The following is a 143,093-nucleotide window of genomic DNA, read 5'->3' on the forward strand; positions in this document are numbered from 1 at the left end:
AATGTGGGTCAAATCCGATGGCCAGCAGTGGGGCGGGGCTGACCCTGGTTCACTGGAGCTGGTTAGACATGGACAGCTGTGCCCCTTTGCTCCTTCCTTCCCACTCCCCCTCCCCTGGGAAAAGAAGAGAACCCCAACATTCTATGGAGACTGTGGAAAGGCCTTCACAACAGGAAGCCTCTGGGTGACCTAGGGGCTGGAAGGGACACAGGCTGGGAGGAAGATGGCGGGAACTGAGAAGGCGGAGGTTCAGAAAAAGGGAGAGGGAAGTCCCCTGACAGGAAGCTGGGCTGGGGTGAGAAGGGGCTGAGAGGAGGAGGGTTCAGCATCCGGGAGGAAACAATACAACCACTTTTCTCTATTTTTCTTGAATGTATGCCCATCTTCTTTCTAAAACAATTTGGGGAAAACATCACTTATTGGGACTTCCCTGGTGGCGCAGCGGTTAAGAATCCGCCTGCCAATGCAGGGGACATGGGTTCGAGCCCTGGCCTGGGAAGATCCCGCATGCCGTGGAGCAACTAAGCCCGTGCGCCACAGCTACTGAGCCTGCCCTCTAGAGCCCGCGAGCCACAACTACTGAAGCCTGCGCGTCTAGAGCCCGTGCTCTGCAACAAGAGAAGCCACCGCAATGAGAAGCCTGCGCGCACCAACAAAGACCCAATGCAGCCAAAAATAAATTAATTTTAAAATTTTTAAAAAATTAAAACAACAACAAAACATCACTTATCACCCACCCCCAGACCAGTGCCATTAGCAAACTACTGGGGAAGGACCCCTCCCTGGGGACTGAGTCTGCCAGCGGAGAATCATGCAAGGTAGTTGGAGGGAGAATTAGGACACTGCTTACCTGCAATAAAATCTGAGATTTTTGTGGGCTAAATGTGTGTGAGGGCAGAGAGATTTATTTTAAATGGTTTTGGTGACACCTCTTTTTGGCCTGACGGGTGGGTGAGGCATGTAAGTTACCTGGTGGAAGTGGACTCGAATGGGGGAAAAGTGAGAACAGCAGGAAGGGACTTGGAAGACCTCTTCCAGTTCCTTCCCACCTGGCAGGCAGTAGGCATCTCACCTGACACCCAAGCATGGGACTCATTCTGAATCGCCCTGAGCACAGGCTGGGAGAGAGGCAAGAAGGCAGAGATTCGACCTCCGTGGGTAAATTTAAATGCTTTTATTAACAATCTCCTTACATTACAAGGATAATATGACAAAAGGAAAGTTTCTGCGTACATATTATGATAAACCAACATAGCTCTATTTGTATCCAGTGTTCTAGGTCCCGTCACACAGGTACTATAAAGCGTAGTCTGCAAAGTAATAACATCAAGAGTTGTTTTTTTTAAGAAAGAAAGTATTAACATATTAATATGTATGTGATAATAGACTCCTAGGTATTCCTCCCACCCCCACTGTGTTTTTCCTTTGTGATTGAAATGAAACGGTTCAGCAGCGTGGGGGGTGGAGAGAAGGAGAGAGACGGGGCTGAAAAAGACCGAATCAGACTGCTGGCTCTTCCGGAGAGACAAAAGTGAAGACTGAGGGTGCCCCGAGGGCAGCCTGGCCCTTGTCTTTTTGTGAGCAGTATTGTAACCGGCTGTCCTCCTCTGGAGGGAGGGCCCGGCGCCCTTGATGCCCCATGGTATGCTCTCTCTCTGAGGTACAGTGCATTGTGGGATTGCTACCCGGGGATGCCCATCCCCTGGCCACGGGTCTGGTCCACCGCAGAGGGAGGAAGGCTCGGGCCGGGCCTGGTCTCTCTTGAGCCAGGCACTGGAGGGTGTTTGGAGGCCCGGTTGGCAGCTAGCTGTGGCTCAAGGAGACCCAGGAGGACGTGGAGGGGAGAAGAGGTGGGCACTGTCAGAACAGACCCTCCCCGGACTGTAGGTATGGGGATGTCTGCTGGGGACTGAGGTACGTTGGTAAGATGGGAGGGAAGAGTAGGACAGAGGTCAGGGGAGGCTCGGAGATGGGAGATAAGCGCCTTTGAAGGCCAAAAGGCAGAGGCGGGTCTAGAGAACAGAGGATGCCGCCGCCCTCCGTCTCCCATCATCTGTAGCCCCTACCTCCCTACCTCCCGGGGAAAGAAACGATCGAGAGAAACCTGGAAGTGAAACGGGTTTCTGATTCTGTCAGGGCTGCACAAGCCCTTCGTCACGCTGCCAGGGGCACCAGTGACCCCTCAGTCCCCCAGACATCCCTGCCATCTAGGGGTGGGAGCAGGGAGAAATGAGGAAGGCGCCCTCCCCGGAGGAAGTGAATGAGCTTGGGGCATCCGGCTTAGCCTCTGCCTCGAGTCACAGAATCACAACAGTGTACGTGAACTAAACCTGCCTGTTACGGTGCCGGTGGGGTGAGGGGTCGCTGGGCCTCCGTGCAAGAGAGGGAAGTGCGTTGTCCTGAGTACAGCCAGCAGCAGCTGTGCAAAGTGGGCTGGGCCAAAGCCCTCCTTCTGAACTTGAGTTGCTACTGAATTTATGAGTGTGCGGATATGTCTCTCTCACCCTTCCCCGTTAGCTGATGCCCCCTGCCCTGGCCAGAAAGCCTCTGGATGGTGGGCAGCGCTGGCTGGCCATGCTGCCCTGGCAGACAGCGATGGAGTGGGTGAGGGAGGCCAGGACGGCTGTAGTTCAGAGGTTTGGCCTCTAGGGGGCAGCAAAAAGCATCTAAAGGGGGAGCGGGTGGCATCTTTCCTGGACCTCTCTTGGTCCAATTTGCACCTTTCCTACGGCCACAAATGCTGCTTATTCCTGTGAGGGGGAGGGTATTTGGGGAAACTGTGCAGTGGTCCCCCCACCAGGGGTCAGAGACCACGTCCTACTGCCAAGCAGCTGTGACCACCCAAGCGTAGGCTTGTGGGGGGCGGGGACTAAGGGGGCACTTCACGGGGAGCTCAGGGGCTGAGTATCTCCTTCCAACCTCAGACCAAGCCTGCGGGAAAGAAGAGAAAGTGCACGGAGAGGGTCTGGGCCCGGCTCCCCTCCTCTTCAACACTCCGGGTCTCGGAGGCCCCGTTCCCAGCAAACCCTGCCTGCTCAGCTTCCCCGGCCCCCCGCAAAGGCTCTGCCTCCTCCCTCTTCTCAAGCGACAGGCTTTCCCGCTGCTCTCCCAGCTCTCTATAGACTCTATTTTTATATCTATTTAAACATAGAAATGTATAAATATATAGGATATTATTCATAGATATATAGACGGGATTTAATCTCTTACTCTGTGTGTATACGTACTGCATATGTCCATATATACAATATATATGCTGTAGCATTTGTATCATACACTGCACATACCCCTGCTTCCATGCACTCTCCTAGGGAGACTGGATTGCATAGGTATTTCCAGGGCGATACCACTTGAAGGGATGGGGGGATAGGGAGAGCCAGACCGAAGAGGAGGGCCGTACCATTTTCCTCCCGAAAGGGCACTTTTCCTCCCTCTGGCTAACACACAAAGATCACCTCAAAGTCTTCTTAAAATATCACAGCTCCATCCACTCAACTAAAGCACCATGTCCACAGATAGTAGAGAGAGGCCTTCCTCCGAGCAGGAGAAGGGCCCTGTGTATCTCTGGACATAATCTTCCCTCCTCGAGGTTGGAGGAGGGAGCCAGCCTAGAACCCATGACCCAGCACCACGTTCCCCAGGAGGCCGGCATCTGCAATGGGACTGTCCCAAGCTCACCTGCCCTCTGAACATGCCTTTCTTGTCTAAGGAAAAGACACTCCCCACTTTGGCTGTCCCAGGCTGGCCTGGCTGGGCCTGCTGCTTGAAAGGGCAAGGGGATCCAGAACCTTCTACCCAAACTGGCTGTAGGGACCAAGACAGAACACAAATTCTACTTGGAAATCCACCCAGACCGGAAACCACAACCAGCTCTAGAAGAATTCCTGTTCCTACGGGGGGTGGGAGAACAAACAAAGCGGGGAGGAATCTAGAAGTTCTCTTTCAACCCCCAAGCCACTTCCTGGATCCCATGAGGCTCCAGGTGAGCGGCTAAAACGATGCCCGCCCCACAGCCCAAGCTGGGCCACGTCTGGTCCATTTCAGTCTCTCCACGATCATTTTCAGCACTCTACATGCTTTTGCCTGTTTTCTCCTTCTTGATAACACTTCTAAACAGCTGGAAAATATTTAAACATCATCTTAAATAATTACAAGGTCCTTTCTCCAAATCAAAGCGTCAACATAAGCAAGTCAAGGAGAGGGGCCTCAGCAAGGAAACAGGTAGCAGGGGTGGGGTGGAGACCTCCAGCTGCCCTAGATTAGGGCCCAGCACCGAACGCGGCCATCCAGGGATCCAGGACGTCGAGCCTGGTCTCATCCTCCAGTGAGGATGAGGAGAGGAGGGTCCGCGCAGTACCATAGGATGCTGCCCGCAGCCATCGAAGGAAAAAAAAAAAAAAAAAAAAAAGCTGGTGTTGTGGATGCCCAGATTCTCACATTCAACCAGGCAGGCGAAACTTGGAAATGGGGACATGGCAAGAGTTACAGACAGGGCTGGGCTGTCCTCGGGTCTCACAGATAGGTACAAAATGGCAATGGGTCTTTTTTTTCCTCCACTGAGGAAAAGCAGACCATTTTAATCACAAGGGCTTCTGGCTCCCGAGCTCTGCGATGTGTCTACTTGGCACAATTGGCCACGAACCTGATCTCACTTCCCGCCCCCTTCATGAACCGAAGAAAGTCACTAATCAGCCAACCCAATGAGGACAAGTTTCAATTCTAGAGACAAAGACCTTTCATTCTAAGCCAATGGTCGTCACTCCTAAGCCAGGGGCTGAGTTTATGGGCTCTGTCTCGTCCGAAGGGACGAGGATGCAAGGACCGCCTAGCCACAGCTTTCTGTACTTATCAAAGGGAGGTTAGACTGCCCAAGCATGCGGTTCCCTGGGCCAAACCCTGAGGGTCCCCACAGTCCAAGAGTCCTTCTCAAGGACGCAGAAGAGTGGAAACGCCAGGGATGGAAATCACGGGTAATTGCATGCAGCATTCACAGGATAGAAACACTGGAGCCTCCAAGGGGTAGAGACTCTGTGTCAACTGCAGTGGTGTCTCACCCAAATTGCTCCCTGTCCCAAGGCAAAGTGGCCTTCAGAGTGTCATGGGCATCTTGAGTTTTAGAGATGCCTTCCCCAACTTCAGGACCCGCCAGAGAGCTCATCCTCTCTGAGGTCCGGAGTCTAGCTGGGCAGGTGATGGCTAGCAGCCTCGTGCTTCTGGCCCAGAGGCAGGTGGCCAGCTCCCGCCCCTCTAAAAAGACAAGGCAGACACTGGCATTGGCCCAAAGGATTTTTTCCCCTCTGGATAAAAATTTGAGCTAATTTTGGCCACGGCCTCCTGAGAGGAAACAGTCGCAGCCCTGATGCGGTACTCAGGCAGCCATCAGCGATTCTCTCCTCCTGGTTTCCAAATGAGTGGTCTAGGGGAGGACTCTCTATCTCCTGACATGGTGGGTGGGGAGGTGCAGAGGGGGGCAGGAGGAGGCGTAAGGCAACTGTTGGCTAGAAGAAAGGATCCCGACTACTGTTTCTGACCCCTACGGAGGCCCACCTTGCCAGCCATCTCTGCCCTCAACGCATCTCAGTCTGTGCGATGTTCAAAGGAAGCTCCCACAGACACGGTGGTTTGGGTGTGTGGTGGAGAGGAAGTTGGGGAGGGAAAGGTGGACCCTTGTGCTTTGCACTTGACCACAGTTACTGACCCTGATGGGAGGAGGCAGATGGGGAGAGAAGACATCGGCCTAAAGTAGAGAAGCGGATGAAGCTGGGAACTTCAAAGCACGAGGAAGGGCTCTGGGTCTTTCCTTGCAAGTTCCTGCTAACTCTCTCCTTGTTCAGAGGAGGGTGGGAAAGTACGTGCGACTGGGGAGGGGGGTGAGGGGTGAATGTCACCAGGCAGGGGTGCATTGATTTGTTGAAGAAGGCAGCATATGAGGCCTGGCAGTGGGACAGTCGGAGAAAACCAGTTGGTTTTTGTTTTTTTAACATGCTACATCACTGTTGAAAACAAACAAAAAAGTTTCAAAAATAATATATAATATATATAATATATTTATATAATGAAAAGCTATCGACTAGCAGCAATGACTCTAAAGTTATCTTAGCACCAAGACCATGGGGTGGGGGGGAAGGGATCTGGAGGGGGTGAAGGTCTGGCAGGACAAGGAAGGAGGGGGTGACATGTTCAGTGTTGATGACAGTTCCACTCCGGTTCTCAACGGTGGCATGAGCCCTCGGAGACAAGATAAACCAAGAAGGAAGGAAGCCACCACAGTTTTCTAATGTCTGAGCCGAGCAGGTGGGGGACGCTGGAGCCATGCCTGTGGCCAGATCACACCGTCCTTTGCCCACCCTCTGCCAACTGAGAGGGATGGCTCCCGACAGACCACAGACAATGCAGCTCTTCCTCTCTCCCCCCAATATAACCTGCACCCACGATGTAGGATCTCTGCATATCAGATATGCATACATCAGATGTGGAAACACGGACAGAAGTTTTTAACAGCTCACGCACATTTTTTAAAAAACTCCCTTGCGAGGTATACTGGTAATTAAATGAACAAAAGAGCATTGATCAAGACTCCTCTAGATTAAACCACTACTTGCCTCAGGGAGTAGGCGAGTGGCTATTTCTAAAGCTTATATCTCGGTGTGTGTGTGTGTGTGTGTGTGCGCGCGCGCGCGCGTGTGCGTGTGCGTGTGTGTGTGTGTGTGTGTGTAGGCTGATGCCTTGAGAGTCCTGTCTTACCTCTTGTGTATTCCTTTCTTTTAGGACGTCTCTACCCTGTTCAAAAAAGGAAGCGTTCGCCGGCATAGATGCATTACCCACTTTCCCACTACCTTCCTGCCAGGCTGCAGGGCTTGTCATCAGCCTTACTGCAAAAGGACCCAATCTCTAGAGACTCTCATCGGAGTTATGCATAACCCAGGGCACAACTTGCATTGACATCTCCTGCCACCGGACTCTAGCAGGCATTTCTTGATTATTAAAGGGAAAATAAAATAACCCCAAACACATTATATGATTATAAAGACAGAGTATAAATAATTCATGTAAATTGATTACATACTTTTCATTTTACTTGTTTTTAGCCAAAAATTGCTGCCCTACTGGGGTAGAGACTTTTTGGCTCTTCATTTCCCCCATATTCCCTGGATCTGAATGGAATTATATTATGTTATCCCACACCAGGTCAAACAGGAATGCAGGAGCTCACGCCCCACCCCCACCCGTCCCCGGGATTTCAAGCTCGGTGTAAGGCGATTTTGCCTTCAGTATAACAGGTAAAATGTTTAGGATCCAGGGGTCTGGAAGGAGGGATTCAACAGACAAGGGACAGGACAAGCGACACGGGTAGGGAGTGGTGGGTGTCACAGTCTGACCGACACTTTTGTTTCGAGACAGTGAAGGAACGCTGGTCAGGAAATGAATGAAAATCTCTCAAGCTGAAGTTGGGTGGGAGAGGGAAAAGTCAAATACCCCGATCCAGATACACAGCCCACCCTATCCCAAATGAGAGATCTGATTCAGCTGGACCAGCTGGTCAATGAAGAGGCCAAGAAACCCCCCTCATAAAACCAAACAAGAAAAAAAAAAAAAAAAAAAGGCAAGAACACACACCCAAACCCAAACCCTTCAACCCCCAAACGAGAACAGAAACAAAATGAGCTACCTAAAGGTGATGACAGACCCGTCATTTTAGCTTATGCGGTTGGTTGACTGTGAGGTGGGAGCACGTGTGGCCCCAGCACATGCTTCTGTGAGTGAAAATGAGTTTCCACGTGTGTTGCAGCTGCCAAATTTTGTAGACGAGAGTCAGTTTCTGACATCATTCCTTTCCCAGTAGCTTCTGGTGGACGTGTCACCTTGGTTTTTAACATCTTTTCAGTGTGGGTTTATATATATATATATATATATATATATATATATATAAAATATAATATATATTTATATAATGTATCAAAGCTTATGAGTATAGGTTAAAAAAATATTCAACAGCTTAGTGAACTCTGCGATCCGGCTCCCTAAATATCCGGGTAAAACTCTGACCCGTGGTCCACGGTCTGAAGCACTGGCTTCTGTTCCAGCGCAGACATCCTGCTGAGGACCTCGGCCGACAGTGTGTAACTGTTGCCAGACTTCTCCTCGAACCAGCTGTCCAGGGCTCGCTTGGCATCAAAGTTGGCGATCGGAGGGCCGTTGACAGCGATGGTCAACAAGTCGCTGAGCTGCTCCAGGGTCAGGCGGGAGCGGTGGTTTTTGCGGACTCGCTGCAGGGCGTTTCGGCCTTTCTCGCAGCAAGCGGTGGAGGTCGGGAGGACTTTGATGACCTGGATGATCTTGTTCAAGAGTGGAAACCTCTGCTTGTATTTGCAAATGTGGCCGATCAGGTCCTTGAAGCCGTTTTTGGTGTAGTAGTCAGCCTTGAGTTCCCGCCACTCCATCAGCAGACTCCCCCGGGGGTCCAGCCCTTCCCTGCAGACATCCCGGGAAAAGGTGGGGATGGCCTCCAGGTGATCAAAGATCTGCACCATGTCCTCCTTGCCGTAGCTCATAAGCTCCTCGCTGTTCCTGGGCCAGGCGGCCAGGTCAAACACCTGGCAGGCCTTCACGAAGATCCGGCTGCGGGAATCGAACCGCTGAGCCAGGATCACTTGGGTCTTCTGGCAGATCTTCTCCCGGATGGACTGGAACTTGGCTTCGGCCACCCTGAGGTTCTTCACGGAGATCCCGTTGAAGCTCTCCCGGAAGTTCTCCTCGAACTCCTGCAGGTACTCCCCCGGAGAGTCGGCCAGCCGGCTGATCTCCTGGATGGCCTCCTCGAGCTTGTCGTCCACCTGGGACACCAGGAGGTACTCGCCCTGGAAGACGTAGGCCAGGCGTGACAGCACGGCGATCACGTCCAGGAGGAAGTAGACGAGCTTGATGGACTGGTAGTCCATGAGGAACTGCAGCAGGGCCAGCGCGATGGCCGAGGCGTCCGCCCTCTGGGTCTGGCTGCTGACATCCTTGAGGTGGGCCACCACCTCCAGGTAGTCCTTGATGAGGGCATTGAGGACGTTCTGCTCTCCGATGATCCACCTCACAGCCCGGACGTCCCCCAGGAACTCCGTCTCCTCGCAGAGGGTGGACGCCGTGGACCGCAGCTCGCACATGAGGCGTGGCGAGTAACGGTAGAAACTCAGCAGCTGTTTCAGGTTGTTCTCCAGCTCCTCCAGGCAGGGGAGCTCCTTCCCACTGATGGCATCCAGGATCTCCAGGTGGGGCCGGTGCACCATGAAGGGCAGGCACAGCAGCCAGGGCAGCGTCTTGCGGATCGTCATGAACATGCTGGCCCGCAGGCTGGCTGTGACGTTGGCCCCGTCTATGCCCAAGCCAACGGTGGGCTTCTCATCCTGCAGCCGAATGCCCAAGGCGGAAAAGGCCCGGTCAAGCGCCTGCAGGTAGCTCTCTGTGCTGGAGAACCCCAGTTCCTGCAGGGACAGGAACTCCGTGGCCGGGGGCCCGTCGCTGCTGGTGTATTGGACATAGACCGCCACCGTGTCAGCCAGCAGGTCGTCGCTCTGTCCATCCAGGATGATGCTGAGGCACGGTGACTGGCGGATGCGCTCCACCAGGTCTTCGCGCAGCGCCCGGGCGATGTGATGGATGAGGATCTGACAGTCTCCCTCGTTCATGTACTGGTCCACCACCTTGAGCTCGCACTTCCGCAGCAGCTCGGCCAGGGGCCGGAAGTCCAGGTAGGGCCTGCCCTCCAGGGCCAGGTGGTAGGCGGTGTTGAAGAGCAGGGTCATGTTGCGACACATCTCTTCCGTCTTCTCGGGGTGCATGCGGAGCTTGTAGAGCTGCAGGCACTTCTTGTGCAGGTTGCTCTGACTGTGCAGCTTGATGGTGTGAATCTTGAACTGCTTGGAGCCAATGATGAAGGCCGAGGTGCGGGAGGACTGCACCGTGTACTGGCGGCAGACGTGACACCACATCTCGTTGAGGGTCGGGGAGTACCGCAGGAACCAGAATTTCTTCAGCCACTCCTGCTTGAAGCGCCGGATTCGGCGCCCGGTGGCCGACGACATCTTGGAGGGCTCATCGGTGGCCGCCATCATATCGTTGGAGACGGATTCGTCTGCCGAATCGACCTCCTGGTCGTCGTCCTCCATGATGGCAGGGCCGGAGACCATGCTCTCTGAGGCTGGAAGACAAATGGGAAAGAAACAGTTACACCTGCTGGAAAAAACACGGACATTTCCAAAATGAAGGAAATGGGGCCCAAAAGGTAGGTGTCGCATTCTGTGAAACAGGAGCCGATCCCTATGACAGACTGAATCCCAACCTGGAATTCATTTATAAGCACTCCTGTCGTCCATGCATGTCTCACCCTCTCTGTGCATTAGCCCCGGGGGCCACCACGCTCCAGGCTGCCTGCCCTCACCTTCCACGAGTAGGTGCTCAAGGAACTTAAATGTTCTGTATCAACCGAACAGCACAACTAGGAGGGCAGAGCTGCTGGAGCAACAGAGCACATCAGAGGTTCCATAGTGGTACACAGCAAGGACAGGACGTGGGACGCGTCCCACCACCAAGGCGGTCAGGGGAAGGCGCGCTGCCCTCAAATGAAGGGAGTTCGGGCCCCAAGTGATTTCGGGATCAGAATGCAGTGTAGTTAAGATGCGTGCTTTGAAAATCTGAAACACCTCATTCTGAGCTAAGGGGTGCGGTTAAAATAGGAAGTGCTATGTAACTCTCTAACTCAGCTGCAGGTGCGTACTGAGAAAACCTCCTTGTGGTTGAGCATCCCTAAAAGATGCAGGCAGCCAACAGAAAGCAGCAAAGGCAACTAAATGCCCTGTATCCCCGTCGGTGAGGCCGGGGGCTCTCCCCCACGGGACAGCCTGCCTGAGACTGGGAGAGAGAAAGATTGGGTTTAGAAGTTGGGCTTTGGGGTAAGACACTGGAGAAAGGCAACGGATTAAGAACACAGCACACACCCCTCCTGCAGCAGAACTTCCTTTATTGACGAGGAGGATACAAGGGCAAGACCCAAAGCCCCCACCGGAGCTGTAAGGCAGCCTGTCGGAGGCACCCGAGGGCGTGCGCTGTGGCCGGTACCCATCTCCGAGCTCCACGCCCCAGGTCTCCCCAAAGTTGGCTCCCCTGGGGAGCACCAGGCCCCCCTCCACACTGCCCACCGCGTGCTCTTCCCTCTGACAACAGTCTCATCCACACCAACTTACCTGCGGGGTCTGAGAATTCAGGGAGCTCCAGTACCTGTGCTGGCAAGGTGGGGGGCTCAGGAAGCGTGCCAGACTTTAGCATGTCTAGTTCGGCCTGGAGTTCCCGGACCTTCTTCTTTAGGCGAATACAGTTAGGGCAAAAGGAGGTGGTGGGCAGCTCGTGAGGGTCGGATGCAAGGGAGGCCTCGGCGGGACTGTCGGCCTTGAACGACGAAGGCTCCTCCTCTTCATCCTCCAGTGGGCCTGCCTCCTTGGAAACCCCTTGGGGGATCTTCCAGTCTCCTTCTCCCTGGGTCCGGGTGACATTCTGCACTCCATGTGACACAGTCATTGCACACTGACTGTAGGCATCGTTCTGGTACTTGGGGACCTTCCTGATGACCAGCGAGGTGCTCAGTGCCAGCTGGTGGGCTTCTACCTTTGCAGATTCCAGTGAGGCCTCCAACACATCCTTGAAAATGAGGTCGATTTTCTTCTTCTTGGCCTGGGGGTGCACGTCCCCCTCGTCAAAGCCACGCTTGTAGGGACTTTTGCCCTGTCTCAACACGGGGAGCTGCAGGGGACCCCTCAGGTCTTCTGGGTTATCCAGAGCCTGCTCAGACTTCTCCCTCTGCAACTTCTTCTCTCCTAGGAAGGAAAACCAGGGTGTGAGGAAGTGGGGAAAAGCCCCAAAGAGGAGAAAACAACAGAAAATGAAGCGCTCCTCTCAGGAAGTCGCTTGACACATCCCTCTGGGTCTGGCCTAATGGAGCAGGTGTGGCAAAAAGGGAGGTGGATTACTCAATGGATCACGGGGTCTAGAGTCAAAGGACCCGAAAAAGTGGGAAGAACTCTTTTTAAAGAGTCTGTTTCCATGGAGCTTTATGTGTAGAAGCTCTATGTTTATAAGTTGAGCAAACGCTATAGGGGCAGGGAGTTGGAAGTTAAGGAACTTGCCATCCTGTCATCCTAGAAGATGATATCCCACGTGATTAGCCGGGTGGGTGGTACCATAGCTCAGCTAAGTGCATGTGGAGTCCCCACCCCTCCAGGCTGCTCCTCCAGTCCCAGCAATCGGAAGATGGCTGCTTCGACTTGGTAAAAGGTACACACGAAACACTGAGGCCCACTCCTTCCTCCTCCCTGACTCTTGGGAGACAGCCCTGTTAGGGCAAAGTCTGCCTTATAGCAACTGTCCTTTCTAATTCTCCCAGGAACCGGAAGCCTTGGATTATGTGAGGAAGCACGGCCTGAACCTCTGTGGCTCTCACAGATGATCGAGGCAGGAAGAAAAGGGAAGTCGGGCATACCAACAGCGGCTGTGAGCTCCAAGATGGCAGCCCCCCAGCACGATAAAGCGCAACACGCCCACGCGGACCCAACACACGCTCAAACTACAGTAGCTGTGTGTCCTTACCTGACAATTCTAAGGACATTTCCTTTTCTATTTCTATCATGTAAATGACGTCAAAGACCTTGGTGAACACCCCAGCAATATATTATGTTAGCCTGATTTTTCAAAATGGCCAACACAGTTGCATAAATTGCTATAGATGTATGGATGCTGCCTGGGGCGACAGATGCTAAGAGGGACCCTCAGAAGGTCCTGACAGCCGTCTATGGAGCTAGAGCTCTCAAAGGCTTCCTAGACCAGGGGCGGGGCCCTGGGAGATGTGACTCTGACCAACGTCTTGACCTGAATATATGTTGTAATTAGGCTTCTGAGAGCTGCGTTTGCTCAAGGCCTCCGAGTGAAGGCCAAGGGCTCTCCATGTGCAATCCAGACGTTCCATGCTGTGACCAAGCCTTGGCATCCCACAGCTGGCATGGGGTGATGTACCCTGGCCCGTGTATGACTCCAGGTTTCCCACAGGTCACAGCACAGAAGGGAGCAGCCTATTCAGGATGATCCTTTTCTGTCCTCACATGAACACCTAAGGAATGACCTTATCTCCTGAAGGCTCCAAGGCTCCTGAAACTCAGGCGGCTCCCCGCAGCCTTGTTTCTATAACATCTGAGGGTGGAGATGAAGAGAACTTTTCAAAAATGCAACTTGTTCGCCTTACAGATCAGACACTTGCCCATCAGAATCTCTGAAAGTCAAAGGCCACCCTTTCACTTTCTCATGGACCAATCAGGCAGCAAATAGCTGAGGATCTCAGGAGGTCCAGGATACGCATCACCGGGGATTCCTCATGCATCTCTACGCAAGGACAAGGTTATTCAAATTTCCTAGTATGAGCAGGCGATTTCTTTGGGCTCAAGGCTCCCGGAAAAATCTATGGGTCAAAAAAAATCTTTAAGCATTATGAAATTGATTCTAAAGCCTCCATAAAACATGAGGGAAACACCACAAAGAAAATCAATGACCCAAAGTAGACAAAAAACATAAACTCTTTGAATACATGTATTAGATGCATCCTATTCTTAAAAGATAACCACAGAGGAATAATTTATACTCTTCAGGAAGCAGTTCTGGGCTCCAACTAATGTCTCTACTTAATAAGAGCTAATAAGTCACGCTCTGGACTTCACCAAGGCTCCAGCCTCCAATTCCAAAGAAGCCTCCTCCCATGTAAGACCCTGAGTGGTTGAGCGTGGGGAATGCCCCCTACAGAGCAGAACTGGCACACAGATCTAAGACACCACTAACCGTATCAGAGTCTGCCAAAGCTACAGGCTACAGGGACACACGTCTAAAGGCCACTGAGCTCCACGGCTGCTTCCCAAGGGCTTTACGGCCAAGTCCACCCTCTGCTCTGGCCCTGCCCCATGGGTGGCTTCCAGTTTCCTTCGTGTTTCCTACTTCTCAGCCTGGCCAGGAATAGACACTCCTTCCTCCTGTATCTTCACACATCTTGGTTTATCTCATTTCAAGTCTGTCTGCCACGCTCCTTTGAACCACTCCTGAAAGCTGATGCCCTTCTCTGAGCGCTCCCCTTGGGTCTCAGGGCTCTCTGAGGATGAAGCAGCTTGAGGTGCTCTGGAGTAGACACGGGGAAAAAAGGACATTACAAATCCAGAAGAATTCAAGAAGATCATGGCCAAGGGATGGAACCCATGTCCTCGGGTATGACTTCTCTTGGTTTTCTCTTCTTCTGGTGATATGATTCTTTTGGAGATTTCTTGGTGGTCTTCATTCATTTCTTCTTCTATCCATTCAACCAAGATTTATGGAGGATGCATCAGACACTTTTTTACATGGCATCTCCAGAGGTCAAGTGGAAGCCACGGCAATCATGTCACAGAAACATGCCTTCCCAAGTATAATCGGCATGTATGCGCCTAACACCCAGCTCCAAAGAAAACAAGAGATGAGGGTATCTATTGGGTCTCCTTTCACTGCTCATCCGATCACCAGATACCTTTTACCAAGTCAGGCAGCAGTTGTGCACTCAATGTCCACAATTCGCTTTGCTCTGTTTTGGTTTTGAAGACAGCTTACTTCCAATGGGTCACTCTTACCCCCTTTTCATCTCTTCCCCTCATGCTCTAAATGAAGCTTTACTTCCAATAAGTAGATTGGTCAGAAACATGATATGGTGGGGCTTGGGTATAGGCTTGGTTCCCGGGACCAGATGGACTCTGGGTCTTTGGATATGTGGTTTTAGTGTAAGGAAGGTCCTGCTGGAAAAAGGACCTTGGGCTCACCCGTTTGCCCTGGCATGGCTGAGGATGGAGTAAAGAGGTAAAGGCCTAGGAGCTGGGGAGTATTTTAAACCACTTTCAAATGACTCATTTAAATGGAGCCTGGATGGATACCCACCCACCAGGCCACCACCCACCTCCCTCCAATCTTCTTCTCCTAACAGAGATTGTTCTTTCACAGCATATCATTAGGACTGCCAGGAATGAGACCAGGAGGAAGCAGGGAAGAAACTAGTTTTGTCTGGGAGGCCTTATAACACTGTAGGTTAGAGCTTAGACCCTGGACTCAGACAGATGTGGGTTAGGAACCTAGCTCCGCCCCTGCTTGCCATGGGATTCTGGGTGAGTCACTGTATTTATCTGATGCTCGGTTTCTACATCTGTAAGGTGGGGATAACAATCCACATGCTATCATTAGTATTAAAAGTTTACAACTGAGGGCTTACGATGGTCAAGACAGACATTGTTCTAAATGCGTTACGTATATTACCCATCTAACGCTCACTGGGCACTTATCGGGCCGGTGCTACTAGGATGATCACATGGGACACCATAGAAAACCTGCTTAGCACGTATGAAGTACTTAGTAAATGTCACCTATTATCGAGCCAGTGGCAGTTCACAACATCCTTCCATCAATTTGAGTCGGGGAAACAGAATCAATTTTGATTAAACTTATATGCTTGGCATTGGAGACTTGTCTCTCTCCCTGATCCTCTGAAACGTCTATAATAGGGCTTCTGACCACGTCTGAGGGAGGAGGACACACCGGATGGCCGCGGTCGGTGCCAGAGCGGCTGCTCCTACCTAGACCATCAGTTCCCCTGAGTCCCTCTGTGTCTCCCCATTGCTGGTGTACTGTATTTCCCATCGGTTTTCCTAGGAAGCTCCTAGAGAAGCATTTCTGGCCTCCCCTGGGGCTTGGCAGTGGGCGTGGCCCTCCCTTGGGTGTGGGCACTCACCTCTGGCCAGGTTGCGGTGGATGGTCTCTTGGGACATGCTGTGCAGGCGCTTCATGTAGTCTTCGCTGTACCAGACCCGCAGCCGCTCCCCGGGCCGGATGTCCCGGCACGTCCGGAAGTAGATGCACTCGCTGTGCTGGAACGCCAGCAGGTTCTGCTCCCTCTCCTCCCGGGAGATGACCACGTACCTGGGGGCGAGGGGGACAGGTAAGAACGCGCGGGCCACTCTTTGGCGAGTGCCTGCAGGTACCAGGCACGGTGCCGGGCAGGTGCCAGTGGCCAGCCGCCTATGAGCGTGTGGGTATCTGCAAAAGTCTACAGAGCAGCTTCCCTGCCGAGGAAAGGCACACCAGCTGGAGCCAGTCCCTTGTCTCACTGTTTTGTGGACTTCAAGCAAGCCTTTGAACCTCTAAGAATCTCTGTCTTCTGGGACTGGAAATGACACCTGCCCTTCCTACCTCCTAGGTTCTGGTAAATACAAGGTTCAATACCAGATATACAGGTGATTGGAAAACTATTCTTCCCTAACTTTTAACCGCAGGCATTCCCAGATACCCGCAGGCCTCTGATGGTGGTAAGGGCGAGATCCTTGAACTGTTCTCAGAATGTCACAAAGCCTAGCAGAAATGACCCATGTGAAAAGGGTGCCCACGAGATCAATTAATAAATGCTGAAGATCAAAATCTTTAAAAATAGAGGGTCCAGTGGGGACAGGGGAGGTAGGGAAAGGCAAGGAAATGTGAGAAACCACAGGTTAATCCAAGTCGTTTGAAGGTAAGGAAACTGAAGCTCAGAGAGGCTAAGTGACTTGCCTAAGGTCACGCAGCTAATAAATGGGAGATTGAGCATTGAGGTCCATGCTTTTCTCACTAGAACTCACGGCTCCTATGTGGGCATGTAAAGCACCAACTCAGCAATGCCCAGATAACCTTTAAAGTTCTGTCAGACCCTCAGAATCTATGGACCTCACCCATTCTCCCTGAAATGACATTTCCAATATCCAACCTGCCACCTCACTCGCCTCCAAAAGGTGAGATGATGCAATACCTGTAGAGAGGTGGAGATGCACAGATCAAACAGGCAAGAGGAAATTATTTGGAGTTTTAGGGTTCTGTGGTATCCAAGTGCCTAGGAAATTTGTAGTCAAAAACAAACTTCTTTTCCTTATGCTATGATTTGTCTCAAAAGCCAGGGAAGAAATCAAAGACTGTCCGACTGGCACAGCCCAAAGAACTGTACTTGGAGCAGTCCAAGGGAAACAATAATTCACAGAAATAAATCCAAATGGATAATGAACAAAAATGAAAGGATTCAGCATCACTAATAAGAAAAGAGGCACAAAGCAGCACATTGTCTTGTTGGCACAGAGAACTTTTTTACATTGTAAGCTCTGTATTGGTAAAGGTGGCAAGACTAGGGTCTCCCATACTAATGGTGGAGAATAAGCTGGCACGACACTTTGGGAAACGACTTGGCAACATGGACTCGAACAAGTATTTGTTCATTCACGTTCACAGCAGCATTATTCACAATAGTCAAAGGTGGAAGCAACCCAAGTGTCAACTGATGGATGAATGGATAAATAAGATGTGGTATATACACCCAATGGGATATTAGTCAGCCATAAATAGAAAGGAAACTCTGACCCACGCTACAACATGAATGATCCTTGACGACACATACTAAGTGAAATAAGCCAGTCATAAAACAACAAATACTACAGGATTCCACTTATATGAGTAGTCAAATTCACAGAGACAGAAAGTAGGATGGTGGTTGCCAGGGGATGGGGGAGGGGGAAATAGGGAGCTAGCGTTGAATGGGTACCGAGCTTCAGTTGGGGAAGATGGAAAGTTATGGAGAGGGATGATGGTGATGGTTGCCCAACAGTGTGAGTGTACTTAATACCACTGAACTTTACACTTAAAAATGGTTCAAATGGTAAATTTTATTTCATTTGGGTTTTCCCACAATATTTGTAGAATTTAAAAAAGAACACCAAAACGTTAAGGTGTGGAACAAGAATGCAAAATGCATACCGCCACGCTGACTGTTCCACTGTTTGTAATGGAGCAAAAGCTAGAACATCTAAACTTCTGATACTAGAGAAACAACTGAATAAACCATGGTATATTTGTACAATGGAATGTTACTCATCTACAGAAAAATGTTTTCATAGAATCTTTCATGACATGGAAAAATGGTCCTGATATAAGGCAGAGTGGGAACAATAGGACTCAAAGCTATTTATATTATGGTTCTAATCATGCTTTACAAACAAGCCTGGGTAAACTGCTTGAAGGAAATACACCACTGTTTTAACAGTGATTATCCATTATACACGGTTCTACTTCTTTGTAATTTTCTCTACTTTCCAAGTCTTCCTCAATAAGCAGTTATTACTGTTACTCCCTCTCCCCCACCTCCTAAAAAAAGGAAAAGACATACACCAACGCCAATTCCAGTACAGGGTGGCAGTGGTGACGGTCATGGTGGCCAGCAGCATTGGGAATCTACATTTGTGGTACCCCAGGCATAGCGCCCCTCACATACAATCTCAACTCTCCAACTGCAGAAGTCTGCCTTTTCTTCATACGTGAGATTTCTTCTGAATGTGCAAACTATTTTCTAGTCCCCAGTTTAGCAAGAGTCTGGGATTTGACCTAGTGGTGAGCACAGCATGGAACTGAGGTAGATCCAAACTTTCCTATTCCCAGACACAGAAGGCAAACCAACTATTCATGTTTTTTTCTAACAAGAATCACTTAAATCATAGAGCACAAGGAAAGAAGAATACAGTCTTTTCTTTTTTCAGTCTCTAAACAGCCGTCAGGCTCTAAAAGCTAGAATTATTTTCTCTGGCACTCAACTTAAAGAGAAAAAAGGTAGATGAGAAACACGTAACTATCAGGGATTTATTCCAAAGAGCAACTTGGTGAGGACGTCAGAAGGTTTAGAAAGATTCAAGTCAATTTCCCCTTCCAACTTCTGGTGTTTTTCTACCCAACAAGAATCAGTATTTAGGAATAGAGGTCCTCCTGTAGAGCACAGGGAACTATATTCAATAACCTGTGATAAACAGTAATGGAAAAGAATATGAAAAAGAATGTATATATGTATAACTGAATCACTTTTGCTGTACAGCAGAAATGAACACAACACTACAAATCAACTAGACTTCAATAAAATTTTTAAAAATACTTAGGAAGAGAGCTCCAGATCTTTGTATGGATCACGAAGTATCTTCAAAGATCAAAATTGGTTCAGCATCCAGTTGTATTTGGTTGTTCTGAAAGTTGGCATTTGAAATAAGATATATATGGCAACTCTCAGTGAATCGTAACAATCCATTCCCCCCGAGAAGATGTTTATGCTGTATCATTTTTGAGGTAAAGCTAAATGGAGCCAGCTAAGTCCCAACACCAATGACTTCTAGCCAGGTCTCCCCATTGTAAGTATTTTGCAGTAACACCCAATGGCTTGATCCACTCCCAGAATCCTGCCCCCACACAACAATCCCTGTATGAGGAGGCATGCCTGTCCCATTACACGGCTGCGGGTGAACAAGAGCCCTTCCTGGAACAGAAGGCTTCCAGGGAGTGAAAAATCTTTCTGTTTGAAGTAGTTTCCAGGTCACTACTTCATTGGAGGGAAGGCACAGAGTATGTCAGAAGGGGGATGGAAAATGCATAGCACGGGCTGATCTGTAAACACTAGTGCTTATTTGATAGCTTTTCAAATCAGACCCTTTGAAGCAATCAAGGGGGTGGGCGGGTAGTGGTGGTGGAGGGGTGGTTCTGGACTGAAACTTGCATGATGATAATGGATTGTTTTTATTCCAAACTCTGCTGACTTTGGGTATTGGCTAGATAAGCACGAAGACGACACTTTTCAGACCTCACCCACTGTGTCTTATCCAGTGCACCATATTTTCTAGCTGGGTCAGGAAATGACTACCAGTTCCAACTCAAGAGAGGAAAATAACCCAAGGGGCGTCCATGTTGTTGGAAGGGACAGACAAAGGCCGGGCTCAGACACTCACTCAGTGGCTATGCCTCCGATGGAAAGGAAGCTGCCCCAGTCACTGAGGCAGAGATGAGGAAAGACTGACCAAGAAGAGGCTGGGCTCTGTATTCTCACACGCATTGAGGTCTCTGGGCTGGGAAGGTCTTTGGGTCATGCATCCACCCACTAGATGGTCACCCGGACTCTAACAGAACACCACACAGCCAGCCCTTGGCATGGCTGGAAGCCTCAGACTCTTAGTGGGGGATGTCCCCATCTTAAGCTGAAATTGGCTGCCCATTCATTTCCATCCACCGGCTCCAGTTTCACCTTCCTGTTTGACGTGCTAGCCCCACAATCCCCACTGAAGCCAAGAAAAAGAAACTGAAATCTTTTCCACCGGAAGTTGACAAGTCTCTTCATCTCTCTGTCCCCTTTGCTTTCAACTTGGCCCCTTTCCCTCCCCAGGACCAGAGGGAGAGGCCAGCCAGTCACTGCTTAGTACCCTGACCTTGGTGGGAAAGACCCTAGGCCCGGTTTCACAGAACCTCTGTATCTCCTGGAGATCGGAAAATCTTGATTTCCATGACCATGCTTTTTGGTCAAGAATGGCAGAGGTTAAAGCAGGCTGGAATCTTCCAGAAAGCGGATGGATCCCTGGTCAGGACATGGGTATTTCCTGCCTGGGAGAACCTCTCCCTGTGACTGGAAGCAAGCCAGGGCAATGCACGGATCAGGGGGTCCCTTTCCCGCTGAGGAGACTCCCAAGGGGAGCCAGAGGAAGCCATTTCAATTACTTTGAGAAGCCTCAACTCTAGGTGGGCAGGGCCTTACCTGTGACAGTCAGATACCCAGATCAGTGGGGAGGTGACCAAAAAAAAAGTGAGTGCCTCAGGGTGGTCCCTGAAGTACCCTGGCAAGTGGATAGCCCCTGACCCTTCTGGAGTCTCCTGCCAGAAATGGTGGGGTTTTTCCCCAGGACCCCTGACATACCTTTAGGGAAAAAAAGGTAGAATTCATTGAGCAACATCTCACTGTCGATTTGCAGAGAAATTAAATACAGTGAAACGGTTTCATATGTGGATGCTTTGTCCACCTCGGCCCATCAATTCCTTTCCTTTCCTTTCCTCTAAGGGTGCTGAACACAGGGCATCTGAGAGCGGATGAGATCTGGGAAGTGCCAGGGGCACTTGAGTCTCCCTCACCAACACCCTTTTCCTCGGTCATCTAACCCCTGCTTTGGGGGCCTCGAGGTTTCCACAGGAAGCGAAGAAAGAGAATATACACCAAAGAAAGATCCTGGAGACCGGGTGTGTTCCAAGTGTGAGATCAATTTCTTTTTATTGCCATCTTAACAAAAATACTTGGGAAGGCAATCTTTGATTCCAGCATCGGAGGGCAGGGCAATGCCAGGCAATAGTCAAGCCATCGGGCTGTCGGACAGGGGGAGCAGGAACCCCCAGAGAACCACAGACTGGGAGAAGGAGCCCAGGACACAGGGACGTTGCAGTTGCCCTCCATTCTCCCGCCACGGGGCTAAGCTTGGGCTGGGGTGAGAAGCAGGACTCCAGGAATGGCGGCAGCAGGCCCTGGGCATAGCAGTCCTCCCAGCCCCCACCCAACTATGGCTCTAGGGGGCAGGTGTGGCAGGATGGAGGGTTGGGATATGAGTCAGCCTCAGGCCAGGGAGCAAAGAGGACACACAGCTGAGCTGCACCCACGTCAGAGCTGAGCTTGCATCCGCCACTCCCCGCCTCCCGCCCTAACTCTAAGAACCGGGCTCTCTCCCCACACTCCAAACCCAAACACGAAGCTTCGAGATGTGTGTAGCTAATGCATACGCAGCCCAAGCAAGCAGAGGCAAGGCATGCTGGGACCTGGAACGGGACAGGAGCCCTGCTGGGCTCGCGAGGGGCCAGAGGAGGGGTCGCCTTCTGGATCCCGAGACCTAGGCCCTACTTCTCCCCAGCCACTGGCTGCCAGCCTTCGTGCCGGGGCGGGGTGGGGTGGACTCGCACCCTGAACGCTGCTGTTGCCTCCCACTGAAACCCCGAAGAGCTTGGCAGGGGCAGGAGCAAGCCCCCTCCCAAGTCCCACGTCTGGTCTCTGACAGGGGAGCTGGAAAAGTCCACAGACCTGGCTTCCAGTCCTGGCCCCGCGACCGGCCGGCTGCTGTTTCATTTGTGCGCAACACAGATGCTAACGGCAGTACAGCTGGTCACAGCACCCACGTGGCTGCCTCTCCCACTGTGCCGACGACCCACTGAGATCACACGTCTGCGAGCGCAGCGAGAAACGTAAAGTGCTCTAAGAATGCCACGTAGTCTTCCCCTTCCTCCGACGTCACCCCGCTCCACAAAAGGCAAGCATGGCAGCTGAGCACACGAGCGAGGGCAAGCGGAAGGCCAAGGCTGGGGCGCCACCCACCGGGGCTCAGAGCCCTGGGGGAGGGGAGGACAGACCCCTCCCGGAAGGGCTGAGCTCTGCTTGCCCATTCTCGGGCCTCACCCTCCTCGAAAGCAGCAGCCTCAGGGCCGGGGAGGCTGATGCGGCAGCCCTGAGGACGGACAGCGGGATTCCGTTCAGATGCCCCCCACTCTCGCTCCCCCTTTCCCTGCCAGGCCTGCTGCTGTGGGGTGCAGACCAAGAGGAGGCCGACCCTCCAGGCCAAGCAAGCATCAGGCAGGTAGCTTCTCCTGCATCTTGAGCACCTGCCACAGATGAGGGAGGAGGGCTGAGCCCAGGGCAGCCAACCTGTGCGCAGCGAGGAGACGACAGTCCCCCCAACACCCTACAAGGGTCTTCGATCTTGGACACAAGAGACTGGCCCCTGTCTCAAGGCCAGACACCCCTCCTCCATCTCTCTTCCTCCCAGCGCAGACTGGCCAGCTTAGAAACTGTGCTTTCTCTTCCGAGACCTGGTAGTCCGTGCGTGGGCCGGCGCTGGGGGTGCCTCTGGGGGCTCCGCTGGGGGAGCCTCGGCCCGGGGGGTGGAGCCTGCGGGCGCTGCCCCGTCGGGCCCCTGCTGAGATGCCTGGACCCCATCCCGGATCTCTGTCAGCGTCTGGCACATCTGGCTGACACGGCTGGTCAGCTCGGCCATGGCCTGGCCGATGGCCTGCATGCCGCTTGCCATGTCCCGGTGCACGGTCACCAGCTCCTGGCAGAACTGCCGAAACACCTCAGTCTGCTGGGCGTGGGTGTGGAACAGCTGCCAGTCTAGGCCTGTGCTGGGTGGGCCGGGGTGCGGCCGAGGGGCCCTGCAGGCGGCCTGGGCCTGAGGCGAGGGCCGGGGCAGGGCCTCGGGCTTGGGGCCCACTGTCTCGGACTGGTCAGAGGAGGAAGAAGAGAGGAGCAGGGCGGGCCTGGCCAGGCAGGCCTCTTCTTCTGGCGACGGCTGCAGGGGCCCCCGGAGGGGCTGCCTCGAGGGCCCGGGCGTCTCCTCATCTTCATCATCTTGGGGGACAAAAAAACAAAGAAGGGCGATTGATTACAACTGCGAGAAAGAAGGCAGCCCTGGGCTCGGACGCACCCCCCAAAGTTACCTAGCCTCCCCCCACCCTGCTACCCTTCAGCTTCGTTCGGCACCTGCCTCCCCTCACTCGTAGAGAAGCACCTGCTCCCTAGATCCCTGAGGTGCTTGGGCCAGGCACGCCTGGGGAGACAGGTGAGCATGAACAGTGCCCAGGTCCCCAGGTCCCCTTCCTTGTACAGGAACAGCGACTTTCTAGTGGGACCCCAGCCCCAGGGATGGCACGTCGACCCAAGGGCTCACTTCCTCTCTCTGCGGCTCAGTTTCTGCAAAGCAAAGGTAACAACTGCTCTACCTACCTCCCCGACCACTTGCCCACCTAGCAGGTTGTTAAGACTACACAGGAGGACAGACAGAAAGACACTCTGCGAAGCTCGAAGAGCGACACCTGCCAAAAGGTACTATGATGCTCTTGGCCGCCCTGAGTTCCCGCCTCCATGCGGCCATTTCTGAGCTGCCTGGGGCCACCTTGTGGGCCTGCTGGAATCTGCAGCTTTAGGTCATAGAGGGGGAAGCTGACAGGCTGGAGAAGGGAGGGAAGGGATGGATGGCTCTGGGACAGACAAGCCCAGATGATGCAGAGCAGATCCACCTGGGCGACCAGCCCTGCCGTCCTCTCAGCGCCCCAAGGCAGGCTACCCGAGCAGACACACCCCTTCTACCTGGAGCACCTGACGGCACACAGGGACCATCAGACAGACTGCTACTTGTGACCAGTCGCAGGGAGGGGCCCAGCCCTGCACACGCGGGTCTCGGCGGCTCTCTCGTGAGCTGGTTCCCACAGCAAGAGCGAAAAATATACAGGCTGACCCTCCTGACAGGCACACCTCCCTGCCTGTACCTGGGGGGCTGAATTCAGAACCACCTCAGGGGAGGTGACAGGAAGACAGATTCCCGTTGCCCTGAGCCGCATGCCTCCGAAGGGTCCCGGCATCTCACTTGGGCCAGCACAGTAAGAGAGCCTAGTGCCTCATGACCCCCACTTGGCGGACACCCATTCTGGAAGGGCAGGGTTGAAAGAAGTGGGACGGGCTGCCGTGATGCTACTCCCTCCCTTTCAGGGCCTCATTCTACCCAGCCCCTAGCCAAGTGCCGTAGCAGCTAGGAAAAGGAGGCCTGGACCAGCCTGCGGTGGAGGGGTCCTGGGCCCCCTACCCAGTTCAGGTCACATTTGGTAACCTCATTACCTTTGGTCTCGGGGAGACGGAAGGATGAGCAAGACAGAATTTAAGGAACAGACTTCACTAGATGCTAGCCTTCTCCCTTTTCTCATAATTAGGTAGCATCATCCTGAAACTCCCGGATACACTGATTCAGCAGGAGCTGGCAGACCCAGGTTCAAGTCCTCATTCTGAATCAGGCTCTGAGACCACCTCTGTGTCTGGAGCTTAACTACCTCATCTGGACAACATGGAAGTCGGACCGGATGATCTCCTCCTTCTTTCCTAGTTCTCAGTGTCTGACTCCGAATGGCCACCTGTCAGGAGCCCCGGCCAGACAGGAAATTAGCAAGCTCCCTGCGGCAAGGGGCCTGGGGAGGGGAGGCTGGGTCTTTGTGAACCATCTTCCCGAGGGCTGGTGTTCCTGGAGCCCTGCTGCCCGACTGGTCTCTCACAAGCCAGACAGCCTCCAGCTGGGACCGCGGGCTGCGAGTGGGGGGCAGGTCCGTGCAGAAGCACAACTGAAGGGGATGCAGCCCCAGCAGGGAAGGGCCTCGAGTGCTCCCCCTTCTGGTGAGCCCCGATAAGCACTACAGCCCCAAAGGACGCCCCGTGTAGGCCAGGATATTCCACACCCCCCAACCCCTGGCATCCAAGTTCATTCTGAGACACAGGAAGCAGAGGGGAAAGAGGGAGACGAGTGCCGGGGAGCAGAGGGGTGGAGGGGGCCATGCGGAGGGGACCCAGAGCACAGAGAGAGGGGTCCTAGTGAGAGCCTTGGGGCGGGGGTTTGTGGGGGGGGCGGTGGGCAGAAAGAGGCAGGGTGCAGAGAGAAGAGAAGGCAGCATGGCACCGCGGAGGGGAGTGTGGAAATAACACAGAAATAAAGACACTCGGAATAGACAGACAGAAAGGACTGAGCTTTCGGGGCCTGGGACTTGGCTGGCTTCCTCTCGCGCCCCTCCCCCTCGCCTGCTACACGGGGCTTCCCTGGCTCCTCTCTGTTCCTGGAACGTGCCAAGCGCCTTCCTGATGCAGGGCCTCGGGGCCTCGTACATGCTGTTCTGCCTGCGAGGCCCTCCCCTCCCCTGCGCTGCGCCCCACGGCCCACGCGTACCGGCAGGCTTAACTCTTCCTCACCCTTGGTCTCAGTTCAACTGTCATTCCCGGGAGCCTTCCCCAGCCTCGGTGGATGGCCAGTCCACCACTCCTGTGCTCAGACGGGCCGCTACATAATTTGCAGGGTCGAATGCAACACGAAAATGCGGGCGCCTCGTTCAAAAACTAGTCTGAGTTTCAGGAAGGCAACCGAGGAGCAGTTAGCCCAGCTCCGGCCTTGAGAGCGACGGGTCGCACACCCAAGTAGTCAGCCCTGCTCTCAGGACCTCCTGTATTTGTCCTTCACGCCTTTTTTCAAATTTCCTTGCGCAATTATTTAATTAAAGTGTGTTTATTCTCACGAGTTTAAGGAGCGTCCCAAGAGCAGGGGCAGGGTAGGTTTGTTGTTGTTGTATTTTTTGTTTTTTTTTTTGCGGTACGCGGGCCTCTCACTGCTGTGGCCTCTCCCGTTGCGGAGCACAGGCTCCGGACACGCAGGCCCAGCGGCCATGGCTCACGGGCCCAGCCGCTCCGCGGCATGTGGGATCTTCCCGGACCAGGGCACGAACCCATGTCCCCTGCATCGGCAGGCAGACTCTCAACCACTGCGCCACCAGGGAAGCCCTAGGGTAGGTTTTATGCCCATCTCTGTCTTCCCAGCTCCCAGCGCAACTCCTGGCACGGTGTTCAGGAAATATTCTCGAATGAGTGAAGGGAAAGAAGTAGAGAGGACAGAAGTGGGGGAGGGAGGGAAGGACGGAAAGACTGGGCGAGGCAGAGGGACAGGAGAAAGAAGGCGGGTGCAGGGGACTCCGCCAGGAGTGGGTGGGGAACAGGCAGGGGGAGCCCAGGGAGGGGAAGCGGGCGGTACTCACAGCTGGTCGAAGGGCTGTCGGTGCCATCCAGTTCCACCCTGGGGAAGCCGTGCCCGGACCGGGCTGTGAGCAGCGCTGACTCGATGGCCCTCTCGTGGGCAGTGAGCACGATGGCGGGGGCCCGGCCCCCGGCCCCTGGGCCCGACAGGGACTTCTGCATGAAGGCCAGCTTGTCCTTGGTCCTCCGTTTCATGTCATCCCATCTGTGCTTAATGTCCTTGACGGAGCGGGGGACCTGGCTGACGGAGGTGATTTTCCGAGCTATGCCTTCCCAAATCTTGTCCCTGTCGGCATGGGACAGCCGCATGGTCTCCCTCCCAAAGAGAACCGCTTCGTGGTGGGTCACCTCCGTGACCAGAATGTCCAGCTCCTCCTTGGAGAACTTGGGCTTCCTCTTACGCTCAGCCAGGGGCACCACGTTCCTTGGGTTGAATATCCCACAAAGCACAATTGGGTAAATGACCGTCAGCGCGGCAGGGCCTCCTCCTTCCTAACTGCCGGCCCCCAGCCGGGGAGCCAGGAGGCGCCTGGGCGCCCGCGCCCGCTCACCACCACCACACCCTCTTCCTAGCGACAGGCCCCTTCCACTGCTCCTTGGAGGGCAGGAGGAGACGCGGCGTACTCGATGGGAGTGCTGGACGGAGCCGGACGCCTTCAGTTTCGGGCCCTGCCTCGCCTCTGACTAGCTGTGAGAGCCATGGCCGCTCAGCAGCCTCTCCTGGTCCCACTCACTCCATCCGGAACCCGAGTAACAACTGCACCAACCTAGGGGCTTGTCACTAAGGAGGCAAAAGCACAGCGATGTGAAAGAGCTTTAAAGCCCTGAACGGGAATAAAGGATCCTTATTGGGGTTAGGGTGAGGCCATCGCCTCTACAAAGCGATCTTTACCTAGGGCCATAGACCCCGGTGGCTTGGAGGAAGACCTTTACACAGTGACACTATTTACAGTGGGCTTCCATGGGGTGTGGCCTCGCTGGTGATGCCCATGATTAGGGCGTGGCCACAGAAAGCCTGTTCTGTCCTGCGGCTCTTCCCCTTCCCAGTCTCCCCAGTCCCCACCTCTGGGTGTGTACAGGCTCCCCTCCCACTGGAGTGCTGGCTGGCAGCAGCTCCTTTGGGGGCGGGCTGCTGTGCTTTTTAGCAGCTCATGGGTAGAATGTGAGGACCCCATGAGCACCCATCGGGAGACAGGTTCCACTTTGATGGAGACCAGGAATGACCTCGGCTTCCATCTGCACAGAGCAGCCAGGGGCCCCGGGCATGGGCACAGCGCAGCCCTGACCCCTCTGGCCTGGCACCTACTCTGGCTCTGCAGCTCCGTATCTCCACAGTGTGGTTCTGTCCACTCTTTAACTCATGCCCAAGGTCCCAAAGATCCATCCAAGAGAAGAACCTAGGATATGGAGGGAACCTGGTTCACTCCTCTGGCAGGTGCCGAAGCCACAGCAAGACACAAGGGCACAGAGATCCTTCAGCCTTCACCTCCCCCCAAGAATATCACAGCCCAGGAGGCAGGAGTAGGAGTCCGAGACTTTGTCACCTGGCCAAGACAGTGGCAGGGCCCGGGGCTGGGGCCTGGGCCTTGCACTCAGACAGACTTTGGATGAGAGGCTGAGTCTCCTGTGCAAACCCCATTTCCCCCAGTACCACCTCCAAGACCTGCCAGGAAGAGTTCATTCAGGGCTTCCTAATCTCACCATGTGGGATCAGGAAATGCTTTGTTGGTGGGGGAGGGGGCATCCTGGACAATGCAGGATCTTCATCGGCATCCTTGGCTTCTGCTCGACAGAAACCAGAAGCATCTACCTGCAGAGGCGTGACAACCAAAAATGTCTCAAGGCGCTGCCAAATGCCTCCCGGGGACAGAAGAGCCTGTGGCTGTTGGCCACTGATTTCATGAAGGCAGAGCACCCGCGCTCATCACGCGGGTGCCCGTTCTCCTCCTGGCCTACCGCTTCGGGTTTGAGGAGGTTAACCAGCTCCATTCGATCATCCCCAAGAGCCTGCGCGGTGACAGTGCTAGTGAAAGCGTCTGAAAATTAGGAGGAGCTGTACCGATGGAAGCCATACCTGAAGGGGGAAGGAGGGTTCCCAGGATGAACTGGCTCTCCCCTCACCCAACTACCACCAGAAGGCCATCTCCCCGGCAACAAAGCGCACACCCAAACCCAACCTACTCCCTGAATCTCTAATGAGATGAGGGCCCACCATCTGTGACAACCCTGGCGCCACCTTGGATCAGAATGGGTCTCGGAGCAGGAACAGGATCGATCCCAGGCCAGCAAGATAGCAGTAGCGGAACCCACCCCACACAAGGCCCAGGAAGCCATGCTGTGCCTGGTCCCTTGTGTACAAGCAGAAAGAACGCCGGCCTAGACGTTCAGAGATGTTCTGCCACTGACTGCATGATCTGCTCTGTTCTGCAAGACCCTGCCCTGCTCTGGGCCTCAGCTCAGCACTGTAGCACGGAGACCAGAACAGAGCAGCGGTTCTCAACACCAGCGGCGCGCCAGAATCACTCCGGAGAGCTTTACCAATTACCGACGTCCTGGGCTCAGCCCCAGCCCGATGAAGTCAGAATCGCTGGGTGCTAGATGTCCACTCAGTTCGTACAGATGACGAATCCCCTTCTTGGCGGTTACAGTAAAGCCTTGCCCCGGCCAAAGCTTCAGTGCAGGAAGGTCTGACCCAGACTTCACTCAAACACACTATCCTTTGCTTGCCTAGAGCCAGACCAGAGCTACAGCCAGGGGTCTGGGCCGCGCAGCCCATCTGACGACCTGCCGGACACCTGGCCCCCACTTCCCACTTCTGGGTCTTTGCTCACAATGTCCTCAAATGAAACCCCAGCCCCTCTGAAGGCCCAGCTCAAAGGCCCTCCCCACCCCTGCTTTCATCTGAGCCCTCCCAGCGCATTGTCCGTGCCTCCATCAAACAGCCTTATTAGAAAAAGCAATTTCCACGGCGGACGGTGTGAGTCCTGGGAGGGCCAGGGGGGCAGGGCTGGGCCCATCCATCTAGGGCACCCAGTACAGGCTCTGACTCGCCACAGGTGCTCAGGAATGGGTGGTGAGTTGCATGTGCTAAGCTGACCTGCACCCGGCGGTCGGGGAGAAGAAGAGAGCAGAGGTGCCCATCCACCTTCCTGGAGCCACTTTCAGGGCCTGGCTGACCTGATGCTGTGAAAGGGGGCTGAGGAGTGGGTGCCTGTCCCCACAGCACAAGGCTGGGGCCCGCCTGCCCCTCGGTGCCTCTGCTTCTGCACCTGTTAAATGACGATGAGGGCAGTGGCCCCGACAAATAAGAGGGTGAATCCTTAAGTGCCCCGGACAGTGCAAGCTGCAGCCCACACATCAGCGGGCCTCGGGTGGGAGCCCATGTGGGCAGTGGGGCACTGGGGAAGGGGACTGGAGAGCTTACCACGGCCTCCCCACCTCAAACCAATTTCTCCTCATTTGCTTGGCACGTCTCAGGGTTTATTTAAATCCAGCAATCTCCCTCTTAGCGAGGCCCTAACTGCCCTCCCTCCAAGCACAATCTCTCCTCGACCTCCCAGCCCCCAGCCCCCAGCCCCACGGGGCACAGGACTGCACAAACACCGACAGTGGGCCTGATCCACGGCGCGGTTCTGCCCCTGGGTCCAGCCCTCTGAGGCCTCCCTTCCCTCCCAACCCAGCTCCTAACCCCCGTCACAGCTCCTGAATCCCAGAGAGAGGCCACCAAGGAGATGATGAGGCAAGCCCGACCTCCCACACTGCTGGCTGACCCCACCAGGCAGGGCCCCCCAGCACACCACACAGGCCAGCAGCACAGAACCCAAAGGAGTGCCCTCGGTCCCGAGCTCAGCTCGGCCGCCTCTGGGTGACCCTGGACCAGTCCCCTGCTCTCTCTGGCTGGCCGTGAAGGATTCTTCTGGCACAAACTTCTGTCCCAAGCAATGGACACAACCAGTCTAGCAATCGAAAACTGAGCTAGAGACTGTGCCCTTTTCTCTGGGGGGCTTTTAAACGATGGCTGGGGGCTGCACTGGGATGATTCCTGCACCCCTCCAGCCGGAGTCTGCCTGTGAGAGGTGTCATAGTCCTGTGGCAGGGACACGTTCCCCCCCACCCCTGCCATGGGAATGCTGTCAGGAGCCTGGGGCCTAGGGCCTCCAGAAACACTGACAAGGGTGTCCCAGTAAATGACTGGTCTGGCCACAGGCCTCCTCCACAGCCCCCTGAGAGAGCCTGTGGGAGCTGGAGGGTTGGTCCCCCAGAGCTAGACACGTCCCTGCAAAGAGCAGTCCCGGGGCCTCAGGGACCTCTACCACTGGAGACCCTAAAGGCCCAACATGCTCCCTTGGCCTCCTTTCCAGAGTTCGGGCAAGGCTCCCGGGAAATCAGCAGACAGCAGGACTCACCTCATCCAGTTGGCTTTAGTCTCATCTGACCCATCAATGGACTTGTAGCGGTTGTTCTTGTCCACAATCTGGAAGACAGAGAGAGAGTCTAGAATGGGCATCCTCGAGGGGGCTCTCGTGTCTCTGGACTCCTCTCCAGACCGGGGCCCAAGGACACCACACAGAACCTTCCCGTGCTCTCCCACTGCAATGCCCCCGCCGCTGCGGGACCGACCCCTGAGCTGCGGCAGGAATCCCATCTCCCACCTCTATCTTGGTGGAATACCCAGCAACATGGCCAACAAGTGGCATTTCCAATAGCATCATGTCGCACCAACAGCTAAATTCAGTCCTTCCCTCTCTCTGTGGTTTCTGTGGGAGACAGAGGCTGGCACTGGGTGACTAGGCATATGTGATTTCGGAGGGCTTCTCCTCTCCCCAGTCTCCAAATGTTCAAGAGCCTCAGGGTTTGCGATGGGCCCCTTCATCTTCTATAAAATTGTCTTTATTTCATCATCACTTTCGCATCAGAGTTCAGCTGGATATGGAATTCTAGACAGATGAACTTTATTTTCTTCCAACAAACAAAGGCTACCAAGAAGGCTGCCACAGGCGCTTAAGCAGCCTGCCGTTAGTCTAGTGTTGTTCTTTCGTGCGTAATCTGTCTATGGTAAATTTTAAGACTTCCCCTGTATTCTTGATTTTCTGCAGTTTCACTATGTGGCTTTGAAATGGAGATTTACTTTTGAAAATTCTCCTCATTACTGGTCAAGCACATTACTTGATAAGGACTTATTTCAATTCTGGGAAATTCTGAGCTATTGTGCTTTTGAGCACAGCTTCTCAGTCATTTTCTCCAGTCTCTTCCAGCAGAATTTCTATTAAACAGATATGGTAGGAGCCCAATCTATTCTCCATGTCTTCAACTGCTCTTTCATAATTTTCCCTCTTTATCTTCCTGGGTGATGCTCTCAGAAAATTTCTCAGAACTCTCTTCCAATTCACTCATTCTCTCTTTGACTTTGTCTGGTCCAGAGTTTATCTGTCTGCTGAGGTTTTTCCTTTCTTTCTGGCCTTCCTTTTTATTTTATTTTTTCCTTCCATTTTAAATGACTACTTTTAATGCAATCAATATTTTTCATTCCCAGGATTTTCAATTGGTTCTTTTTCATACCCATTTTTTCTTATTCTGCCTCTTTTTTGTTTCATAGTGTTGTGTTCCTTCTTCTTCTAACAGCTTTATTGAAGTATAATTAACATATAATATAACATTTGATAAATTTTGACAAATGTATATATCACAGTCAAGATAACAAACATATCCATCACCCCTAAGAACTTCTTCAGGGCCCCTGTAATCCCTCCCTCCTGCTTCTCTCCACATCTCCCTTTCCCAGTCCACAGGCAAATAGTAAGCTACTTTCTGTCACCATAAATTACTTTGCAGTTTTCAAGACTTTACACAAGTAGAATCAAACGGAAGGCATGTCTACCTTCACTCAGCACAATTATTTTGAGATTTGTTCCTACTGATGTGTGTATCAGAGTTTATTCCTCTGTATTGGTGAGTAGTATTCCACTGTTTGGATGTGCCACTATTTTTTTTTTTTTAATCTCCTTATTGATGGACATTTGGGTTGTGTCTAGTTTTTGGCCATTACAAATAAAGCTGCTAAGAGACATCACTAATAAATCTTTGTATAGACACATATGCTTTAATTGCTCTTAGGCAAATAATTAGTAGTGGAATTGCTGGGACACATGGTAAGAATATGTCTAACTTCTAAGAAACTGCTAAACTGTTTTCCAAAGTGTTTGCACCATTTTACATGCCCACCAGCTGTGTGCGGGATTTCCAGTTGACTCACATCCTCACATACTTGGTATGAACAGGCTTTTTCATTTTAGCCATTTTGATGGGTACGAAGCAGTATCTCATTGTGGTTTTAATGTGCATTTCTCTGATGACTAATGATACTGAATATCTTTTTGTGCACTCATTTGTCAGCTGCATTGTCTTCTCTGGTGAAGGGTCTATTCAAATCTTTGGCCCATTTTTTAAATAGTGGGGTTTTTTCTTATTGTTGAGTTTTGGGAGTTTTAAAAAAATATATTTTGGATACAAGTCCTTTATCAGGCATATGTCTTACAAATATTTTCTCCTAGTCTATGGCTTGTTTATTCACTCTTTTGGTGGTGTCTTTCTAAGAGCAGAGGCTTTAAATTCAAACAAACAAATAAAAACTCACTGTCTTTTTCTTCTTAATGGATGTTATCCTTACTTTATTTCTTTGAAGATCCTAAGGCTGTGAGTGTTAATTATCTATTATCCCTTTCATCCACAGTAACAGAACCCCTGGATTATAACCGAATACCTGGCTACCTGTAATAACAGAATACATTTCTTGGCTTCTCCTTTGGCTAAGTTCTGGCCAATAGAATGTAGGTGGAAGTGTCATGTGTCATCTTCCTGAAAACATCTTTAAAATACAGCTGATAGGGCTTCCCTGGTGGCGCAGTGGCTGAGAGTCTGCCTGCCAATGCAGGGGACACGGGTTTGAGCCCTGGTCTGGGAAGATCCCGCATGCCGTGGAGCGACTAGCCCCGTGAGCCACAATTACCGAGCCTGCGCGTCTGGAGCCTGTGCTCCGCAACAAGAGAGGCCGCGATAGTGAGAGGCCCGCGCACCGCAATGAGGAGGGGCCCCCACTTGCCGCAACTAGAGCAAGCCCTCGCACAGAAATGAAGAGCCAACACAGCCATAAATAAATAAATAAATAAATAAAATTTTTTTAAAAAGGCAAAATTCCTTAAAAAAAAATACAGCTGATACATGCGCTTCTACTATCCTGCTGCCTGGAATGCAGATGTAATGGCTGGAGCTCTAGCTATCAACTTGGACTATGAGGCTATAATCCAAGCATTGAGACAGTGATTAGCTGGATCAAGCTTGATTCCTGAGGACTTAATACAGGCTCAGAAGGTATTCACAGAAGAAAACTTAATTCCTGTTTTGCTCGAGCCACTGTTATTTTGAATCTCAGTGACTCACAGTCAAACCTACTCCTGATTCAGATCTTAGTTATTTTAAATTCATTTTCAGAATATGCTACTATTTTTATTTTAATTAGAGTGAATTCATTTGTCATTGTTTTTGAAGGCTGTCTTTGTAACATTAGTTTTCTTCATTAGTTCTGGAGGTTTGGTCCAGAGGCTCATCTTGAGTAGGAGTTTGTCTGCCTACCTCTTGCTTTTTCTCATTTGAAGCAGTCAACCTGGCTCCCCTTTCCACCTCACCTGGGGCACTTCTATTTCATAGTACCCTACAGGAGCTAAAACTGATTGCACTAGACTAGAGCCCTACGGGCCTTTGTTTTCAGTTCTGTGATCACTTCATGTTTCTCTCCTTCTCTCTCTCTCTCATTTTTTTTCTTTTTCTTCTCTTTTTTTTTTTGGCTGGGGCTCAAACTGTGAACCCTCAGTCCATCTGAATTGTAAGCCCTCATGCCCCCTCCACACACATCTTCTTTACCTATACTTTCTCTGGACATTCACATCCATTTCCACACTCTCAATCTGTTCATTACTCACAGATTTTCATCTCAAGCCCCAGGTGTGAATACCTGATTTCCCATGTGACACGCCCCCTTGGATATCTCACTGGCTGCTCAAACTCACCTCAGGCTCCACCCCCAAGCCTGTTCCTCTCATTTTCCCCATCACAGTATTTGAAACCACCATCCACTCAGGTTTCAGAAAGTCATCCCTACCAAACCCCAGTGAATTGTAACACTTGAAATGAATGAACTGTACAGTATGTGAATTATATCTCCACAGAGCTGCTAAAAAAAAAAAAAGGAAAGTCATCCTTCATGCCTCCCTCTTTTTTAAATTTTACTGAAGTATAGTTGATTTACAATGTTGTGTTAGTTTCTGCTGTACAGCAAAGTGATTCAGTTATACATACATATATTCTTTTTCATATTCTTTTCCATTATGGTTTATCACAGGAGACTGAATATAGTTCCCTGTAATATACAGTAGGACCTTGTTGTTTATCCATCCTATATATAATAGTCTGCATCTGCTAATCCCAAACTCCCAATCCTTCCCTCCCCCACCTCCCCTCCCCCTTGGCAACCACAAGTCTGTTCTCTATAGCTGTGAGTCTGTTTTTGTTTTGTAGGTATGTGCGTTTGTGTCGTTTTTTTAGATTCCACATATAAGTGATATCATATGGTATTTGTCTTTCTCTTTCTGACTTACTTTGCTTAGTATCATAATCTCCATCCATTTTGCTGCAAATAGCATTATTTCATTCTTTTTTATGGCTGAGTAATATTCCATTGTGTACATGTACCACATCTTCTCTCTCCATTCATCCGTCGATGAACATTTAGGTTGCTTCCATGTCTTGGCCATTGCAAATAGTGCTGCTGTGAACATAGGGGTCATGCCCCCCTCTCTTGATCCCCACATATCTAATCCCTCAGCAAGTCCTCCAAACCAAATTTCAAAACTGCTCCTGTCTCCACTGCTTCCTGCCATCATCAGCTCTCCTCCAGACAACTACAAGAGGTCCCTACTAACCTCCCTGATGCCATTTTTAACTCTCCACTGATTCTCCTCAAAGCAGCCAGAGGAACCTATTAATGTAAATTAGATCATGTCACCCACCAGCTCCAGAAGGCATACACTGTACTTACAATAAAATTCATACTTAGGTTCACTGCCTTGAAGGCTTGTACGACCTGGTCCCTGCCTACCTCCCAACTTCTCTCAGGCCTCTCTCTCCCCCTTCACTTTTCTGCAGCCACAATGCTGTAAGAGTGAGACTTCACGCTGCCTGCCACCTCTTTTCCCCACTCTTAAAAAAAATGATATTCATGAAATATCTCAAGCATTCAGAAATTATAAAGAGTAATGTAACTGACCACCTTGTACCCATCAGTGAGAGCCAAAAACAATGACCACCAGCCATTTCTGTCCCGGACCTCTGTCTCCTCCTGCTTCAGGAAAATACACAGATGTTGTTGAAGACCATCTCTGCCTCCAATTCATTCTCTTTCCCACCCTCTCTCCGTCCTGAAGCTGGAACGGAACCTTCTCAATTTCACTATACAAGGATTTCTTCTAAAAACAACGTACAGAACCATTTTGCATGTTTGTACAGTTTACAGAAATGACACCCAATTGAAGGTATTATCACTTTGGCAACGTTTTCTAAGTTTCACACGGCTGGTCCCTTCCTATCTTTTGGGTCTCGGCTTCTGTCACTTCCTCAGAAGAAGGTTTTCTTGACCTGAGCCTCAGGTAGGTTCTCCCCTTCCACACCCTGACCTCCACATGCCTCTCTCAGTATTATCTCTATAACACTGTCCTGTTGCTTCCTGTTAGAGACCCAATTGCAGGGTTTATCTACTTGCCAATGTGGTAACTGACTGCCTTCTCTTTAGACCATAAGCTGGTGACGGCCAAGCGCACGGCTATCTGCTCATGACAGTGGCCTGGCCCCGGTTCCTAACACGGGGCACGGCACACGGTAGAATACTGGTTGAATGAATGAAGGATTGGATGAAGAGCCAAAGTATATACTGTTAATACTTGAGTATAAAGGAAATGAGTGGCGTGCTGGAGCTGGCTCGTACTGGCTAACGAGCGCTGAGTGCGCAGTTTTCCAGAATCTCATGAACCAGTTGTGAAACGCAGCCATCATTAAACATTAAATTATATAAACTTACAATTCAATACATTCTGTTTTTACAAAGGTAATCTATACCCAAAGTTTCCTGATTATTTTACTATATTTTACGATATCAATGTTCTCGAGGGTATTGGCATCTACCGTATCCGCATGGTAGAAATACTATAGAATAACTGTCATGATATATCTCTTCCCAGCTACTCATTTAATGCCTTCATGTTGGCAGCTTGAAACCAGCCATGCTGGGAGCCTTGACATCAAGAAAACTGGCACATGTATCCTGCAGTACAACCATCAGGCAGCAGCAGGCTGGTAAATATTTGCTAGCACATCACTCCGTATGTTTGTACGTGCATAGACAGCCTGGGAGATGCGTGTCAAACTCTCACCTCTGGTTACCTCTAGAGGGGAGGGCAGAGGGAAGGAGGATGAAGCTTTTGCTCTGTTTGTCTAGCTACAAGACTATACTGTCTCCGTGGCTTAAAACTCTCAGACAAAAAAAGAGAAAACATGCAGCTCAGGCTTCCCCTCCCCTGGCAATCTCCCCAGATGACACCCCAGTCTACAGGGACCTTCCCCTGGAATCTCAGGGAACCCTGTACTTTATCATAATACTAATCACGCTTCATTATCATTTCCAGGTTGCTCCTTTCTCTCCGCGGGGAAAAGAGAAGCATCTGTAGGTCCCGCAGCCAGTAGCAAGAGCACCTAGTGGGTAGTGAGAGTCACGGAGCCCGAGGAATCGGCCAGAGTCTCAGCGTCACCACTGACAAGCTGAGTGGTCTTGGGCAAGTGACTTCCCTGGTCAGGCTTCAGTTTCCTCCCCTGTAAAAAGGGGTAAAAACCAACCTTGCAGCACTGCCATAATGACTGATTTGGAGGCACTCCATAAGAGGTCTCTATTAGCACTGGGATCGTCATGGTGATTATTAAAGGGACCAAATGTTCGTTATGATTAATTCTGGGTGGTAGGGGTCAACAGTAGTTGTAATCAGACTTTTTGCAGCTTCAGCTGGGCCGAGAGGCCTGAGTGGGAGCCGTGAGGGACACAGGAGCTGCCTAAGGTCTCTGTTGCTGGCTTCAGATCCCCCTAAGATCTCCGGGTTTGCTGAGGGATGTTTCTTGGCTTATCGTCCCTGTCAGTCAGGATTTTCTCCAATCGAGCATTCATTCATTCAGCAAATATCACCAAGGGAGCAGCTACAGTGACAGACTCTGGGGATAAAATGGTGATCTGGGAAGACAATGTCTTTGCTCTCACAAAACTCACAGTCCAGGGGATGCAGAAGAGAGGCCACTGTGCTGTCGCGTGGTCAGCAGTGTGGTGGGGAATTCTGTGGAACACGGGAGCGCAGAGCTGGAGCCCTGTACCTGGTGGTCAGTGGAGGGCTTTCTCAGAGGGTGTGGGATCTAAGCTGCAGTCTTGGAGAAGAAGAGGGCGAGGGGGTTCTAGGTGGAGGAAGCAGGGGCGCGCAGGATCACGGAGGGTATTTAGAGCACATCACATGTTACTCATTAGCCCTGCCATCCGAGTAGACAGCGGGCTGTGGGCCTCAAGTCCTGCGACTGAGATGGTCCACGAAGACCCGGTCAGGGCCAGATGCTCGGGACCAAGCCCAAGAACACTGGTTTCCCAGCATCCTCCTTTGCCTCATCCTTCAAGGTCGATTCCTTGGCCCTTCTGAACCCAGCACTTCCTGGACCAGCCCAGACTCTGAACACTGTGATGTGAGAAGGACTTTGATAACCTGGGCCTGACCAGAGAAGGACGACCTGCATGGTAAGAGGGTCCCTTAGACTGGAGAAGAAGAGGCTAGAGAAAGCAGATCCATCATCAAATGTGGGAAGGACCACAATGTGGGGGAGGGCAGGCAAAACCAGGACCACTTAGAGGACACAGGCCTGAACTCGGCGCGAGGGATATGCATGCAGAACGGTCCTAAGATACATGTTCTAACATGCAGAACCGTCCTGCAATGGAACAAGAAGCCTTGTGAGGTGGTGAGTTTCTTGCTACTGGGAGTATTTAAGCAGTAGCAGGATGACTCGTTGTCAGGGAAGCGGAAGAAAGAATTTCCCCACGGAGTGGAAGTCTGTCCTAAATGACGTATAAAATTCTGTCTAAGAATTTTATGATGCTATGTGGACAGATCCTCAGAAAATAATATAAAAAAACATAAGGTTTGGCTCCCTGGGTCAAGCATGGGTCCATGTGGACTAGAACACTATTTCTGACCATGGTAATAATTAACAGAGACATCAATAATAAAACATCACCCGCTGCCATTGATGGAGCAATTTTACTGCGCCAAGTACTCTGATCTCACGAATTCTCACAATTCTGTGAAGGTAGCTACAACTATTGTCTCCATTTTACAGACTAGGAAACTGAGGTTCAGACCCAGTAGGCAACTTGCCTGAGACCACAAAGGAAATGTGTGGGGCAGCTAGAGTTTAGACTCTGCAGGTACAGCCCTTGCTCTTAAGCGCTCTGCAGAGTGATGGATGTCACCCCAGGCTCCCCCGAATGACCTCATCAGAATCAACGAGGATCGTGTCCTGGGGCCCTCTCCGGTGGACTTCCAGCTTTGCTGCTGGTTTGAGCAAATCATTATCTTTCGCATACCGATGCGAAGGTCGGCATTTTAACAGGGAGGAACATTCTGCTTTGCGGCAGAACGTCTGCCACAATCGAGGATTCACTGTTGGACTCCTCTAAATGGTGCCATAACCAGGTGCTGGCAAGACTGGATTTTTAAAAACCTGATTTGCCTGCAACTTTCCAGGAACCCAATGAATCCATAAAACGTTCTGATTTTCAGCTCTGCAACTCCTCGTAGAGCAAAGCGGTTACAAAAACGATCTGTGAAGCCACTGACAGTTGACAAAGCTCTTTCACATGTCTCAGATGCTCCTCCCAGAAGCCCAGGAGGCAGGCGGCATCACCTCAGTCCCGGGCCACTTCCCCAGGCTGGCTAGCTGAAACGTAGAGAGACAAAGAGGCCGGCCTGAACTTGAACTTGAACTCTGGCTCCTGCTATGCCTAGAAACACGGAATGAAGAACGCTTAAATTGAAAGGGGGCCTCTGAGATTATTCAGGGCCTGGGTTCCTAACTTGGTGTCTATGGATGGACTTCGGCCAGGAGATGGGGGGCAGTCCCTTAAAATGTGCATAGCATTTTATGAATATATATGAGTATAACCTCCTAGGTATATGAGTATAACCCCCTAGGTATACGAGTACAACCCCCTAGGTATATGAGTATATGAGTATAACCCCCTAGGCATATGAGTATATGAGCATACGAGTATAACCCCCTAGGTGACTCACGAAGGCTCAAGAACCATGATCTAACGCAGCCCCACACCTCCCGCACCACCATTTAACCGACGATGGAATTAGTACAGTCAGCGCTATGTATCTGCGGGTTCCACACCCACGGATTCAACCAACCAAGGATCAAAACTATTTTTAAAGCTTTTTTCCAGAAGTTCCAAAAAGCAAAATTTAAATTTGCCACACACCAGAAACTATTTACATAGCCTTTACAACAATTTACATAGCATTTACATTGTATTAGGTATTATAAGTATTCTAGAGATGATTTAAAATAGGAGGATATGTGTACGTCATATGCAAACACTGCACCATTTTATAGAAGGGACTTGAGCACCCATGGATTTGGGTATCCATGGAGGCCCCTGGAACCAATCCCCGCCGATTCTGAGGGACAACTGTACATACTTCCTTTCCTTATTCTATTTATCAAATTTCAAAAAGGCCCTGGAGACCTGGTAAATGAGGCATGTTTACATACAATCCCAAATTCCGCATCCAGGTTTTACAACTGTAATTTCACTCATCACCCCCAGCCGGTCCTGAAACCCACGTGAAGCTAACTGGAGATAACACAGCTGCAACGTGCTCATCACCTACTACACACCAGGCACGCGACAAGCATGAATAATAGCAACTCATGGGGTACGTTCCATTAGATTGTGCACCCTCATTTGATGGATAAGAAAACTAGAGCTCAGAGAAAACGGTGACCAGCCCCAAAACATGCTTCTTTCAAGTGGGAGGAACGTGAGTCCAGAGCCCTGTCACCAATGCAGACAGCTCTTCCTTTCCCAAGTCCCTCTGCTCTGTCTGGAAAAGGCACCCGCAGAAACGACCACCCTCTACCCTGAACACATTCAGCCTCACTCTCCTTGGTAATAAATCTGGCTGTTGGTGAAACTGATGAAATGAGCCCTTGGACCAGGACTTGTGGAGCGGGGTCAGGAAACTGGCCTGAATCCTGTCTCTTCATTATGCCTGACATGAGGGTCTTGGGGCAAGGGTGGGGGAGATAGCCAGGAGAATGTGCCCATCTGGGAGGCAGCAAAAATGCAAATAAGAATGGGCATGCTGTCAGAGAGAAATTAGCGAGCAACAAACTTTATACGTCATGCTACAGACCTGAAAGTTCTTCCTGGTTAACGAGGCAGAGGGAGGTGGTGACAGAGGCAGAGGGAGGTGGTGACAGGGCAGGTGTGAAACTCACCCCGTGGGGTTATTCAGAACACAACCTGTACACCCATCATGGGCAACTCTCCCTAATAACCAGTGAAATGGACAAGAGACAGAAAAAAGCAGAGAAAAAACCCAAAGGCCCACAAGGAGATATTGCTTCACACCTACTAGGATGGTTAGAATCAAAAAGGCAGGTAACGGGGCTTCCCTGGTGGCGCAGTGGTTGAGAGTCCGCCTGCCGATGCAGGGGACACGGGTTCGTGCCCTGGTCTGGGAAGAACCCACATGCCGCAGAGCGGCTGGGCCTGTGAGCCATGGCCGCTGAGCCTGCGCGTCCGGAGCCTGTGCTCCGCAACGGGAGAGGCCACAGCAGTGAGAGGCCCGCGTACCGCAAAAAAAAAAGAAAAAAAAAAGGCAGGTAACAGTAAATGTTGGAAATCAGAAGAGAGAAATCAGAGCCCTCATATACTGTTGGTGGGAATGCAAGACGGTCCAGTCACTCCGGAAACAGTCTGGCAGCTCCTCAAACAATAAAACATAGAGTTACCATATGACCCAACAGTTCCATTCTGAAGCACGGACACAAAGATGGGAAAACATATGTCTACACAGAAACTTGTACACAAGTGTTTACAGCAGCATTATTCATAATAGCCAAAAGGTGGAGACAACCTAACTGCCCACGCAAGAATGCACAGATAAACAAAATGTGGTATATCCACACAGTAGAATATTATTCGGCCATAGAAAGGAATGATACCTGTCACAACGCGGACACACACCTTGAAAACGTTAAGCCACGTGAAAGAAGCTGGTCACAGAAGACCACATAGTATATGATTGATTTCGTTCACATGAAAAGTCCAGAATAGGGAAATCGATAGAGACAAAGAGTAGAGGAGTGGATGCCTAGGGCTGGAAGGGAAAGAAGGGAAGAGGCGGGTAACAGCTAAAGGATGGAGTTACTTCTTGAGGTGATGAAAATGTACTAAAACCGACTGTGGTGATGCTGCACATAGCTGGGCACATACTAAAGACCATTGAATGACACGCTTTAAATGGGTGAATCGTATGGGACATGACATCCATCTCAATAAAGCAGTTTAAAATATCCGCCAAATCTTCATCAACAGCAATCAGACAAGGAAAAGGAAACGACCTTATGTCACTGGATTGAAAAGCCTTCCCCAGAGAAAAGGGTGTGTCGGTGGCAGTGGGAAGACCGACAGATGTCACGTGGGCATCTAGACAGTCACATTCGGGGTTGGAGATTAGGAGCTCAAGCTTTGGTTCGGAGACCTGCTTCCACACTGCATGGCCTCAGACAAGTAACCTGGCCCTTTAAGCCCCAGTTTCCCAGTCTGTAAAAGGGGGATGATAATACCTATCCCATAGAACGGTTGTGAGGATACAAGAATTAAGACACACAAATCCTTCAGTGCCCAATGAACAACAGCAATTGTTGTTGCTATTATTATGATGCTTGCCCACCAACCCTAACTAGCATTTGCTGAGGACCCACCGGGGTTTAAGTGGTGCTGAATTTGGCTCTGGGGGTATAAATCAGACAAGACTTCTCCTGGAGGAATTTTCAAACACCAAGAAACCCCCAAACCCCTGTTATTAAAGCCAGAAAGTTCACTAGAGATGAGTGTTTCTCAAAGTCGGGTCTTTGGACATGTTCTCAAGATCCAAAAGTTCTAAGAATGTTTAATTCAATGTTTTCCTTAAAAAAAAAAATCAATACATGGGAATCCCCGTGAGATTTCTGCCCCACAAGGGTACTGTGCTTGTGGAAACTCCCTGGTGGTCCAGTGGTTAAAACTCCACGCTTCCACCGCAGGGGGCCTGGGTTAGATCCCTGATCTGGGAACGAAGATCCCGCAAGCCCTATAGCGCAGCCAAAAAAAAAATTAAAAAAGAGTATTGTGCTTGTGACTGAGTTGGCACCCGTGGTAGACTGAATTCTTGGCGCAGCTCTCGCCCCTCCCTATCACCCTGGCCGTGTGACTCCGCACTAGACTCTGTCTTACAGGTGGCCCATACTTCTTCACTCCTTGACCTTGGGTTCAGCCACGTGACTTATTTGGCCAATGGGGTGTTAACACGCATGATGCAGACACGGGCTTGAAACGTGCTTGTGAGGGTGGGCTTGCCTCCGGGATGAGAAGAGCTTCCCCAGGGAGCCTCTGCTTCTTCAGTCTGGGCCCAGAACAGACACACTTGGAGCAGACTTGGCCCCCGGTGAGCAGCCAAGCCCAACTAAACCAGCCCAACCGCAGGGAACCAGTGGACACACCAGAATCAATGAGGATCTGCAATCAACCAGCAGATACCCCAGCAGGGCTCAATGATTGTTGTTCTATACGCCAGGGGTCAGCAAACCAGGGCCTGCAGGCTTAATCCAGCAACCCCCAACTGTTTTGTACAGCCCACCAGCTAAGAATGGTTTGTACATTTCTAAATGGTTGAAAATAAATCAAAAGAAGACTATTTCATCATGTGAAAATTACGCGGAATTCACATTTCAGTCTCCATAAACAAAGTCTTACTGGAACGCACACACCTCCGGCTGCTCTCACACTGCAATGGCAGGATTGAGTAGTGTGACAGACACTGTATGGGCCGCAAAGTCTAAAATACTTACTATCTGGCCTCTTAACACAAAAAGTTTACAGAGCTCCATTCTATTCCACTGCTTGTCCCATCGTAACAGCTGACTGTACAACACCAATTATGACTACTTGCCATGAGCCGATGAAAAAAGAACAGATACCAAGTTTAATATGTAAATGATGCATTCTGGCAAAGACTAAGAAACATCGCGGCAGTTGCATTAATGAAAGATTTCCCAGTGTTTTAAATAGAGACAAACAAAGAAAAGTGTCACGTGGCACACAAAAGCACAGGCATGCCAAATGCGGAAGAAGCTGTGTCTAAGTAGTATTCACCCTATAAACAGCACGTTAGTTTCAGTAAAACGTTATCCAACACAGGACATTGATTTTGTTCATTTGAATTATGTTGGTTTGTATAGTTCTGTTCATTTTATATTTTTAAGTCTGTCTCGGTTTTATAGTTGTTTAAAAGCTATAAGAAATGTGTTTATCTAGTTTTTAATGTTTAAACCTTTTAAAGTAACTTTAGAATAAAATTAATGTAACACTGGGACCCCATAAAGAATAAAAGTCAGACACCTGACCAAAGTGCACATGCAAAGATGCTCAACATCACCAGTCATCAGGGAAATGCAATTAAAACCACAACGAGACACCAGTTCACACCTCTCAGAATGGCTTTCACCAAAAAGACAAGAAATAACAAGTGTTGACGAGGATGTGGAGAAAAGGGAACCCTTGAGCACTGTTTTGGGAATGTAAATTGGTGCAGCCACTATGGAAACCAGTATGGAGGCTCCTTAAAAAATGAAAAATAGAACTGCCATATGATCCACTAATTCCACTTCTGGGTATTTAACCGATGGAAACTTAACACAAAAAGATATCTACACCCCCATGTTCACTGCAGCATTATTTATAACAGCCAAGAAATGGAAACAACCTAAGTGCCCATCAACGGATGAATGGATAAAGAATATGTGGATAGATATACAAAGGAATATTCTTCAGCCATAAAAAGGAAGGAAATCCTGCCATGTGCAATGGCATGGATGGGCCTTGAGGGCATTGTGCTAAGACAAATAAGTGAGATGAAGACAAATGCCGTATGATCGCACTTATATGTGGAATCTGAAACAACAAGCAAACAAACCCTGAACTCATAGATACAGAAAACGGGTTATTGCCAGAGGCGGGAGGTGGGGTGTTGTCAAAATGCAGGAAAGGTGGTCAAAATAAATTACTCCTGGGTATGTAATGTACAGCACAGTAACTATAGTAAAATATATACATATATTTTTAAAAGTGGCCTCAATGTAACAAGAGTGCGAAACACAACTGCAGTGGAAGTGCTGAGGAGACAAGGAATGTTGAAGGTCAAGTTAGAAGCCGGCTTATAGTGAAAATTCAGAAGAGTTCAGGATAGTTTTTCATGCTTTATTTTTGTTCCATATAATAGAGTGTGAGAATTACAGACTCAGTTCCAGCCAAAACTAGTTCACTAGCATATTATATTTGGGGTCGGGGGGGGGGATATCTTTGGTTTGGTTCATGATTCAGTAACCAAACTACCAGCATTTATAAAAGTTATACAAGCCAAGCCATTTAATGCTTCTGATATTAAGAGGAATCTTAGGGTTGAGGTACATATTTTTATTCCTGGAAAAGCTGATATTGAATCAATAGTGTTTGAAGATCCATAACATCTTAGAACATGAGAAAAGCAACTTTTTTCTAGCATCATCTTCCACTTTTCCTTCTAAGCACATCCTGTACTTCTGCTATACCCCATTACCATTCCGCACCTCAACTTACACATGTGCCCCTGGGCCTTTGCACATGCTATGCCCACTGCTTGTGATTCCGTGTTCCCTCATTTCCTGACTCTGTTGGCCACTCACTTCAACACATCCCTCAAAACCTAGTTCAGGCTTAGAAGCAAGGACACCCCAGGAGCAATGCACACACCTAGTGCCCAGAGATTTGAATTCTAAATACCATTTCTCACTAAAGCAAATTAGAGCTCCTAAGAGAGACGGCTAGAACATCTTCTTTGGGACTTCCCTGGCAGTCCAGTGGTTAAGACTGAGCTTCCACTGCAGGAGGCACGGGTTCGATCTCTGGTCAGGGAACTAAAGAACCTGCATGCCACGTGGCATGGAAAAAAAAAAAAAAAAAGAACTTCTTTGCACAGGAAGTAAGGACATACTAAAAGAAGGACAAGAAGCCAGTCTGAACGGGTTCCTGTTGGCCAAATCTAGGGCAATTTAAAGCTCAAAATGAATAATGACGGGAATGGACCAGAACACACTGAAGAAAAAAAAGAATCCTTGAGTCCATACTGATACTAAAAATAACTTTAAGGAATGGGGTGGGGGAGAAAGTTGAGCACTTTTTTTTCCTAACAGAAGAATGTCAAGTCGTAAGTGTAGAAGGAATGGTTACAAATCATTTTGAACCATGAAAAATAATTGATACAGGCAAGAATCAACAATAGTTGCTAAAAGCACTGGGTTAAAGAGAAGACAAACGGACATCACGTGTTCCTGCTATCTGCAGTGCGAAAGACAAAACACCCTCTGTGCCAAAAAATCTATAATCTGAATCTATCATGAGGAAACAATCAGACAAATCTAAACTGTGGAACGTTCTACAAACAACTGTCCTGAACTCTTCCAAAGCAGCAATATCGTGAAAGAGAAAACACAATGCAGGGAAACTGTTCTAGAATAAAGGAGACTAATGAGACACGACAAGTAAATGCAATGTGTGATGCTTGAGCGGGTCCTGAATGGAGGGAGAACTACCAAGGCCGTTACGCAAAGGCAATTGGGAAAATCTGAATATGGATTGTAGTCGAGACAGTACTGTATCCATGGTTAAGTTTCCTGAATATAATAATTATATTGTGATTATACAGGACAGGGGTCAGCAAACTACTGCTGGCAGGTCAAATCCAGCTCCTCATCTATTTTTATACAGCCTGTGAGCTAAGTGTGGTTTTGCTTGTTGTTTTTTTAATAATTGAAAAAATTTTTTCTTCGTATAATTTCATTTGATTTTCAAAACTTGTGAAACTCGAATTTCATTTGAACTTATATGAAATTCACATGTCAGTGCTTACAAATAAAGTTTTATTGGAACTCAGCAACGCTCATTCATTCATGTGCTGTCTACGGCTGCTTTCATGGCACAAAGGCAGAGCTGGGTAGCGGTGACAGACACTGCATAGCCCATGAAGCCTGATGTCTGGAACTACATCTCAAACAGTTTAGAAAAACCCAACGAAAAAGAATGTGTGTGTGCGCGCGCGCGTGCGTGCACGTGCCTATAGGTAGATATATGGAGAGAGACTGAAGCAATTGTTATAAAATGTTAGCAGCGGGCGAATCTAGATGCAGGGTGTGTGGCTGTTGATCATACTATTCTCATACTTCTGTAGAGTTTGAAATTTTCAGAATAAAGAGTTAATAGAAATTAACAAACAAGCATGAAACTCACTTGCTCAGACTCTCTCACACACACACAGAAGCCCAACCTGTTTCAAATGGGCCTTCTTTCCTTCCTGGACCAGCCCCTTGTTCTTCCCTTCTCTGAGCCCCACCCCACCCCCTGCTCCCGCTGACATCTTGCACTGTTGCACCTGTCTGCTCACACTTCATCTATCCCAGCTACTCGGGATTTCTCAGACTCTGTTCTGGAGGGCGTCATGAGCTTTTGCACATCCAATTTCAAGTTTTAAAATAAATCTCCATTTTTACGATGGAAGCTGAAATGGAAAACACTGAAACCCCATTTCACGTCTGCTTCTCCCCAGAACAGTAGGAGCCTGGCAGGCAGAGAGGCTGGCTGACTGCGGGGGAACAATCCCACCACACAGTGTCTTCTTTATAAGGAGGCCTGGGAAATCTCCCATCCAGTCTCTACCCAGAAAAGGAGACCTCCTCGGGAGCTACCTGGGACTTCTCGAGTTATGGCCAGAAAGTACTGGTAGCTAAGCGGGCTTGCCTTTCCCCAGTGGCTGCCGGATTGGGGCCTTCTATAGCTAAAAGTGCACACACAGGTCATTATGGTATGCATTTTTAGCCTCATTCCTGGCTCCATTTAGGGTCTCCACCCTTGTTTTTCTTTCTTCTCTCTCTCTCAGTTTTAATATGCTATCATGTTATATTTGATATACGCTGCTAGGCTGCCCTAAATCCCTTCTGGAACCAGACTGGGTCTCAGTGAAAAGCTGAAACAGAAACCCTGTGCTGGCCTCCTCTTTCTCTGCCTCTTACCAAACCATATGGCTGCCTGGCGCTCCCCAAGCATCTCATGCCTGCAGCATCGTCTCTGGCCGGCAGTGCCTGGGGGCAGCCTGGCAACCTTGGCAATGACTTATGGAGTCTATGATTTCCAGTGAGATGAGTAAGCAGAGGAAGGGGAATTTCTTTTCTAAACAGTCAGAAGTGAGAGCAAAACTCCTTCCAAGGAGGCCAGGCCATGAAGGAGAGATGCAAAGTGGAAATGGCCATTTGGTGCATCTCAACCCGGGCCCTGTCCCTGCAGCACACTGTACACAGTGGGACCAGCTTTCCTCCAGGTTGAGGGGAGGTGGAGAGGGACCTTGTGCTGGGCAGGAAGGATGAGTGGAACAGAGTCGACCAAGGCCAGGATGTAGGCATAGGCCCGACAAGTAAGGGAGGTGGAGAGGACCAGGAGGCCGAATGAGAAGGTGGGTTCTGGAGGCACACTGCCCAGGTTTGAACCCCAGCTCAGCTACGCACTAGCCGTTTAGCTTTGTGCAGAATGACTCGTCCTCTCCAGGCCTCAGTTTTCTCAGCTGTGCAATGGATAGAACAATGCCTGCTTCACAGGGGCATCGCTAGGATCAAATGAGATCATCCTGTGAAGTGCTGAGCACAGACCCAGACACGTAGTAGGCGCTCAATAAGCATTAGCGGCTATGCTTATCCTTGTAGCACCACCATCGTTTCTGCTGGAGGGGACTCTATATACTGAGTTATGGAAGGAAATGTGTTGTGTTGGACGGAGGCCAGAGCTTCGGAAGGCAGGCAGAAGGTCAAGAACAGACAAGTATAGCTTTGGGACAGGATTTGACAGATGAATGCAGTTTATTTAGGATGTGGAGTTTCCGGATCCTGGTCCAAAGTCAGGGCCGTCGTTCAGCCCACCTTTCCCCCTCTCGCACCATTCAGCCAACCCATCATCTGAGCAGGCAGAGCCATTCCTCATTCCTGCTTTTCCCCAGCTGAGGCCCCAACTGAGGACAGACACACACACACACACACACACAGGCTTCAACGCCTCTCACTTCTCTGCATCACAAAGGTCAAAGCCTCCACGTGGTCCTGCGACCTCCAGCCATACTGTCCCTGCACCCATGCGTATGCCGCAGCTCAGAGGCCCGTGGAAGGAACCTCCAAGGAAGCAACATTGCTGCCTCTAGCCCTGTCCCTGAACGACAGGCCACGAACAGATGGAGCTGGTCTATGACCACGCTGCAAACTCCAGAGCTTCCTATTATCCCTTTTCTCCAGACCTGGACCCATGCCAGGCCACGAACCTGGGGAAGCTATCTGCTTTAGAGACTCCAACCTTTCCCGGCTGGGCTGTCCCAAAGGGTAGACTCTGATGGGAAAGAAGGGGACCCTACTAGCCCTTCCCTGGGCATGACGCTAGATTTTTCTCCCCTGAGATTTTCCTGCAGGCTGAGAAGGCATCAGCCTCCTCTGCTGAACTCCTACCCATCCTTCAAAACCCATCCCCAATTTGCCCAGCCAAAACCAACTCCCCTTCTGCCTACCCCTACAGCCTACTGCAGAACCACAATCACCAGCAAAACTCTGGGTTGGGAATAGGCCTCCTGCCTCCCCATCTACCTCAGTCCCCGCTCCCTGTGGCTGAACCAAAGGCTCTGTAAAAACAGAGAGCAGGGCTTCCCTGGTGGCACAGTGGTTGAGAGTCCGCCTGCCGATGCAGGGGACGCGGGTTCGTGCCCTGGTCCGGGAGGATCCCACATGCTGGGCCCGTGAGCCATGGCCGCTGAGCCTGCGTGTCCAGAGCCTGTGCTCCGCAACGGGAGAGGCCACAGTGGTGAGAGGCCCGTGTACCGCAAAAAAAAAAACCAAAAAACAAAAAACAGAGAGCAAACTTCTTGTATTTGTGTTACCTCCAGAACTTCCTGCTCAGTGCCCAGTGCATGGGAGTTGCTCTGTGTCTGTGAGGATAGACTGAATTTGGACACATAACCACATTCACTGCTCCCCCTCCTTAGGCATGTCTCCCCACGATGGAACTCCTTAAAGCCCCAGGCATCACGGAGGGATGCTGTCTTTGAAGGAACCCAAGGTCTGACAGGTACCAGCTACGGAAGTTGGGGCTGCTTGCTTGACCTCTTCAGTCCCGGGTTCCCTTATCTGAACGAGAAGGGCAGCCACCTCCACCTGTGGGACTGTTTTGAGGGAGAATGTGGTATACACCTGGCATATAATAATTGCTCAATGAGCAGCCAGACTTTGAAAACAGCCAATCACCCTTGCTGGCTGCCCCTCCTCACCTCCCACTCACATCTCAATCCACGGCAATGTGGCTTCCACCCGTGAAACTGCCCCTGCCAAGGACACCAAGACCTGTGTGCCAATGGGCTCTCGATCCTCAAGCTTCTCGCCCTCTGCAGCACTGACCCCACCGCTCAACCCTTCCCAGGGCTTCAGCTGCATATATTTATATGCTTGGTTTTCCCTCCATACCCAGGCATCTGCCCTCGGCTGCTGACCCACACACACCGACGTGCCTCGGGACAGCGCCACCTGGGCATCTCGAGGGCACCTCCATCTCTACCCATCCCAACCTGAACTCGCCTTCTCCTCAGTCTCAGGCTACCAGCTCTCTGCACATTTTAGCAGATGTGCCCCCAAACACAAGCCCACTGGATTAGTGCCCTACTACTGCTGTAACAAACGGCCACAAACACGGTGGCTTAAAACAACACAAATTTATTGTCTTCCTTTTCTGGAAGTAAGGAATCCTAAAATCAAGGTGTTGGCAGGGCTGAGTTTTATTCAGGTGGCTTGAGGGAAGACTCTGTTTCCTGGCCTTTTGTAGACTCTGCAGGCCTTAGCTCCTTCTCCATCTTCAAGGCCAGCAGCATAGGGTCTTCCAATCTTTTCTTTCTGACTCTAACTCTCCTGCCTCCCTCTCATAAAGATGCTTGTAACTGCAGTGGGCCCACCCCAATAAGCCAAGATAATTTCTCCATCTCAAGGTCCTTAACTTGATCACGTGTGCAAAGTTCCTTTTACCATATAACACATTCACAAGTTCCAGGGATCTGGACATGGCCATCTTTGGAGAGCCATTGTTTGGCCTACTATAGTCACCTCCCTTCACCTGCTCCAAATCTCTAGGGTATCCCTCCGGGGACAGACAAAATGTTGGCCCACTTCCTTTCTACAACCAGTGTCTCCATGTGAACCTTCTTAGGTAATATAAAAGCCTACCCATCACGCCTTATCTCTACTGTATATTCAATCATTTCTTCAGCAGGACTCCCTCCATTGGGTTTTTTAAGGAAGTTAATGTCTCATTAACAAACTCCCTTGACCCCAGTCTTCCCTCAGCCATCACCCTTCCTGTCTCTCTCCTCCACTTATTTCTAATCAAACTTCTGAGAAGTGACTATACCAGTCACCTCCATTCTAATGAGGTTCCCATCTCATTACTCTTCTGCAGGATTTCTCAGCCCTGGTGCTGTTGACAACTGAGGCCAGATCATTCTTTGTTGTAGGAGGCTGTCCTATGTATTATAAAAGGTTTAGCAGCATCCCTGGCCTCTTACTTCTAGATGCCAGTAGCATATCTCCATCTTAAGTTGTGATGGCAAAAAAAAAACATCCAGACATTTCCAACTACCCCAGAAAGGGGGCGGGGGGTATAAATTGCCCCAGGTTGACAACCACTGGCTTATAGTAACAGCTCTTGCTAAAGTCACCAATGACTTCCCTGGCACTAAATCCAGTAAATGCTTTCGAGCCCTTCTCTTGCTTGGATTCTCAGCAGAGTTGGACATTGTTGGACATTCTGGCCTTCCCACCTCAGGCCACTCTTGCTCTGGCTCCCCTGCAGGATCGAGCTCCCCTGCTGGACCGCTCACCGTTGAAGTTCCTCAAAGCTTAGTCCTTAGGCTGCTGCACCTCTCGCTCAGCCCGTTCTCCCTGGGGGCTGCCCTCCAGCCCTCTGGCCCCACGGATCACCTATGCACAGGTGACTCATGAAGTAACATCTCCAGTCGCCCTTTCCAAGCTCTGAACCCATATATATAAAGCTGCCTAGTTGATATCACTACTTGGATATCTTGGCATCACTCAACAAGATATCCAAGGCATCACTCCAAACTCAACAAGCCCAAAACCGAAATCAGGATCTTCCCCTCAACCCAGTCCCCTTCTGGCATTCCCCATTTCTCACAGAAATTCACCATTCCTGACCTGTAGGGAGAGGAACACTGCAGGAGTTGTTCATGACACTTCCCTCTCCCTTACTTGGGCTAATAGGTCTCTTCCCAAGTCAAATCTCTTTCATCTCTGAAGTAGTTCACAAACCAGTTCGCTTGTCTCCATGTCTCTGCCCCACCCTAGCTCAACCCTCCACCGTCACCGACTTCAAGAACGAACACAGTCCTCCGACTGGGGTGCAGACGTCCATTCTTGACCAATGCCTCCACCCCATCAGTTCTCCAGCCTGCAGCCAAAGTCACCCTTTCAAAACATAAATGAAAGCTTTTCGCTGTTCTTAAAATGGAGAACGGAAGTCCCAGTTTGGCCCACTGGGCCCTACATGACCCAGCTGCTGTCTCTTCCAGGCCCATGTTGGCTGCACTCCAGGCACACTGACCTCCCAGTTGCTCAAACGTACCGTGCTCTCTTCTGCCACAGGACCTTTGCTCATGGTGCTCCATCCATCTTGATGCCCCTCACCAATCATCACCCGGTGGGAATTCTCTTCCTTCAATCACAGCTCAACTGTTAGGAAGCCTTCCCCGACTCCTGGCCCCATCAAATCCCTTGGTTGATCACTTTTCTCCTAGCCCCACTGTCTCTCCGTTACCTTTCAGAGTCATAATGTTACATTTATTTTTATTTATTTATTTATTTATTTGTGCGGTACGCGGGCCTCTCACTGTTGTGGCCTCTCCCTTTGCGGAGCACAGGCTCCGGATGCGCAGGCTCAGCGGCCATGGCTCACGGGCCCAGCCGCTCCGCGGCATGTGGGATCTTCCCAGACCAGGGCACGAACCCGTGTCCCCTGCATCGGCAGGCGGACTCTCAACCACTGCGCCACCAGGGAAGCCCCATAATGTTACATTTATTGAGGCTTATCTTATTCTTTAATTTCTTCCATCTTCCTCACAGTAAATTCTATGAGGGCAGGACTGATGTCTGATCTGGTCCACCATTGCGTCCCCAGAGCCAGCCCAGTGCTTGACATAAAGCAGACCTTCAAGAGGTGTTTATTTAAAGATAAATGAATCATCTTCCTACCCCCAGCCTGCCTCTCTCTACTGTCCCATGTCCCCCTATCTGTGGTCAAGTTTGGTGCCTGAAAGTCATCATTGATAATTTTCGAATCTGAAAATCCCTCTTCCTCACCTTCACATCCTGTCTATCAACGAATCTAGGGGATTCTCCCCGCTAAATCTCTCTCAGACGTGCCCACCTTTAGCACTTGAGTTTAAGCCACCATCTTTCCAGATGTGAACTCCCACTCCAGCCTTTTACCTAGAATCCCAATTCTCCATTCTGCAACCCACCATGTCACACCTCTGCTTGAAACGTTCCGATGGCTTCCCCTGACCCACAGGACGAAGGATGCACTTGTCATGGCCTATGAAACGCAGCATGATCTGGCTCCCACCTCCCTCTCCTGCCAATTCTCGCCGCTCTGCCTCTCAGGCTCACTGCTGCTGCCCCACCGGACTTCTTAGGTTCCTCTCTCTCAGCTGTTCTGCCTACATGGAGCATTTTTCCATCCCCCTTCTACTAACTGCTACTCATTCTTCAAGTCTCAGACCAGAGGAAGTCTTGACCAAATCCCTCAAGTAGGCCAAGAACAACAATAATAGCTGACAGTCACTGCGTGCTTACTAAAGGCAAGCACGATTCTAAGAACTTTGCAGCGTTGACTCATTTCATCTTCACCATCAGCTATGATTATCCTGGCACAGAGAGGTTCAATGACTCATCCAAGGTCACATTAGATAGTAATTAGCAAACCTGGCTGACATGATGAACTCAGGCTCCAGGCCCCAAATCCCAGAGCTCTGTGAACGCTGCCATCTCCCTGTGTACCCAGAGCGTCCTGTATTCCCCCTTCAGTAGCAATTTGTCACATGTGCATGTATTTGTTCACTGCCTGTGCTCCCCACCAGACTGTCCACTCCCAGAGGGCAGGGACCGTGCCTGTCTTGTTGGAAGCTTTACCTCTAGCATTGGCTATTACTGCTTTTTTAGCTGAACGTCATGCTATGCATCCCCACAGTCCCAGCTCCAGGTCACCCACTCCAGAGGAGGGCTGGGGTAAACCCTTCATAAATGTCATAGAATGGCCCGCCAGACACACGCACGAGGGTTCATGGAGAAATTGCCCCACCACTGATTCCGCTGACTACTGCCAGATGGGGCTCCTCCGCATGGCCCTTGGCTACCAAGGGTCACAGGGGCAAGGGGACAGCAAGATCCATCATCCACGTGTCCAGGAGTGATGGCAGAAAAGCTCTGGGCCAGGCTGGGCCAGCGTATGGCTCCCCCTGCTGGTTTCCTTCCATGTTCGTGGCACCCTTTTCCGAGGCACAGCCCGGGAGACACTCACCAGCCACGAGAAGAAGCCAGCTGATTTGTCCTGGGTGGAGATCTGCCCCTCATAGGGGCCGAAGATGTGGCCCTTGGGGATGACCTCATTTATGCAACGCACGTCATTCTCCCCACTGGCTTCCTTGACCACCTCCATGCCCTGGGGGATGGTGAGGGCCGCCCGGTCTGGGATGCCCACAGGCACCGGCGTGTCGGACACAAACACCGGGGGACCATGGTTCGGGCACTCATCCACAAAGTACTCCTGGCAGGACTCGCAGACTGGAGGGATGGAAAGAGGAAAGAGAGCCTCAGTTGGGAGGTAGGACCCCCATGGAGGTGGCTGAGGGGCTGATGGGAGGCCCACCCTGAGGACAGCGTAAGCCAGTGGAAAGTACACAGCATGGGACTCGGGAGTCCCGGCCCTGGCTCCACCCCAGCCAGTCACAGGCCCCTGAGTCTTCAGTAGTGATAACTCACTCCCTTCCCTGGGGACTCAAAGGACACACCCACCAACACCAAGGAAGCCAGTTTGAAAAAACAGAAGAAAGATCATGACTGGAGTCAAATAGGTCTGGGTTTGAATTGCAGCTGTGCATCTGTGAGCTGTGGGACCTGACGCAGGTGGTACTTAACCCTCACCAAGTCTCAGTGTCCTCCCCTGGAAAATGGGACCAAATAATGGACACCTCAGTGGCTAATGGTGAGGATTAACTGAGGCCTGGACCTGTGTCTGGTACATAATAGGTGAGTGTCTATCTTCAGTATCCTCACTGCAAATTCCCTAAGCAGAGATGGGATGGAGGGTGGGGTGGGGGGTGAAGGGCACGCAGAGTGGCCAAGAGTAGCCCCAAGCTCCACTTACACCAGAAGTCCACTTGCTGGAAGCTTTTGGGCATGATGAGGTCACGCTTCCCCTTCAGTTTCCTGGGCTCCACTTCCATGGCGGAGGGGTCTGGTCTCCTAGAGCTGGCCAGGACAGGGGCCAGTAGAGAAAGCACAAAGTGATCAGAGTGAGAGGCTGGTGGGCAGGGAAACCGAGGACGTGACCGGATGTGAGGCAGGTGGAGGAACCCCAGCCCACCTGCTTGCTCAGTGCAGTGGGTAGTGGAAAGGTAGGAGTCCTGAGACCTGGGTTCAGGCTTTCTTGGGCCACTACTTGGGTTTTTCTAGAGCCTGTGCTCACCCCTGGTCCTAGGAGTTGCCCAGAGCAGAGTATGGAAGATGAGTAAAGCATGGGATGTCTTCCCAGGGTCTCCCATCAACCCAGCCCAGCAATGCTCCCCCCCTTCTCGCTCGCCTGTCCCCACATTGAGGCCTCACCAGGGTTGGCCATACTCCTGGTCGCGGAGCGGTGAGCAGACCTCTGTCTTCACCACCGTCACCATCTCCCCCACGGCTGCCTTGGTCTGCGCCAAGCACTCCTTCATGTTCTCAGTCATTCTGTCCTGGGGACGCGAAGGCGGGACCACCACAGGAAGAGGATCAAAGAGACAGGGGAAGAGGGGTGAGTGGCAGAGAGGGCAAGCGGGGGTCTCCTGGAGTCTGGTTACCCTCCCTGCCATCCCCAGAGGAAGCGCTTGAGAACACAGACAACAAAAACAGCTGTAGCCCGGCCAAGAGGAAATGCCATTTCTATCCCGGGCTGGTCCTGGGGACGACTGGAGCCACCAGCCCCATGGGGTCAGGGGCCGGGAGTAGCTCAGGCCAGGAGGCAGGGCTGAGAAGCACAGCCTGTACCCCAAGACCAAAGGGCAAAGGGTACGAGGGACCCACAGGAGCCTCTGCACAAAACCCTGCAATGGGGAGCAGGGGAGGGATCGACTCAAGTCCAGCTGGGGCCAAAGGGGGCAGGCAGATGAAATGGGCCCCGAGCGCCTGGCTGCACAGCCCCTCACCCAGGGGCTGCCAGGGAATGCAGCCAGGCTCGCTTCGCCAGCTCAGAGCAGGTACAGGCGGGGCCTGGGGGTCCCCGTGTGGGCCGGCCCTGACTCCAAGCCCCACCCAGCTCTCTCTAGGGGAGTCTCCCTAGCCCGCAGCTTACCGCCCTCCTCCACCACCGCGCTGGGCTTCAGCCCCTCCCTTGGCACCCCAGGGTCCTCATGCCAAGCCCGGGGACACTCTTCTGGCCAGAACAGCGCTCAGCTCGGGCTGGGAGCACGCTCGGCCCCCGGACTGGGCGAGCAGCGTGTGTGACTCACTACCCGGGGCCCCGCTGGCCACACCCCTGCTCCTCGGCTAATCAGCCCCCTGCTCCCCACCGGGGCCCCAAAGCCGCCGGCAGCGGGAGGGGTGTGGGGAAACGTGACGGCCTGCCCCCTTCTCCGAGCCGGCGGGGACTGGGGGCGCGCGGAGGGGGGCGGGGGAGGCCCGGGCCGGGCCGAGAAGCCCCGTCCCAGCCCCCCACCGCCCCCCCTGGGACCCCCAGCTCCTGAAGCCCGCGGGTCATCCCGGCTGCGTGTCCGGCTGGGAAAGTGTGAGATCCCGAGATCCGGCCGGCACTGCGCACCGGCCGGGAGCAGGGGCGGTGCGGGGGGCCGGGGAGGGCGCGGGCTCGCTCTCTCCCTCTCACCAACCTTCCCGGCGGGGTGCTCCCTGCCCAGCCCGGCCCTGCCCAGCGCCCGCCCCCCGCCCGCCAGGCCCGGCATTCCTTGCGGGGGCATGTGGCTTCTTGCCGGCCCCGGGGGCACGCAGTTGGCTGGCGGCCGGGAGGGGGGCGCGCGGGGAGCGAGAGGAAGCGGGCGCCCGGGAGGGGCGGCGGGAGGGGGCCCCGCCTGGGAGGAATTCCAGCCCCTCCCGCGGGCCTCGGCCCCCACGCGGGCCGGGGGGCGCCTCGCGGGCGTCTGGTGAGGATGATAGCGCCGGGGAGGCTGGGCCCCGCGGCCCACCGCGCGCCCTCCCAGCCTCCGCAGCCCCCTCGGTACGGCGGCAGCGCGGCCTGGGGCGCGGCCAGAGCGCCAGCGACACCCAAGTCGCTGGCCACGCACCGCAAGCCCGCCCCTTCCCCACCTGCGCGGCCTAGGGTGGGGACCGGCGTCTGCGAGGGGCCCCAAGGTTGGTATTTGGCTGACCTCATAGCCCACGAAGTGGCCCCCAAGCCACCCGTGAGGTGGGCAGGGGTTGGGAGTCAGCGAGGCAGGAACTTAGAGCTGGAAGACGTCCAGTGACTCGCCCAAGGTCACGCAGCCCATTCCTGGCGAAGTCTGCACTGGAGCCTAGGGCCTCCTCTGAGTAAATGGGAAACAGCAGGACCCCGAAATGTAAGCGTTTTGTTTCAGGACTGGTTCACTTTCACGCCACACCCTCAGTCCAGTCTTTTTCTAGAAGTATCACCCGAATCACCCTGGGGTGGGTTCAGGACTCAGCCCATAGGTGCAGCTGCCAGGTGGGGGCAGGACCCAGTGGATTTATAAACGGTCACAACACCCCTGCCCTAAGGAACACTTCTCAACTGCATGGACAACATTTACACGCAACACATCCTGAGACAGCTGGTCTAGAGTTTAGGAGCCTGGGCTCCTAGAGCCCACTGCTTGTGTTCAAGTGCCAGCTATTGGCTCTGTGACCCTGGGCAGGTGTTAAGGACTGAATGTTTGTATGTGCCCCCTCAGAAAAAAAAAAAAAAAAAATCCATAATCCCTATGTTGGATGCCCTAACCCGCAGTGTGCCTGTATTTGGAGACAGGGCCTGTGAGGGGGTGATAAAGGTTAAATGAGGTCACAAGGATGGGGCCCTAATCTAATAAGGCTGGTGCCCTTAAAGACGGGGAAGAGACACCAGAGCGCCCCCTCTCTCTCCACCAGGTGAGGACAGTAGGAAGGCAACAGTCTGCAAGCCAGGAAGAGAGCCTTCACCAGGAACCAAATTAGCCAGCACCTTGATCTTGGACTTCCCAGCCTCCTGAACTGTAAGAAATAAGTGTCTGGTGTGTAAGCCACCCAGTTTATGGCATTTTGTTATGACAGCCCGAGCTGACCTGGGCAGCAGGCTAACTTCTCTGTGCTTCCATTTCTTCATCGGGAAAATGTGTCAAGTATTAGATTCTATCACAGACGTTGCTGTATTAAACAGACAGAGACGTGTTTGGAGGGAGCTAGGGAGCTAGGCACCGTCTCTATACATCCACTGAATAAAGCTCATCAGGAAGATGGGTATGTGTGACATCATTAAGGAGTGGCTTTGAATTCTCTCCTTTGGATTGGATTTATTTTAAGTCAGTCATTTGCAGACTCTACCACTATCATAGGAACTGACTGCTTGGGACCATTTTGCATTGAGCTCTCCTGTTCTAGCCCCTCTGCCCTCCCCCGGCTTCACCTGTATGTCATGCTCCACCCTGCCAGGGGGACCCGTGAACTTGCTGTGTATTCCACCTGGAACACACCTGGAAAACTCCTACCTATTCTTCAGCCCTCACTGTCCCCCCCATCCATAATACCCTCTCTAGCCCCATGTCCCTTTCCTCATGGCACTTGTCACTCTTAGAGCAGTCTTCTGTCAGTATGATTATTTGATGAATATCTGTTTCCCATAATAGATTAGAAGCTCCCCAAGGGCAGAGGGCAGGCCTTTTTGCTCACCACTGAATGGCCAGCACTTGTAACAGTGAGTGCCTGACGTCAGGGCAGAACAAGTGAAAGACAAGCCATATGCTAGGGCATAAACTTTAAGGAGGCACCCATTCTCAGGGTCATGCGCTTGCAGGACTGGCACCTGAGACTGAGTGCCTCCTTCAGTTTTGCACCCCTAGGTGCCTTGCTTGCCTTACCCGGGTCTCAGCCTTGCCTATCACATAGCATATTCTCAATAAATGTTTGCCAAGTTAATTCATGACCCAGTGACCCGTCATAACTCACTGTCTCCCACCAATATGTTCTTCTCGCCCCTTTGAGTATCTCAACTCTGTAAGAGACCTCAGAGGGGGAGATAGGGTGGGTGGGTTATCGTTTTGAACCCTCTTCATGGGGTACTTTCTCGTGACCTCTGCCAGGCAAGGTGGGGGAGGCTGGCATCGAGAGGCAGTGAGGGACAGTGAGAGTGTGATGGGATTAGACTCCTGAGGCCTGGAGCCTGAATTTGATAATAAGTGTAAAGTATAAGCTGTGCAACCATGGGCATATGACTTCAACTCTCTAGGCCTTAGTGTCTTCCTTGGTAAAATGGAAATAATCAAAATTGCCCCAGAGAAATCACTGAGACAAAGGCTGGGTCAAGGTCTTGGAAAGAGCCAAGTGCTAAGGGTTTGTAAGGGATATTAATCCCTTACTTGCTCTAAACTGGCTGCCAGAGGCAAGGGGGTGAGCAGGAAGAGAAAGGAGAGGGGGGATGGAGGGAAGAGAGACTGGCGGGGAAGGAAAGGAGGGAGAAGTAGGCAATAGTAAGGGAATAAAGGCTGGAGGGGAAGAGGGAGAGGAGAGGAAATCGGAGAAAAAAGGTGGAAAGGGAGACTCAGAGAGACAGAGGGAAGAGGCACACAGACATTTTTCTAAGTCTTAAATGGTCCTGGGGAAAACATCCCCTTATAAAAAAAAAGCATTCATTTGAATCTCAAAGTAGAGATGTCTGTGGGCCACTTACTTTCATGTCTTATTTTTCATTTACATCCCACCTTCATCCCATTAAAAAAATGGTGACGATTTATAACATAAACTCATACTCAGCAGGACAGTTGAACAACCAGAGACCTCATGGAGAGGAGTGATGCCAATTATACACAGAATCTGTGGTAAGATGTTTAGTGATCTAGCTTTCCATTCAGTTCTGAGCCTCCTGGCAGCTAAGGCAAAAAGGGAAACACGATGGGTTACAAAGTACTCATTATTTGATACCTATTTATTGACTGGCTGCACAATTAAGTTCTTTTCATTCTTGGAGGGGTCCAGCTGCCTGGAGAACCAGAATCAACTCTCACTTACATAACTGGTGTGTATTACAACTCCTTTCTGTGTCTGTAGTGAAGGCCATGGGGGCAGGGAGGGAGAAGATGGGATGTGGCAGGACTGAATGAACTTCCATTTGGGAAGAGAGGGAGAACACGGGCTTGTGTCCTTCATTAGGTCCAGCTCAGCGAGCACGGTAAGGCCCCAGCCAGGTGAAGCTCCAGCAACTGTTTCCGCAGACTGCTCTGGCCCTGCTTGCCCAGAGAGGGGCTTAGGGGAGGGTGGGGTGGGGGTGGGGGGTCAGCAGGCCTCGTAGAGGACTCCAAGCTGCTGGCAATGCTCCCTCTCAGCTGGCTCCTCTGAGTCTGCACCCGCAGAGATTAGGCATGTTGCAAACCCAGCAATGAGATGCAGACCCAAGAGGAGGGGGCAGAACGCGGCTCAGGAGCCTGCAGCTCTGTTTTCACTCTTGGCAGGTTGCCAGGGTCCTGGAATGCCCAGCAGCCAGTGTGGCCAGAGGACCAGGGGCCTGTACCCACTTGGGTACCCTAGAGGCTAGCACCAGGAGAACCTGGCAGGCCTGCTCTTGTACCCCCGCAGCATTCTGTGTTGTCTCCCCGATGACAAAGGGACACGCAGTGAGGGGGCTGGCCCGAGTTACACAGTGACCTGGGCTGGGTATCCCAAGCCTTGGCTCTCAGTCCTGACTGTGCCATAAACTTTTATTTCTTTATTTATTCATGGCTGCGTTGGGTCTTCGTTGCTGCGTGCAGGCTTTTCTCTAGTTGCAGCAAGTGGGGGCTACTCTTCCTTGCGGTGTGCGGGCTTCTCATGGCGGTGGCCTCTCCCCCGTTGCGGATCACGGGCTCTAGGCGCACGGGCTTCAGCAGCTGTGGCTCCCGGGCTGTAGAGCGCAGGCTCAGTAGTTGTGGTGCACGGGCTTGGTTGTTCGGCCGCATGTGGGATCTTCCCGGACCAGGGCTCGAACCCGTGTCCCCTGCATTGGCAGGCAGATTCTTAACCACTGCGCCACCAGGGAAGGCCCTGTGCCATAAACTTTTTAGGTGATCCTGAGCAAGTTCCTGCCTCGCCCTGAGCCTCAGTTTCCCCTTCCTGAAAAATGAAAGTTCCAACATGTTTCTTAACAGTAAACCATGGGGATAATTGGGGGAAAGCATGGAATTATTACAGGATTTATATGTCCAGCAAGCTCTGCCTATGGAAAGAACAGATTATATGCCTTGAACATAAGACAGATTTGCAAATGTATGTAGATACTTTTGCGATGAACTAAAGGTAAATTTATTTAACAGTGTTATTGATTCATAGAAGCCCTATGGCACCATGTGTTTTGTTAACCAACTGATACCAGCACAGCCACTCAACAAGCTGTGTAACCTTGAGAAAATTCACTACCTGCTCCACCTCGGTTTTCTCATCTGTCCAATGGGACAGATATCAGATCCTACCTCATAGGGCTGCTTTACAGAGCACAGTGCCTGGCATATAATAGGTACTCTATAGATATTAGTTCTTCTTATCGTCCATTTTATTTATTACTTTAAACGTGTAGCACACATCAGGTGAGCCTGTTGGTGAAATTTTTTGACATTAAAAGAGGGCCTTGGGCTTCCCTGGTGGCACAGTGGTTAAGAATCCGCCTGCCAATGCAGGAGACACGGGTTCAAGCCCTGGTCCGGGAAGATCCCACATGCCACGGAGCAACTAAGCCCGTGCGCCACAACTACTGAGCCTGCGCTCTAGAGCCCTCCAGCCACAACTACTTAGCCCACATGCCACAACTACTGAAGCCCGCGCACCTAGAGCCTGTGGTCCACAACAAGAGAAGCTACCGCAGTGAGAAGCCTGCGCACCACAACGAAGAGTAACCCCCGCTCGCCACAACTAGCGAAAGCCCGTGCGCAGCCACGAAGACCCAACACAGCCCAAAATAAATAAATAAATTTATATTTAAAAAAAATAATAAAAGAGGGCCTTCACGAGTAGTCAATACCCTTAATAGAGAAACACTTTTAATAAACCTATACTATAAAGATGCTTATCCCAATGGAAAAATAAAATGGGAAAGAACGTGAAAAAGCAATCTGCAAAAGAAAAGAGACAAATGGCCAATCTGCTTTATGGAAAATCACAAAACTCTAATACTCAAATAAATATAAGTTAAAACAAATAAATATAATTTCTCCTCTATTAAACTGGCAAAGATTAAAAATCTTGATACTAGTCAGAGTTGGCAAGTGTGTGGGGGAAATACCCTACATACCCTACTAGTTAGAATAGAAATCGGTGTAATCTTTCTGCAGGGCAATTTGGCAATGCGTACGAAAAGCCTTGAAATGAGCAAAACCTTTGTAGGAGCAGTCCCAAATCTAGGAATTTATCCTAAGGACATAATTAAGTTGTGTGCAAAGATTTACCCACAAGGCTCTCCTCTGCAACACTATTTTTAGTAGCAAAAAACAGGAAACAACTTAAACCTCGAAAACAGGGGAGAAGTTAATACATAACACACAATGAAATATTACACAGCAATTAACAGTGCTTTAGAAGAATATTTATTGACACGGAAACAGGCTCAACATACTGTTAAAGAAAAACTGAAAGTTATGAAGTGAAAGAAGCCAATCTGAAAAGGCTCCATCCTGTGTGATTCGAACTCTATGACATTCTGGGAAAGGCAAAGCGATGGAGAGAGTAAAAAGGTCAGTCGCTGCCAGGGGCAGGAGGGTGGGGGGTGGACAGGCAGAGCACAGAGGATTTTTAGGGCAGTGAAACTGCTCTGTATGATACTATAATGGTGGATACGTGTCATTATACATTTGTCCAAACCCTCAGAATGTAAAACACCAGTGAGCCTTAATGTAAGCTGTGGCCTTGGGATGATAATGATGTCAGTGTGGGTTCAGCATTTGGAACAAATGTACCTGCCTCTGGCTTTAACTGTATAACCAACAGCTGAATGGCTGCTGGGGTGGCCACCGGACTGGCCACATAGCTGAGGACTGATGGGTCCAAGCACACCTCCGGCTCTTGGAGTCTGGGCTAGTCCTCAGACTAATGCTGCTGTCCATAGTGGGGGAGGTTCTGGAGGTGGGGGCCAAGGAGCATAGGGAAACCCTCTAGTTTCTGCTCGATTTTCCTGTGAGCATCGGTGGTCCAGCTGGCTGAGGCCTGCAGAACACATTCTCCCAAGGTGGTTCCTCCTGCAGAACCTTTTAGAGGTAATATGTTTACTCCATGATGGTAAGACTTTGATAAGGAGTTGGAAGAAACAGTGTAAAGGTTCGTGAGTCAAATGGAGAAGCTGGTGAAGGATGGCACCCTTTTTTATGAGTTTGCTTCTTACAGCGGATACTGCTAGTGGCTTACCTGGATCCCATTCCCCCTTTCCTCCCACTAATGGAATTGGACCTTGTTCAGATGCTACACCTTCCTCACTGGACCTACTGCCCTACCCTCGCGGGGTGGGGGGTGGGGGGGAAGCACGCAGCCTTTCTTGCAAATGGCTGCCATGTCCTGCGGAAGACCCCGGCAGGAATCACCCTTAGGATGACCTAGCACGGCAGAGCAGCGGAAAGGTGTGGTATAGTAATAAGTATATCTGGTCTTGTCCCCAGCTCCTGGAACAGAGCTCCTAAAACCCTTGGCATTTCCCAATAGGAGTGTCTTTTGTTATTCACAAGGAGCCCCTTGCTGTCACACCTGAGTTGATGCTAATGAAGTGACTTAGGATGGGGCCCCTTGATAGACTTAAGATGGGGCTGATCACCAGAAAGACCAAGAGATTAGAGTTAGAACTTTCAGTCCCATCCACTGACTTGGGGGTGGGGGTAAAGACTGAACTCTATAAAAATTCTTAAGATTCAGAGAGCTTCGTGGTTGGTGAACACGTCCAGGTGCTGGGAGAGTAGCGCGCCTGGAAAGGGCATGGAAGCTCCACGCCCCTCTCCCCATACCTTGCTCTATGCATCTCTTCCATCTGGCTGTTCCTGAGTTGTATCCTTTATAATAAACCAAAAATAGTAAGTAAAGCACTTTCCTGAGTTCTGTGAATTGTTCTAGGGAGTTATAGAACCTGGGGAGGGGGACGTGGAAACCCCTGATTTATGTTGGTCAGAAGTATGGTTGGCCCAGGACTTGCAAGTGGTGTTTGAAGTGGGAACAATCTTGAGGGAGTGGGCCGGCAACCTGTGGGATCTGTGCTCATTCTGGATAGTTAGTTTCAGTTGGTGTTGAAGTATCAGAGCATGGTTTGTTCGGTACTGGAAAACATACCAGAGATGGGGACTTTAAATGGCATGGTTAAGGCATTAAATCAACGGGTCCTGATATCTGCCCTACTTCTGCACTTCCTGTTACTTCTTTTTACTCAAGCCTGACTAGGACAGTGTCTCTGTTACATGCAGCCACAGCCATCCTCACTGGTACCCTACCCTGCCAAAGGTGCAGGCTCCACCTACCCGCATGTCCACTGGGGCTGGGATCGGAACTCTGGCTGTGCCTCTGTAAAGCATCCTCCCCGATGGTGCCTTGGACTACAAAGGGGCAAAGGGAGGGGCTGCAGCATTACACCCCCAGCCACCCCTCTCCCCTAAGCCCAAGATCTGACCTGCAGCTATAACCTGAGCTCTCTCTCTGATGCACTGCTGGTGGGAGTGTAAAACTGGTACCTCTAGGGAGAGCAGTTTGGCACTGGGAAACTTTCAGAAATGCACATAATCTTTGATCCTGCAATTCCACTTCTAGGAGTTTCTCCGAGACACATGTGTAAGGGTATTCATTGCAGCACTGTCTGGAAGCGCAAGGAACAACCAGCGTGTCCATCTGGAGGTTGGTTAAATAACTGATAGCATAACCATACAACAGGCAGCTGTTTCAAAGAAGGAACTGACGGAACAAACTCCATCCCCTGCTTCCACTCTGCCCCTACTGTCCGTTCTCCACCCCACAGCCAGGGTGAACCCATTACAACCTAGGTCAGATCAGATGGCCCCCAGCTCAAAACCCTCCTCAGAGCCCCACCTCACGCAGAGCAAAGAGCAAAGCTCTTCAGCGGCGTGCCAGTGCCAGCCGGACCCAGTCTGCCCTCACGCCCTCTGGAACTCATCTCCTCCCACTCCCCTTTCACGCCCACCACAGCCCCAGGGGCTGCCTTGCACAGCCTGCAACAAGACACGCTTCGTCTTGAGCCTTTGCACTGGCTGTTCCCTCTGCCTGGAATGCTCTTCCCCCAGGGACCCACAGGGCTCACTCCTTCACGCCCTTCAGCCCTTTGCTGAATATCACATTCTCTGGCCACCTATATAAAATTGCAGCCCCCTTACGCTTTCTACCCCTCCTTCCTTGCTTCATTTTCCTCCAGAGCACTATGCACTGTCAAATATATGCAGTACTTATTTATATTCCTGGCTGGCTGTCTCCCCGACAAGAATGTAAAGTCCAGGAAGGCAGAGATATTTATCTGTTTTGTTCATTGCTGTATCCTCTGCCACTAGAAGAATGCCTGGTGCAAAGTGAAGCACACAATACACACATGTTGAATGGATTACATAATTCGTGGGGAAAACAAAATCTTGGTAAAGAAGACTTTGTATAATTTGAGAGGCAGCAGAAAATGGCGGTTTGAGACCAGGCTGACGACGTTCAACCCCCAACTGCGCCAACCACTGTGTGGTGTCGAGGGAGTTCCTTAACCTCTCTGTACCTGGAGGTATTAATAGCACCTACGTGGTAAGGCTGTTATGAGGATTAAATGAGTTAGTATTTGTTATCTACCTAGAATGGTGTCTGACACAAACTGAGTAGGCTATATAAATGTGTGTTACATAAAATAAACATACCCCGTTTTAATAAAATTAGAAGGACATACACATTCATATGTGCTTATGTATGCACAGAATAGCTCTAGGCTATGACAGCTGCTGTTCCTGGGATTGCCAGCTGAGGGAGGAAAGTTCTCACTGAATTTTACACCAGATCCATGCATTTCTAATTTAAAAAATAGATTAGTAATGCCTAGGAGTTGTCAGTTGTTGAGGCTGGGTGATAGGTACCTGGAACCTTATTATACTCTTCTATCTTTTTTGTAGAGTAAAAAAGTTTTTAGAGTACATATCAGTATTAATAGTCTAAAAAAGAAGTCCCAGGCTACCCTGCCACCTCCCCTCCCAGCATGCCAGTGAGTGGAACAGAAGGGAAGACTGCATCTGCTGATGGAGGGAGGGTGGGCAGGGGTGGGGGTCGGGGCTCCTTCCAGCCACCTGCAGTCCCCACGGAGGGGGACCCTGAAGTCCAGACAAATTCCCTGAGTCCCACCTGGCTCCAGGATTCCAAGCACCAAGTCATCCACACAAGGCTGGGGGAGAAGGGCTGTGCTGGGAGCGCTGGGTCCGGCTGCAAGCGGCGTAGGGTCTCTGGGCTGAGCTACCAGGGGCTCAGGGAGGCCACGCTTGCAGACGCCAAAGCGGCAGGAAGGGAAGGTCTTGATGGAAAACGGCCTGGATGTGTACATTCATTGAAGGACAATCAGAGATGGCCTGCATTGATTGCTTGCAGGCAGTCTGGTCTGTTGGGAGACCAGACTTGTCCTCTGGTGTCCCCCGCTCCTTACCCCTGTGATGCTAAGGCAGAGGGCACACAGTCTTTAAGCAATCTGCCCCCAAGTCACACCTGCAGGGGTGTGACTTTAAGCAATCTGCCTCTTAAGGGGCAGGGCTGGGGAAGGTGTGCTCTCGCATCTTACTGCCTCCTAGAGGCTGTTAGAGCTGAAGGACGCACCCAGGCCCCTCCTTTCTAGACGAGGAAACGGGAGGCCCAGAGGCAGTGACTTGCACAAGGCCTCCCAGAGGAAGACTCTGGGAGATACAAACCCACCGCCCTCCAGCCTGTGCTCGCAGCCCCTCTCCCGCCCTGCTCTCCCTGCCCCTCTCCACAGCGCTCTTAGCGTCCTCGCCTCTACAGTCCTTCCGACCCACCCACCCACGGAGCTGGAGCCTCTATTTAGCCAGGTGGGACCTGGTGAAACACCACGCGGTGTTTTGGCCACAAGGAAAGGGGTCCTACTGTCCGTACCACGACTCCCGGAGGGAAAGGCCCGTACAGGGAGGGGCTGCAGGGCCCTCGGGGGCCCCGGGGACCTGGTGCCAGCCTTCACCTCTCCTGCAGTCTCCTTCAGCTCCCTCCCCTCCTTGTTCCATCCGGCCCTGCCATTCTCACTGGCTGTTTTTTCGCCCAGTCCTGCCCAGAATCTCAGAATGAAAAGAAAGTTCAAAAGTCACCTAAATCTTTGCTTCTCCTGGCGTGGTCCACAGACCAGCAATAGGGCCATCACACGGCACTTGCTAGAAATGCAGAGTCCCGAGCTCCACCCCAGACCCCCTGAATCAGAGTGTGCCTTAAAACAGGAGATTCCCCCAGTGATTTGTATGCAGAGTTGAGTTTGAGAAGCGCTAGTCTAAACTGCAAGAGGCTGGAAGCCGCAGTGTCCATCATCACTGAGCGCGCTTGAACACCTCCAACAGGGAACCAGGCGGCCAGGCCACCATCCCATCTTTGGACAAGTAAGGGGTGTGTGTGTGTGTGTGAGTGTGTGTGAGAGAGAGAGAGAGAGAGAGAGAGATGGAAGGGGTGGTCCGCCATGGGTCCTGAGCGTCCCCTGCTGAGTTTATCAGACTGTAAGCCCTCACCATTCTCTGACCTCTGACTGTGAGCCATTTCCGTAGCTAGTCACATAGGTAACTAAGTAGGTCACAGTGACCACAGCATGAATACTACCATACAACTGCTCGCTCCCCGGGGAAGGGGAACCAGCTGCTTTACCGCTTGCTACAAAAGGTGCCGAGCCCTCTGCCCTGAGCTCTTCCAGTGCAGTGTAAGAGCTCTGGGTCCATCGTGTCACCATCTGGCTCCATCGTGTCACCCGATGGGACTTGGAGGCACAGTAACCGGTGCTACCGTGCGCATGATCCTGCTGTCTCCCTGCTGTGCTGGGGGTAAGAAACTGTCCTGCTGATCCATGGAGTCTTGGCCACATGTAGCATCCACGCCAAGAGACTGGGGTTCTTTCCTAACTATGTGTGTGTGTGTAGGTGTGTCTGTGTGTGTGTGTGTACCATGAGTGGCCGTTTATGAAGAATTAATTATCTTCCCACGTACTCATGGAAAGGCTCACACATGTGGGTTTATACTAGGACCTCGATTTGAGGGGATTCAAAGGGAACCTGGCCCTTCTTGAGCACCTGCCTTGTGCCAGGTCTTGGCCAGTTGCTCCACTTTTTTATTATCTCACTTAATCCTCTTCGCAAACCTGCAGGGTGGAGTCTATCCCCGTTTTATATTTGAGGAAACTGAAGCTCTACCAGCGGCTCAATCCTGAAACAGTAACAAGCATAAATTATCTGGACACAGGCAATAAAGAAGTAAACAAAGAGTGAGATGATTTCAGAGGATACCTGTGAATGCGAGGCGCTGTGATCACTGATTATTATAATGATTGTGTGTCAAGCTGGACCGAACAAACAGTGTCCTGGGGCTTCTCCGGCTGGGCTGACAAGCTCCGCCCGGAGAAGACACTGCGGAACCGTGACACTCTGTAGCGGGGCGCTGGGGTGGGGGGGTGGGGGGGCGTGAACCTGGCAAGGACCAAGGACAGAAGACCTTCATCCTGGTCCTGGAGGAAAAAGGGGCGCAGATGTGGCTGATGCCAGGCTCTGTGCCCGGTGTTCTACACATACCGTAGAGGATACTCATTTATTCGCTCTTGACTTTTCCATGCTATGGAGTACCAAGCACTGTCCTAGGTGCTGGGAACCTGGGGTGAACTAGGTCCCTGACCTCGTGAGGCTTGCAGCCTGGGGAGAATGTCTGTAGGTTTCCCCACTAGCATCCATTACCCGTTCTGGCACCAAGCCCCCTGGTGTCCTTGGGGAGACCCCTTTTCAAAATGCTTCACTCTGATTGGTTGGCCCAAAGGCCAACCCACCAGGGCTTATATCTGCCCATCATAGTGAATGGTGTAGGGAAGGGTAAAGGGCCCAGTTAATCAAGAGCTGCAGTTTGGGGGTTTTGGAGGAATCTGCTGGGAAGAGGAACTCTGAAAAAATAGAATGTAAGTACGGATCTGCTGGCAGCCAGCCACGGTGCCACCACACACGGCAGCCTGCCTGTGAGTGGAGCCAGTACAGAATAAAGCAGACAGGCCAAGTCCTGATGACACTCTATGAGCCCTGGATCCAGCTGTGCCTGAAGCCGTAGATGCTCCTGGACTTCTCACTTTGCGGAGCCCGTAAATTCCACTTTTGCCTAATCCTGTTAGACCTGAAATTCTGTCTGGTTGCATTTAGTCCTTTCAACAATCTACTGAGTACAGTTTTACTTTACTTGTCTTTCAGACAGAAAATGGAGGCTCAGAGAGGTTAAGTGGCTTGGATAAGGATGCACCGTAACTGTCTGGAGACTCTCCAAGTCAAAGCCCATGCCCTTTCCACTACTCCAAGGTGGCAGTGTAGAGGGTGATAAACCGCAGTCGAGCGTGAGGTAGGGTCTTCCATGTCAGGGAGTGAAGGGACCTCCTAGGAGAGGTGGCCCCTGAGGGATGATTAGAACAGACTTGCTCTAATCAGAGACAGGTCTGTAGAGAGGCAGCAGAGGAAAGGATCCACAGCTTACAAGCTAGTGGCTGGTTTTTTTTTTTCCAGTTTTTGTTTTGGCTTTAGCTGCCAACTTTAAAGAAACATAAGATTTCGTGTAAAAACATGGATGTTCAGCTTTTCTGGAGAACCAGGAGTACTAGCAACGCTAGGTAGGGGGTCTCACGTGGCAACAATTTGCCAGAGTTGGGTGACGATGGCCAAATGGGCAAAGCACTTACTTTCCAGATCTCCGGCCAGCCCGTGTCATTCAGGGACGTCCCCTGGTGGGCTGGGCTGCTGAGTGTGTGGCCTGCATGGCAGAGACCAGAGTGCTGTGTAGACGCTGTCCTCTGAGAACCCAGCCTCAGGTGAGAGGAGGGTGCTGGGGACGGACCACGGTGGGGCCCCCGCCTCTGTCCGCTCTGGCTGCGCCCAAGTCCCCAGGGCCCAGAACGGTCCCTGGTAGGGGCTCAATGCACACTTGGTGGAGGGAAGAAGAAAATGAGAGTGTGCGCTGGGAGCTTCCAGGACCACCTCACAGCGATCTTATAAACCAACTCCAAGAGGCACCTTGGTGTAGAAGTCGGGAACAATGTGGGCTCTGGAGTGGGCACAAATTGTGGCTCCACCACATACAACTGTCATCTGCGGAAGTTATTTTCACCTTCTGGTCCTTCAGTTACCCCTCCATAAAATGGGAATAATAATAATCAGAGGGCTGTCGTGAGCAAAATGGTAAGCAGTCAGTAAGTAACTGACTTCTTCCATGATTCACTGACCTGAGATAAATTCCTTCCCCTCTCTGAGCCTCAGTTTACCCGAGGCGGTTAGATTTGATTTTCGGCTTGAACTTACCAGCTCTGGTATTCCGTGACTATGAAAATTCAGCATTCCTGCAAACTCCCAGAGCTGGGCCACAAAGAAGCACCCTAGAGGGCCACAGGGGTCTCTCTGCTAAACCAGTCCCCCACTGAGGTCAAAACACACCTGAATGTCCATCATGGTATCATGGTATAACCATTTGATTCCAAATTCATTTAGATTTAGCCAAGTTCCAGCCCCAGGACCTGCTGTGGCTCATTTACTCCAAATCACAACCCAAAGGCACAGGGACACAGCTGCAAGGAGCCGGCCCTCGGGGGCCCTTTCAGGGATCCCAGGATGTCCTGTGCTTGCTTCTGAGCCTGCAAGCAGGGCTCTCGGCACAGGCGTTTCACTGCGGCTGGCGCCCGGTCATCCAGTTGGCAGAGCCGTTTCCATTTCTCTCACACGCCCCCGGATGGGAAATGATTCATGAAAACCAAGAAGGTAAAATTAGCCCAGAGGCTGCCGAGTAATTTATACAGCCAACAGCCCCAGGAGGGAGGGAAGGCCCCCGCTGCCAGCTCAGTGTGGCCTCTTGGGGGCTGGTGGACACCAGCCTGGCCATCAGGAGCCTCTGCCTCTGGGGTCTTCTATTTCTGGACTCAGCCTCCAGGGCTGTTGGCGAGGCTTCCGGAGCTTTCTCTGATCCCTTCCACCCCCTCAACAGATCTGCTCGTGACATTAGGGACCTGCTGAGTGTCAGCGGGTGGCTGCGGAGACACACATGCGTTTCACCCTCACCTCAGCCTTGGGGGGAAAGTTTCACCGCCTGTCTCACAGGTGAGGACACTGAGGCTCAGAGAGGCCAGGTGAGTGGCCAAAGGTGTGTGGCAAAGCTCACATTCAAACCCAGATCTCACGGCCCCCAGAATCAGTGCTTCCCCCCACGCGGGGTGCTGTCTGCCGAGCCCCAGTTTCTCAGGGTGGGGTGAGGGAATGGACCTGGTGGGGGTTCCCTGGCAAGCCCCACCTCATCCTGCCATGTGCTTCTCAGTCTCAGGACTATTTAGGATGAGGACCTGGTCCTTGACTCCAAGCCCAGTTGTCCCAACTGGCAAGGTTGAGAGTCCCCAGTATCCTAGTATCTTCAAAAGGGGTTGAGAAAATGCCAGGCTGGGCCCTGAGCCATAAATCATACCCCTACCCCTAAAAGGGAAGGACAGAACAGCAGGTATCGGTGAGCCCCATGGTCCCACTTCATGGGGCCAGACACCAAGGCCCAGAGAGGGGTAGGAACTTACTCAAGGCCACACAGCAGATCTATGGCAGAGGATGGGATGGAACTGCATCTCCTGTGTCCCACTGCAGAGAGCCTATTGTCAGAGCTGTTCACAAAGTGAGCAAATCTGAATGGGGGTTCCCAGCACGCAGGGGCAGCTGAGGCGGGAGTCACCTGAGACCTCCAGGGGCCCTTGATCTGGTTCTTCCCCAGGCATCTGCCTCCAGTTTTGGAACCCACAGTGAGGAACTGGAGAGGGCCCCTCAGAAGGTGGTAGGTGAGACTCCACGCCTGTGGGAACCTGGATGAGTCACCTCGCCTCCCTGAGCCTGGATGAAAGACGGGCACGGGGAACTGACAAGAAAAACGTGTGTGTGAACCACCTAGCAGGCTGTGAGCGTCCCACAGGAATGCAGGGGTCCCGCAAGAGCTCGGTCACGGTGCTCACCCTCAGCCCCTCTGGCCCCTGGCTTTGCCCAGAGGAAGCCCAAGGCCAGCCACGGGTGACACCCCACAGCCACCCATGCAGAGGGAACTTGCCTCTGTCCCCGGGGCTGGGCAGCTGCACGCCAGTGAGACAGCTCAGAGCCACACCCCACTCCCAGGACAGTTCAGAGCAGCTCAGAGGCACCGTCTCCCCAGAGTGGCCGCAGCTGCCGTGGGCCGGCCCTGAGCACAGCACTTTCAAATATCACCGCACTGGACCCTTCCCATCAACGCTGGAGAAAAGGTGGCTGGGTCCTCACTTTACTGACACTCAGAGAGGCTGAGTCGCTTGTCCAAAGCCTCACATCCATTCACACAATTATTCACTCGACAAGTGTATACCGAGGCCCACCATGCGCCATGCACAGTGCCAGGATGAGACAGGCATGTGTAGCCCTCCTGGCTATGAGAGGCCTTGTGGTGTTCATGGGCAGCCTCGAGCCACTCTGCTGGGATTCCAGTCCCAGCTTCACCCCCATATGTCCTTGAGAAGTCACCTCTCTGCACCTCAGTTTCCTCAGTAAATGGAGAATAATAATGGTGTCTACCTCATGAGGTTATTCTGAAGATTAAGTGAAATATTATGGGTCAAGACTTAGAATAGCACCTGGCACGTAGTAAGCACTCAATAAACATGAACAGTTATTGTTGAGCCAGGACGCAAGCCCACCTCCCTCTGACGCCAGCAGCCATGCTTTTAACTCAAGGCTAGGCCGGCTCAATGTCCGAGGTGTGACCCAGCAGCATGACTGGTGAGGGTCTACAGTAAGAATCAGAAGGTGGGTTCAAGTTTCCCCTCTGCCAGCCACCAGCTCAGACCAGCCCCTGAGCCTTTCTGAGCCTTGCTTCCTCCAGTCTTGGCCTGCAGGGTGGGCAGGAGAAGAAAGCAGCTTGGGGCCAAGAATAAAATGTACCCCATGATGGCTGCTCTCCTGCCTCCCTGGGGAAGTACCCAGAGTCCCCAGGGTTGCTGCTGCACACCACAGGACAGGCCCAGAGAGCGAGCCTTCTCCCCAGCAGGGCACATGGCCTCAGCTGAAGCAGCCACACTGTCCCCTGCCACCTCTGGCTACTGAGAGGGTTTGTGGCTGGTGCTGGGGAAGGGCTGGGCCCCGGGTCAGCGACGGTGCTTCTCACCTCTCGGGAAATAATCCCAACCCTCTGTGCTCATTGACCACACATGCCACAGACCAGAGGGCAAGAGGTCAAGCAGGGCTGCCCCGCTGGGCACCTTCCGCCAAGATATCACGTTGGGTGGCCTCGTGAAAAAGAACCGAACAAGGAGCCAGGCGGCCTGGGTACATTCCCAACCCTGCCAGCGGCTGTGTGGCTTTGGGAAAGTCACTTGACGTCGCTGGGCCTCTAATTCCACATGTGTGAAATGGCCTTGACCAGGCTGCCTACTTCAGAGGGTGGCTGTGCAGAGCTGGTTAGTTGGTGGCATAAAGGTGGTTTTGAACCTGAAAGGGGGTCGGGGGGATGGAGGTGTGAGAAAAAAGCAAAGGGGCCATCCTTTCCTGCACTAAATATACAGTCACCTGCAGAGATTTGCCCCATGGGCTGAAAGGTAAACCCAGGCCTGGACCAGCCAGTGTGGCCCAGAGGGGCCCCGGGGCTCTCAGGGGAGAGCTTGGCCCCAAGCTGCTTTCTTCTCCTGCCCACCCTGCAGGCCAAGGGAGATCAAATCCCCGGCCACAACAGGCCCCATTGAGAGTCGGTAAATCTGCCCGAGGTGTGGGGTTATGTTACCAGGTTCCTGGCCACCACCACTAAGCAAAGGGTCAGGCTGACCTCCTTCCCTCCCAGTGGGCCCTGATCCAGAACCTACAGGACCAAGCCAGGCAGAAATCGGATCACCCACTGCATTCCCAGGCAGCAGCCTCCTCTGGGAAATCAGTGGACAGTGGGATGAAGCTGTTGCAAAGACCGGAGCCATCCCAGGCTGCCCACGGGAACACAGGCCCTCTGCCCACCGAGGTGGGCCTGGACCTAACGCAGACAAGAGACCCCAGGATAATAATATTATTAGGATTTTGTGAGCATTTTGCACCTTATACATGTTAGTTTACTTGGTCCTCACAGAAGCACCATGGTATGTATGCTATTGTCATCTCTATTTTACAAAGGACGAAACTAGGCACCGAGAGGTTAAGTCAATTTCCCAGAAACACCAGGATTTGAACCAAGGCATCTGGATTCCAAAGTTCACTTATCACAACAGCCACCTGAGAGAGGAGTCATTCAAAAACACACCTTTTGAGTAACGGTAGAAAAACCCAAGTGTGAAAGAGAAAAGACTCCAGGGGCCATGGCCATTGTTTCCAGCTCTCTGGGGACTGGCAGAGGGCACAGGAGCAGATTTTCTCTCTGGCTAAAGAAGGGATTCAGGAATAGTGGGAGACCCACAGGGAGACATTTGGTTCTGTGCAAAGCCTCAGGGGACAGATTTTTAGATACTGCACAATAATTTGTTAAAAATGCAACTGGCGGGCTTCCCTGATGGCACAGGGGTTGAGAGTCTGCCTGCCGATGCAGGGGACGCGGGTTCGTGCCCCGGTCCGGGAAGGTCCCACATGCTGCGGAGCGGCTGGGCCCGTGAGCCATGGCCGCTGAGCCTGCGCGTCCGGAGCCTGTGCTCCGCAACGGGAGAGGCCACAAGAGTGAGAGGCCCGCGTACCGCAAAAAAAAAAAAAAAAAAAAAAAAAAATGCAACTGGCTCCCATAACCCAGCAGTAGCTGCTACAGATATGACCAAAGAGGCACAAGAATAAAATCAGAATCAACCTAAATGTCCGGCAGTAAGAAAATGGATAAATAAATGACGATCCTCTCCATTGATATACTACTGTATATTAGTTTAAAAAAAAAAGAAGAAAAACAATATGGTAAGTTCACTGTGTAAAACTATGACTAGATTTCCTAGATCCAATGTTAAGTGAGAAAAGCAATCTGAAGAATGAAACCATTTGTTTAAACACACATATGCACGCACACACACACGCACATGCTATAATGGTACATATTCCTATAGGTTCTGTGTGCGGTGCACAGACAATGATCTAGATGGATATATAGCAAAGTAATAACAGTGATGATTAACCTTGCAGAGGAGGCTGGAATGCTACGGTTATCAAGGAGACTATATTTCGCTTTTTAAATATTATTTGATTTTTTTACAGCAAAAATGTATCCGTATATCCCTAATATAATTAAAACGTAGTAAAACAACATAAAAAAGACTCAACGAGCTGTCTTGGAAGCAGTGAGCTACTGGTCCCTGGAAGCGTGCAAGCCTGTGCATTGGGGTGGAGGGATTTACCACAAGGATAGGTGGGTCCAGTCCTTCTGGGCCTCACAGCCTCATCAGGGGAGTAGAGCAAAGCCCTTACTGTCCCCGCATCATGAGTGGCTTTAAGGAAGCACAGAGAATCAGATCTTGGAGGAGGGAGAGGCCAGGAGTTGTGGACGCTCACTGTGACGCAGTCAGAGGCACACAGGCCAGCTACCAAGTCCACCTCCAGCTGTCCAGCTCCACCCCTCCCCTTCTCCCAATAACACCCAGCCCTGGCCCCTCTGTCCCAGCAGCCCCCAGCCCCTGGCCAGCATGTCTGGCGTCAGCCTCAGACTCCCAGGGGGGGGCCATGTCTTTGGGAAGACCTCACATTTGGGGACAAGAGTTCAGGAAGGAAGAGGGAAGTGGATGTGAAAGGCTTACAGGGCTGAGCGCCCCTGACTGTGCCATTGAGCCCAGGCAACAGCCCAGGTCACATGAGGAGCCCTAATCCCCAAAAGGCTGATCCCTAGCGCCAGCCAGACCCCTAGCCCTAGTCAGGCACTATAACAAGCCAGGAGCAGTGAAGCTCTTACCTTCAAGACAGCTATAGCGTCAAGAAAAGAGTCAGGCGATATAGCTCTGAGTCCTAGCTCGGCCCCTGACTTCCTACAAGACCTTAACAGTCACTGAACCTGTGGAGCCCCAACTCCCTCATCCGCAAAATGGGCTCACAGTATCCACCTCCCAAGCCTGCTGTGTAGATGAAACATCATCCGTGCAGCCCCTCTGTGAACCATACGGACTCCCACAAAACACACGGCCTCATCCATGCCGCGGACAGAAAAGGAGGTGGCAGCACCTTATCGCCAAAGGCAGCCACACTTGCTGCAAGACAGCAGTGAGTCCAAAAGGGCAGGGGAGCCTTTCTTGGCTACTGTCCTGGGCCGAGGGCCAGGGTGCTTGCGGGGAGGGCAGGGAGCTACCGACAGGTGCCAGGGAGGAGTCCGGTTTCTACCTGAAACTGGGGGAAGGGGCTCCTGGGAGCCAGGCCAGCGAGTCCTCGCCTCACCGCTAGCCCAGGGAGCCGGGGCAGGGGCGGGCGACAGACCCACAATGGGAATCAAGGGCAGGAAGAGCAAAGCTCCATCACTGCCAGAAGGGGCGAGCAAAGGGCCGGCCTTTGAGGACTCCACCTGGGAGGCAAAGCAGTACGGGCCACGCAGAACTGGCTCAGGGTCCTGTGAGGGGAGGGGCTGCTGGGAAGCAAGAAGGTGCCACCTGGCACTCACAGTGAAAAGTACCAGCTCTGGGAGAGGGTGGGGCAGCAGGACGAAGCCTGAGGTGGTCCAGCTGCCCCAGAGCTGTCCCCTCCTGCCTCAGGGAGACCCAGGGCTGTGGCAATACTGAGTCCAGCGTGGGCCCAGCCCACGGCACAGAGGGCCAGGGAGGTCTGAGGACAGAAGCCTCCAAGCATGACCAAGGCCACTGTCAAAACCAAAGCACCAAACGTAAAATAGAGAGCTAGTGGGAAGCAGCCGCATAGCACAGGGAGATCAGCTCGGTGCTTTGTGACCGCCTGGACGGGCGGGATAGGGAGGGTGGGAGGGAGGGAGACACGAGTGAGGGGATATGGGGACATATGTATATGTACAACTGATTCACTTTGTTATAAAGCAGAAACTGACACAGCATTGTAAAGCAATTATACTCTAATAAACATGTTAAAAAATATATATATAGTTGGATTAATATCTACAAAAAAAAACCCCAAAGCACCCCAATGACTCCTGCGAACGCCTCCCCAGCCCCATCGGGCAGGATCCCAGGCAGCTGGACTCCCTGTTGAATGGCAGCCAGCCCGCGGGAGCTGCAGGGAGGGAGCCAGAGGCTGGGCCACCTTGAACAGGGCCCCAGGGAGGAGGGCGTAGGTGGGGCTGGTGGGAGGGGCGCTCCGCACAGCTCCCTCCTAGGCAGGCCGCCACGCTCTCCGTGGACCTGTGGCCACACGCAGGCCCAGGTGCACGTTGGTCTGTTCCCAGGGGCCCCGGGACAGGGCAGGTGGCCTCCTCTCAGAACAGTAGGCTGGGCCGGAGCTCAGGACCACAGCAGCAACTCCGCTGCCCCGCACTGTGCAGTCTGCTGCCGCCAGCTGGCCCAGGTGGGGACATCAACTCTCCCTCGTCACCTCAACCAAGTGTTCACCCCTCAGGTCTCAAAGGCAGGCCTCAGCTCAGCTCTGGCCCATCAGAGGGTTCATGCAGGAAGCCACTTCAGGCTGCCGTCCACTGCTCACCTCCTAAACGGACCCAAGCCATCACACACCAGGCTCCTGGCGCCTGGCCAACCCCCAAACTCAGCTACAGACCTCAGGCCTCACTCCTCCGGCCCACACTGACTCCTAGGGGCTGGCTGCCACAGCCCCTGTGAGCTCGCAGCACTGGGAGCTTAGGGCAGTGGGGACAAGAGGGTTCAGCCACGGCCACCCAGCCACCAGATGCCACCCCACTGGCCAGGACAGCCTGGGAAGGCCCGCTGCTCACGCCAGAGAACAGCCTGCCTGTCCAGCCACGGCTGACTCCCAGGGCAGCCAGGGACCAGCAGAGCTATGGGGTCTGCTTACTAGTAACCTACCCCACTGGGTACCAAGAAGCAGCCTTCCTCAAGGGTGAAGACCAAAAGGAAACTCCACCTGATGGCCCCGTCAGTCCTTTAAAGCACCTACTCAGAGTGACCTTACCTCCCACCTCAGGATCTTACCTCCCACCTGAGTCTTTAGGTCTCAACTCCTTAGCCTGGCCTTCAGGTCCTTCGTGGGCTGGCCCTAACCTGCCTCTCCAGCGCCATTCAGCCAGCTCTTGTCCAAACACCCTGCTCACCTGCCGTTCCCTGAACCCTAGGATCCTCACGTTGCCTGCCTTTGCACATACTGTTCCCAGTGCTGACAATGTCCTTCCCTCTTCCTCCACCTGGCAAACTCTTACGCCTCCTTCAAGGTCCAGCTTGACATCACTTCTGGGAAGCCTACCCATGCTCTCCCTCCCCCACTGCCAAGGCGGAATACTTGCTCCCTTCCCCACCCTGTCTCTGAGCAGCAGGGCACTTCCTACCTTCAATCACAGTTAGGATCTGGGCCAGAGCTGCTCAAACTATTTATGGTAAAGAAACTTTTTTTTTTTTAAGTTTTCCAATCTGCTGCCCACTGATGCTTTTGTAAATTACAATAAAAAATGGCGTGGCAGTGTCAAGTTGCAATATGAGTTTCTCAACACTTACTCTAATGTCTGTACCTGTCTCACTGCAGACCAGTAACACAGAGCTCATGGATGGGCGGTAGTCTGCAGACCACCCTCTCCATGGCACTGGCAGGGCTCTGTGTTGCCGGTGCAGGGCCCATCAAATTATGTCTACGTTTGGACCTCCAGAGCCCAAAGGGGTGCTCCATGAACATCTGCTGTCTCAAATATTGCATGGCAAGGTCCCAGCAACCCTGTAACAGGTGCATTACCTGTGCTAGGCACCCCCATTTCTCAGGTGAGCATGTAGAAACACACAGAGGGTGACAGGCCTGATGTCACAGCTGGCCCACATTGGATCTACCCAAAAAAGAATTCAGAGTAATGACAGTAAAGATGATCCAAGATCTCAGAAAAAAAATGGAGGCACAGATCTAGAAGATACAAGAAATGTCTAACAAAGACCTAGAAGAACTGAAGAACAAACAGAGATGAACAACACAATAACTGAAATGAAAACTACACTAGAAGGAATCGATAGCAGAATGACTGAGGCCGAAGAACGAATAAGTGAGCTGGAAGACAGAATGGTGGAATTCACTGCCGTGCAACAGAATAAAGCTGGCCCACACTGTACCCTCTCTGTACTGCCCAGCATCACAGGGGCAGACTTTCGGAACCTGCAAGCCCTCCAGTCCACCATCCCACCCCCAGCACACGCTCCTGACAGCATTTCCCACTGCAGTAACAGTGAGGTAGCCCCATGCAGTGGTGAAGAGCTCAGCCTCCGGAATCAGACCAGACCTGGGTTCACATCCTGGCTCAGCCTTTCATAGCTGTGTGGCCTTGGGTACGTCACTTCACTTCTCTGGGCCTCCATCTTTCCTCTGTAAACTGAGGCTAATAGCATGAGTCAGGCAGCACCCTGCTTCAGGCAGAGCCCACACACACCTATAAGCGCCATTCAGGTCTGGCTGTTGCTGACGTGTATGAAAGACCTGGGATTACCCAGTCTGAAACTCTTGATCCGGACCTTCCCTTTCTGCTCACCCTCCCCGAAAGACCCAACATCTTCTCTTGAGAGTAAATTCTTCCTGGCTGCTGAGTTTGCTGATCTCCTTTGGTGATCTCACCGCCCTGCCCTCCCCACCCCAGGCTAAGGGGCTTCTCCCTTCTCACCCTGCCCCCCTCCCTGGGACACCTCAGCCTCTGATCCTCTTCACCTCCTCCTCTCCAAATACCAGCCCCCTCTGGAACACAGCTGGTCTGAGGAGGGGCCCTGCACCACCCCTGGAAATGCCCCCTGTTGGGTTGGGTTAGAGCAGTGAAGAGCCGGGCTGTGAGGTGGGGTCGGGCCCCAGCCTGCAACTCCACCCTCATCCACCCAGAGCCCACCTGCCCTGTACCTTGGGCCACGGCAATGCTAAGTCCACCCCGGCTGGGTCCCGGTCGGCTGTGAGTCCCTACAAGAGGCTCACTCCCTGCTGGGGCTGAGGGTCCGGTGGGCTGCTCTCCATGCCCCTCAGCCATCCTGGAGCCTCTCAAGCTGGCTATCTCCAACCCCTGGGCATCGGGCAGCAGGATCCCTTCCTGGTCCTCAGCAATCTTCCTTGGGGAAAGTACAAGATAGTGGGAGAAGCCACTCTGGGAAAGCTGACATCGTGGGCGTGGTTCCATATTTACTTGCTCAGTGACGTCCACTGCAGCCCAGCCCAAGACAAGTTGATATCCTGCCTGCTGATCTCTCTCGCCCCCAGCCCTGCCCAGGAGAAGGAGCCCACTGGTCACCAGCCCCTCCTACCCCGAGTTCCTTCGTGCACATCACCCGGGGTTGCTGCCTCTGTCCAGGGTGAGCTCCTGCCGCTACAGGTATTCAAGCAGTGGCCAGGCAGCCTGTCCTTTTGGAGGGCAGGGCACCAAGACTATGCCAATGCTCTCAGAGGTCCCCATTCTGCTCTAATTCCAGGAAGTGGAGGCCTGGGGTGCGGAGGAAGAAATGCTAGATGTGGGGTTAGAATTTTAGCTCGGTCACTCCCTAAATTGTATGACCTCCAGCAAGTCACTTCCCATCTCTGACCTCAGTTTTTTCAGCTATAAAATGGGGGTCATGAGAGCTGTTCTGCCTGCCTCAGAGACTAATGATAAAGGATTTGGGAGGAGTTTGAAGTCAAGAAGAGAGTCCTGGGTTGCCCTTATGGATCAGGTGGGGTGGGGAAGAAATAGGGGTGGAAGGGAAAGCCCTAGAAGGCACTGAAGGTTCCAGAAGCCCAGGTTTGCCTCACTTTGCAAACAGGGTCCCCACCCTCAGCACCCACCCCTGATCTGAGGCTGATGCTGGGGTGCAGGATGGCCAGCAGCCTTCTGTCCTTCTCCACCTCTGCTCTCACAGCCCAGAGTCATTTCACAGGAGGCTCTTAGTTTGTCCGGATGCGCCAGCAAGACCTGATCCATGAGGTCCCTGGGTGGGGAGAGGTTCCTGGGTGGGGAGAGGGTCCTGAAGCCGGCTGTGTAAACCAAGAGCTTATAAATCAAATCCTGGTTTGAAAGCACCCAGGGGACCTGTTGGGAATTGTTACATAACACAAGGAGGCAACCCCTAAAGCCTCCTTTGTTGATGTGGGTTTCTCCAGGTGATTGGAAAGATTAGATTATGACTGTGGGATCTGAAGCTAGTCACGTATCCTCTCTGAACCCAAGTTTCCTCATCCAGAAATGGATGTAGAAGAGACCTCACGGGGCCAATGTCAAGTGCCCTGACGCTCAATACGTGTTCCTCTTAACACGTGGTCCTGAAAACAGGGAGGAAAAAGTTTTCTTCCACAGAAGGTAATGCAGGACTGACATTACCGTCTCCATGTGCAGAAAGGGAGACTGAGGCCCAAGCACGGTTGGCCTTGAACACAAGCCTGTGGGGGTGGGTAAGTGTCTGAAGGTGCGTTCCGGTCACCTTCAAGTAGAGACTCCCCATGACTCATCCACTCTCTCACATTCAGGCACTGCTGTCCCCAGAAAGGGGCACAAGATTATTTCCGTGCCCTAGGGCATGCCTCCCCTGTGGTCATGACCTCACACACGAGGAGGTGGCCCCAGAGCCGTCCCCATGCCACACTGGTGCTCGGTGCTGCTTCCTCAGGAGCCTCTGCGAGGCCAGCACCATTATCACTCCTGCTGTGCAGATGCAGAGACGGGCAAGCCCCAGAAAGGCAGCCTCTTACCCACATCTCCCAGCTGCCAGGTGCAGGGGCAGGAATGAACCTGAGGCCACACCCGCCTCAAGGGCAGAGCGCTGTCCCCGCTCACACGCTCCCTCTCAGTGGCCCCCACCTAGAGGCCAGCCCAAGGCACTTTGCTGAGTCTTCTCTGGGGGTGCCATGGCTACTCAGAAATGAAGCCAGATGCACTCTAGGAAGCCTGCAGCCCCCAGAACTCTAACCCAAACCATCTGCACTGAGCCTCAGCGTGGAGGACCAGGTCCTCACCTCTTTCCTCCACCTTCGCTTTTGGAATGGCCATCACCATGCCCATGCTCATCCTCTCCTACCTTGACTACTGTAACAGCCTCCTAATCGGCCTCCCTGCCTCCAGCCTCACACCCAACCTGCTGCTGCTGCTGATTTCTGGGACCTGAACCTGCTCTCCATGTCAGCTTTCTCGTCATAAAACCCTCTGCGGTTCCCAGAGGCCCCACAGACAGAGTGTCAACTCCTCAGCATAGCAGTCATAACCTTTCACAGTCTGGCTGGGATAGAGCATCGGGGTTAGGTGGGAGGGCTCAGGAGCCAGAAGACCTGGGTTCAAATCCCAGCTGTGCTGCTTACCAGCTGGGAGTCTTTGGACAAGTTACTCCACCTCTCTGAGCTTTGGTTTCCCAAAGGGAAATAATAGTGTCAGTAGAATGGGGAAATAATAGTACCAATATCAGGGTACTGCTGGGAAGATGAAATAGAAAATGTGTTCTGAAGCACTTTGCACATAGTAAGTGCTCAATTCATTCATTCATTCCACAAATACGAGGCCTTACTATGTGCTCTGCACTGTTCATGCAGCACTGAACAAAGCTGACAAAACTCCCCGCTCTCCGGGAACTTACAGCATAATTAAAGGAGGCAGCCAAAGACAACATATTGATAAATAAGTAAAACACAGGGCATGTTATATGTGCTATGCACTAAGGAGAAAAAAAAGCAGGCAAGCAGAGGAGGAGAAGGGGGCAGGGGCTGCCATTTTAAATAAGAAAGTGCCCACAAGAAGGCGACATTTGAGCAAATCCTGATGGAGGTGAGGGAGCCTGCCATGGAGATAATGGGTAAGAGTGTTCTAGCAGCGGGAACAACCAGTGCAAAGGCCCTGAGGCAGGATCAGGACTGATGTGTTAGTCATATTACTATTATCATCACTGTTATTCTCTTTCTAGCCTCATCTCCCTCCACCTCCTCCCTTACCCACACTCTCCAGCCAAATGAACCACCCAAGCCTCTCCAAGCCATTCCGTGTGCTCATGCCTTTGTACAAACCTCGTCCCATGCTGGGACGCCTCTCCCCTTTCTTTCCAACTCCTACTCATCCTTCAAAACCCAGCTGAAAGGCCTCCTCCTCAGGGAAGCTTTCCTTGACTTAGAGTCGATGGCTGTCTCCCTTGCATCCTTCTGCTATAAACTGTGACTGCCTGGTTAACTGCCCACCTCCTCCCACTGGTCTGTGAGTTCTGGAGGGGCAAGGACTGGGTTCCACACTGCACCCCTAAGCCCAGCACAGTGCCTCGCTGTGTGCACTGACCACCTGATGAATGAAGGAAGAACTGAAGGATGCCCCAGGCCTTCCCTCTTAAAGAGCCTTAGCCCCAGCGACGCCACCACGAGTGTGACTGCCCCTGTGAACACTGGCCTTTCCAACGCAGATACAAATCTGCAATAGGAAACAGGCTTTTTAAAAATAACAGCACATTTTTCTTTTTTCTTCATTGTTTTTTTTTCTTTCTGCACGGCTTATTTTTCCGGCGCAGCCCCGGGGCCAGCTGCAGGGAAGTCCCTCCCAGGCCCCACTCTAAGAACATGGAACTCTGGGGCCTCTAAGGACTCCCAGGCCAGAATAGGGGTGGAAAGGCACCAGATGCCCTGGCACCAAGGCCACCAGGCACCTCTGAGCCAGGAACCCCTTTTCTCAAACCTCAATGTTAGGTGGATGTTACCTCCTGGAAACTTTATAATGCCACGTGACATTTCCAAAGGGGCTTCTCCTTGGTGGGTCTGGGGTTCCCTGCCCTCACTCTAAGAGGGCATCCCGAGGGAGAGGGCATCAGACTGCCAGCGTTCCAATCCTGGCCACACTGCTGTGTAACCATGGATCCCTTCCATCACCTCTTGGGGCCTCAGTTTCCCCATCTGTGAAATGGAAATAATAATACCTACCTTGTTTTCTGTGTAGGGTATGTGACATGCTTAGGACCACACCTGGCACACAAGAAGCCCTCAGTAGGGCTTCCCTGGTGGCGCAGTGGCTGGGGGTCCGCCTGCCGATGCGGGGGGCGCGGGTTCGTGCCCCGGTCTGCGGGGATCCCGTATGCCGCGGGGCGGCTGGGCCCGTGGGCCTTGGCTGCCGGTCTTGCGCGTCTGGAGCCTGTGCTCCACCCGCGGCAGTGAGAGGCCCGCGTACCGCAAAAAAAATAAAATAAAATAAAAAAAGGAGCCCTCAGTAAATATTAGCCGCCTTCATCTTCATCAGCCCTAGATCTCCTACTGTGTGGTCCCTTCACTGAATCATCTACTCCACAGATCAGAGACCTCAAGGATCTGTTAAATCTCACCCTCTTGGCCTTTCTGGAATTTTTCCCTCGTACACTCTAGAAACATGGTCCTTCTAGGGCATGGACACCTGTAAGTATGGGGAGCTTAGGATCTGAACTCTGCGGGCCAGTTTTCCTCCCACACCTGACACCTCCTTGCAGCTGGACCCATCTGCCCATACTCCAAGGAAGCAGCGTTTATTAATCCTGTCCTTAGCCCCCAGCACATTGTGAGCCCCCAGCCAATGATCAGGGATTTATCAGAAGGCATTCCGTGAGCAGCTCTCATGCACAGACACTGGAGGTGCAGCGGCACACACACACCAACCCAGGCCCTGCCCTCGCAGAGCTTACGGTCTGATGAAAGAGTGAGACTGCAAGCAATCATTACAACAATAAATGTAAAATTGCTACTAAGACGAGTGCTATAAATGCGAGGTACATGGGGCCATGAAAGGCCGTAATAGGGAGTTCAACCTAATCTGGGAGGGCTTCCCTGAAGAGGTGATGCCAAAGCTAAAAGATGAGGAGGAGGCCTACGAGAGGAGTGGAATGCATGGTCAGGGCACAGGGGGCAACATGAGGGTAGCACCATGTTAGGCTAAACATGGTAAATAGGGGGAGGCAAGATGGTGTCCCCATAGCATCTGGAGGGCAACTTAAGGATTTCTGTCTTTCTCCTAAATACACTGCGAGTCCCTGAAGGTTTTTCAGGCAGAGGTTGATAGACTCAGATTTATTTGCCAAAAAAGCTCACCCTGGCTGCTGAGGATGAGCTTTTCCTGTGTGTGTATACTTGTCTCTGCCTGGAATGCTCCCCTACTCTCTGTATCAGTCAGGACAGGCTAGGTTATGCTGCAGTAACAAACAGCCCCCAAATCTAAGTGGTTTAAAACAACAAAGGCTTAATTATCACTCATGCTGCATGTCCATCATGGGGTACGAAGGGACTCCACTCAGGTAGCAACACGGGGACCCAGGCTAGCAGAAGCAGCCACCACCCCACCTCCTGCCAGTTTCCACACCACAGGAAAAGAGCACTCATGAGGGTCTCACACCAGCAACTAGATGCTTTGGCCCAGAAGTGGCATGTGTCACCATAGTTCACAACTCACTGGCCAGTCACACAGCCCCACCCAACACAAGGGGACCTAGATCCAATCCTACATGTGCTTGGATGAACTGGAAATATTTAGGGGGTAGCATTAAGGACCACCAGACACTCTCCCACTCCATCTTGCCCTGCCCCAGCCTTAACTCATTCATTAGATCACAACTGTTTCAGTATTCCAGAAGGAGGGACCAGCATGTGCAGGCGAGAATACGGAGTACAGAGAGATCTAGAGTAGGTGGGAGATGAGGCCAAGGAAAGGGTAGGGGCCAGATTACTCAGAGGCTTCTAGGTTATGGTAACAATTTGGTTCTTTATCCCAAAAGCACTGGGAAGACTTCTCAGTGCTTTACACAAAAATGGGGAGCTTGCTGTGATCTTCTCTGGAACAGATCACTCTTACTGCCATCCTGAGACTGGCGTGGAGGGGCGGTCACAGGTGGACAGTTGGACAGTGAGGCTAGTGCTGTTGTCCTGGGGATAGACAGTGGTGGCTTGACCAAGACACTGGGGAAGAGAAGACGGAGAGGAGTGTATGGATTCAATTTATAGGTTAACGGTCCCTAGATCTGGAGACATAGTGGATTGCGGTGAGGGAACGGAGACACAAAGGTTTCTGCCTTAACGACTAGCAGAATGGTGGTAGCCGTGGCCAAGATGAGAGCCCTGTAGGAGGTTTAGGGGGGAAGATGGTGGGACAGCCTTGGAATCCGTGTGTTGGTCATAACTGTGAGATGGTCAAGAGAACAGACCGAGGAGGCAGCTGAATAAACAGGAATGACTCCTGACTCCTCGTTCAGTGGTCTTTACTTCCTTCATACTTGCCAGTAACTTAGAACCAGGGAAACCTCGCCTCCCCTCCCCCACTCAATTTAAGTCCAGGTGAGGAAAGATTCAGATGATTGTAGTCTTAACTTGACACCAAGGAGAACAAATTTATGAAACACATCAATCCAAAGGGTCTGGAGGACAGAACTGTAACTCAGGTGACAGTAGTATGTAAGTGATGGTTGTGATGGCTGATCAGGGCTCCTGGGACCAGTGAGGGGAGCCCCTCATCTTTGAATATGTCACTAGGGAAGGGAGAGTAGACCCTGCCCCAGCTGCTCCTTGGAGGCCCCGTCAGTTTGGGACTGAATGGACGGAGGTGGGGCTTGTTGGGCAATCCTGATATTCCCAAGAGAGTGCTCTGTAATAATCCCAGGCAGAGAGAACAACACTTCTTAAATCATGTGTGGCCCCCGGGCTAGGCATTTTCTCTGTGCTATCTCGTATAATCTCACAGCTGACTGGCCAGGCAGGCTTTGTTAGCCCCACTTTAGGGATGGAGAAGCAAGGCCCAGAGAGGTCAAAAGTAACCGTGCCAAGTCCAAAGTCGCATATTAGTATGAAGGGGAGGAAGGACTCCAATGGAGAAGCCCCTTTTCATTAAACTAAAGCAACAGCCCTGGGCTCTATTCCCAGACACGTGCCCACACAGAAATCTGCTTGCCCACCTCTCAGAGCGTTGGTGGGTGAAAATCATGCCCCACTCCCCCTGGAAGGAAACACAGCCTGTTACTTTTGCCCCATGGACCTCACAACCCTAACCCCTTCCTTCCTCTCAAGGGGAAATGTGGGCAAAGCCAGCTTGGGTGCCAGAGGCATCATGCTCCATGGAAAATTCTTTTGCCCCAGCACAGATAAAACCCCCATTTTATAGGGTTTCCAGGCATGGAGAGCAATCTCTCATTATTGCCTCCTGTCCCCACGGACAAAGAACTGGGTGTGTTTCCTTCAACCGCCCTAAATTATATACCACAGCCTTTCTCCACATGAAGCAAATGTCTAAGAAGAGAGGTTTAACATTCTTCTCCCCGAAGTCCCAGCCCACCCCTGGGATCTTAAGCCCCTATCGCCCAACCCCATACAAGACACAAGCAACTTTTCCGCCAGCACTGCTCAGCGCTCGAGACATTTGTGTTTTCCTTGCAGTCACTTGCCTAGGGCGTGCTGGCCTTGACCGGAGAAAGGTCATCGGCCGCTAAGTGCCTGCAGAGCAGAGCACCTTGGGGATTGCGAGTGGGGGATGGAGGCTACACTCCGGACATTTCCCTAAGAGTCTACACCGCAACTAAGATGGAAAATGTATTAAAGAAACAGCCCCCGGCGCGGCCACGTTTAGCGGGAAATCGTGCGGCGCGTGGGAAGAGGCCCCACTGCACCCCGGCAGGACCCGTGCCCCTCAAATCGGCCCCCGGGCGCCGAGCCCAAAGTGCCCCCGAGAACTAGGCCAGCAGCGGCGGCGAGCCCTCCAGCCTTCGGCGCCCCGCCCCGCCCGTGTCACCGCGTTCTCATTCCGAAAGCTCGGCCCGGGCGGCCGCTCCCATTGGTCGGCGGCCACGTCCGTCAGCGGGCGGCACGTCGGCGCAGAGAAAAGGCTACATTGTAACAAGGCAAGCGAGCTAGGAGCTAGCGGGGGGGAAGGAGGCGGAGGGGCGGCCCCCGAATCCCACAGCGACGGCGGCGGCGGCGGCGGCGGCGGCACCGGCACCTACCTGCCGAGGGTTAACCCACCTCGGGGCCGGGGCGAGGCGGCCCCCCCGGTCCGCGCCCGCGCCGCCCGGGCCCCCCGCACTGCTCGCGATGACTCCCCCGGCCGCCCGCCACCCCCGAGGCCGCTCGCAGCCCCTGCACCGGCGGCCCCCGCGCGCGTTGGCAAACTGCCGAGCGCTTTCCGAAGCCATTTTCAATGGCCACATTGGCTACCGGGGCTGACTCACCTTCCCGGGAATGCTGCGGCAGCCGCGGGGCCCGGGCGGCGCGGGCGGCCCGGCGGGCGGCTCGGCGGAGGCGGCGCGGCCCGGGCTGGCGGCCCCCACGGCGGGAGCGGCCGCGCTGCGGGCGCGCTGGTCCCCGGCGAGGCAAAGTTTCAGCGCCAGCCTCGGCGCGGCGGCGGCGGCGACTCGCTGCGGCTCTCTTCCCCTGCTTTGACCACCATCTTATTAGTACAGGAAATGACATGGAAAACGGAAGAAAGCGGCGTTTGGGGCAGACGCGGACCCCCCAATTCAGGGGCCGGAGCCGGGACTCACCAGCCGCGTCCCAACCCGGCCCCGGAGAAAACTCCCGGGGCCCCCTCGGCCCCCGCCCCGCGCCCTGCCCGGAGGGGGGAACCTGGCTTCTCGAACCCAAAAGGAGAGGGCGACTTTTATAAACCAGCCCGCGGAGAAATCTAGAAAAAAAAAATAATAAATGAAAAAAGAAAAGGTTAAACGAACTTTCGAGCTGCGACACTTTTTTTTTTTTTTGGTCGGAATTAAAAGTTCTAGAATTTTAAAAAGTCATTCCTTGGGGGGTGCTCCCTGGCTCCCCGATCCTATTGCTGCCCCTTTTGAACCAGTCTGGGGAATAAATGCGTTGATATTTTTAACCCTTTCTTGGCTTCGCCGCCCGCAGCTGGCCCCCTGCTGATCCAGTTTAACCCTTTGAATGCCCAGCTGTTTGGAGATTCAAACTAAAGTTGTAAAACAGGGGCATCCCGCTGAAAGCTGAGGGAAAGGGTCTTTGTGTGTGTGTGTGTGGGGGGGGGGTTCGTTTAAAATGTTATTTACATGGGGCTGCGGATTTAAAGTCGCGAACCGCACGTGTTCTTCAAATCGAAATTTATCACCGGGATTGAGATTCTGAGAACCCGACGGGCTGGTCCCCGGCTGCCTTGGAAAAGATGTTTAAACTGCGCTCGCCTGCTCGGTTCCTCAATTTCTCCATCAGTGAAATGGGATTTAACATCACAGAGTAACAAGGTAGCAAGGAAAAGATGGGGCGGAATTTTCATAAAGACAAAGTGTTTAAAGGCTTGAAAGTCTTTCTCCTGCGCTTAGAAAACCGACGGGTTAGGATGGAGCAGAGGACACCGCGGGATGGCGTAACCGAGACAACCATTCCCCAAATAACCGTTTTATTCTGGCGTTGTTGTCTGCGAGTGGCCGAAGTGCGAGATGTCTCCTGTCAGGGGAGGCTGCGCTTCTCTGGCTCTAAAACCGGGGCGTAACCTCCAGTAGAAATTATCCCCAGGACCGCGGTGGGGCGCCCCCCAGACATCCGTGGAAGCCCTGAAAGGCCTGGCACAGGAGGCCTCCAGTGGGTACCTCCCTGCGATGACCTCCTCTCGGGGGTGGAGTTCCCTGTCAATTTCTTGGCTGACTGGGAGCCTCGACCCCAGATGGCGTCCATGGTCAGACCCCAGGACGTGCTCCTGGCTCCTGGAGTTTGGATGTTGGGGCTTGTGGGGGGAAGCACTTCATGCACCACTTCATTTGTTTCCCTTGACTTTGGCATCACAAACACAGCTTCTTGGAATCCCCCATCTCTTACTTGCTGTGTGATCTTGAGTAAGTAACTAAGTCTCAGTTTCCTTATCTGCAAAGTGGGGCACACCAGTAACCCACGCTGCTGGCTCTGTGTGAGGAGCCATGAGAGTACTTCAGGAGCGTAGCACCAGATTGCTCACAGTAGATACTCAAGTAATGGTAATTAACACCATAATTATATGACTCAATATAACTATCAAAGTTTCCTAGTGTCTGTCTGTTCCATGCCAGGCAGAGTATTGGGTACTGGGGAGTACCAAGATTAGTTAGATCTGGTCCTTCCAGGAGGTCTTGGTCTGGCCAGGAGATGAAGGAACTCATGGCTAACTCAAACTGATTCAATAATTAATGCACACCCGACTGTGCTAAGCTTTATACTGGAGGCCAGGTGCTTGGGCAGGGAGGGGAAAGGACACTGAGGAGGGAGCCATTTGTTCCTTTTGAGGAGTAGGATTCACCAAGGAAATGATGTCAGAGGTGGGCCCTAAGAGGGGGTTTGCAATTTCCACCAGTGCTAGGATGGCATTCCAGGAAGGCAAACGGCACTGGCAAAGACACGGAGGTCTCAAAGTGGCCAGGGTGTGTGACATGTGGCCAGGTGTGAATGGAGTAGAGAGTGGGTGGGGCAGAGGAACCAGAGGTGAGGCCAGAAAGCCAAGTGGATAAAGACAGAACATGGTCACAGCCTCCAAAATGCAAAAAGATCTTTAAGAGTAGGAGGTGGTGAGTGAGGCAAAGAGGGAATTTTTCCATGTGGTGCTGGTTTTCTATTTAAATCTCCCCATCCATTTGGCCTGGTCTAGCTTCTCTTTGCCAGGGACAATCGGGCTTCAGGCAGCAACTCTGGAGTGGGGCTGGTCCTCAGGCATTGCAGGCCGGGAATCTTCCGGCGTCACACTTGGGGAGCACAGAGACATTGCATGGTTCAGAGACCCAGGTCTGAGGTCCAGCCTGCCACTCCATGCCGTGAAACCTGGGGCACGTGACTCTGCCTGTCTGGGCTCCAGCTTCTTCCTATGTGACACAAAGAGTTTGGACCAGGGTTCCTACATTCTGCCCTCAAGAAGCTGCCCTGTAACCACATAATCAAGACCAGAGCGCAGGAAGGAATCTGGAACAAGGCTGGGAGTGTTGCTGGGAGCCCAAGGCAGCCAAGGGCTGGCACAGGTGCTCTGGGTCAGTGGGCAGCAACTGGCCCCAGGGCCTGAAGGTAATCACCATAGACAAGTGGTCTGGACAAGGCAGGTCTTGTGAGGCTGTGCCTCAGCTGCCCTCTGTGGGCTGAGTTTGGCCTGAAACACAGAAGTAGGGATGGGAGTGGGAACTCCACACAAATTCTCTGAGAGCAAGTTGGTTGCGGGGAGGGGTGGTACAAAGGGGGTTGAAGTGAATAGAGCACATGACACACACTTTCAGGGACCTTACCGTTTGACTCTCTCAGTAATCCAAGGCAGACCTCATCATCACTATTTTTACAGACAGGGAAACCATGCTCAGAGAGATTAAGAAACTTGCCCGAGGCCACACAGCTAGTTAGAGGTAGGATAAGATTCAAATCTACATCTGCCTGACTCCATCGTTCAATGCCTTCCACTCTTGGTTGTTTCTGGTTTATCGTCCTTCTCCATAATGCAACTTTTCAGCCTAAAGGTTTGTAAAATATATCTTCCTGGTTTATCCCTTGGGTATATCACACAATAGGAGCTGACCAGAACTTTGTGATGGGAGGTCAGGTACTTCATGACCCGCCCCACAAAAAGTGTGTCAACAATCCCAGTCACTTGCAGGTCCCTGTGAGGATATTTAGATGCTCTAGGTGAATGAAGCTCAGCTCTTTGGAAGGAAAAGTCAATCTGAGGCCTTTCTCACCTACTAATAATAATGACACCCAGGTAAAACATACATACAATGAGCTGCAAGTTAAATGCCCCCCAGATCACTTCCACATTTGCTGTAAAACAAGGGCAAGTGTTTATTGCATCAATTAATGACCCTTCTGAAGGCCTTGAGGGAGAAATTTCATTCAGGATTTAGTGCCTGGAAAAAACAAACTAAAAACCAACTGCACTTCCCCCAAGGAACTGGCAAGCATCTCCCTTGCTAATAAGAAGAGCTCCGTAACTGATCAAGTTTCCCTTTTTACACAGGCTGCCAGGAAGCTCAGAGCCAAATTCTACCCCCATTCCCAACAACTTTGGCAGTTGCTTCCCCCTCATTCCTCCTTTCCCACTTCTAATCCTACTGACTCAGCTTTGTTTTCTCTGCCATTTATTAAAGATGCCCCCCCTTTTAATGGCAAGAAATAAATATTTAAAATAAATCCACATTTGGAAGAGTTGCTGAAGGGAGCTGGATTCCATGGGCCTTGTGTTAAGCCAGGCACCGTTCTGTTCTGGTCTTGTCCACTCGCCCAACAGCTGAGGGATTCCTCTCTTGGAAGGAAGGAGGGACTGGCTTAAGACCAAGGGATTCCTCACTCAGCTGCTGACGACGGCTAAGATCAAATGCCCCGCATCAGATCATCATGGCTATTTTTTGGTTCTACTGACAAATAGCTTGCCTCTCTCCTGGCAACTCCCCAGGAAGATACACCACTATCCCCTACCCATCCCCCCCCAAGATATCCCCCATTTGTCCCTCCTGTTGAGGTTTGGCAGGGAACAGCCTCCTCTTTTCTAAAGAAGCCACTGCCACTTATGGGCTGCTTACCACGTGCCCAGCAAGGTGAGGTGATTAGGATGGAGGTTGGGAGTAAAGGAGCAACTTCAGAACCTAGGACAGGGAAGGCCTCTCTGAGGAGGTGGCATTTCATGGGAGTCTTGATCAATGGAAAGGAGTCAGCCTCTCCTAGAGTGGAGTAGTTGAGTCCCCTCAGCAGGGGACACAGCCCGTGCAAAGGCCCTGAAGCAGGAGCTAGCCAGGCTTGTTGTATTTGGTGGCCCATGGCCAGTGTGCAGAGTATAGTATGGAAGGGGAGACAGGGAAGGAGACGAGAAGGAGAAGGAGAAGGGGTTGAATCTTGGCCATGTCTTTCCTTGGTTTGGTTTTATTTGAACATCAGTGGAAGCCACTGATGACTTATAGCTGGGGAGACTCAGGGCCTGACTTATGTTTTCACACAATCACCTCGGCTGCCGTGTGGCTACTAACATTGACCTAGTGGCAGGTAAGTGGGTAGGTATGTTCACAAACCATCTTATTTAACTATCACACCTCCCACCCCCCACCCCATTATGAGGTTGATGTGGACTTGTCTTTTTTCTGGCTGCCCAGCAACTGACTTCCCTTCCAGTGACTGGAGAAATTCCCACCTTCCAAGCCTTGGGGAGAAGCAGGGTGTGCCCTCCCCCATCCCCACTAGAGAATCTGAAAACATCAAAAATTCCATTTCCCAGTGCTATAGACTGAATGTTTGTGTCCGCCCCTGCACCGGCCCCCCCCACCCAAATTCATGTGTTGAAACCTAATCCCCAGCATGATAATATTTGGATGAGGCCTTTGGGAGGTGTAATGGTCATGAAAGTGGGGCCCTCATGAATGAGATTAGTGCCCTTACCAAAGAGACTCCAGAGAGCTCACTCAACCCTCCCACCATAGAAGGACACAGAGAGAAGACAGCTGTCCATGAACCAGAAAATTGGTTGCCTCCAGACACAATCTGCTGGCATCTTGATCTTGGACTTCCAGCCTCCAGAACCATGAGAAATAATTTTCTGTTTTTTATAAGCTGCCAGTCGGTGGTACTCTGTTATATAGCAGCTCAAAGGTAAGGCACAGATACATGATGGAGACTCAGCCAATTGGATGAGTTCCCCCACCTTTGAATTGGAAGCTAGTGACACGTAGAGGCATGAACCACGGACAGTCCTTTCTGGTGAGAGTAGGGGTGCAGTACAGTCAGTTCTCAGGGGCGGGAGTGCCTGTAGCTGGATCCAGCAGAGCTGCGGGGCTTGTGGTGCAAGCTATAGTGCCTGTTGGGCAGTATTGGGCAGTGTCCTCACTGCATTGGTTCTGTGGTGTGGTCTTGGCTATGGCTCTGCTTCTGCGCACCCCACACTTGCTTCTCCAACCTTCCAGAGGGTCATGAGCTACCTGAACTCCTTTCAATATGTTCCTTCTGCTTAAATCAATGTACTAGTTATCAATTGCTACATAACAAATGACCTCAAAACTTAGCAGCTAAAGACAATAAACATCTATTCTCTCCCAGTTTCTGAGAATCAAGAATCCTGGGAGCAGCTTACCTGGGTGGTTCTGGATCAGAATCTCTCATGAGGTTACAGTCAAGCTGTCAGCTGGGGCTACAGTCATCTGAAGGCTTGCCAGGGGCTGGTGAATCCACTTCCAAACTCCCTCACATGTCGGACAACCAATGATCCATTTGCCTGGGACTGAGGGGGGATTCCCAGGATATGGGAATTTCAGCTTTAAAGCCAGGTTGGCTCCAGGCAAACCAGGGTGGGTTGGTCACCCTATTCCTGTGGTTGTTGGAAAGAGGGCTTAGATTCTTGAAGCGGGCATGTCAGTAGGACTGTTCGTGGTATGGCAGCTGGTCTCCCGTGGAGTGAATGATCAGAGAGAGAGAGAGACAGAGAGAGGAGAAGAAAACCATAGTCTTTTATAACCTAATCTCAGAGTGGCATACTATCCCTTCTGCCACATTCTATTGGCTACACAGACCAACCCTGGTACAGTGCTGGGGGGAATACACAAGGGTGTGAATACCGGGAGGAAGGCTTGTTGGGGGTCACCTTGGAGGCTAACGACCAGAATCATCAGAGCAATTTCTATTGCTTTGCAACATTACAACCTAAGAAATTATGTAACTTGTAGACAATCACAAAACTATTCTCCACAATTCTTAACCATATATATAGCCAGGACAGTAGACCAAAGACACCCCCAGCTCTCAGGTGAGTGCCAACTGTAGAGCTTGCCTTGCAAACTTCTCTGCATCCTAGACAGGGCCTTCCTTGGTAGACTGGTAAAATCAAAGTTGGAAACATTGGTCTGAGTGCTAGTTGTTGGAGCTCTGCTTCCAAACATGAGAGTCTGGGCAACTCCCTCCATTTCAGGGGACCTCAGTTAGCCCCAGGTCTCTGCTCTAAGCCTCATTCTCCTTATCTGTAAATTGGGTTGGGAATGTTGGATTCAATCAGCATTCAACGCGTTGTTCTTTTCTTCTTGTGCGTTAGTGATTGGAAAGGAGGGAGGGATGAAGATTGAGGCGTTACAGAGGCTGTTTTCAACTTCCAGGAAACTCTAGGATAAGACCCCTGAATGCCACACATTCCTAAACCTGCAGGACCTCATGCAGATAGAGGAGCAGGTTCAGGGATGTGGGGTGGAACCACATTAAAACACATTTTAGCTCCAGGGAAAAAGAGAACTGCCTAAGAAATGGAGCCCTCCTCCGCCAGCCGACAACAAAAGGGGCTGTAGCTGCAAATGGTGAGCTTGCTTTAGTGGAGGTCTGTAAGCCAGGGTGGTGAGGCGGAGGGGGGTTTTCGAGATAATTTATGCCCAGATCAGATGTTAGCTTTGGTGAGCTCTGAAGTCCCTACCACAGGGGAGTATTCTTGATTCTAGGAAGGGTGTGGCCATGTTGTTAGGTGGTGGGCACTGTCTTGAAGATGGAGCTCTGGGCCAGGAATCAAGAGATGTGGGTTCTGGTGCTCCCCCTACTATTTGGTCTCTGGGGGACTCCAGTCAGGTCCTACCTCAGCTCAGAGCCTCAGTCTCACAACCTGTAAAATGAGGGACCAATTTCCACATGCTGGTTCATAGAACCACCTCTGTCAGAGAACTTTTCCCTGGTCCTCGAGAAGATGAAAACCATAAAGTAATAGAGATTGTTTTTATAAAGCTAAATCCATTCAACTTGAAGGATTATCTTTTAGTCAGAGTGTTGATGTGGTCTCTCTTATTTTGGTGTTTAAATGTTCTTTTATGAATGGATGTTAATAGCATATGTGAAAGTTGAAGGTAACTTTTTTTTTTTTTTTTTTTTGTGGTATGCGGGCCTCTCACTGTTGTGGCCTCTCTCATTGCGGAGCACGGGCTCCGGATGTGCAGGCTCAGCAGCCATGGCTCACGGGCCCAGCCGCTCCGCGGCATATGGGATCTTCCCGGACCAGGGCACGAACCCACGTCCCCTGCATCGGCAGGCGGACTCCCAACCACTGCGCCACCAGGGAAGCCCAAGTTGGAGGTAATTTTGTGGGGGATTTTTCCCCAGTGACCTTACTGGGCAAAATAAAGAGTTGACAAATGTATAGTAGTTCCCTCAATTATTTTGGAATGGATATTAGTGCATGAAATTAAGAAATATGGGAATCAATAGACTAGATGATTCCAAACAACCTCCAACATTGTTTCCCCCTCTTTCCCTCCCTTCTTTCATCAACTCACCCATCTATCCATCCAATCCTAAAACATTTATTGAAGGCCTCTCAGATACCAGAAAGAGCCACTTCCCACATGGAGCTAAGAGGGTCCCTGGGGAGACCAACATAAAGACATGTAAACAAATGGACATCTGTAGTTCATACTTTTCTATCATAAAAATACTGAAGTAGACACCCTTAGATGTATATTTTGTGTGCTTCTCTCATTATTCCTTTGGAATAAGTTCCAGAAGTTTCAGGGTCAAAATGTATGCCCAGCTTCACATCCTGAAACATTTTGCCAAATCGCCCTCCAGAAAGGTTGTACCAATATCAGTTCTCATTGGCTTTGTGTGAGCCTGTTTGTTTCTCTAAACCCTTACGCTGAACATCATCCATCTGCTTAATCTTCAGTAATTTGATGTGCAAGTGAGCTGTCTCATTGCTGTTTCAGATCAATATTTAAACTGATATTGTTAGCAACATCAGCATAGTTTCATGTGTTTATTAATCTTTGTGCTTCTTTTGTGAATTGCTTATCACATCCTTTGTCCACTTTAAATTTGGGATCTTGTATCTTTTTATTGACTCATAAATGTAGTTTACATATGAAGGTTAACAAGTCTTTGAAATCTATAACACAATTTATTTTCTCAATTCATAAATTTTTCATAAATGTATTTATGATTTTTTTTGCTATATGGAAATTTAAATGTTTTATTTTTCCTTTATGGTTTTGTGGGCAGAGTTAGAAAGACCCTCTCCTTCAGATAATTATAAAAACATGCTCTTAGATTCTCTTTTTGTTTAATATTTTGAAAAAAATATTTGATCCACCTGGAATTTATTTTGGTGCAGAGTGTAACATAGGGATCTAACTTTATTTTTTTCCTTAGTGAATAGCTAGTTGTCCTAACACCAATTATTGTATAATTCACCCATTTCTCATTGTTTTGTAGTGCTATCTGTATCCTGTGTTAAATTTCCATATCATACACATGCCTACTTCTTGTTTCTCTATTATGTATCATTGATCATTTGTCTATTTGCACAGTACCAAACTGTTCAGGTTACTATAGCTTTACAATATATTTTAAAGTTAGACAGGGCACAGCCCCCACTTTGCCTTATCTTTTTAATTTAATTAACTTGTTCTAATTCCTAGAGGCAGAAATTTTAACTCTTAGATGGTATTTGCCTTCATATTCCAAATTGTATGTTTACATTGCTAGCTTCTGATTAATCAGTTTTAGACGTTATGCATTGGTTTTTCTGACGTGGAAGATGAGTCTTCCATTCACTTACACTCCCTCTTCCCTGATGCCCCACGCACCACTACCACCTTGGGCTCAACCTGGTCACATCTCAGTGTTGGCGTGTGTCCCTACTCAGTGTGTTCATTGTAATGACCATGTGAATGTTGCGAATTGCTAAGCCAAAGACACACTGTAATTAAATTTCCTTGATTACGGCTTTTTGGTTTTCCTAGGGTTCATAATAGACATCTTTTTTCATTTGCTAAGTTTTTTTTAACATCTAAGATTTTACTCCAACACTATAGAATGCCTTTCACTACAATTTTTGACATCCTCAGACCTTTCAAATGATCTATCAGAAACTTTTTTTCCCTACAGACTTTTTTTCTTGTATAGTGGACCAGAAATCTTTCTGAAAAGAGTCAGATAGGCGATAGACTTTGTAACTCCCTGGAGTCTCTGTCACATATTCTTGTTTTTTTTGTTTTGTTTTTTCTACAACACTTTTTTCAGCATGCTTTGAGATACATTCATGTTGTTGTTTAAACCAGCAGTTAGTCCATTTTTAGTATTGAGTAGCATTTCCTTTCATTGATATACCACAATTTTTTATTGTACTTTCTGGGAGATTTCCATGATCTTATCTTTCAATATTTAGGCTTTTTTCTTAAAAAATTTCAGCTCTCAGGGCTTTGCTGGTGGCTCAGTGGTTGGGAATCTGCCTGCCAATGCAGGGGACATAGGTTTGAGCCCTGGTCTGGGAAGATCCCACATGCCGCGGGGCAACTGGGCCTGTGCGCCACAACTACTGAGCCTGCGCAATAGAGCCCTCAAGACACAACTACTGAGCCCATGTGCCACAACTACTGAAGCCTGAGCACCTAGAGCCTGTGCTCCACAATGGGAGAGGCCACCGCAGTGAGAGGCCTGAGCACCACAGCGAGGAGTGGCCCCTGCTCACCACATCTGGAGAGAGCCCGCATGCAGCAACGAAGACGCAATGCAGTCAAAAATAAATTAATTTAAAAAAATAATTTCAGCTCTCATAGTTTAAATTTCCATCAACAAACAAGATTTCTTTTTCTCTGTTTTTCTTATAGCTTCTTTTATTTTTAATGGATACAATGTTTTCACTTCTCTAGGAATATCTTCTTCCCCCTTATTCTGTGTATTATCTGCTTCCTTCAATTTCTGTGTCCCCTGCATCAGCAGGCGGACTCTCAACCACTGCACCACCAGGGAAGCCCGATGTCTACTCCTTTTGATCATCATATCTGAGATTCACCCATATTGTTAGAATACAGAAGTTTGCCACTTTCATTGCTGTGTAGTGTTCCCTTGTAGGAATATACCAGTGATCTATTTTACTGCTGATGGACATTTAACTTTTGTCCAATTCATGGCTATTTTGAGCAAAGCTGTTATAAACATTTTTGTACATTTTTTGATGGACATGTGTATATTAATATCACTTGGGTAGTTACCTAGGATTCAAATTGCTTGATGATGGGGTAGGTGTATGTTTAACTTTATACAAAATTTTCAAAGAGTTCTCCAAAGTAATCGTGTCAATTTACTTTCCCCCAAACAATATGCTGTATGAGAGAGTCCCAGGTGTTCCACATAACTGCCTACACTTACTATTGTCAAGCTTTATTTTTATTCATTTTAGAGGATGTGTAGTAGTGTCTCATTGTGGTTTTAATTGGCTTTTTCCTGATGAATAATGATGCTGAGCACCTTTTCATGTGTTTATTGGCCATTTGGATATTCTCTCTTGTGAAGTGCTTAAGTTTTGTGCCCAATGTTTAATTGGGGTTTTGGGCTTTGTTTTATTTATTTTTCAGATATATGTGTTGTGAATATCTTCTCCCAATACGTGGTAACTTGCTTTTTCACTCTCCTGATGTCTTTTTATGAACAGAAGTTCTTAATTTTAATGAAGTCTATTTTATGGTTCATGTTTTTTGAGTTCTGTTTAAGAATTTGTTTGCCTACCCCAAGGTCATAAAGATATTCCTCCATGTTTTCATCTAAGAGCCTTATTGTTCTGTCTTCCACATTTAGATCCATTACCCATTTCAAATTAATTTTGCATGGTATGAGGTACGGATCAAGGTTCATTTTTACCCATAGGGATAGCCAAATGATGTAAGAACATTACAACATTTATTTTAAAAGAATCCTTTACCCCCTGAAATGCAGTGACCCATTGTCAAATATCAACTGACCAGATAAATGTTGGTCTATTGCTGACTCTATCCTACTTCCTTCTTCTATTTGTTTATTGTGTCAAACAAAACCATATAACCTTCTTAATCACTGTAGCTTTAAATTTTAAGCATTAATATCTAGTGGTGTGAATCCTCCAATTTTGTTCTTCTTCAAGACCATTTTGGCTATTCTAGTTTCTCTGCATTCCTATGTATATTTTAGAAGGAAATTTTCAATTTCCTTCTGGGATTTTTATTGAAATGGCACTGAATCTATAAATCAGGAGAGATATTGGTATTTGGAGAGAAACAGTATGAGTCTTCCAATCAATAAATATGGAATGTCAGTTCATTTTTATGTCTTATTTAATTTCTCTCAACAATGATTTCAGTGTAGATGTCTTGTAATTTTTCATTGTTTTTGTTCTTAAGCATTTGATTTTCTAAAATAAATTTATTTACTTATTCATTTTTGGCTGCACTGGGTCTTCATTGCTGTGCACAGGCTTTCTCTAGTTGGAGTGAACAGGGGCCACTCTTCATTGCAGTGCATGGGCCTCTCATTGAGGTGGGCTTCCTTGTTGTGGGAGGCATGTGGGCTTCAGTAGTTGTGACACATGGGCTCCGCAGTTGTGGCTCATGGGCTCTAGAGCGCAGGCTCAGTAGCTGTGGTGCATGGGCCCAGCTGCTCCGCAGCATGTAGGATCCTCCTGGACCAGGGCTTGAACCTGTGTCCCCTGCACTGGCAGGCAGATTCTTAACCACTGTGCCAAGTCCCAAGCATTTGATTTTTAAAATCCACTTGTTAATGGTGGGTTTTGAAGTTCTATTTCCATTTTTTAAAATATTATGTAGAGATGTAATTAATTTATGAAAAGTCACCTTGTTTAAACAACTTTTCCAAATTTGCTTATTAATTCTAATAGGTTGTTCATAGATCCTTTTGAATTTTTGACATACACCATCCTATGTCATATGTGAAAAATGGTGGTTTTACTTTTTCTTTTCCAATCTTATACCTTTTAATTCTTTTTCTTACCTTATTTCACTGGCTAGGATCTTCAGTACAATGCTGAATAGAAGTAGTGATAGTAGTCTTTCTTGTCTTGTTCCTAATATCAGGGGAAAGCATTCACCATTTCACCATTAAAAGATGTTAGCTGAGTGTTTTTCTATATACTAGTTTAGAGTAAGGAAGTTCCTTTCTATTTCTATTTTTCTGGTAGCTTATTATGAACAAGTATTGAATTTTGTCAAATAATATTTCTGTATCTATTGTGATGATTACATAATTTTTCTTTTTAATTCTGATAATGTGGTAAATTGCACTGAAAGAATGTTAAGGTAACTTTGCATTCTTGGAATAAACACCACTCGGTCATGATATAGTTCCCTTTTATATGTCACTAGATTTAATTTGCAAATATTTTACTTAGGGTTTTTACATTTATATTTAAGAGAGATATTGACCTGTGATTTTCTTTTTCTTTCTTGTAATATACAAATCTTCCCCAACTTACAATGGGGTTACAGCTCAATAAAGCCACCATAAGTTGAAAATATCATAAGTTGAAAATGCATTTAATACACTTAACCTACTGAACAGCGTAGCTTAGCCTCGCCTGCTTTAAATGTACTCAGAGCACTTACATTAGCTTATGGTTGGGCAAAATCATCTAATACAAAGCCTGTTTTAGAATAAAGTGTTGAATATCTCATGTAATTTATTGAATACTGTACTGAACGTGAAAAACAGAATGGTTGTCTGGTACAGAATGGTTTTATGTATATCAGTTGTTTACCCTCGTTATCACGTGGCTGACTGGGAGCCGTGGCTGCCACTGCCCAGCATTACAAGAGTGCATAGTACCATGTATCACTAGCCCAGGCAAAGATCAAAATTCAAAATACAGTTTCTATGAATTCGTATTGCTTTTGCACCATCATAAAGTAAAAAACAAATCATAAGGCGAACCATCGTAAGTCAGGGACTCTATATATAATAAAATGTTAGTCTTCGTTATCACAGTTATGTCAGCTTTATAAAACAAGCTTGGAAGTGTTTTCTCTTTCTCGATTTTCTGAAAGAATTTATATAATATTGGCATCGTTTCTCCCTTAAATATTTGGAAGAATTCACCGGGGAAGATATCTGGTCCCAGAGGTTTCTTTCCAGAAAGATTTTTAATTAAAGATTCCATTTAAAAAAAATGAATATCAGACTACAATATTTTTTACTTTTTCTTGTATGGTAAGTAATGTTTTCCTTCTTGCACTAGCTAGAACTATCAGTACAATGTAGAACAGAAGTGTCAGGAGTTATTCTTGTTTTACTGCTGATTTTGGAGGAAAAACCTCTAGTTGTTCATTAGTATGAAATTAGCTAAAGGTTTTCCATCTATCTGTGTATCTATGTATCTATCTATGTATCTACTTGTCTATCTAAATATCATCTATCTCTATCTACCTGGATCTAGATCTCCTTTACCAGATGGAGTAAGTGCCCACCTATTGCTAATTTGATGAAATTTTTTTTACCATGAATGGGTGTTGAATTCTACCAAATTCTGTTGACAGAATAAACAATTAACAGGTGAGTTACACTGATTGCTTCTGAAATGTTAAAACAACCTCACATTACTGAGAAGAACCTCAATTGCTCATGATGTATCATCATTTTTATATGTTGCTTAATTACATCTGCTATATTTTTACTTTTTAATAGATTTTATATTTTGAGGTTTAGACTTACAGAAAAATTGAGAAGACAGTACACAGTGTTCTTGTGTATGCCTCACCCAATTTCCCATATTATTTATTAGCATCTTATGTTACTGTGATAAATTTGTTACGGTTAGTGAGCCAGTATTAACAGTTTATTTCTCACTAAAGTCTATAGTTACTCAGAGTTTAGTTGGTCATCTTTTCCTAGTTTCATCAGGTGGAAATTTAAGCCATTGAAATTGAATTGTTCTTCTTTTCTAATATAAACAGTTAATGGCATAAATTTCTTTCTAAGTACTGCTTTAGCTATATCCCACACATTTTGAGATGTATTTTTATTATTCAGTCTAAGATATTTTCTATTTTTTTCTATAATTTCTTCTTTGACCAATGAATTATTTAAAATTGTGTTATTTAATTTCCAATTATTTGGGGATTTTTTTTAGATATCTTATTGTTGCTAATATCCAATTTAATTCCATTGTTGACAGAGAACACACTTTGTAAGATTTCAATCTTTTGACATTTTTTGAGGTTTTTTTAACAGTGTAGTATATGGTCTCTCTTGGTGTGTGTTCTAAATGCCCTTGCAAAGAACATGTTTTTTTGTTTTTTTGTAGTTGTTTGGTGTAGTATTCTATAAATGACAATTAGATCAAAGTACTTTATAATCTTATTCATATTTTTTGTATCTTAACTGAGTTTTGGTCTGTTTGATTTCTGAGAAAGGAGTGTAGCATCTTCAAACCTGATCGCAGGTTTTGCTATTTCTCCCTTTACTCTTGTCAGGCTTCTTTTTTTTTTTTTTTTTAATTGAAGCTCTGTAACTAGGAATATACATGTCTATAATTCAGTGCTTTTAACAAAAGCACTGATATGTTCTTTATCTCAGCTGATATTGCTTGTTTTAAAATATATTTGACCTGATTTAATATTACTGCTTCCAGCTTTCCAATGCTTGCATGGTTTATCTTTTCCCACCCTTTTACTTTCAACCTAATTGTATCTCTATATTGAAAAATTGCCTCTTATATGTAGCATATAGTTGCTTCCGCTCTTTTAGCCAGTCTGATAAGCTCTGCTTTTAAACTGGAGTATTTAATCCATCTGCATTTAACATAATTATTGATATAGTTGAATGGACGTTTATCCATTTTGTTATTTATTTCCCATTTGTCCCATGCATCTTTTGCTCCTGTTTCTCCTTTCCTGTCTTCTTTTGAGTTAAATATTTAAAAAATAATCTTTTGGGACTTCCCTGGTGGCGCAGTGGTTGAGAATCTGCTTGCTAATGCAGGGTACACGGGTTCGAGTCCTGGTCTGGGAGGATCCCACATGCCGCGGAGCAACTAGGCCCGTGAGCCACAACTACTGAGCCTGCGCGTCTGGAGCCTGTGCTCCGCAACAAGAGAGGCCGCGATAGTGAGAGGCCCGCGTACCGCGATGAAGAGTGGCCCCCGCTAGCCGCAACTAGAGAAAGCTCTCGCACAGAAACGAAGACCCAACACAGCCAAAAATAAATAAATAAATTTAAAATGCACAGTATTCCAAATCATTGTATAAAAATTTAAAAATAATAACTTTTACTTTCTCTATTGACCTTTTAGCTAAGCATCTTTGCATTATTTTGTAGTATGTGCTCTAGGGATTTCAATATGCAGCCTTAGGTTATCAGCGGTATTGTAGCACATCAAGGTAAGAACTTTGTAACAATTTCCTGGTTGTGTTGCTTTTATCACATATATTACAACTACGTATTACAAACTCCATAATACAGTGTTATGACTTTTGCCTCAATTTTATGCCTTTTAAATAAATTAAGAGAATAAAATATGTTTTTTCTTTAATAAATTACTTACATGTTTACCATTTGGGGAGTTTGTTCCTTCCTGTAAATCTAAGTTTCCTTCAGGTGTAATTTCCCTTCAGCCTGAAGAACTTCTTTTCGTATTTCTAGTAGAGCAAGAAGCTCTGCTGGCAGTGAATTCTCCCAGTGTTTAATTATTTGAAATATCTATTTCCCGCATTTAAAGGATACTTTTTTCTGGATATACAATTCTGGATTCATTATTTTTTCACTCTTTAGTGAAATCATTTTTAAAATAGTTTTTTTTAAAATACTTTGTTCAGAGTATATAATTATTACCTGAAGGAAGGTTTAATTCAAGGAAAACCATTTCACCGTTACTGCATATAGAGCCAAACCACACTATTTTAATTGCTGAATTTTTGTAATGCATTTTAATAACTGTCATGCAGGTTTCCCTTTGTTTCAATATTTTATTGAGTGCTGACGATTTATTCCTCCAGGTAAACTTTAGACTTACTTCGTTGTACTTCAAAAAAAAAAAAAAAGCCCCATGGGATGTTGACTGGAATTTCATTACGTTTATAGATTTATACGGGTGATTATTGGTATCTATAATATTGATACTTTCTTCCTGTAATGATATGTGCCTCCACTGGTTCAGGTCATACTTTTTGTTGCTCACTACAAAACTACATTTTGTAGTTTTCTTCATCTAGATCCTACCCACATTTTGTAAAATTCATCACAAAGTATTTAAGTATCGATATTTGGCAATTAAAAGAAACGTTTTTATAAGAATTGCCACATAATCTTTTTTTTACAAGTACTATAAGTTGGATTTACCATATTTACTTGCTCATGGCTGTATGGGTTGGGATCCAGCCATGAAAACAGAAACCATGCTAGTTTGTGACAATGAGAAATACAGAGAGAATTGGTTAATCAGGTCCTGGAAGACAGAGCAGAAACTCTGAGGAAATACAGAGATGGTAACTTGGGGAAACATCTACCTGCCTCGGGGTAGGGGAGGAGGGGAAGAGATTTTTTGGAGGAGGTGTCTCACAGGACTGGGACTCAGACCTCTTTGGAGGGGATGCTGCCCGGCCAGTGCTGGCATTTCCAGAGCTCAAAGGAGGGTCTCTGCACAGCTGGCACTGAGACTTCTGGGGAGAGGGTGCTGGCTGGCTGCTGATGGCACCTCATACAGCTAGGTCTCTAATCCCTAAGGAAGCGGGTTTCTTCCCCCTTTGTTTCTCCCTTGGGAACAAAGATTTCCAAATCAGCAGTGTTCAAAGTCGTGGGGACAAGAAGCAGAAATTCTGCAAGTGGTTATTAGGTATAATAGTGAGAAAAGCCACTTCCCCTCCGTGTTTCCTGGCCCAGTTACCGTGGACAGGGGTGGGGAAATACCTCATACTGACGGCTGAGTGAAAGCACGCTGATCCTCAAGCATTTAGGATACTCTCTCTCAAGTAGCACTAACCGAGTCTTCTGAAGGCCCTCCCACTCTCCAATTAGGCTCCCAGCTTTCGGATGATGGAGTATATGGTGAGACTAGTGACTTCCCGGGGCCCAAGTCCATTGTCGCTCTTTTGCATGTATCTTAGAAGCAATGTTGGGTGGAAAATCATGACGGCAAATAGGCATTCCGTCTGTCCAGAGATGGCAGAAATATTGTAGGCAAGTAAATATCCGGAATATTGACTTAACAGAAACAGTCAGATAATTACGCCGGGCAACGGAATACGTGTGCGCGCGTGCGTGCGCGTGTGCGTGCGTGCGTGTGTGCGTGTGTGTGTGTGTTTGAGAGAGGGGAGAACTTGGGGTAGATTATAAGAAAGATAAATCTTCATCTTCCATCATAGTAAGTCAAAGATGATGTCTAAAATTAGGAAATCAGGAACGACAAGCAGGTTATTTAGAAATCTGTAGACTAGCAGAAGAAACACCGAAAGCGTTTGAAGTGGTTGCGCCTGGGGAGTGGATGAGACGAGAGGAGACCGCTGGGTTTTGTTGAGTCAGAGAACCATTTGACATTTTTTAAAGGTGAGGTATTACTTTGATTAAAATTAGAGTTATGTAAATAGAAAAAGGGATCTGACTCAGGTTTGAGTCTGGAGGGTTGTCACTTCCAAGATTCCGGCTGCCTGAAGAGCATAATGGTTTCCGTGCTAATCAGAAAACGGCGCCTCTTCCTTGGAGCACCTTGCCCTCTGCTGGAAAACTGAAGTAATACCTCTGCAAACCAGCCAGCGACTCGGACGTGAAGGCGCCCACTGGGTTATGCGGTGCACTGGTTAGGAAGTGCTATCGTGCACGGCCCATCTGGGACACTTTGACCTGGCCTTTGTCTACAAGCCGGTGAGATCGTTGTGCCTGGGTGGCCAGAGCAGCGTGGCATGTCCTCCGTCTGGGTGCTGTCACCCACAGTTCAGGGAAGAGCCCCTTGGCAGTATCAGCCCGCCAGATGCTTGGGGTCGGGTGGCACCTCGAGTCTGGGGGCTTTTTCCAAATTGGCCTCATCTACAATGTGTAGAAATTCCTCAAAATCCAGAGTGTGCACCTCTTTTCCTTGTTCTAATCCTCCTGTAACCCTCGCTGCCCCCCCCCCCCCCCCCCCCCCGCCACACACACAATTGCACGTTTTCCCGGTGATTCCAATCCGGGATGGACTGTGAGCAGGGGACACCAGTACCTACATCTTACTCAGGCCTGTGCTTTTCTAGCTCCAGTGCTTAGCCTCCACTTCTTGGCTCTGGTCTCAGAGGTGCTCATCTTTCCTGCGGGAGAAGCTGCCCCTAGAAAGGGGGACAGGAAAGTTTTCATGCAAACCTCAGCCTTGCCAAGATTGTATGCCCTGCCCTCCAGGGATGTTTGCAGGCAAAGGGCATAAACCACAGCAGTCATGGAGAGATTCAGACAAGGGCCACTTCGGGTCATTGAGTTTTCCTATTCTAGAATCCTGACACGTGGACAGCCAATTACCACGCCTAGGCTGAGAACAGGCTCACCTGCCCACCCCCCAGTGCTTGCAGCTGAGAGGTGACTTCAGGCAGGCCTGGTCACTGGAGCAGGGAGGTGCCATCCTTGGACAGAGCTTAGAGAGTAGCGTGGAATCAGAGACTCAGAAAGGGAAGCAACTTTATGAGACCAGTAGCCCACCCGTCCCCATCTAGTGCCTGGATCCCCCTACTCTTCCCTACCAGGGGGTCTTTAGCTCACTCTCTGTTGAAGCAGGCCCTGCTGTCTCTGGAAGGATCTGACTCAGAAAGTGCTGCCTTCTCCCATCCTTCATCTGCCTCACTCCATCTCCCATGTCTCGGTCTTGGTTCTGGCCCACGTTCCCTCCTCTGCATGAAGGTCTCCACGTATTTGAGGCGACGGAGAAGGTCCCCCCAGAGTGGTCTCCTCTCTCAGAATGTTGACTAATTAGGACTCTTTCAGCAGCAAGTGAAAAGGCTCAGCTCGTACTAGCTTAGGTAAAACAAGAGGAATTTATGGGCACCACCTGGGATGGCCAAGATGCCGCTGGGTCCAGGAGGGCGAATGCTCTGTCTCCGGGCTTCCCCTTTCCTGGCCATACTGCTTTTACTCCCAGGCAGGGTGGGAACCAGGTCCCTGGCACTGCCCAGACTCTGTCCTACCCGAAGCAGAAAGAGACAGTCTCTCCTGATAGGGCCATAGGGCAGTGGTCAGGGTTAACTACGGTTTCAGAGAGATCGAAATTAGAGGTGGCTCAAAAAGTGTGTCTGTGCACAGGTCAGAGGCGAAAAGTTAGAGATCTAGTCTACCTGAGGGGTGGAGGCCAACCTTTCCAAATTTCCAGCCTTGAGTGCCCAGAGGTCCATGGCAGTGAACCCGGGTATCTATGAGGTCACGGGATGAGCCTGCCATCTTCCTGGAGAGTCAATTTTCTTCAGTGGAGGTAATTTAAAGCACTATTTTTGGATGTACACAAAAACGGAAACATCGTGGAGCAGAATGCACCATCTGTAATTTTGAAACAAAACCCAAGACTTTGAAGAAATTTCACACTTGTGTCAGCTGCTTTGGGCTGGCCGCCTGGGCTCCCAGGTCAACTTGTTCATTCTTGCATGATCAGGCATGCGGGGGGGGGGAGTTGAGAAAGTGCTGGAGGAGAGGTCCCAGGACGCACAGTCTCAGAGGCACTGGCCCTGGGTCTCCACACAGCTGCAGGGCTAGCCTGAGAGGAGATGGGCTCAAGGACTTCACAGACAGCCGCCCTGGTGGGCCCTGGCTGTGCACTACCCCACGCTCCCGTCCAGCACCTGCTCAGCCCCCTGGATGTGCGGGAGCCAAAGCCCAGGCAGAGTGAGGGATCCTCGGGGCCCCAGCAGGACATGCCAGTGGAGAAGTGCAAGAAACAGTACCGACTCCTCCAGACAGCTTTGCACGGGGCTTGGGAACATGGGCAGGGTGACCCCTGAAACATTTAACCCTAGAAGCTCAAGGGATCAACCAATCAGAACAGACTCCAGCCTTATGCCTGAGCAGGGTACTGGACCAGGGTCACCCCTCAAGGTGCTGGATCATGGGAGGACTTGGGGATCCCAGGTGAGAGGCCAGGGCAACTGGGGCAGTGGGGAGCCTTCAGGGGGCACTGGGACAGCAGCTCTATATCAACTGGTAGGGACATGTTTTGATGTCCTAACAACCTGGACAGCTGTCCTGGCTGCAAACGAGCCTTGTCTGGTCCAGCAAGATTAAGACTCAAATCCAGCCCATGTTTACTGAGCATCTGTTATGTGCCACAGACTGTGCTGGGAGCCTTCATGTGTATTACCTAGTTTCACGTTGACGAGAGCACACAAATCCACAACACATATTAAGATTATAGAAGATTAATATGAAAACGGAAGAGAAGTCAGTCAGGGAACCTGACAGGTAGAACCCCAGCCTCGCCCCTCCAGGCCCCCCACTCAGCAAGGGGCTGGATATTTTCTCAAAGGCAGATGTTGTGACAGCCGAGCCATCTGTTCCTGGCTTCTCCTTTGCCCTTCTCTGTTCTGGCTCATCAGTTCTCCAAATTTAGTTTTCTTTAGAATCACTCCACACGGTTGTACCTGCAAAACCATGTGTATACACGTTGGGGGGGAAATTAAGGGGCTTTCAAAGGTGGTTTTGTCTGTACTCGATTTTTGCCTTACCAATTTAGAACTTTGCCCTAAAATTGCCTATGGCTCTATGACTAGAATTATACCCATTTTGCAGATGAGAAAGTGAAGCTTGGAGATGTCATCCATCCAAGGTGACACAGATGATGGAGACCAGTGTCAAGCCAGGGGCGTCTGACCCCATGACCTTGCGCCTAGCCATCTCGGTATTGCCTGGCCTTTGAGTTCCATCATTTGCTGAGATATTCAGACAAACCTGGCGGCCCCGGCGCAGACCTGCTGGAGCACTGCATCTCTAACTTGGTGCTTGTGTGTATGTATCACTGCTCAGCTGAGGTTCCCAGGCCCCCTAACCCCAGGTGGGTGCCCATGGCAGACTACGTTCTGCCAGCTGCACTTACCTAAACGACAAGCCCAGGTACAGCCGCCAATCAGCCACACTCAGCGATTCTGCTTTCCTGCTTTGAGACAGAGACTGTTCTGGCTTTTGGTTTTAACTGACCTGAACCATTTCTCCTCCTGGAACCTCATTCCCAGAGTCCGCACTCTGTCCTGGACAGGCTTCCCTGTTTGCAGTCATCCACTCAGAGTTCCATCTCACGTTCCCCTCCGCAGGATCAGCAGGCAGCCCAGTGCTGAGCTGCCTTGTTTCTGGCAGTTCAGTGTTGCGTATTGGAAAGAACAAGCCGGTGGTTCTTCTCTAAAAGCGCTGGCTTTGGTTGAGGTGGCGTGGCGGATGGACTTTCTAAGTACGGCCACAGCAATATCTCCCATCCACGTGTTCTTACAGTGTGACCCTGACACCACTGCCATCAAGTGGTGAGGCCTATGACCAGGGCAGACCTTGGTGACTGCTTCAACTAGCAGAAGATGGTAGAAGATGCTGTGTGACTTCCAGGGATAGATCTGAATGATGCCGTGCACTTCTGCCTCAATCCCTCGGGATACTTATTCTTGGAATCCAGCTACCGTGTTGTGGGGAAGCCCAATCTAACACATGCAGAAAGACCTCAAAGTTCTAGCCAACAGCCAGTGTTGGCCACCAAATCTGTGAGTGAAGGCGCCTCTGATGATTCCCACCTCTGCCTTCAAGTCTTCCAGCCGAGGCCTCAGGCATCATAGAGCAGAGGCCACTGTCTCTGCTGTGCCCTGTCCAAATGTCTAACCTGCAGGATTCGTGATCATGCTTAGATGGCTGTCCGATGCACCCAGTTTGGGGTTGGTTTGTAACATAGCAATACTAGCTAAATCAGGTGGATAGTGAAAGAAGCAACAAAGAAAAGAATTAATTTGCCCCAGGCTGCTAAGGGGTAAGAGGAGGCAGGACAGAGGAGTTGGAAGCCAATCCCTGCACTCTGGGGCACCCCAAGAGATGCCAAGGCCTCCAAGGGGAATGACTTCATGGTAGACTGAGAGAGGATGGACCCCAAGCTGGGGCTGCCAACCTGGGTAGGAACTCCTGAGCCCGGGTAGCACAGGAGCATGGGACCTCCTCCCTCCATGGACCAGGTGCACTTGGGCCTGTGATAACCCCCAGAGGCCCTGTCCCCATTTGGGGGGCTGCAGAAACCTCTGTTCTGTGTGATCCAAGGTGGGGAACATTCAATCATGGGTAAGCCCAGGAGGAGGAGGAACTCAGAAGAAACTTTGGAAGGAAACTTGAAATGGGTGATTTCTTGCACACCTGAGTTTGTGTAGTAAAAGCCTGCCCAGGGCCATGGGCTCTGTTTTGTCCAAAGGAAATTATGTTAGAATGTTCTGCCCCAAACCAACCTGACCTCATGGTCTGTGATGCTTGACCCTGACCCAAAAAGAGACCTTTGTCCTGTTTACCCTGTAGCCTTGGGGCTTAGCGACAGTCACTCAGAGATGCTGCCCACCAGAGCGGAGGGCTTTTTAAAATTTATTTATTTTTATTTATTTATTATTTTTGGCTGCATTGGGGCTTCGTTGCTGCTTGCGAGCTTTCTCTAGTTGCAGCGAGTGGGGGCTGCTCTTCGTTGCGGTGCGCGGGCTTCTCATTGCCATGGCTTCTTTTGTTGCAGAGCACAGGCTCTAGAGCGCGGGGGCTTCAGTAGATGTGGCGCGTGAGCTCAGTAGTTGTGACTCGCGGGGTCTGGAGGGCAGGCTCAGTAGTTGTGGCGCACAGGCTTAGTTGCTCCGTGGCATGTGAGATCTTCCCGGACCAGGGCTTGAACCCGTGTCCGTTGCATTGGCAGGTGGATTCTTAACCACCGCACCACCATGGAAGCCGGAGCGGAGGGCTACTGAGGAGAGCCACCAGCTCCCCCAGGCTCCCTTCACGCAGAGGCTGGCACAGCACTGAGGGAGAGGGAGGCAGGACCAGAGACTGACGTCTTGTCCTGGCAGTTCTTACCATGGCCACCAGATGGCAGGCCAGGGCCACAAGGGACTGCTGGGACTGGCCATCCTAGGGGTGACCCGGGACTGGGAAGCCCAGTTTCCTCCAGGGGCTCTGGTGTCACCATGGCTGGGAGGAGGGGCAGCAGGGTCAACTGCAGCTGTGGAGGCCAAGGCTGTTACCCTGATCTGAATTAACCAAAGGGCTATCACGTGTTCCAGGGCGCCGCCCCCACCCATCCTTTTGGTGGCATACGTCATCCCATTTAATCTGCAGCACTGAGGTTTCTGGACTGGCCTTAGGACTCCACACTCCCAGGCCTTCGCTCCACTTTCCTGGGCTGCTTTAATGCCACGGCTTATCTTGGGGCTGAGGTCTAAGGTGGGAGCTGGGTAGGGTCTGTAGCATCTAAGCCTCAAAGTTTCTTCATTTGTAAAATGGGGAGGCTCTTGCCCACCTGCAAGGTCAGTGGGAGGACCGGAGTGTCTTCACCCGCACAGTGTCACTCAGCTCTCACGGTAACCCCAAGCTGCAGGAATGGCCCATACTCTCATCCCCATTTTACAGAGGAGGAAACTGATCCCCATGGATGAGAAGCAACTCACCTCCCATCACTCAGCAGAGCCTGGGTTTCAACCCAGATCTGCCCTGGATCTCTCCCCTACCCCACACCCCCATGCTGCCCTCCTGCCCCATCCCTTCAGTGGACTGCTTGGTTCTTTCTCTTCTGCTCTGTTGAGAGGGACATCTCTGGTGCCCTGTGACCCAGAAGATCCAGGTCTTCTGGGAACCTGCAGTCAACACCTTAACCGGGTGCTTCCTTGGGCCTGCCCAGAAAACTATGATGACCTGGGTCCTGTGCAGCCCAAGCTGGCTTGAGGGCCCAGTAGAAAAAGTCTAGGAAATGGAATTAGACAATCTGGAGCACTTTTTCACCAAGCCTCAATTTTTCAGCTATAGGATGTAAGTCAACTTACAGGATTGTTGTAAAACTGGAAGTATAGCTATATTTGAAAGCGCTTGGTGACAACAGCAGTAACCCTCACTGCATCCTTACTGTGTGCCAGACTCCAAGCTAAGCCCCTTTCCTACATGATCTCACTTAGTCCTCACCAAAATCCTGTGAGGTTGATATTATTGTTTATATTGTATTTTTATTGAAATACAACTTATATAAAGGGCACAGCCTTGCGTGTACAGCTCTATGACTTTTTACAACTGTGTAACAACCACCATTATAGACATCATTTCTAGCACCCTTGAAGGCCCCTTCGAGCCCCTCAGTCAATGCATCACCAAAGGTAACACTATAAAGTTGGGGGGTTTTATACCCATTTTATAGATGAGTAAACAGGGAGGGTCTGTGTATAGCTGCTACGGGTTGGGACCAAGATTAGTCAGCCTCTCACCAAAGTGCATGGTGATCCATATGGGCTACAAAGCAGTTACTTCTTCTTTCTCTTCTCACCCCTTCTCTCCGTTTTCTCCTCTTCCTCTGACTCAAACGTTTCCTCTTCCACCACTTCCCCCCACAGCCTCTTCTTAAGGGCCACCTGTTGTCATTTCACAGATTTACCACCAGATGGAGCCAAAGGACCAACTGCAGAATCAAGGCTGGCCTCTAAGGGCCTGGAGGCGTTGGGCCTGGCCAGTCAGGGTTTTGGGGCAGGGGTGGGGAGCAGGGCCCTGCCCAGCAGACATAGCGGAGATGACCCTAACCCAGGCCCCAGTCCACTGACACCCAGACAGACAAGAGGATAGAAATGCAGGCTGGGGCTCAGACAGAGATGAACGCTGGGCTGGGAGTGAAGAAACCAAGGTTGTAGTGTTACCCCTCTCATACACTCTCTGAGTCACCTGCCTGCCTTGACCTCAGGGAGTGGTCTTTTCCTTCTACAAGGTAAACTCTTTTTTTTTGTATTTGTTGTTCCCTGCACCTGGCATGCTCTCCCCTCCACATTCTGCCCATCCAATCAGCCGGCCTAAGAAGTCTAGCTGAATTACCGCTACCCCCAGGAAGGCTTCCCTGACTGCGTCGTCATTGAATTGGTTATCTTGGCTGTCCCTTGTGCAATGGCTCAGTGAGAGGGAGACTTACCCCAAAGCTCTTTGTGGTCTTCTATCCCTCTTCCTGGGAGTGGCTGGATTGTAGAGGGCAGGTGATGTGCCTGGGTCCCTGCTGGGGTGCTTTGCCTGTGCCAGACAAGGGGGAATGCTGAGAGGCTGAGCTTGTGTCTTCCCTCATCTGTGTCCTGCTAGCATCTGCCATCTCCTGTCCCTGGAAAGTCAACCTCGCAGGAGGCAGGTGAGGAAGAGCCCTCAGGGCTCATTACTCACACAATGGCCCAGGTCACCCAGCACCTTGGCAACAAGACCTTGGCTCAGCCCTGCCTTGAGCCCCCAGCTAGGGCTCCCCAGAAGGCCTTACAGGATCCTCCCAGATCTAAAAACCCGGCTTCACTACCCCCTCCTCCCCTACCTGGAAGTTCCTCTCCAGTTCCTTCCTCGGATGGAGCAGACTCAGTAGGGACTTCTCTCCACCAGCAAGAATCTGTGGGGCAGTGGAGAAAGGGATCTGGAGAGGCTGCCTTCCCAGGCTGAAGTCATGTGGGGCCCCCATCCAAGCCCTAGCGAATGCCCGCTTGTACCCCTGCTGGAAGACACTAGAGCTGTTGAGAACCCAGCATTTGGAGTCAGACCGTCTCGGGTTCAAAGTCCTTCTCTATCATTTATCATGTGCAGGACCTTGGCCAAATTCTTAAACTTCGGAAGTATCTTAATCTGAGAAATGGGAATACGAACAGTTCCTACCTCACACAGGTGTGCACATTCAGTGAGGGAACACGCGCAAAACTCACAGCGCAGGCCTGGCACCGTGAGTATTGGATTAAAGGTGGTTCTGCTGTGGGGGGAACTCAGTCTCAGTGAGAGGGCTTGGTCCGTACAGAGATGGACTGCCTGCTGGAGGGTGGATGCTGTTTGGCTGATGGGTATGCAAATGAATATGACGTCACCAAACACAGACCTATGGAGGAGAGGGCTGCTGCTCAGGGCCATCTCACCAGCCAATCGGCAGCAGCATGTGTTGAGCACCTGCGGTGGGGGGGGGGCGGGGGCGGGGAGTTGGGGGTTGGGGGTGTGGTCTGTCTTGGAAGGGGAGGGAGGAAAGGGGAGGCAGACAGGGGTGGGGGCGGGCACTGATTGAGGAGAGCTCTGGGCTACCAGTCTGGAGACCAGCGCTCCAAGCTGGAGCGCAAAGATGAAGAGCTGTTTGGACAGACTGTGAAAAGACAGGCACGAGTTTCTTCCTCTGTGACATGGGCGTGGCCTCTCTGCCTATTTCCCTCATGGAATGGGTGTGAGGACCAGGTAAGCTCATGGATAGGATAGGGTTCTGAAAAGTACACTGAACATGCAAGGCACAAAACTCAGTCCCCTGGATCCTAGGAGCAAGTGGCCAATCTGCACAGCTAAGGGTTTGCTCCTTTAATCACTCAAACTTTCAAATTTCATTTTCGCCTTCGGATGAAAATGTTTTTACATATATAATCTATTTCCTTACGTTATTAAATAGAGTATCCTTTAATGTAAGTTATATTGTTGCTTTTGAAATCTACCAAATGATGCCACTTTATTGTGCTTTTTAGAAAAAGTTTTGGTCTCTTAATGTTGGCTATCATTCTTCCCTGCTCTCAGTGTACCTGCCTCTTAACAGTTCTTCTCCCATCCTGGAGAACTTTCTACTTCTAATCTGCTGTGGATTTGGGAATCAGAGCCTTAGCTCTGTTGGAATTGTATGTAAAGTAAGAGTAAGTGGGCCTTGAGCAAGAAGGACTTGTGAGTAAAGCGCATGAGCTTGAAGGTGAGCTGTCTTCGGCAGCTGCTTCCTCACTCCTGGTCTTGGTTATGAACCAGGAGACGTGGGGCCAGAGCCTGTGGTCTTAATCATGAATCGTCCTCCTCAAGGGCTCTTGTGGTCATACCATCCACTCCATCGCTCCACCGCAGTCCCCCCTTGCAGAACAACTGGTGTTCTGCAGCAGGTCCCTGGCTGGACATCCCACCTTCCAGTGGTCCCCGTCCGGTCCAACCCCCGCCCACCCCCGCGTGCACTGCCAGCCATTTTCCAGAGGACAAATCTGATCATCTGCCTTCGATACCTGAAACCTTTTGCTGCCTCCACAGAGTGTCGGAATAAAGCCCGACTCCCTGGCTTAGTACAATGCTCCCCAAGGTCCCACCTTTGGGGACCCCTCTAACCTCTTCTTCCAATACCTCCCTGCTCCCACCCTCTTTGCTGTAGCCACAGGAACCAATATGGGATGCTATGTTTCTGTGGCTTCACATGGGCTATTCTCTCTTCTGCTTCCTCACTTCCCCTCAACTAGGAAAATTCAGCCCAGCTGTCACCTCCTCCAGGAATTCTCCACCGCCTCCTTCTAGGCTCACCCAAATGCTTCCCCGCCACTACCTTACAGACTGTGGTAGTGACTTAAGCCGCAGATTCTAGAGCCTGACCACCTGGGTGCAAATCCCAGCTCTGCCTCTTCATCGCCACGTGACCTTGGGCAAGTCCCCTGACCTGGTTTCTCCACCTGTACAATGGAACTAAGAACAGTAGTTAGCTCATTTACATCATCATGTGTCGTAGGGCCATGCCTGGCACATCATGAGTGTGGCTGTTTGCAAGCATTTTGTTTATCTGTCCTGTAATCGCTGGTTTCCAGTCTCCCCCACTAGCCCCAAGCTTTTCAAGGGCAAGTACCATCTTTATTCACCTGCCGTCTTCCTCCTCGGTGTCTGGTGCAGAACCAGGCACACAGCAGCTGCTCAGTAACAGCCAAATGCATGAATGGAAGTCAAGTGCAACATTGGCTGGGAGGGTCCTTTTGCAGCACAAGTGAACGCCCAGCACTGTGTGAATGGGTTTTCCCCGATGTAAGTCTTCTCCTTGGAACCAGATGGTAGGCTCCCAGGGATGTGGGAGCAAAACTGTCCCTTCCACTGGCCATGGTGCCAGTCATTGTGCCTGGCACACTGAGGCCTGGGTGGGTACCCGGAAGGCAGATCTGGGGGTACTGTCCATGGTGCTGAAGAGAACTGCCAAGTGACTAATTCCTCTGTCTGAGGTGGATGTTGAGAAGTGCAGGGATTTGCTTCAGGGAAGCCAGGAATGGATTTTTCATTCCCAGATCTCAGCCAGCATATTTTACTCTGACATTTCCCTGGCACCTTTGCAAATGACGTGATGTTGCCTGTGTAGCTCTTTCCCCTGCTTTCAGGATTCCTTGGAGAACTGTCATATCTGCCCCTCCCCCATCCCCTGCCACCACCGCAGGCACCTCCAAAATTGGGTGTATCACCCAGATACCTGGACTAATAAAGAGACTGGAACACAAGCTGTGGCCCCACTTGCCAGCCAGCCAGCTCCATACTTTCTGCAAACTGCTTGTCTCACCTACAGGTGGTCCCAAGCCCTGGCAACCTCCTGACAGTCCTGTCCTCAGGAGCAGACAAAGCAGGTAAACGCTGGTCAAAAAATGGGGGTGAAAATAAATTCAAATCTCGTGCACACAGTGGAGTAAAATATTACAAACTTTTGGACAGACGCCCGAGTGAGAATCCCACCACCCTTGTGGGACCTTGTGTGATTTCTCTCTTCCGTGAGCCTCAGTTTCCTCAGCTGTTAAATGGGAATAATAATACCTTCCTCAAGGGTTATTGTGAGGACAAAATTAGACAATATAGGTAAAAGGGCTGACAGTTGTCCCTGGCACATAATAAATGCTCACTAAGTAATAGCTATTATCTCTCAGGCTTTCCTTTGATAAAGAAGCTTTAGAATTTCAGAGCTGGAGTGGATTCTAGTCCAACCTATTCAGTTTACATATAAGGAAACTGAGGCTCAGCTAGGTGAAGGGAGTTGTTTAAGACCACATAGTCAGGAAGGGATAGGGCTCAGGATAGAGGGTGGTCTTTAAATTGGTGAGCTGTTGATGTGTTATAACACCAGGATGCCATAATCAGAGGTATGGGGGTTGCCCACAGGATGGAGGTCAGGTGTTTTTATTTAGATGCAGGAAATCTCCTTGATTTAAACCTTAAAACCAAATCCCCTTGCCCCACCTTCATCCCATTTACTCCTGAAGCACACTGCCAGATTGGTATCATCGTTATCCCCACTTTCCAGATGAGAAAACTGAGGCTTGGAGGGCAGAGGAGACCAGAGCAAGGCCACAGAGCTGCTTCCCTGACAGGGTTGGTCATGAAGATCAGACAGAGTTCCTGAAGCGGGCCTGGCAGAGGATATGCTTTTTTCCCTCCTGAAGGAACCAGTCCTCACATTTCAGAGTGGGAAGAAGCATCTCTGGAATCCAGTGCCTCCGTGATGCTGCAGGCTTAGAGCACAATCTCCTTGGAAGATAACGGAAAAGATGCTGAAAATCAAAGCCAGTGACGCAGCTGCCTGGGAGGTGATAGGGAGCTGCTTAGCAAGCGGGGTGAGAGGATGGGGCACATGGGAGACATTAGGGACATCTGAGGATGCCATTTGGTTCCAGAGCATGTGGCCAGGCCTGGCCAGAATCATGAAAACCCACTGGGCTCCATCCAGGGAACCTGGGCTCAAATCCCAGCCCTAGTGCTTAGAGATCGGGGACCTGAGATTGAGTCACCATCATCTGAGGACCTCAGTTTCCAGGTTTGAAAAATGGGAATAACAAGTCCTACCTGAGAGTGTTAAGACAAGTGAATGAGATGATTCACATGAAGCATGCAGCACAGTGCCTGGCACATCGTAGGTTCTCAGTAAATGCCAATTCCCTTCTTGTCCTTCCAGCATTACCTGTATTTATTCTTTGAGTACTTATTGAGCACTTACTGTATACCAGATCCTATTCCAAGTCCTGGTGATATAGCAGTTAACATGGCAGGTACTTTCTCTCATGAGTTTATATTTTGCTGGAGAAAGTCAGAAAAAAGAAGCAAATAATGAACAAGAAAATTTTAGATGTCAGTAAGTGCTATAAAATCTTTAAACTTTGTTGTGCTAGGGAGTGAAAAGTGGCAATATAAGGTAGGGGAATTGGGCTGGACCTTTCTGAGGAGATGACAATGAGCAGGGGCCTGAATAAAGATCTGGAGGGAAGAGCATTCCAGACAGAGGGAACAGCACGTGCAAAGGTCCTGAGGTGGATGCAAGCTTGGTGCCCTAGAAAGGAGGCCAGCGCGGCTGGGGTGTAGGCAGTAAGAGAGGGGTGTCACAGGAGATGAGGTGGGAGGGGTGGGCAGGGCCAGATTAGGTAAGGCTTGTGAGCTCTGGTGAAGCACTTACTTGTTTTACCTTCTCCAGTCTTGATGGACCTTCAGCTCTTGGTGACTTTTCTATTTTCCAGAGTCTCCTATTACTCTGTAAAGTCAGTTCACTAGGCAGGGCCTTTAACCCCAGCAGTGAACCTTAACATGGCAGAACAGGATGGGTCCTTGGAGATGCTCTATAAGTCCAAAACTCTCATTGTTCAAAGAGATCAACTGAGACCCAGAGGCAGAAAGTGACTTGCCCAAGGTCGTATCACAAGTTAGAGACTCTATCAATTAGGATTATGTGTATCTGTAAGTGACAGAAAGGCCCCCAAATCAGTGGCTTAAATAAGTTTATCTCTCTGTCCAGTAAACTAAGAGAGGTAAGCATACAGGGTTGGTATGGTACAGCAGCTCCATGATCATCGGGGACCCAGGTACCTGCTAATTTGCTCTGCCGTCCTCAACATACAACTTTCACCTCATGACCCAAAATGGCTGCCCCATCTACAGTCATAATGTCTACATTCCAGAGCAGAAAAGCAGAGGGTTGAAAAAGAACATGCCCTTCCCAAAAAGGATGTGGCCCAGGTGTTGCGCTTATATTATGGCCAGAACTTAGTCATGTGGCCAAACCTAACTGCAAAGCAGCCTGAGAACTGTGGTCTTTACTCAGGACAGCCATGTGCCCAGCCCAAAATTAGGGGTGGTAATTCATCAGGAAGAAGTGGAGAACAGATAATGAGGGACAGCTGGTCATCTCTGCCACAACGACAAAGACTGAAACACACAGGTCCTGACGCCCCCATGCTCTCTGCACTACTCCTCCCCTGCCTGCCCCCTCCCCCATTATGAGCAAATAGCAGCCCAATGTAGGGGACCCCCTGGGGAGAGGGACCTGGAGGATGTAGAGGGGAGGGGAGGGGCACCAAGAGGGAGGAGCCATGACAGAGGCAGGCCCAGCTGCTGGGCCCTCCCCCACTGGGCTGGCAGCTGGCCCTGAGGCCCCGGATGGGGAGGCGTCGCCGTCACCTTTGGGGGAGGCGGCTGACGACACAGCTCCTGACAGCTCCCCCGTTGTTCCCAGTGGACGACATGGTAAGTTGATAGGATCCCACTGGGGCAGCAGGTAGAGGGGAGGGGGTCGTTAGGCAGCTGGTAAGGCCAGCCTGCCCAGCCCCACACCCAGGGTCCCCCACCCCTCCCCCTTGCCTGGGTTGGTGGCTGGACTGGGTGGCCTAGGGGCCTTGCCTGAGACTCTTTCTCCTCCTGACGCTGAGCACCGAGTGCCCTCTGCTCAGTTTCCACCTCCTCCCTCCTCCCTCCTCCCTCCTCCCTCCCCTTCTTCCCTGCTCTCTCCCTCCCCCCTCCTCCCCCCTTCTTCCCTGCTCTCTCCCTCCCCCCTCTCCCTCCCCTCCTCCCTCCCCTTCTTCCCTCCCCCCTCCCCTTCTTCCCTCCCCCCTCCTCCCCCTTCTTCCCTCCCCCTCCTCCCTCCCCACTCCTCCCCTCTTCCCTCCTCCCTCCCCCTCCTCCCCCTCCTCCCTCCTCCCCCCTTCTTCCCTGCTCTCTCCCTCCCCCCCCTTCTTCCCTGCTCTCTCCCTCCCTCCTCCTCCCTCCCCTTCTTCCCTGCTCTCTCCCTCCCCCCTCCTCCCTCCCCCTCCTCCCTCCTCCCTCCCTCCTCCCCTCCTTCTTCCCTGCTCTCTCCCTCCCCCCCTCCTTCCCCTTCTTCCCTGCTCTCTCCCTGCCCCCCTCCTCTCTCTGTCATTTACTCCTCTTCCCCAGCGTCTTTTCTTCCTCCCCTTCATTCCTCTCTCCCTCCCTTCCTCCCACATTTTCTTTCTTCCTGCCTTTTTTCTTTCTTCCTCGTCAGGACTCCTCCCCTCTCCTGGCCTCCTGGCCTCCCCCACCTTCGCACTGCCCACACCCTGCTCTCCGAGGGTTCTCCTTGCCACTGGGCACAGGACGGGATCAGAGGACACTGAAGAGCAGCCTGGGTGGAATGTCACATCCGCTCTGGGCTCTCCGGGAGCCTCCAGCTTCCTGTCCAGCATCAGGGGTCAGGAGAGAGAGTGGTGACCTGCCACAGATGGGGACAAGGGACTCAAGTTCACTGAGCTCCAACTACATGCTAGCCACTTGCACAGCACTTTATCCTCACCACAGTCCATTCAGGCTGGTTACTGTTATTCCCATTTTATAGATGAGAAAACTGAGGCTCACCAAGGCAGAGTTGTTAGAAGCCATACAGTAAACTTCTGGGAGCCAGAATATGGTGGATCAGAGCCTTGCTGTTGGTCCCCTGCCAGTCCCAGCCCTGGCCCAACTCTCAGTCCCCACACCTGTTTGGCAGCCCAGTCCCTCAGCCTTCGTAGAGGTTGAAAGACAAGGAGAGGAACACAGCAGGTGCTCAGTGAGGAGGGCCCAGGTCTTTGTAGCCAGCCTCTTGGCTGTCAGGGCTGCTCAGCCTCAAACTCTTTAAATAGCCTCCCCCATCTCACCCCCAACAATCATCCCATCATTTACACAGACCCACACCCACACACATGAAACATCCAGAACAAATATGACCTCCCACTCAGACTGCCTGTGTAGGTTGGAGGGCTTTTACATATTGGTAGTGATAGTGATGGAGGTGGTGATGGTGGTGGTGATGGTGATGGAGGTGGTGATGGATGTGGTGATGGTGGTGATGGAGGTGGTTATGATAGTGGTGGTGATGGTGGTGATGGAGGTGGTGATGGTGGTGATGGTGGTGATGGAGGTGGTGATGGATGTGGTGATGGTGGTGATGGAGGTGGTTATGATAGTGGTGGTGATGGTGGTGATGGAGGTGGTGATGGTGGTGATGGTGGTGATGGAGGTGGTGATGGATGTGGTGATGGTGGTGATGGAGGTGGTGATGGTGGTGATGGAGGTGATGACGGTGGTGATGGTGGTGGTGACAGAGGTGGTGATGGAGGTGGTGATGGTGGTGATGGTGTTGATGGAGGTGGTGATGGTGGTGATGGAGGTGATGATGGTGGTGATGGTGGTGGTGATGGAGGTGGAGGTGGTGATGATGGTGGTGTTGGTGATGGTGGCTCTTGTGATCGCGATGGTGATAAACATCTTGTCTAGCCATACATAAATACATAATATACATATACCTACATACCACAAAGAAAAGCAAGGATATGATTAACACTAATCAATGAGAAACTGTGCCGACAAATGGATGACATTTCCGAAGAATCGTAAGCTGTGCTGAGCATAAGACATGACCGGGCTGCTCTGCAACCCCACGAGTGACATGGCGCCCTCCTCTACACGGCCTTTTGGAGCCAGTGCAGCTCCCTCACCAGGACAACCCCAGCCCTGCTTTCACCCTCCGGCCTCCTAGATCAAGATGATCAGGTGCCGAGTTTTGGAGAGTACTTAGTCCAGACTGGACCTGCTTCCGCAGTCCTCCTTTGGGATCATCCAATGCGAGCCCAGACCACAAAGGGGCTTTTCCAAACCCCCCTCACCAAGAAACCCCAGAGCTCTCCCTGGGCTGTGTTCCCTTGCAGCTATGGGCTTAAGAAACCTAACATTTTCCTACCACAAGTGTGTTCCTGAGTCTTTGGCTGGTTGGCTTCAAGAGCACAATATTCAGCCCAGTGGTAACTGGGGCAACGGGGTCGGGGGTGCGGTGAGCAGAGGGGCGGGGCGCACGGGGAGCTCAGAAGGCACTGTTTCTTAGGTTAGTGGTGAATATTAGGACTCCATTTGTTTGTTTATTATTTTATAAGTAAACATATTATTATTATTATTTTTTTTTTTTTTTGCGGTACGCGAGCCTCTCACTGCTGTGGCCTCTCCCGTTGCGGAGCACAGGCTCCGGACGCGCAGGCTCAGCGGCCATGGCTCACGGGCCCAGCCGCTCCGCGGCACGTGGGATCCTCCCGGACCAGGGCACGAACCCGTGTCCCCTGCATCGGCAGGCGGACTCTCAACCACTGCGCCACCAGGGAAGCCCCATATTATTCTTTAAAACATGCAATATGTTAACCGTAGCACGCGCCTGCCCAGCGCCCTGGAGTGCACCCTGGGCTCCCCTCCTCTTTGCAGGCGCTGAGGGTGACGCGGGCACCAGAGCACAAGGACCCGAGTGGAGCGGGGAGTAGTGGGGATGGGTGCCGTAGAGGCGGTGGGAACATAATATTCTTTTAAAAAATGCATATGTTATATAAATTATCTTACATGTATATAATGTTTCACAATAAAAAGTACAAATAAAAGAGTTAATTTAACAAGAAAACAGAAGTCATATCCCCGCTGAAGGCCCAGGGAATAAATAGACCTATTCAAGGTACCACTTGGCTTGAGACCAGCAGAACATACTCAAGGCTGGCTCTCAGGGCCTGGGGGCAAGACCCGCCTGGAGGGAGGGAGTCTGGGCAAGCAAACTGCCCCCTCCTCATTCAGTACCCTGCCCACCCACTCGCATCCCTGACCCCGGCCCTGGTGCTACCTCCCTTGGGGAGAAGAAACATTTGAGTGTTTGTTTAGAGACCCGATGTCCTTAAACTGCTGGGGGTTTTTTCTTTCTTTCTTCCTTTCTTCCTTCCTTCCTTCCTTCCTTCCTTCCTTCTTTCTTTCTTTCTTCCTATCTTTCTTCCTTCCTTCCTCATTCTTTCTTTCTTTCTCTTTCCTTCCTTCTTTCCTTCCTTCCTTCCTTCCTTCCTTCCTTCTTTCCTCCCTCCCTCCCTCCCTCCCTCTCTCCCTCTCCCTCTCCCTCTCTCTCTCTCTTTGTTTCTCTTTCTCTCTCTCTCTTTCTTTCTTTCTTTCTTTCTTTCCTTCCTTCCTTCCTTCCCTCCTTCCTTTCTTTCTTTCTTCAGCTGGAGGGCAAGATGGAGAGGAGGTGGGGGGAGGGTGGCAGGGCCAGAACAGGAGGAAGCAGCTCTTGAACATCCTTGGGACCCCCGCTTCTACTTAGGAAGGAAAAGACAAGGCACAGAAGGGATGGGAGGAGCACGTGGGGAGCGCGTGAGGATCCGGCATTCCCCCAGCAAGGCAGTGACATCATGGGGATTCCAAAGCGTCTGCTTTGATCTCCATTAAATCTTTTCCTGCCCCTGGGCCTTGGCACCTGCTATTCCTTCTGCCTGGACCATCCTTTCTTTGGAGCTTCTAACGGCAAGCACCTTTTCCTTCTTCAGGTCTAAAAATGACCTTCTGAACACAGCTTCCCCTACCCATGGCCGTCTGTAGGAGGCACCACCTATCCCACGCACCTGGTCCTGGGTTACCACACTACCCTGAGTGAGTGGAGGGTGCTGACTGCAGGCTACATGGGCATAGGTCTCCTTTTGACAGGCATCTACTGTGTTTTTACACAGCGATTTCTTTCCTGTTTTCTGTTGACTTTTGCAGCTACATCTGAAAATCCAATGGTACTTTTACGATTGTATTTACCTAAGCTATTTGAAGCAGTCGTCTACGTAGCATGTGAACTATACTCCTCTTGGTAGGTTAATCATAGTTATTGTGAGCACTTTGAGAATGAACGGTTCCTGAAAGGGATCCAAGCCAGAAAATGTATTATTTAACCAGAAGAACACACTCTGGCATTCCGGTTATTTTTCTTCAGTGAAGCTTGATATTATTTTAACAAGCATAAGCTTTAATTACTGAACTTTTAAACTTTTGGGCTAGAAATATGAAATGAAGTCATTTTTAGGTAAAATGGAAATAGAGCAATTTCAGCTTGGTCAATGAGAAACTTCAAATTTGGGGGTAAGAGGTGAATCCTGTTTTCGTTTTCTTGATTTTTCATTGCCAAGAAAAACAGTACAAGATTTCCTGCTTTTTAATTTCCCAGATGATTTATAGCACAACGTTATTTACAGGAAAACATCAGAAGAAAATAATCTTTTTGCATCAACAGAAGGAATTTTGAGAGAGGTTATTCAGTTAATAGTCTTTGTGAATCCCTGGTCAGGTGTCTCCCTGCTTGGAACTTTTCGGGGGGGATTCCCTGTTCTTAGGACAGAGACCGAACTCCTTCAGAGCCCACAGCCCGAAGAGACCTGGCTCTTGTCTTTCTTCTTTGCTCATCTGCCACCCCAGGGCTCTATGCTTCAGTCTGATTGGCCTTCTCTAGTTTCCCAAACAAAATCTGCCCTGCGCTCTCTTCCTCCTGGCCCCTTATACACGCCGTTCCCTCTGCCAGGCTCATTTGCCCTTCCTACCCTCTACTCATCAGTCTTTCCTTGCACAGCTTGGATGTCACCTCATCCTGGAAGCCTTCCCTGATACTCCTGAATGCGTGAGGGATGCATGCCCCTTCTCTTTGCTTGGATAGCTTCCCACGTATTCTCTATCATAAGGCTTATCCTGCTGTGTCACCTTGGCAATTTCTCTGTCTGCCTCCTTTGCTAGACTCTAAGCTCTGTGACGGCAGGCACCACGTTAATTTGTTCACTACTGGATGCCTAGGGTCTGCCGTTGACGTTTGACACATAGGAGGTGCTTAGTGTCAGGTGAATAAATGACTACATGGCCAGAATTTGATTGACGTCCACCAAATGCTGGTATCACATCACTTATAGTTTAAAATTAATTGTTCTTAAATGGTTTTCTCTTAGTCATTAATTTGATCATTCACTCCATCCACTCAATTATCTATATATCCAACCATCCATCCATCCATCCGTCCATCCATCCATCCATCCGTCCATCTATTTCTGTAGCTAGGCAGAAACTATGAGGTTGAAATTGTAGTAAATTTTAGGGAAGGAAAAAAAATCAGGATCTCTCATGGTAACATCAGAATATAGGTCAGACTCAGCAAGTCAGAAACTAAGCAGGGAGTGAAAGACACAGCAGAGAAATGGATCATCCCGAAGAAGCTAAGCAATTCAAGCCTCACACACATATGGTGACCCAATAAATGTTGACTCTCTCCTCCCCTCCCTTCTTCCCTCCCTCCCTCCTTCCCTCCTTCCCTCCTTCCTTCCTTCATTAAACTTTCATGGAGACCTCTCTCTGGGCCAGGCCCAGTCCTGAGGACTGTTGAATCAGACCCAGATTTCAGCCTTGGTGATGCTCTGACTTCCCAGTGCAGGCTGCAAAAAATGATACAGAATTACAAACTGGCCTGTGCCCTGAGAGAGGCCCAGATAATGTTTCCTGAGGATGGAAGGCTGCGTGGAGGAGGGGTCATTTAAACTGGATCTCGATGGAGGCGTAGGATTTGGATATGTGAGAGCGAAGGAAGAGCATTCTAGAAGGAAGCCATCAGATGAGCAGAGACACAAAGGTGGGATAAATCTGGGCAGGTCTAGGGAATCTAGCAGGCTGGTGGGAAGGCAGTGGGAAGAGGAGAAGCAGGGAGAAGGTTAGGGAGGGCGCTTAGGACCACAGCCCCAGCCTTGGAGGCCAGCTGAGGAATGACAGATTGAGGAACTCATTCATCTAACAAGTTTGTTTGTTTTATGTTTATTTTAGCATTTACATTGCCACTTTAGGGCCTGGAGCCTCTTCCCGGTGGACCTGGCCTGGCCTTGTCCATCCTCCCCTCCCCTGCAGGCAGCAGAATCTCTGTAAAGGAGCATGTCATGGTGCCCTTCCCCTGCCTATAGCCCATCATGGCTCCCTAGTGCCCTGAGCACAAATTCTAAGCTTCTTGTCCTGGACTACAAGCACCGCCCCCCCCCCAAGACATCTCCCCACTCCTCCCAGGCCTCATGGGGTTTTGTATACTTCCTTGAATGTCCCTGTGTTTTCCTCTGTTTGAGACAGTCGCCAGCCCCTACTGACCACTGGGGGCAGATATGAATTCCTTGGGGACCCTTGCCCCACTTCCCAGGCTGAGTCAAGGTCCCCTCCCTGCCTGACCATACATGTTGCTGCCTGTTTGTTTATCCAGCTCCCCCACTGACCTGTGAGCTCCTTGGAAGAGAGACTATTTGCGGTGCTTTTTTTTCTGGCCATGCCCCGGGGCATGAAGGATCTTAGTTCCCTGACCAGGGATCGAACCCGAGCCCCCTGCAGTGGAAGCAAGGAGTCTCAACCACTGGACCGCCAGGGGAGCCCCTGTGGTGCTCATTCTATCACCATTCCAACCCCAGCTCAGAAGTGCCTCGGGTGGAGCAGGCGCTGGTTTCCTGGGGATGGAAGGGCAGGAGTGAGAAGGCCTTAGATGGGCCTCCGCCTCCCCCCTCCCAGCTCCCTGCATCCCCACAGGCTGGAGGGGCAGCTGCCACCACATCCAGAAGGTGTGAAGTGGGACAGTTGCACTTGGGAGGAGGCCCTGGGAGGTCTGGCAGCTCCAAGGCTGCCTCCAGGTGGGAGGAAGGCTCCTGCAGGGCTGGAGGACGAGGCAGCCATGCCCAGCAGCAGCGTGAATCCAAGCCCCCACCCCCACCCCCCATCCCCCGGGTCTGGCCTCCCTCGAGGTCTGGCCAAGAAGGACCTTCGGACTCTGCCTTCATTTTGCCCTTTTTCCCTTTTTCTCTGTTTATCTTTCCAGCTAGACCCGCCTGGGGCTATTTTTGCTTCCTTGTCGGCTGCTGTTGTGCCTTTAATTGGCCCATTTTCTGCGTGCTGGAAAGACGGTTCCCCCATGGTCCTGCTGCCCGCCCCCATCCCCCCCCATGGGGCCTGAGAGTAAAAGCTAGGAATGAGGCTAATTATGGAGAGAAAGGCAGACAGAGACAGACAGCTCAGGAAAAGGGACAGAACCAGAGACAGAGACTGATAGAGGCCGGGGCAGTGGGGGGCATCAGCAATACAGAAGAGTGGGTGGGAGCCTGGAGAAATAAAGATAGACGTAAAACATTGAGGCAAGGCAGAGAGAAACACAGAAAGACAAAGAGACATACAGAAACGGATTTAAATTCATACTAAGCAGCAAGAACAAGACAGAGATGGCCAGCTACGTCGAGGAGGAGGGTGGCAGCCGGGCGAGGTGGGGCGGGGCACGGAGGGCTCCAGCAGCATCCTGCTTCTCTGGGCCTAATTGCGACACAGGGATGATGGATGACAGATTTGTGCTATCTGCAGGGGACGCTTGGCAAGGATGTCAAAGTGTTTTGTAAATGGTAAGGTCCTTACAAATGGGGAGAGGGAGCGGATCGTTATTCTGAGGCGGGGGCTTTACAAGTGTCCATCTTCGTGCCTCTTGCATTTTATGTGAGTTAGGGTCGGGCAGGCAGTGCTGGCCACACTGATTTGTTGTTTGTTCCTATAGCAAACATTAGCTGATCATCTATGGCCAGTTTCCAGCCTCCTTTCTGGGCTCCGAAGGTACAAGGTGACTGGGGCGGGGCAGGTCTGCTGTCCTGCTCAAGGTGGGGCTGCGTTAGGTGATGAGTGGATGTTTATAAAGTTTGTTGAAAACATTGTAATAAGGAGGGGCTGATACTGATAGCTTCACTACCTCCTGACACTTGCTGTAGCCGAGGGGTGTCCAGAGGCGGCACTCCCTACCTCCCCCTGGGTGCAGGCAGGGACAGCTTCCTGGAAAAGGCAACCTCGGAGAAGGCTTTGAAGCCTTTCCCAAGTGACGAGGGCAGGGAAGGAGTTCCAGATAGAGGGATCAGCCTATGCAAAGCGCAGGGATGTGGACGTAAGGGGAGGAGGGCACCCAGGCAATGGAGTGTGAGGGTGCAGGTCAGGGTGATGAGTCTGGGAAGGTAGGTGGGGCTGGATCGTGGGGGCATCGAATGCCAGGCAAGGACTTGGGGGCAAATTGGTGGTGAGGTCCAGCAAAAGGATTGCATGGTCAAATCCTGGTCTTTTCAGAGAAATCCCACTGACACAAGCTGGGATAGGAACAGGAGGGTCTTGGGCTGGAAGGGGGTGAGGCGGCTGGGGCAAAGGTCCCGGGGAGAGAAGGAGGGTCTGGATGGGGAAGGAGGGCCATGGATGAGCAGTTCTGCGCTGGGCAGCTGGCTGACGGTATTTGGCTTCTTGTGCCAGCACAGCTGTCTCTCCCTGGCCTGTCCCATGACCCCAGGGCCACAGAAACCTAGAGCGGGGCTTCATGGCAGTTTTGAGACCGGCTAATCCATGACTCTCAAACCCAGGTGACTTCAGAGGCCGTGGAAGGTAGCTGGAGGGAGACAGAAGGAGATGGCGCGGCTGGGCCACACTGGGGTACGCATTGGAGTTGCAATTTTTGGAAAACAAGATGTTGGCCCGAAGAAATGGCTGGTTGAACTTGTCACTCAGGCACCCCTAATTTTCGACCTCTGACTTCACCCTTCCCCGACGTTTCACAAAGGGGGAAACTGAGGCCCAGAGTGGGCGAGAGACTTGTCCAAGTGTGAGCTCCTTGCACTCACCGTCCAGCCGGATGAACACCCCCATTTACAGGGGAGGAAACTGAGTCTCAGAGAGGTGAAGTGGCTTACCCGAGATCACCCAGCTCTGGGGGACGGGGAGGGCAGAGGGGGCTGGCCACATCCTCAGGCAACGTTCATTTCAGGAAAATGACTCAGCCCCTTCTGCCAGCACAGACTGAGGGAAGGAGAAACCTCAGAGGCGCAGGGAGCTAACTGCTAATCGCCTGAGGATAAAGAATTGGTGGTGGAAGCGGGGAGGTCAGCTAAGAGAGGGCGGCAGTGGTGGACACTTCATGGTAAGAACCGTAGGAAGTGACAGTGGGGTCGGGGGGGAGAGAATGAGGATCCTCAAGGGGAGGGGTTCCAGCTGCTAGACACAGCTGACCGACTGAGGCCTGCAGCCACCAATCAGCTACCGGGCAGGGGGCCGGGCCAGGGCTGGGGGCAGCTCAGCCTCAAAGGCCCAAATCACCCCAGCCTGGGGCCTGCTGGGCTGCTAATTATTCGAGGCAGAAACCCTGCCAAGCTGGACTTTAGAAAATAATCATCACAACCAATAATAATGCCTCCTGCCTGCTCTGAGCTTTTAACTCGTTCAGCTACGAGCAAGCAGCCTCGTCTCATTCGGAGAGAATGGGCAGAGGGGTTTGCTGCAGGCCCTAAGAGCAGGAAAGAGTCCAACAGAGGCCAGTTTTACCTCCTCAAGGCTCAGGTTTCCTCAACTGTAAAATGGAGATGTTGGTCTCTGCCTCTGCCTCTGTTTATCTTTTCAGCCTCAGCTTTTACCTCAGACCTCCCCGATCCCTCTCACTCCATCCCCAAACACACACACTCCTCATTACAATCCAGACCCACAGAACTGTTGATCGACTCCTCTGAGGTCTCTGCCTTTGTTCTGCATCAAATGCCAACCTGCTCCAGCATCAGGTCATCACAGCGAACTCCTCTTCATTCTACAAAGTCCAGTGCCACCTTCTCTGTGAAGCCCTCCCTGATTCTCTTTCAACAGAGTTATCCACTCTCTCTGAGGTCCCACTGTTCTGTGTACATGATAGTGAGATATTATACTTATATCTTTGTCCATCTCTTTCCCCTCCAGCCTGGAACTTCTTTGAAGCGAGGAAGACTCAAAGGTAAGTAAGACTCAAAGCTAAGGTAAGACCTTACTTACCTCTGTGCTCCCAAAGCCCAGAACAGGTCTAGCACACAGCGAGTCCTCAGCTAATAGTTCCTGAATCGAATGATCACACCAGCTTACGTTTGTCACTTTCTGTGTCTGCTTCTTCCACTAGACTGGGAGCCTCCTGAAGGCAGGTCTGAGCCCTATTCATCTTTATATGTAGTACCTGGCCCAGAGCAGGTTCTCAATAAGGGTTGGCAGGTGAAAAGCAAGATCTATGGGAAAAGAAAGACAAAGAAACAAATCCTTAGATGGAAGAGAAGTAATATGAGCACATCACTCAGAGTGTGTGTCCTCGAGGGGGTGGCGTGTCTGCGTGTCCTTGAGGGGGTGGCGTGTCTGCATGTTCATGAGTATATGTCTGCCTATGTGTGTGTGGGGATTATTTGTGGGATTATGTGTGCAAGTGTGTAAGGATGTGGGTGTTGTTTGCTGTGTGTGTACTATTGTTTGTGTGGTGTATGGGTATTATTGTATTACTGTGTGTAAGTGTTCTTTGTCTAGAGTCTATGGGTAAGTCTGGGTGTGTATAACTGTATATGTGTCTGTAGTTCGTGTGGAAGTGTGTGCTTTGTATGTGTGTATGTAAATGTGGTGTTGCATCAGAGTTTGGAAGATGAAGTAGGAGGGAGAAGAATAGACAGAACTTGTGATTGTCACACGCCAAGTACAAAGAGCAAGAACACGTGGCTTTTCCCAGCAGAGACCCACATGCCCTGTAAGGCCCATCCCCAGGGTCTACACCGTTCATTCATTCCTTCACTCACTGATGCTGACTCTGCTGGGCCCTCTGCTGGTTGCTCAGGATCTGACAAGTCTCCTCCCTCTAGGAGCGCCCAGTTTCCTGGGGAAAGGTATGCAATAAACAGTCACAGAAGTGGGCAATCAGCACCACGACAGAGGGACACAGAGGACGTGGGAGCGCCAAGGAGGGGCCCTAATGCAGTTGCGGGGTCAGAGCAGGCTTCCCAGAGGAGGTGCCATCCCACTGAGCCCCGGGACAATCGTCTTGCCTGGGATGGCTTTCCTGGGCAGCCAAAGTCAGCTGTGGACCTCTGCCTGGGGCTGCCTGCCTGGAGGACCCCTCCTCTCCTCCAGATGCCAGCTCAGCCTGGTTTGCTGGAATCCCCGTCTTTGCTGTCTCCCTGCCGCCCTCCCTCTGTCCACCCTCCCAGCAAGGCCCTGCAGAGAAGAGGACTATTCTAACTAGGGAAGAGTGAGAAGAAAACCAGCGATGAGAAAATGGAGAAGGCTCCTGGCACTTCCTTCCACAGGGGCCCTGGCCACGTGCCCCTCGGCCTCCGGGGCACCGGTGGACATGGACTTGAACGTGCCCAGACTATCTGTCAGCCTGGCGCTTCCTGGAGGGCAGAGGAACATTTTTCATAGTCTCCTCCTCACCCCACGCACAGGCCCGGGGTGACAGGAAGTTCAGACCTCTGTGGTTAGACTGACCTGCAAATTCTACAGCCAAGTGTGGACAAAAAAACCCCAAACTGGTTGACAAAGGAAGCTGGTCAGCAGACCAGACTCTGGGAGAGAAAAGATCAGGTTCTTGTGACTAAAGTGATTTTAAATCCTTATTCATAGGCAGGCCTAGAATTCATTTTTACTTTTCCATTTAAGAAAAACGCTTGAGAGAATGAGATGGCAAACAGGCCAGAATTCTGAAGGCTGCAGTTCCACTTAGTGCCTCAGTCTCTTACTGAGCACCTATTATGCACCAGGATCCATGCTGCACACGCAGAGCCTGGAAGCTGTGGCCCAGGGCAAGTTACGGGACTAGGATGTGACTCAGGCCCCTGCCTGGGGCTGCAGAGCAAGGGCAGCTTCTGTTCGGTTGGAGGAGAATCTGGAAGAGCTTCATGGAGGAGGTGATATTTGAGATGCGCTCTGAAGAAGGAAAGATGTTTTCAAGGAAGAGATCAGCCTGTGCAAAGGCCCAGAGGTGGGAATGGCGGGTATTTTTAAAGAAATAGTCAGCAGCACCCTTTGACTTTGAACTCAAATGCTGGTGAATCCAGGGAGGCATGGAGTGGTGCAGTGAACTCAAATGTGAGGACCTAGTGCCAGTCCCGGGCTCCAATCCTCCATGACGTGCTGTGTGGCCTTGTTCCATTCACCTCCTGTCTGTGTGAGCATTTATGGGTGACAGACCGCAGACAGGAAATGTGGCTGCAAAGACTATGAGTGCGGGCTCTGACGTCCTTGCCGTGCCCAAGGGCAGATTGCTTCCGTGCGTCGAGTTTGAGGAAGTGCAGTGTGGTGGGTAAGGGCGCGGGCTCCAGGGCCAGACTACATAGGATTCAATCCCCGCTCTGCCACACACACTCACTGAATCCTGGGGCAAGGTCCCTAACCTTTCTGTGCCTCCGTTTCCTCATCTGTAAAGTGGGGCTAGTAAGGAAGCCCACTTCACATTGGTGCTGTGGGGGACTGAGCGAGCTAAGAGGTGTCAAATGCTGGGGGCAGTACCAGGCACACACTACACAAGGCTGTGATTGTCTCCTCTCAGCCCGCACACACCCCAGTGTTCCTGCAGGCTGTACGCAAGGCGGCCACTGTCCATCAATTGTTGCTTTACCTGATTTGACCCAATCAGTCTCTTCACTGTTGATGGGAAAAGTGAGTCCAGGCGATGAGAAGTCCCTGCCCGGGGTCTCTGTGATTTAAAGCTGGAGTTCACGGTTTCCTGAACCCGAGACCAGAGCTTGTCGCATTACGGTGAGTTATGAGGATGTGTTTACAGACAAAAATCCCATAAGTGCTCAAGATGAAAACTTCTGGAACCTTAGTCTCCCATCTAGGAAGCAGCTAGCTGATCTCCAGGCCCTCCCAGCTCTGCCAGCTGTGACCATCACCCGCAGGGCTGGCCCAGAGGAGCAGCCCTGGGGGTGGGGGACGGCCGGTACACCCTCCTCTCCTGCATGGTCGCCCCTGCCCATCTGAGGGCAGCTCAGATCTCTGCTTGCTCTCCTGGCCCTTTTCTTTGGTCCCTTCTAGGAATCTCCATCTCCAGCCCCAGCCTGGGGTCTGGGGCCTCTCAGGGAAGAATGTGTGTCCCCTTCGCTGGCCCTTGAGGGGAGGGGCCAGGCGCCCTGCTCAGGCCCTGGATGGACTCACGCCAGCGGCCAGCAGCAGCCTTCAGAGACACTCAGGGACCAGGTGACCTGAGTGTGAGTGGCCTCAGGCAAGAGGATGGGGCCTCCAAGCTTTGCAAGCAGAACTTCTTCTAGATAAGCACGGGGCTTCCACCCTTTCGGGACAAAACCCAAAGAAGCGCTTCCAGGGTGGGGTTCAAAGACCATGCACCAGAATCACCCACCTGACGGGGGTAAAGGAGCTTCACTGACAATGCAAATCCCTGGGCCTTACCCAAGACCTACTAGATTAGACTCTGGGGGCTGGAGCCCAGGAAACTCCCTGTGAGCCAGGTCCCCACGTGATCCTGCACACCCAGGTGGGAGAACCTCGGGCTCAAGGGACAGCAGAGGTGGGGAAACCGTAGTGCTGGGAATCCTTAGTACCATCCGCGCCCGGTCACCATGTGACCTGAGGGACGCCAGGGAGTCCGTTTGTCCTGATGAGCAAGCCTGAGCCTGAGCCTTCTCTCCTTTTTTCCCCAGCTGCCCACACTGCTCACACGTTCCCCGCAGTTTCTAAATTCAAAATGGGGCAGTTTTAGCTGTGTATCAACTCCCTTCCCCTGGGCAGCGTGCCTCAGGAGTCTGCCCGCTGGGGAGGGGTCTGCGCTCCCATTCTTCTGGGGCTTTCAGGCAGGGGACAAGGATGGCACCCAAGGGCCCTGCTGTAGGTCAGAGCTGGGTGTGGGGGGTTTCCTGGCCTAGAGCATCCTCTGACTTTCTGGACACAGCTAGGCCTCCTCGCCCCTTCCTTCTAGAAGTCCCAGTCTTTTCCATCCGCCCCCTTGGCAGCCTGGGACCCATGAGGCTCACCTGTGGAGGGACGGCCAGGCTGGGCCCTGGAGCTGGCGCTGGATGGGGGTGGGGAACCTGACACCCACTCCGGCCCCTGCAGATGGTCTGATGCCTCATCCACTCGGCAAGCGTTCCTCGAACACCTGCTGAGTGTAGCTTGCTGTGCTGGGTGCTAGAGGGATGTGAGTGGGGGAAGGGAGATCATTTGGGGGCGTAGAAAGAAATAGAAGACTGGGGGAGTGCAGAAGCCCACACACGGGTTTAGAACAATCACTAAGCAGCACGCCAGGCAGAGTGAGACGTGCTCATCTAAATCCAATCTGCACACGGTTGCTCAGCCGGCCCCAGGCTAACCGTCTCAGGAGTGTGGCATGTGCGCTGGGGTGGAGGGGGGCAGGAGAGGGACAGCGACAAACAGGACTTGAGTTCTAGACCTGAGGCCACCATGGACTTGCTGTGTGGCCTTGGATAAGTCGATTTCCCTCTCAAGTCAGTCCTCCTCCCCTCCCCCATACGGGCTCTCCCCCATAGATACTACCTGGAAAATGGCAGACTTAAACCAAATTTGCCTGACCCTGGGCAAGGGATGTGGCTTCTTGGTCACCTGCGTAGACTCTCAGCTGGAGGTCTGACACCATCCCAACAGGCAATATAGGATAATTGTTAGGGATCGTGTGATTTGGGTTCATAGACTTCCATGGAAAGCGAGCTGCATCACTTCCATGTCAATGTCCCTATCTATAGAATGGGCAGATCTTAGGCACCACTGGGAGGAGGATTGAATGAGATAATCCTGGCCAGGGGAGGGGTTGCCTGGATGGGCAATCAAGGATGGGGCAGGGGATGTGTAGTTCATAAACAAAGCAGTGGTTTTCTCCTTTGCTTTTATTCATTATTGTTAATCACAATATTTACTTTTTGGGGGGTTCCAAAGAGTACAAGGGCAGAGAGAGACTTACTGCTATGAAAGACTGCATGAAGTATGAGGTTAAGGAATCTCAGAATGAAGGGGCCCAGTGCCGCGCCCGGAAGGTGGGAAGCTCCTGTGGCTTTTAGAAGACATGGCTTTTCCCCAGTTCCTCTCCTTAACATCTTCCACTGACTCTTTTCTCACCTTTCCCCTTCTCGGCCATATCTGCTCCCTGAAGACAGTCGGAGCCCTCCATTCTGTCCAGTAACTAGCTGAGCCTCTCCCCTCAGCAATTTGGTCCTGGTCTAAGCCTGGTCCCTCCCCTATTTGAGTAGCATGTAGCTCAGGAGTTATGTGTGCAGTGTTTGAAAATGGAGACCCATGTTCCAATTCTGGTTTGCTATTCACTGGCTGTGTGATCTGGGCCAAATTACTTAGCGTCTCTGTGCTTCAGCTTCCTCCTCCATCAAAAGGACTAATGAAATGACACCATATAGGGCTCTTGTAAAGATGAAATGAGCAAGTACATGTAGAACAGCGCTTACTAAATGCTCGATCAACATGTTGGCTGTTCTTCAGGTTAAAGCCTCACAGGCTATTGGATGCCTTCTGTTTCCTTAACTTTAACGGAGCTGTCTCCCTGCCAGTCGTGCTGGAAATTGGAGGAGTGAGTAAGGAGATGAATCCATGTGAGCACGTGGTCAAATAGAAGTTTCCCTGGAAAGGCAGGAGGTGAGGCATCCAGGGAGAGCCTGTCTGGATGTCTTCAGCTATTGTGGGCCTGCAAGTTGCCACGGAATGAGCTGCTGACGCTTGCTGAGCAGTTTTCGGTATATAAGGACCTGGGGCTGCAGGGGCATGTCTGGTGAGCCTGTTGGGGGCTGGGCTCCACCGAGAAGTTTCCTCCAAAGGAACAGGGCTTGAGCAAGGAATAGCAGCTCAAGTTGGACTCTAGCCAGGAGAGAGGAAGAGCAGAAGCTGTCTGATGGCTGGAGCAAACTGATCTGAGCTGTGGAGTGTTAAAATTCTTTCCCCTCCTCCCCCTTCCCTCTCCTCTCCCCACCCCTCTCAGAAAAATGATTTTATCATGATCAAGCAGAAGAGAAAATTCAATCCAATAGTATTTTACGTAAATATCTTCAAGAGTTGTGACATCCTAAGAGTGCAAAAGAAAGAAGATTCCATCCACTTCAAAAATCTTGATTTAAAAGTGTAAACACATGAAGACATAATCAAATGTAAGCATGTAATCAACCTCCTGTAGGCGTACACAGATGAATTAAGGAGTGTGTATATTACCAGAATCCAGAGCTTGGGCCAAGGAGTGGGGAGACAAGCCCTTGTTTTTTGTGTTTTTTTTAAGCCCGTGACAGAGAACCTGGAAACAGGGTTCAGGGAGGCCTCTAGGGCAACAGCAAGAACTTAACCAGTATCCCAGGAGAAATTTCCTACCCTAAGCAACCTCAATTAGCCAGCTCATAACTTCCCCCTTTGGGGTAGGCAGCCCCAGTTAACTGGGATAATGGTTTTCTTTCGTGGCTGCCCATCTTTGAACTCCAGAAGGATATGAGGTTACATTTAGACGGGCTTATGGGAATCAGAACCATAGTATTTTATTTTTGTGTTATGTGCTTACTTGTAACGCTAAGATAATTTGGCCTATTAAAGCGAGACTCCAATCATCCTAATTTAAAAATATAATTGAGTAGTTAACTTCAAGGTGTGAGTTTAAGTTAAAATCTTACAAAGCTTATGCTCAGAAATAGAGCATTTAAGAGAATTTTAGGTTCACCACACACACACATTTAATTGACTAGATGTAAAAGAATTAGTTGAGTACCCAGGGAGATTTTGTTAAAAACAGGCAAATGAATTAAAAAAGAAATCTAACAGATGACTCTAAGAATTCTTTTGAGATATACCATACACTCAGAAAAGTCCCCAGATCACAAGGTGAGCCTGAACCAGGTCAAGAAATCTAACATTGCTGGAACCCCGGAAGCACCCCTCTCCCCACAATCCCACGTCTCCTCCAGTCACTCCCCCTCCAAGGGAAACCACTCACTCAAAACATTACATTTATAAATACGATATGAATTGTTTGAGGCATGTCTAATTAATTACTTACAGTTATAAACAGGACCAAGTATCCTTCAAAGGCTTCTTAGAAGCGGTTGCTGAAATCTGCTCAGTATAAACAGAGAAAGATTTGTAAGCAGATTTGAAAACTTAAGAGAGAGCTAGGTTAAGAACTTGGCAGTTTAAATTTTTATTTATTTATTTATTTATTGGCTGCGTTGGGTCTTCGTTGCTGCATGCGGGCTTTCTCTAGTTGTGGCAAACAGGGGCTACTCTTTGTTGCAGTGTGCGGGCTTCTCATTGCGGTGGCTTCTCTTGTTGTGGAGCACGGGCTCTAGGCGCACGGGCTTCAGTAGTTGTGGCACTCAGGCTCAGCAGTTGTGGCTTGCGGGCTCTAAAGCGCAGGCTCAGTAGCTGTGGCGCATGGGCTTAGTTGCTCCACAGCATGTGGGATCTTCCCGGACCAGGGCTCGAACCCGTGTCCCCTGCATTGGCAGGCAGATTCCTAACCACTGCACCACCAGAGAAGTCCCTTGGCAGTTTAATAAATGGAACTGTAGTTATTTAAACTCAAAGTAAACTTCTCAGTAGTCTTTTTTGGGCACAATCACCACTTGTGAAATCACCACAAAAAGTAAATGAACAGTTGTCAAGTCTGGTTCAGAGTCATAGTCCAAAGTCTTGAAGGAATCTTCTTTAAATTACACATCATGCCTCTGTACTTTCCTTAGGGGAAGAGCACATCCCCAGTTCCAGAGGCTTGCTTCCAAAGCCACGTCTTTGTAGCTCTCACTCTTCTTTAAATGGCATTAGCCTATGATTTACTTCAAAATGCTTCAGATAGACAATGTGACATATCTTTTATGTTACTTTTAATCTAGACTCAAGGATAGTCAGCTAACGCAAATAGGAGTACATACTCCCAGCATGAGTGGTTAGTATTTGAAAGATCAACCAGAAGTCCACAATTCATAGGAGCAACTACAAACATTTCAGTTGTCTTTATCTCCAATCAGCACCGGAGGTGTTGTTCATTTGCATAATGGGTGTAGAGTGACTTTTCATTGGTGAATGCAGCGTGTCAGCAATGTGTTGATTGGCTGGGGATACAATCCAGGCACTGGCACTCTTGTAGAACAAGGTTTTAGAATCCAGCCGGTACTAAAGGTTCAGAATGTCCATCTGCTCTTGTGCATGACCTACCTCTAGAATCTCAGCTGAACTCAGCACTAATACTGTTGCATCTGCCTTGGGTAAATCGTTCACACAAGAAACATCTAACAGGATGAGACCTGGGGCTTTATGGAGTTCCAGAGCAGAAGTTTTGTGGCCCACTTGGTGATATATGATGTGTGCTTGCTAATAAATGTGTGTGTGTGTGTGTGTGTGTGTGTGTGCGTGTATGTGTGTGGCCAAATTGGGTGTGAGACTTGCTTTCATTGTAACTTACCTCCTGGTAGCCAGGTTGTGGAGGAGAAGAACGTGAGCCCTGTCCTCCCTCTACCTGACAAAGGTTATTGATATTTACTGCAGTGAGTCCAATATTTGTGAATGACCCAACTGGTTTAGTAGAGAAGCCCAGCGGTGGGCCATAGGTGGATGGGTCGGGGTGGGAGGCTGTGGAGCAAGTTGGGAGACATATCTTTGGGTGAGGATGTTCCTGATCCTCCCACTCCCTGGCTGTCATCTGCTCCAGCCCTGGATTGGGGTGTTTGGGACTCAGCTCACTCAGACTCTGTGAAAACCTGCCCAGGAAGTCTTGACCTCACCCCTGGCCATTCCCACACCAGGACCTGGAAGTTTGGGCGTGAAGTGGGTCTACTCAGAATACAGCCGCGGGCTCCCGTGGGATGCTTCTGTCCTCTCCGATACTTGATGTCAAAGTGCCTGCTCTGACACATCCTACAGCCTGCTACCTATAGGGGTGCATTTCAGGGACAGCCTCCAGGTTGCCTTGAAGGGTCAGTGACTTCTCTTGGAGGTGCTCCTTGGAGGTCCGTTTGGAAATGACTCTTTTGACAAGGAGACAGAAGGTATTTAGCAGATGCCTCCCTGCCCCACTCCACTTCCTTTCTTCCTTCCTTCCTTCTCCCTCCCTCCCTTCCTTTCAATCATCCTGAGTGTGGCGCTCTCTCGGTCCAGACTGAGTGCAAGCCACTCAAGCATACATATCATAACTCAGCTCTCTGGGACCCATGCTCAGCCTTAAAGGACACTGACTTTTTTTCCACTTTCAGCTTCTCACAGCAGCAAAGAAGCTCAAACTGGGGCCCTGGAGAAGAGGTCCCTTTTTGGTTTAAACCCTCAAGGTCACTCCAGCAGCCCCCTGACCATACCAACAGTAAAGTTCCCCCTTCCCCGCACTCCACCAAAACCTCTGGTCACGCAGGGCCCCAGGAGCTTCCAGAACACTCCAGACTCTGCAGCAGGACCAGCCTTTCCTGGAGAAGCCCTCCGCACCTGCCCCCCAAGGACTCCCTCCACTCTGACACCACAGGTGTCCTAATGGCATCCTTCCCCCTGCTCAGCAGGGAGGCGGTATTGTCTTCACATCCATTTTCTGCTCTACTTTTCTTCCCAGCTGGCCGATCAAGGTCATGGCGCTAGCCACGGTTACGTGGAGGAAAACAGCTTACAAGATATTGGGAAGGGCGGGGAGGGAGAAGGAGAGCCTGAAGTGGGCGATATTTTGGGAACAATTTTTAAAGGTAATATGAAATATGCTCGTTGTTAGGATCCTTGTGGGAAAACACAGAGGGAAGTGGTGTCAAATGGCCCTGGTGTCGAATAGCTCTGCCAACAACTCGTTATCTGCGAGCTGTAGGGAAGGGGGTTAACAGACCGTTTATTTGTGCTCAACGACCCTCCAGCAGAAGGAGCAGGTTCCCCCCTCACCCCGTCTGTCTCCCATCTTTCCTCCCACCTGTGCTCTCCTCTGTCTCAGAACCTGGCTCTGCCTCTGGGAACTGACGGTGGGCGACCCCCGCCTCCAGTCTCTCGTGCATGCAGTTCACACAGTGTAGTGATGGCCCCTCCTGACAGTTACTTCCCAACAGTAGAAGTCACTTTGTCCACAACATCCACACCCTCTGGAGTCTGATTAGGAATTGAGCCATTTTAACGCATCTGGATAGGGCTCAGGCTCTGCACTTTGACATCTTTGCTCATATCAGGTACTATAAGCATTCCTTAATCCTTCAGGCTGCTGCAGAATCCAGGATCCTGAAAAGAACACGGCTTTGGTGTCAGAAAGACCTGGGTTTGAATCAGATCCCATGAACTCTCTAGCTGTGTGACTTTGGGCAAGTCACGTAACCTCTCTGAGCCTCTGTTTCCTCATCTGAAATGTGGAGATTTGTTGAACTGTCCTGGGGGTTAGCATCCTGGTGGACCTGATGAGTTTCTTGGCACCTCCTGAGTGCTCAGGAAGTGCTGGTTTCTTCCTCCCGCTCCCCTGCCTGGGTGTAGAGGGGAGAGAGGCCCACAGGGCTGCATGGTGAGTCAGCCTGGCTGGCTGGCTCTGGGGCATGGGCTGCTTGGACTCTGCCAGCCACACTTCAGGCTGTGTTCTGCAGCTGGAGAGGCCCCAGTCCCAGAGTGCGAAGAGGTTTCCAAGTCTCCACCCCACTGTGGGGAGCAGCCCAACCCAGGGAGCCTTGGGGTGGGGTGAGCATTGCAGTCGAGGCTGCCACCCTTCTAAGCCAGCTGTCATTAGTTGTTCTGGCCCATAATTGGGCTGTAACCACCTTTGGGACCATGATCGCCTATGATTAGCCTCTTCGTGCCTGGGAATGCTGATCCTACACTACCCGCTCCTCCGCTGCCCCAGCGCTTCCGGAGGGCCCTCCCAGAAGCAATCAGACAAGAGCTTCTTGCTCGGAGGCCTGCACAGCAAGCTCCTTCCTGCACTTTGCTATACTCGTGCCAGCCTGACGCCAGGAAGTAGACTCTACTGAATTGCTCTGTTTCTGAGCAGTGGGCACCAGGTTCCTTCCTCTCCAGCTAGTGAGGGATGGGGGCTTATAAAAAATAAGATCCAGCAGGGGCATCATGACCTGGTGGTGTAGGGTACAGGCTGAAGTTAGACCGGCCCGGGATGCCACACCAGCTCTGCCACTTTTGAGCTGTTAGGGTAAGTTAGGAAGCCCTCCTGGGCTTTTCTCACCTGTCCAGTGGGGGTACCTACCTCGATTATGTAGGTAACAGGTCAGTTGTCCAGTTGGTCAGCTAGTCACAGCACCCTCACTGAGCACCTTTGACGTGCCAGGTGCGCACCTGCAGGCACAGGTGAGCAGCAAGGAGACCTCAGGCTCTGGACGCTCACATCCTGTGCAGACAGAATAGATTTGCACATTAAGGACGCAGTTTCAGGTACAAATCGCTACCATAGGGTTCCCCAGGTGATGCGGCAGATGTGAGAGGGAGGGGCTGCCCTAGCAGCCGTGGCAGGGAAGTGTTCTCAGAGGACCTAAAGGACGAGCAGGGTCCAGCCAGGCAATGGGGAAGGGGGACGGCGGCACAGACAGAGCCCTGGGAGGTGAGCAAGCTTGGCTCGTCTGAGGTCAGGAGGGCCCCTGGGCTCGCAGCATCCTGGCAGAGGGGGCAGGGGCCGTCGAATGGGACCCTGTTGACCACCATGGGACATGTGGATTTCATTCTGATCACAGTGCGGCCGAGCCTCTGGAGGCCTTTCAGCAGGCATGGTCAGATCAGTTTTCAGCTTTAGAAGCAGTGCTTTGGTGGTGTTTTGGGGATGAATTCCAGGGGGCCTGGGTGGAGACAACGAGGCCAGCTGGGAGGTTGCTTCAACAATGCAGGCCCAGGAGGGCGGGAGCTTGAGCCGTGATGTGCAGTGGAGCCGGCAAGGAAAGGTAGGCTTCGAGATTTATTCAGCCAGCAGGACTAGCCTTGTGATTGAACACTGACGTGGAGGAAAGTGAGAGTTTCTGTTTTAACCTGAGAACTGGGTGGACGGATCCATCTTCTAGGTAGATGGGGAAGGCCTGGGGGCTAGTAGAGGATTTTGAGAGAACCGAGAATGAGATGCCCATTAGACATCGAAGTGGAGATGCCAGATA

General features: G+C 50.8%; 1 protein-coding gene across 2 annotated transcripts; it reads right to left on the minus strand.

The window, feature by feature from the left end:
* Nucleotides 1–7,964: 7,964 nt before the first annotated feature.
* On the minus strand, nt 7,965–89,176 carry PRDM11 (PR/SET domain 11). 2 transcript variants are annotated; one of them, XM_022592179.3, is made up of 7 exons: nt 55,886–56,010; nt 55,428–55,531; nt 54,582–54,844; nt 30,892–30,959; nt 15,818–16,005; nt 11,229–11,855; nt 7,965–10,186 (listed from the first exon to the last, which is right to left on the minus strand). In XM_022592179.3, the coding sequence occupies exons 1-7, from the start codon at nt 56,002–56,004 to the stop codon at nt 8,022–8,024; spliced, it is 3,534 nt and encodes a 1,177-aa protein (XP_022447887.2). In that variant the 5' UTR covers nt 56,005–56,010; the 3' UTR covers nt 7,965–8,021. The 2 variants fall into 2 exon arrangements, with proteins under 2 accessions (XP_022447887.2, XP_089771024.1); XM_089914898.1 differs by lacking the exons at nt 7,965–10,186; nt 11,229–11,855; nt 15,818–16,005 and adding exons at nt 21,134–23,278; nt 26,488–26,909; nt 88,824–89,176.
* Nucleotides 89,177–143,093: the final 53,917 nt, after the last annotated feature.

This window comes from Delphinapterus leucas, chromosome 7 (genome assembly GCF_059928025.1).
Source record: "Delphinapterus leucas isolate spDelLeu-1000000601 "Yukka" chromosome 7, BTC_Dleu_Yukka2, whole genome shotgun sequence".
Lineage (NCBI taxonomy): Eukaryota > Metazoa > Chordata > Mammalia > Artiodactyla > Monodontidae > Delphinapterus > Delphinapterus leucas.

What these genes read in the sequence shown, in the direction of transcription:
- PRDM11 (XM_022592179.3), bottom strand. Translation starts at nt 56,004, where the DNA reads ATGACTGAGAACATGAAGGAGTGCTTGGCGCAGACCAAGGCAGCCGTG. An exon ending in CTGGCTTCTTCTCGTGGCTG is followed by an intron (nt 30,960 to 54,581) that starts GTGAGTGTCTCC and finishes TCTGTCTTCCAG; the next exon opens with ATTGTGGACAAGAACAACCG. An exon ending in TGAATTCTCAGACCCCGCAG is followed by an intron (nt 10,187 to 11,228) that starts GTAAGTTGGTGT and finishes TTTGTCTTCCAG; the next exon opens with CCTCAGAGAGCATGGTCTCC.